This window comes from Myotis yumanensis, unplaced genomic scaffold, assembly GCF_028538775.1.
Source record: "Myotis yumanensis isolate MYYU_CA2020_CCGP unplaced genomic scaffold, mMyoYum1.0.hap1 SCAF_3, whole genome shotgun sequence".
Classification (NCBI taxonomy): Eukaryota; Metazoa; Chordata; class Mammalia; order Chiroptera; family Vespertilionidae; genus Myotis; species Myotis yumanensis.
Genome location: NW_027223754.1, coordinates 115,499,108 through 115,638,288, shown reverse-complemented (window position 1 = coordinate 115,638,288; position 139,181 = coordinate 115,499,108). Strand labels below are relative to the sequence as shown.

The window sequence follows — 139,181 nt, the reverse complement described above, 5'->3', positions numbered from 1 at the left end:
CAAGGTCTAGTGGTTGAGTGTCGACCTATAAACTAGGAGGTCATGGTTCTATTCCTGGTCAGGGCACATGCCCAGGTTGCGGGCTCCATCCCCAGTGTGAGGTGTGCAGGAGGCAGCCAATCAATGATTCTCTCTCATCATTGATGCTTCTTATCTCTCCCTCTCCCTTCCTCTCTAAAACGAATTTATAAATATATATATATATTTTTTAAAAAAAAACAGCTAACCTGGAGCTTCTGTTGGTGTATTTCTTAACCCCAACTACCACCACTCCCTGCCCCAAGAGAGGGAGGAAAGGAAAGAAGGATGGATGGGTGATGAATGAAATCTGAGGAGGGCATCACCAGCAAGGTGAGGGTGGGATGGACCTCAGTGCAAGCCACATCTTAGCACAGTGGTCGGCAAACTCATTAGTCAACAGAGACAAATATCAACAGTACAACGATTGAAATTTCTTTTGAGAGCCAATTTTTTTAAACTTAAACTATATAGGTAGGTACATTGTTATTAACTTAATTAGGGTACTCCTAAGGCTTAGGAAGAGCCACACTCAAGGGGCCAAAGAGCCGCATGTGGCTCTCGAGCTGCAGTTTGCCGACCATGGTCTTAGCATGAAGGAAAAACAAGTCCCCCAACCCCGTGTCTCCAGTTCCTTAAAAAGTGTCCCACCACACCCAGCGCCCAGGAGCCCACCTCACCCACCAACTCCCCTGCCAGTGAATCTAAGGAGGAAAGAGAGTTTGCCTCGAGGCTCCAGGTACTTAGTAGGATTGGGGCTGGGTGGCTGCTGCCTCCAGACAGGAAGGTCACACCCCTACTATTATAGACGTCTTGGCTTAGGCTTGGCGATGAATAGTTGCTCAAATGTGTATTGCACCCAAAGCCCCGTCATTAACTCGACTTTAAAAAGGATGGTTATGGCCCACTTGCTTGGTTTGCAGCCTGTGAGCTACGAGCCAAGGCATAAAATCAAATATAAATCCGTGTGTTTTCTTGAGGAGAAGCTTTAGGATAGGCAGAGGGTGAGCACTGGGCTCCACGAGGCGCTCCGAGGAGGGGGGGCAGACCTGCAGGCCTGGTCAGCTTTGCCCTGGGTTTGCCGGCTCCCCGCATATCCTCGCAGAGCTAAAGAAACTCACCAAGGCGGAGTGGGCAGCATTGGCTAGGAAAGGAGACCTCCTTGGAAACTGTGAAGTCGCAGCGCCCCCTGCCAGCGCGTGGCCGCAATAGCTAGGAAGCTTTCCAGAGCAGAGCTTGTGCCAGGGCCCCAGGGCCTGGGGGAGAACCTCCCCCTGGCAGCAAGGAGCATCTTTGCTCCCGTGGGAATCTGGAAGTCGTCTGCAAGGTGAACTCCCGGCTCTGTCTTTCCTTTCCTCCCCTCCCCCATCTACTCAAAGAGGACCCAGGAACCAGCAAAGGACATAGCGGGGTCTCCCTAGTGTTCTGCCTGACCCCCAACCATGCCCCAGCCTCTGCTTATTTGAGGCAGTCTTCAGTTGACTGGATGTAAGGTGGTGATATCACCATTATCATTATTATGAGCATGTCAGTTATATTATTTATGACCATCTCATATTATGATCATCTCAGCTACGACTCGAAGAACAGATGTCATAGCTTACATGCCCAGTAGCCCTAAAGAAAACAATAACAAAAGCATCGTATTGATGCCAAATATGACAAAGTGTCAGTCAATTACAATTTCAAAAATACTGCTAAAAATCTAGTCCAGGTTCTGGCTTGACCTGGACCCTTCCTTTGCCCCGGCCTCCACACCCATGTCATTCCTAGGCCCGGTTTTCACTTCAGTCCTCTTGCCAGCGTTAAATGCGCGTGTTCCCTATCTTTACAATTAGAAATTAAATGAAATTTTGAACTCATCACTCTAGAACACACTTTTCCAGTTTTCTTTTTTTGTATCCTAAACATCAAAACAAGAATTCTCACTAATTGCTGTCACCAAGCTTGGCATCACATGTGCCTTCCTAGAGAGCAGCGACCCTGCGGAACTTATCAACAGTCCGCTCACCATGCAGCTCTGATTCGAGCAGGTTCTGGCAGCTCACACTCCAGCAGTCTCCTCCCTGAGTCTTCCCCATCACAGCCAGAGATCTGGATGTCTGTCATCCATGACACCCCCTCTTCCTTAGCCCCACATCCCTGTCTGCATGTCCTTCGGTCCTGCCTTCAAAATATGCTCTGTATCTAGCAGCTCGCCACTCCACTGTTACCACCTGAAAACGAGTGTCCATCCATCATCAGAGGAGGCTCCTGCCCCTTCTGCCTCCTCCCTTCTATTATCCTCACAGCAGCCAGGGGGAACCTTTCAAAACCCACATCAGATCATGGCAACAATTACAACTAAACTCAGTGGCTCTCCACTGCCCTCTAGGATTGGATTCAAATGCTTAGCTCTGCCTTCAAGGCTTTGCTGTCTGCACCCTGCCTAATTCTCCAACCTCCTTCAGGGTTCCGTCCTCCTCACTCCTGCTGACCTGGGCACACCCTCTCCTGGGGTTTACAACTTTGCAAGTCAGAGTCTTTAGCAGACATTTTCCACCTGCTTTATTTAGCTTTCAGCTTTAATGCCTCTGTGTGAACTCACAGCCTCAATTCTTTCTCTTTATGTCAGGGTCCTTACATCAACAAACTACAACCAATTGTGCATTCACTGGTATACCATCAGACTCCTTCACTGGGTGGTAAGTTTGGTGAGGGTGAGGAAAGCATCTGTCTTGCTCATTGATGTATCCCCAGTGCCAGGTTCAGGGCCAGCTGGAGTAGGTACTCAGTTGAATGAGTGAATAAATGAATGGGCTTTCAGGGGTTGATGTTATGAGCTCAGAGAGGGTTAGTGATTTGCATCCTGCCACACATCTAGCAGGAGGATGTGCAGTTCCTAGGTGAACCTACCACCTGCCTGAAAGACTGCTGGGACAATGAGAAGTGGGGACGTGTGGGGCAGGCAGGTGAGAAGATTCTAGAACAGTAACTCTCAGCGAGAATCCCTCTGGTGTGGGACCCTGTAAGAATGTGTGAAGCATATTAAATGTTTACATTTCTTGAAAAAATATATTTTGTTTTCCTAATTCAGAGTGTTGTAAGTAAGGCTCTCTCCACCAGACACTCCCCTCACCCGCCTTCCCCATCTGGGGAGGATAACAAATAACACAGGACTTGTCTGAGCGCAGATTTTTAGGTTTATTGCAAGGAAGAGGGCTTAGAAGGCTACCAAGAAACTAACCCAGAGGCCTTTCTGCCACTCCCTTGAGCAAGGCGGGGGGGGGGGGGGGGGGGGGCACCAAAATTTGGGTCTCAGTGACTTAGAAGCCAGCAAGACTGCACTTCACCTGGGAGAGTCCCACTCACCAGCAGAGGGTGCCAGAGAGCCGGGTCATGTGCGGAGTCCAAAGGGGGGGGGGGGGGGGGCGGGGCAGGGTGCTGAGTCCACCAAAAGCAGGGAGCCAGCCCCTGCGGTCTAAAACAGGATCTGTTCCTTCTTCCTGCCTCTACCAGGCTGTGATTTTGCTATACTTAAGTGTGGGAAAATGCTAAATAGCCAAATGGATAGCTGTAAAAGAAATGCTAGCTGTTATTGTTATTTATTTTTTTAAATATATTTTTATTGATTTCAGAGAAGAAGGGAGAAGAGAGAGATAGAAATATCAATGATGAGAGAGAATCATTGATTGGCTGCCTTCTGCATGCCCCCTACTGGGGATCGAGCCCGCAACCCAGGCATGTGCCCTTGACTGGAATCAAACCAGGGACCCTTCAGTCCACAGGCCAATGCTCTATCCACTGAGCAAAACTGGCTAGGGCTGTGTTATTGGTTTTATTATTATTATTATTATTATTATTATTATTACTAGAAGCCCAATGCACGAAATTCGTGCATGGGTAGAGTCCCTAGGCCTGGCCGGTGATCAGGGCCATCTGTGGGGCGACCAGCAGGGTGATCGATCAGGGGACCCCCGCTGGCACCTGCCTTGGCTGGACTGGCACCACCTGCTTGCCGGCCCCGCCTCCCGCCACCACCAGTCACCTCCCTCTGCAGGGCGACTGGCGGGGTGATGCGGGGGAGGCCGCTGGCACCCGCCTTGGCTGGCCTGGGGCCTGCAGGCTGAGGGCAGCTCCTGTGTTGAGTGTCTGCCCCCTGGCGGTCAGTGCACATGATAGTGACCAGTCTTTCCAACATTTGGTCAATTTGCATATTAGGCTTTTATTATATAGGATTATTATTACTACTAACAACAGGTGTATAGGTGACAGGTGATATTAAGAAAGAAGCCCAGCGCCGAAACCGGTTTGGCTCAGTGGATAGAGCGTCGGCCTGCGGACTGAAAGGTCCCGGGTTCGATTCCGGTCAAGGGCATGTACCTGGGTTGCGGGCACATCCCCAGTGGGGAGTGTGCAGGAGGCAGCTGATCGATGTTTCTCTCTCATCGATGTTTCTAGCTCTCTATCTCTCTCCCTTCCTCTCTGTCAAAAGTTAATAAAATATATTTTAAAAAAACAAAAAAAAAAAGAAAGAAGCCCAGAGTCTGGGATAAGGGCCAGAGTGGGAAATGTTTGAATAGTTGGTTTGTTTTGTTTTTTGCTTGGCTGTGGGGTGTGATGTTTCAGTGGATAGTGGTTTTGGTTGGTTGGTTGGTGGGTGGGTGGGTTTTTAGTGTATAGGTTAATATGTCTTTCTGGGGAAAGGTGCTTTCTCCCCCCAGAGTGAGTTGATATATCTCTGTGAAATGATTTAAATATCCCTTTTCAAAGGACTGAAGGGAAGAGGATGATGGGAACAACAACTTCACATATCAAAGAAAATAGGGAAGGTATGAAAACACCCTTTATCAACTTTGCTAGTAAATCCCCACATCCCTCCGTTTGGAATGAGATTTATTAAGTCAGAGAATGTGAGAGTGGGAAGAAATATTGAAGGTAGCACCTTCTCATTGTTAGAGAGGTGGGACTGTGGAAGGGATCATCCAAGGTCACAGCACCCAAGGTCACGGGAGTGCTGGGCAGTTTCCTGTGGGGAGTGCAGTGAAAGGACGGCGGAGGGCGCTAGGCGTTCATTGCACCCTTTATCACATGATCATTGTAGGAAAAGGGGGAACACAAAATTGTTTTAATTGCCTGGAATCCTGCCACTTCGAGATGATCATTGTTTGAATTTTTGCTGTAATAATTTTCCAGACTTTCAGAGTTATATTAATACTTATATCAAAACTTACATTTTGCTAAAACTGGAGCACACTAAACATGATGCTTTGTAACCTTTGTGTGTGCACCAACATAACGGGAACACTTTTCCATGTCAATTGGTATCCACCTACAACATAATTCTTAACAAATACATAACTGTTCTGTTGAGTGGCTGTGTCTTCATTATTTTAATCAAATCCTTATCGACAGATATAAGCACTTTTCAAATCTTAAACTCATAAATGACTGTACTAAACCTTCCTGTTCATACCTCTTTTGTGTAAGTGGCATGTACCTGCCAGTCAGTGTGGCATTTTGTAGGAATGCAGTGCATTGGTGTAGGCTGGGTTTGAACTCTGGCTCCAGAACTTACTGTCTCTACACAAAGTCATGACTTTTCTAGGCCCCAACTTCCCCATCTCCAAGTGGAAGCATCATAGTATTAATCTCCCAGGGGTGTTGGGAGGATAAATGAGGCTATAAAAGGAAAGAAACTTGTTAGTGCCAAGCCATAGCAAGCCCTAAATAAATATTAACTATTACAATATAATTAGTATTGCAACCCCTGAAGAAAATTGGCTCCTCAAAATAACTTCCACGGTTTTCTCTTACTCTTTGAACCAGAGTTACCAGAGTTTCGTTAAGAAGTTTTAGGTGCTACATTTCAGTAGCTAGAAGATATTTCCTTTTTCATTAAACTGTTTACTATGTTCTGGTTATAATACTTAATGTCAGTCAAAAAAGAAGTATCTGATTCTACACCCTCATTGAAGACTCTGGAGTAACCTTGAATGGACCGAGACATTTGTAAAAATGCTCAAAGCAGAGACTCTTGTCTCCAGTGCCTTCAAACTAATCTCTGCTTTTTTTTTTTCTTATGTTCATGGGCCTCCACTATTTCACAGTCCTTATAGCTGGAACACAGACAGAAACAGAGGCCATTTTCTCCAAAACTTTGTTTTAATCTAGACAGATATCCACAAGCCACACTGGACAGATTTCAGGTTCATATTCCCATCAGAAGCTTTGGAGACCAATGCCCATTCCTATCTAAGGGTAACCCAATTTTGTGTCACCAATGTTTCTCCAAGGGGTGTTGAAAAATAGGGACTTTCTACCCTCTTTAAAAAGCTGGTTGGAGCCCTAGCCGGTTTGGCTCAGTGGATAGAGCGTTGGCCTGCGGACTGAAGGGTCCCAGGTTCGATTCCGGCTGGGGGCATGTACCTTGGTTGCGGGCACATCCCCAGTGGGGAGTGGGCATGAGGCAGCTGATTGATGTTTCTCTCTCATCGATGTTTCTGACTCTCTATCCCTCTCCCTTCCTCTCTGTAAAAAATCAATAAAGTATATTTTTAAAAAATAAAAAAAATAAAAATAAAAAATAAAAAGCTGGTTGGAAGAGTCCAGTCGTGAAGAATCCATCGCAGAGGTCAGAGGTCAGTGACCAAAGTTCAAAGTGACCAGAACTTCCCAGAGCTGTGAATACCAGTTTCTCCATGCTTCTGGCAGCCCCTCCTCTGCTCCATGGACACCATAGACAGGACATCCCAAGGACTGATGTGGTGGAGCTCTGGTTGAATCTGAACACCAAACACTGGGTGGTCCCTGGTCTATAAGGGATGCACAGAATGACCTAATGTGTCTTTTCCATAGTGTGCCACCCTTCCTTTCAGTGGTGACCAGTGACATCCTATATAATAAAAGGCTAATATGCAAATTGACTAAACGGCAGAATGACCGGTTGCTATGATACGCTCTGACCACCAGGAAGAGCACTGCTCAGCCAGAAGCCAGGCTCACAGCTGGCGAGTGCAGTGGCGGTGGCGGGAGCCTCTCCTGCCTCCACGGCAGTTGGACATTCCCTAAGGGCTCCCGGACTGCAAGAGGGCACAGGCCGGGCTGAGGGACCCCCAAGTGCACAAATTTCATGCACCGGGCCTCTAGTTGGACTAGAATGTCTCAGAGTGTTGTGGCGTCTTGTCAACTTAGCTAAGCTAGTTTTGTTTCCCAGGATTTTCTACCCTGTAAGGTTCTGAGTTAGAGTTGGACACAGGAAAAACGTGTGCAGGATTAGAGAGGTGAAAGTAAAGCCACAGAAAATATGCTCTGAAGGTTGGTGTAGGACAGGTGCCACTGCTGCTTGCACACGCTGGCACTGTGGGCTGGCAGGCCTTGCTGGTGTGGGGCAGCACTGGGGCCTAGTCGCTCCATCTCCGCCAGGCCTCCTCCTAGAAGGTCTCCATATCCTGGACCAGGTGTGTGTGCAGCTCCATGCTAGCAGGTACCAGCTCCTTTTCAAATTAATCCTGCAGACCAGTTTGTCCTGCTATCTCCAACTTCACATTCAACTTTTCTTCCCATCTGTTGGTCCTACGGTAAATATCAGGCTCAGCCCCACAGCTTCTGTTTCTACTTTGTTTGTTAAATTATTTTATTGATTAGATTTCACATATAAGTGAGATCATATAGTATTTGTCTTTCTCTGCTTTATTTCACTTAGCATGATAATCTCCAGTTTCATTCATGCTATTGCAAAAGGTAAGATTTCCTTCTTTTTTATGGCCACATAGTATTCCATTGTGTAAATGTACCAGAGCTTTTTTATCCACTCATCTACTGATGTGTACTTGGTCTGTTTCCAGATCCAGGTTATCCTATCTAATAAAAGAGAAACATGCAAATTGACCATAACCCTGACACCCTTCCCATTGGCTAATCAGTAGGATATGCAAAATAACTGCCAACCAAGATGGCGGCCGGCAGCCACGCAGCTGAAGCGAACAGGAGGCTTGCTTGCTCCAGTGATGGAGGAAGCCAACATTCCCCGCCTGCCACTGCTGGGCTCTAAGCTGCATTCTAAGCAACTATGTTGCAATTATAGAAGCTAAACAAGCTCCAGAGACCTGCTTTCAGCCAGCTTTGGCCTCAGAGCTTAAAGCTGCAGTGATGGCAACAGAGTTTCAATTAGAGAAGCCAAACAGACCCAGAACCTGCTTTCAGCCCTCAGAGCTGGAGCTGGCTCTCAGCTCCAGTGATAGCTATAGAAGGTAAATAAATCCCAGAATTAAAAAAGAAAGAAAAAAAGGAGAGGCTGGGAGCTTAAGTTGCCCTCCAGCCTGAAAACGGCTCAGGCCCTCACCCAGACTGGCCAGGCACTCCAGTGGGGACCCCCACCCTGAAGAGGGTGTGACCAGCTGCAAACAGCCATCAACCCGTCATCCAGGCTGGCCAGGCACCCAAGCAGGACCCCCACCCTGATCTGGGACACTTTCAGGGCAAACCAGCCGGCCCCCTCCCATGCACCAGGCCTCTATCCTATACTACAGGCAGGGCGGGACAGCGTGAGCTGCCATCCAGGGCCTATGTGCAGCCCTGGGCAGCGGGGCATAAGCCTCGCCCCCAGCCGGGACCCCTGTGTGCAACCTGAGCCCCCAGCTGGGACCCCCGTGCTGCCTAAGCCCCGCATTTCTAAGCCTCGCCCCCAGCCGGGACCCTATGACTATTGGAGAGCAGGAAAGTGCCACTGGGCCGTGGGTCACTGTGGTGACCCGGCCATAGGTAAGTAGAAAAGTGCGGCCTGTAGGCAGCCCCCAGCTGTGCCTGATCCGGGAGCAGGAAAGCAAGCCTGGCCTGCGGGCAGCCCCAAGCTGGGCCTGCTCCCTGGTCGCCATGGCGATCCGGGAGCAGGAGAGCCCGGCTTGCAAGCAGCACCCCCATCCTGGCCATAGCTCAAGGGAGAGTACAACATGCAGTGGAGGCCAGGAGCCTGAGAGATCAACACAGAGGGGCTCCTGCTCCAAGCCTCCATGGTGTGGCTGGGGGCAGGCCCTAGCAGACACACACACACACACACACACACACACACACACACACACACACGGGACGCCTGCTCCGAGCCTGTGCTGCCAGACTGTGGCCATCAGTAGGACATCCACTGAGGGCTCCCGGACTGTGAGAGGGGCAGGCTGGGCTGAGGGAACCCTACCCCCCAGTAGTGCACGAATTTCGTGCACCGGGCCTCTAGTCCTATATAATAAAAGCCTAATATGCTAAATGTCCGGTCAACTAGTCGGCGGTTCAACCAACCAAAGTATAATATGCTAATGATATGCTAAGGCCGCTCAACCGCTCACTGTGTCATGCACAGACCACCAGGGGGCAGACAGTTGACTGGTCAACCAATTCTATGACATGCAATGACCACCAGGGGGCAGAGCTCCAACTGGTAGGTTAGCTTGCTGCTGGGGTCCAGCCAATTGGGACTGAACGAGACAGGTCAGACATGCCCTGGAACCCTCCCATGATCCCTCCCCAGCTGGCCAACCTCCCACATCTCTCCCCGGCTCCGATCATGCACCGGTGAGGTGCCTCCGCCTGGCCTGCACCTTCTCGCAAGCTGGGACCCCTCAGGGGATGTCAGAGAGCCAGTTTCAGCCTGATCCCCCAGGCCAGGCTGAGGGACCCCACTGGTGCACGAATTCGTGCACCGAGCCTCTAGTTGTAAATAATGCTGCAATAAACATAGGGATACATATATTCTTTCCCAAAATAGTGTTTCTGATTTCTTCAGATATATTCCCAGGAATGGAATCGCTGTGTTAAAAGGCAGTTTCATTATTAATTTTTCTCCATACTGTTTTCCATAGTGGCTGCACCAGCCTGCATTTCCACCAACAGTACATGAGGGTTCCCTTTTCTCCACATCCTCACCAGCACTTGTTTGTTGGTTTATTGATGACAGCCATTCTGACAGATGTAAGATGATAGCTCATTGTAATTTTAATTTGTATCTCTCTGATTATTAGTGACATTGAGCATCATTTTATATGTCTATTGGCCATCTGAATGTCCTCTTTGAAGAAGTGTCTATTCAGATCTTTTGTGCATTTTTAAATTGGGTTGTTTGTCTTCTTGGTGTTGAGTTGTATAAGTTCTTTATATATTTTGGAAATTAACCCTTTATCAGGTATATCATTGGTGAGTATGTTCTCCCATTCAATGAATTCCCTTCTCATTTTGTTGACGCTTTTTTTTTTTTTTTTGCTGTGCAAACGCTTTTTAGTTTGATGTAGTCGCATTTGTTTATTTTTTCCTTTGTTTTCCTTAACTGAGGAGATATATTGGCAAAAAATATAGCTATGAGAGATGTCTGAGATTTTACCGCTGTTTTTTTCTTAGATTTTTATGGTTTTGTGACTTATATTTAAGTATTCTATCCATTTTGAGTTTATTCTTTTTTTTTTTTTTTTTAATATATTTTATTGATTTTCTACAGAGAGGAAGGGAGAGAGATAGAGAGTTAGAAACATCGATGAGAGAGGAACATCGATCAGCTGCCTCCTGCACATCTCCTACTGGGGATGTGCCCGCAACCCAGGTACATGCCTTTGACCGGAATCGAACCTGGGACCTTTCAGTCCGCAAGCCGACGCTCTATCCACTGAGCCAAACCGGTTTCGGCATTGAGTTTATTCTTGTGTATGGTGTAAGTTGGTGGTCTGTTTTCATTTTTTTTGCATGTATCATTTTCTCAACACCATTTATTGAAGAGACTGTCTTTACTCCATTACCAGGGAGGAAGCTTTGGACATAGAGAGGAAAGGACTGGACTTGACAAAGTCTTGCTAGAAGAGTTGAAGATGAACTTAAAATTTCTTTGTCAAATATTAATTGACCATAAAGGTGTGGCTTTAGTTCTGGGCTTCCTGCTCTGTTCCTTTGATCTATATGCCTGTACCTATGCCAGTACCAGGTTATTTTTATTGCAATGATATCAGTAGTGTGATACCTTCAACTTTGTTCTCCTTTCTCAAGATTGCTGAGGCTATTCAGGGTCATTTGCGGTTCCACATAAAATTTCAGAATATTTGTTCTAGATCTGTGAAATATGCCATAGGTATTTTAATAGAAATTGTGTTGAGTCTATAGATTACTTTGGGTAGTATGGACATTCTTTGAATATTTGATAAAATTAATCTGTGAAGCCATCTAGTCCAGAACTTTTGTTTGCTGAGTTTATTGATTACTGCTTCAATTTTATTAGTTTAATTGGTCTACTCAGGTTTTCTGATTCTGACTGATTAAGTTTTGGAAGATTAGATATGTTTCTAGGAATTTATCCATTTCACCCAAGTTATCCAATTTGTTGGCATACAATTGTTCACAGTATTTTCTTATGATCCTTTGTATTTCTGTGGTGTCAGTTGTTACTTCTCCTCTTTCATTTCTGATTTTATTTATTTGGGTCCATTCTTTTTTTCTTAATGAATCTGGTTTATGGTTTGTCAATCTGGTCTATCTTTTCAAAGAATCAGCTCTTGGTCTCATTGACATTTTTGCTTTTTTGTTTGTTTTAGTTTCTATGTCATTTATTTCTGCTCTAATCTTTATTTTTCCCTTCCTTCTACTTACTCTGGGCTTTGTTCATTGTTCTTTAACTATTTCTATTGGGTGTAGGGTTAGATTGTTTGAAATTTTTCTTGCTTCTTGAGGGAGGCTTATAATGCTATGAATTTTCCTCTCAGGATTGCTTTCACTGTGCCCCATAGATTTGTGTTGTTGTGTGTTCATTTTCATTGGTTTCCAGGTAGCTTTTGATTTCTTCCTTATCTTGTTGTTAACCCATTCATTGTTTAATAACATATTATTTAGCCTCCGTGTGTTTGAGTGTTTCTCAGTTTATTTCTTGTGATTGATTTCTAGTTTCATAGAATTATGGTCAGAAAAGATGTTTGATATTATTTAAATCTTATTAAATTTACTGTTTTGTGCCCTAACATATGGTCTATTCTAGAAAATGTTCCATGTACACTTGAAAAGAATGTATATTCTGCTACTTTGGGGTGAAATGCTCTGAAGATATCAATTAAATAAATCTGATCTAGTGTATCATATAAGGCCACTGTTTCCTTGTTGACTTTCTGTCTGGAAGATCTATCCATTGATGTCAATGAGGTGTTAAAACCCCCATGATTGTATTACTGTGGATCTCTCCCTTTATGTCCATCAAGATTTGCTTTATAGCCCAGCTGGGTGTGGCTCAGTGGTTGAGTGTCCACCAAGGAACCAAGAGGTCACTGGTTCAATTCCAGGTCAGGGCATATGCCCAGGTTATGTGGGCTCAGTCTCCAGTAGGGGACATGCAGGAGGCAGCCGATCAATGATTCTCTCTCATCATTGATGTTTCTATCTCTCTCTCTCCCCCTCTCCTTTCTTCTCTGAAATCAATAAAAATGTATATATATATTTTTTAAAATATATTTTATTGATTTTTTACAGAGAGGAAGGGAGAGAGATAGAGAGAGTTAGAAACATCGATGAGAGAGAAACATCGATCAGCTGCCTCCTGCACACCTCCCCAGTAGGAGTACTGGGGATGTGCCCGAAACCCAGGTACATGCCCTTGACCGGAATCGAACCTGGGACCTTTCAGTCAGCAGGCCGACGCTTTATCCACTGAGCCAAACCGGTTTCGGCTGGGTTTTTGTTTTTTTTTAAAGATTTGCTTTATATATTTAGGTACTCCTATGTTAGGTACATAAATGTTTACAAGGGTTATATCCTCTTGTTGGATTGCTCCCTTATGATATGTAGTGTACTTCTTTGTTTCTTATTATAGCCTTTGTTTTGAAGTCCATTTTGTCTGATATGAGTATTGCTACCCCAGTATTTTGGGGGGTTTCAATTTGCATGCAATAGGTTTTTTCATCCTTTCACTTTCAGTCTGCGTGAATCTTTTGTTCTGAGGTGGGTCTCTTATAGACAGCATGTATATGGGTCTTGTTTTCTTATCCATTCAACTACCCTATGTCTTTTGATTAGGCCATTTACATTTAAATTTGTAATTGATAGGTATTTATTTATTGCCATTTTATTCTTTTTTAAATCTTTATTGTTGAAAGTATTACATATGTCTCCTTCCCTCCCCATTAATCTCCTTCAGCCCCACCCCCCTTGCTCTAGGCTTTCACCACCTAATTGTCCACGTCCACAGTTTATGCATATATGCATACCACATCTATGGTTGATTACCTCCTACCCACCCATCCTCCCCCACCTTCCCTCTGAGATTCCACACTCTGTTCCATGCTTGCATGTCTCTAGATCCTCTCTGTACATCCATTTCTTTTGTTAATTAGATTCCACATATGAGTGAGATCGTGTGATACTTGACTTTCTCTGACTGACTTATTTCACTTAGCATGATACTCCCCAGGTCCCTCCATGCTGTCTCAAAGGGTAAGAGATTTTTCTTTTTTTTCTTTTTACTGCTGCATAGTATTCCATGGTATAAATGTACCAGAGCTTTTTTATCCACTCATCTACTAATGGGCACCTGGGCTACTTCCAGGGAATAGAAGGATCATACCTCAACATAATAAAGACCATTTATGACAAACCTACAGCAAACATCATATTCAATGGGCAAAAACTAAAACCATTTCCCCTAAGAACAGGAACAAGACAGGGATGTCGCTTTCACCACTCTTATTCAACGTAGTACTGGAAGTACCAGCCACAGCAATCAGACAAGAAGAAAAAATAAAAGGCATCCAAACTGGAAATGAAGTAGTAAAACTCTCATTATTTGCAGATGACATGATATTGTACATAGAAAACCCTAAAGACTCCACCACAAAACTACTAGATTTAATAAATGAATTAGGAAATGTAGCAGGATACAAAATTATTACTCAGAAATTGATGGCATTTTTATACACAATAATGAATAAACTTAACCAAAGAAGCAAAAGATATGTACTCAGAAAACTATGGGATGTTGAAAAAAAAAGATATAAACAAGTAGAAGAATATACCATGTTCATGAATTTGTAGAATCAACATCATTAAAAGGTCCCTACTACCCAAAGCAATCTACAGATTCAATGCAATCCCTGTTAAAATATCGACGGCATATTTCACAGATCTAGAACAAACACTCCAAAAATTTATATGAAACCACAAAAGACCCAGAATAGCCACAGAAATCTTGAGAAAGGAGAACAAAGTTGTAGGAATCACAATACCAGATACCAAGTTACACTTCAAAGCCACCATAATCAAAACAGCCTGGTACTGGCACAATTATAGTCATATAGATCAATGGAACAGAACAGAGACCCCAGAAATTGACCCAAGCCATTATGCTCAATTAATATTTGACAAAGGGGGCAAGAACATACAATGGAGTCAAGACAGTCTCTTCAATAAATGGTATTGGGGAAATTGGACAGATACATGCAAAAAAAAAAAAAATGAAACTAGACCAGCAACTTGAACCCTACATAATAATAAACTCAAGCCGAAACCGGTTTGGCTCAGTGGATAGAGCGTCGGCCTGTGGACTGAGGGGTCCCGGGTTCGATTCTGGTCAAGGGCATGTACCTGGGTTGCAGGCACATCCCCAGTGGGAGATGTGCAGGAGGCAGCTGATCGATGTTTCTCTCTCATCGATGTTTCTAGCTCTCTATCTCTCTCCCTTCCTCTCTGTAAAAAATCAATAAAATATATATATATATAAAAAAATAATAATAAACTCAAAATGGCTAAAAGACTTAAATGTAAGATGTGGAACCATAAAAATTCTAGAAGAAACCATAGGCAGCAAAATCTCTGACATCTCTCATAGCAATATGTTTGCTTATACATCTCTTAAGGGCTAAGGAAACTAAGGAGAAAATAAACAAATGGGACTACATCAGAATAAAAAGCTTCTGCACAGCAAAAGAAACCATCAACAAAATGAAAAGAGAGCCCACTGCATGGGAGAGCATATTGGCAATGATACATATGATAAAGGGCTAATATCCAAAATATGTAAGAAATTCATACTTTACAAAAGGAAGACATACAATCCAATTAAAAATGGCAAAGAACCTAAATAGACACTTCTCCAAAGTGGACATGCAGATGGCCAAGGGACACATGAAACAATACTCAAAGTCACTGACCATCAGAGAGGTGCAAATTAAAATGACAATGAGGTATCACTTCACACCTGTCAGAATGGCTACCATCAATAAATCAACAAATGACAAGTGCTGGTGAGGATGTGGAGGATAGGGAACCCTAGTTCACTGCTGGTGGGAATGCAGACTGGTGCAACCATTATGGAAAACATGGAGTTTCCTCAAAAAATTAAATATGGAACTGCCATTTTACCCAGTGATCCCACTTCTAGGAATATAGCGTGAGAGTCCCGAAACACCAATCAGAAAGAATGTCTGCACCCCTATGTTCATAGCAGCATAATTTACAATAGCTAAGTTCTGGAAGTAGCCCAGGTGCCCATTAGTAGATGAGTGGATAAAAAAGCTCTGGTACATTTATACCATGGAATACTATGCAGCAGTAAAAAAAAAAAAAAAAAGAATAATCTCTTACCCTTTGAGACAGCATGGAGGGACCTGGGGAGTATCATGCTAAGTGAAATAAGTCAGTCAGAGAAAGTCAAGTATCACACGATCTCACTTATATGTGGAATATAATTAACAAAATAAACTTTTGAACAAAATAGATCTAGAGACATGCAAGCATGGAACAGACTGCAGAATCTCAGAGGGAAGGCAGAGGAGGGTGGGAGGGTGGGAAGAGATCAACCAAAGAACTTGTACGCATATATGCATAACCCATGGACACAGAAAATAGGGTAGTGGAGGCCTTGGAGTGGTGGTGGGGGGCGGGGGCTGGCTAGAAAAGGACAAGGGGGGCGCGGGAAAGAGGGACATATGTAATACTTTCAACCATAAAGATTTTTTTAAAAAAGAAAATACTTTTAAGTAAATGATAATTTTTAAAGTCAAAATTTGTGCAATGTAAACAAATGGTGCTTAGAGAGAACATTATAGTTTTAACTGCTTATTATTAGAAAGTGGAATATTAAAAAAATAGAAACCTGAAGTTCCACCATAAGGAGCTACAAAAAAAAGAAAAAAGTAAACCCAAAGAAACTAGAGCCAAGGAAATATTGAAGGTCAGAGCAGAAACAAAATACAATGAAATACTACTCAGTAATAAAAAGAAACAAACTACTGCCACATATGACAACATGGATGAATGTCAAAATCATTGCGCCAAGTGAAAGAAACCAGGTAGAAAAGAGTACTGGTACACTATTTAGATAATTGTTTCCAATTATATAAAATTCTAGATCAGTGGCCAGGGTAGAAGGAGGGATAGACTGGGAAGAAATACGATGAAACTTTGGGAGGTGATGGAAACGTTCTGAATGTTATTGTGATAATGGTTTCCTGGGAAACAAAAGCAAATACACTGGTAAATGGGTGAGACTACATCAAACTAAAAAGCTTCTGCACTTAGCATGATGGGTGATTTTCATTGTATCCTGGACACGTGGAGTATTATGGTATGTGACTCCAGATCTTATTAAATCTCTATTTCAGCAGGCCTACACTGATATCAGAGAAGAGGATAAAAAAAGGAACCTTCCACTATTTAGTCCCAGCACCTGGAAAGCTGGCGGCTGGGCACTGAAACTCCTCCACAGCAGCAGCCTCACCCACTGCAGAAAGTACCAAAGAGCAGTGAAAGGGGACCTCTGCCTCCTTTCTGCCCTCGATGCCATCTGCACGCATGTGTGGAATGTAACCTGATTCATATTCAGCTACAGCAGAGTGTGGAGAATCAGGTTTCCAGGCTCTGTGGCCAGAAAGGCAACACTAGAAGGAGATGGAACTTGATGGCAAGTGCCAATGAAGCATCCAACGTAAGCATTTCCCAATTCTTGAATATACTAGGAACCTCAAAATTTGAAAATGGCCATGCAGCCCTGAGGAGCACTATTTGTAGTAGAATTAAGGGAGACCAATGTTGTGCTTTTAATTTCTTTTGAAATTCTATTTGTGTTTTGTTAAATTCTTAAATATTGTCATCTGCCTCCCCCAATGCTAAATCTGACTGCTATGGACACTTCTGAGATCTCAGCCTATATTGTGCAGGCATGTGAATGTTTTCCAGGGAGGTTTTTACAAACCAGCTTCTCTAAGGAGCTCAAGAACCCAAAAGGTTGAGACACTGTGGGAAGAGAGGTGGGGTCCAATCATGACCACCCTCACCCAAGTGGAGAGGAAATGGAGTCCCCGGGACAGTGTGGCAGCTGTGAAGACAGAAATCCCCCAAGTGCCTCATTCTGCTGAGGGCCCCCGGCCCCTCTGTCCCAAGTTTCCTTCTGGAATCCCTTTTAAACATTTTTACATGAAATGTATTGGGGCGACATTGGTTAAAGGGTCCTGTTTTTATTGATCCTGAAAAGCTGTGTTTGGTTGTGCATCAGAGTCACCTGTGGAATTTGTTAACATACAGAATTCCACCCCAACCTTACATTTTTTAAGAGACAAACCAGTTTGACCGGAGATTTGAATTTTTACCAACTTAAGGGGTGAATCAGATACAGCATCAAGTTTGGGAATCAAGGTGCTGAGAACTCTGCGCTTTTTTGTTCCAGACCCTGGTTTTCTTCCCTGGTGCTCCCTGCCCCGTGCTGGTTGGGCCCCCGAGAACAGGACCGTCAGGGCACACACTCAGGGACAGGTGAGCACTTAGTCACTCCGTGACCCAAGGTGCATTGCACAGTGTGTGCTTCAGGCTCTCTGTCTGGAAAAATGAGCACTATCACCTTCTACATGGTATTGGGAAAGACTGACTCATGTCAAGAACTTTGAAATCTACAGATAAAAAGGCAATGCTGGTCCCCTCACGTAACTGTTGTCACAGGGGAAGTTCTCCTGTGAAGAAATCAGGGCCACTGCTTCTGCAGACCACCTGTAAGTGAAAAGGCCAGTCCCTTCACAGCCAACAATTATCATATCGTCATCGATTATCCCAGTTACCACCCCAGGCCATGTTGCAAAAGCACGTGTCTGTGTGAGGATCACGTTGCAGAGTATTTCTTCATGAGATTGACTCCAAATGTTCCAACTTGGGATCTGCCCCAGGTGTGGAATCTGCTGGTTGAGTTTAATCCTATTGTCATATTCCCGTGGACCTTAAACACTCTTTATTACAACTAACAGTAGTCAGCACTCCACGGGGTGAAGGGCGTGAATGACGTCTTTGCAAGGCGGCCAAATGTCTCCACAGGGCCAGTGGCTTTTATCCTGCGCTGCTGAATTTCATATCTATCAATATTTATCAGCTTGAATATTGTCAGTTTTATAAGTGGAAATGGAATGACCATAAATCATGCTCTGGGTATGTAATCCTGGGGGACAAGGGGTGGCTCTGTCTGGAAGCTTGCCAGCCTGGTGTCTCCTTCATTCCATGTGCAAGGCTGCAGGCTTTGACCCGCCCAGACTGCTGTGGCTGCTAGAGCCCACGGTTTGTTCTGCTAGGTCCTGCACCTTAGCAGACAGGGCAGAGCCAACTCACCAGACTTAGAAGCTTGATTATTGCCTTATTTATAAGATATCTTCATATTTCTCTGTTCTTTCCACACCGTTCAGGGTCACAGTATAGTAGCAATTCATGTCTCAGAGCCTAAAGACACCCAGCCACCCACCCCTGCCCACCATGACAATCTATGGAATGATTTCTTTAAGACCCTATTATAAGCCTCATTTTACTAATGGGAAAAGTGAAGGTCGGAGAGGTGAAGTAATTGCTGAGTTCCCACAGCTGGTGAGCATCAGGGTCAAGATAATAAATCAAATTCAGTGTGTTTTCAAACCCTAGATCAGTGGTTCTCAACCTTGGCTGCACATTAGAATCACTTGGGAATCTTTTTAAAATCCTGATTTCTGGGCCTCATTCCAGAGCCCTAGATGCTTACAGTGATAGGAGGACAAGGCCTTCATTGGACTGAGCCAGGGGCAAAGATTCCCAGAAAACATCCCAAATGTGTGAACTTAAACCAACACCACTTTGTTTTGATCTCTTTTCCAAGGGGAGAGAACGTGGAGGGGCAAAGAGGAGCTGGTTAAGAAAATGGCCCTTCCTTTAGAGCAGTGGTTCTCAACCTTAGCTGCACATTAGAATCACCTGGGAATCTCTTTAAAATCCTGATTTCTGGGCCTCATCCTCCGGAATCGGGCCTCATCCAGAATGAGGCCCAGAAATCAGGATTTTAAAAAGATTCCCAGATGATTCAAATGTGCAGCCAAGGTTGAGAACCGCTGCCTTAGAGGTTCTCAAACTGAAGCACATATCAAATCACCTGGACAACCTGTTTGAACACAGACCACTGGACCCCGCTCATGGTCTTCTCAGGAGGCCTGGGCTGGAGCCCCAGAATGTGCATTTCCAATCAGCTCCCAGCTGATTCGCTGGCCCAGAGACCCACTTTGAGAACCACGTGGCAGCCTGTGACACTGGTCTGGGCTCTGACTGATGGTTGCTCAGAGTTGTCCCTCAGCAAAACCAGGTTTCAGCCTCTGCTCCTCTCACCCCAACACTCTAGCCTTTCCCTTGTCCAGGCCCCTGCAGACTGTTCTCACTGTCCAGGTCCTGACTTCAGATAGTTCTGTCACTTTCACCTCCGCCATTATCTCTTCCTGGGGGTCACTGATATAGAAACAGGAGGGAGGAACAATTCCTAACACAAGGGAGTGGGTTTGGAATGGTGATATTTCAGGCATCAGCCTGATCTTTCCCCAGGGGAGCTGGATTTTCCCACATCCCATGAGTGGCACTCATCACCATTTCCTCCACACTCACACGCGATGCCTTGATATTTGAGGCTACTGTACAGATCCTCCCTAGGGCACAAGAATGTGCACATACTTTTAAGAAGAAGGTGCAAGCAGCATATGTAAAAAACACACACACATGAACCAGAGAAAAGCTTCGGGTAGGTAGGGTGCTGTTGCAGCAGCTAAAAGCAATGACAAAGGAAAAGCTGGTTTGCCCACTTCAATCACCTGCTCTCCACATCAGTACAACAAGCAGAGGTGGCTTTTTACCCTTATTTTCTCTCCAATCAAGTCCTGCGTGTGTTTTCAAGTATCCTCCTTGGGAAGGACCCTGGACTTCCCTCAATCTGTGCTCCCTTTCATTTACCCAGTCCCTTCACCACACCCACCTGCACTTCAAAGTGACCTTTCCTCACTCAGCACAGCCTCCATCCAGCCTGTGCTGGCAGCTGGTCACGTAGGCAGGAATGTGCTGTGGTGAGCTCCTCCACCCCTGCTCCCTCCTGGAGGCAGTGGAGCACCCCCACCCCCACTCTTGCACCCTCCTTCAGGCCTTTGTGGAACAGAGTCCGGATTCCACTGAAGCGTTTTGAGTGAGTACATGAACAACTTTTTAGGTCTCATACAGGACAAATAGAAACGCTGCAAGTTTGCCCTCAGGACAGACCTCTCTGTGCAGTAACCCTCACTGACTGAGGTATATCATTCTAAATGACCAAACACCTCTGCTTGGGCTGCACTAAACCCTAAGGCTATTTGCAATCTGTACTTAGCTCCTCCTTACTACTCAACCCCCATCCTCCCTCCTTGATTCCCTTCCTTCCTTCATTGCTCCATTCCTTCCTTTACAGAATTCATGGAACATCACCATGTGCCCAACTTTCAGCTGGATTTTAGGAATAGACACTCCTGTTGCTCCCCCAAAACCAATGCTCCCAGAGGCCTCACTCTCTGGCCTTGGCCTAAGATCTGCACGCAGGAGAGGGAGAGAATGGCATTTTGCCCTGGGCTTGGGATGAAGCTGTATATGAGAGGCACATCCCAGGTGTAGGGACAACTGAGCAAACATGGCCTAAATGTTTTATGCAAGTACACACATAGAGGACACCACTCATAAGCTTGATGAATGCCCACATTTGTGGACATCAAGGTAAGAACATGACCAGCACCCACCGAAGTCACTGTTTCAGCCACTTCCGCTTCCCCTACACTCTACCTCTGAACGATATGAAACTTCGTATACATGGATCACAATTTATCCACTTCTGCCTCTGGCTTCTTTTGCTCCACGTGATCTTAGTGAGACCCCTTCATAGTTTTGCACATAGCTGTATTTCATTCCTTCACCCACATTGCCATGGAGTAGTCCATTGGTTCTAGTGTACCAGGACTGAGGTAGCCATTCTACTGGTTTGTTGTTTTTTTCAATTACAGTTGACATTCAATATTATATTAGTTTCAGGTGTACACGTAGTAATTAGACATTCATATAACTTACAAAGTGATCCCCTCCATAAGTCTAGTATCCACCTGGTACAATACATAGTTATTACAATATTATTAACATAATATTGTAATGATTATGCTGTACTTTACATCCCTGTGACTGTTTTATAATTGCCAATTTGTACATCCTAATCCCTTGCCCTTTTTCACCCATCCCTTGACCCCACCCCCATCTGTCAACCATCAATTTGTTCTCTGTATTTATAAGTTTGTTTTTGTTTTGCTTGTTTATTATTTTGTTTTTTAGATTCCACATGCAAGTGAAATTATGTGGTATTTGTCTTTCTCTGTCTGGCTTATTTCACTTAGCATGATATCCTCTAGGTCCATCCATTTTATTGCAAATGGCAAGATTTCATTCTTTCTTATGGCTGAGTAATATTCCATTGTATATATGTGCCACATCTTCTTTAGTCATTCACCTATCAATGGACACCAAGATTGCTTCCATATCTTGGCTATTGTAAAAAAAAATGCTGCAATGAACATGGAGTGCATATGTCTTTTTTAATTAGTATTTTGGATTTCTTCTGATAAATACCGAGAAGTGGGGTTGCTGGGTCATATGGGAGTTCTATTTTTAATTTTGAGAACCTTCCATACTGTTTTCCATAGTGGCTGCACCAATTTACAATCCCACTAGCAGTGCACAAGGGTTCCCTTTTCTCCACATCCTTGCCAACTCTTGTTGTCTGCTGATTTATTGGTGATAGCAATTCTGACAGGTGTTGCTGGGTTCTTGTATAGTTTCCACTTTGGGGCTATCACAAATGGCACATCTATGCACTATCTTGTTTATCTTTTATGAATGAGGCAAATGTATCTGTTAATATGTGCCTAAGATTGGGATTGCTGGGTTATAGAATATGCATATATTTTGCTTTAGGGTACTGCCAATGGATTTTTCAAAGTGGTTCTATAACTTATATTTCCATCTCAACAACACTGGGTATTAATTGTCTTTCTTACTGTATCAGCCAGTTGATCAGCCAGTGGTTTTCATTTGTGTTTCTCTGAAGATAATTGATGTCTAATATCTTCTTATAAGTTTAATGGCCATTTGAATATCCTCCCTTGTTCACAATTTTTTCCTAATTTCTTGATTCTGGAAGAACTTTGCTTTATTTTTTACTTACTTTATTTTTTGTGAACATGAGAGAAAATTAGTATCCATTTAATATATGTCTGGCTCATACTCATGTTCATGGTCGATTGTCAAAGAAAATAATAGCTATACGAATAATTATGAGAGATAGTGTTTTTTAATGCTTACTCTGTATTATCTCATTTCATCTTCACAAAGACCCAAAGAGATAAGATGCTATTATCCCCTTTTTATAGAAGAGTAAACAGAGGCACAGAGAGGTTCAGTAATTTACACAGGATCACACAGCTAAGTAAGTGCCTGCGTTGGGATTTAAACACAAGCAATCAGTCTCACTCTAGGGCTTGAAGGCCCTGCCACACACAACACACTTGAACACACACAAGAGAGATTAAGCTCCTCCGTCGCCTGGCTAGATGGAACTTGGAGACTGGCGACTCCTTCCGAAGGATCCCTCCACTTTGCCACCTTCTTTGTTTTCCCTGTGCCATACGTGTCCCCTCTGTTTCCTCTGCTGACTCACAGCTCCTTTACCGGGTGAGGCTCTTGGTTATACATTTTGATGTCATTCTTATTAAAGGAATGGAGGGAGGGAAATTGGTTGTCTAATAAAAGGTTTAATTACCACCAAAATAAAAACTACTCACCACTAAGGTATTTCATAATCGCCATCAAGAATCAGCATTTAGGTTAGGCGCGAGCTGAGCGAAGCTGGGAGTATGGACGCTGAGTTTTCCGTTTCCATCGTACAGACAGCTCTACTGCCAAGATGGTCAGTGTGCCTAAAACCCGAAGGACTTTCTGTAAGAGGTGTGGACAGCGTCAGCCTCACAGTGACCCAGTATAAGAAGGGCAAGGATTCCCTGTACGCCCAGGGAAAGAGGCGCTATGATAGGAAGCAGAGTGGCTACGGTGGGCAAAGCTGATTTTCCGAAAGAAAGCTAAAACCGCAAAGAAGACTGTGCTGAGGCTTGAATGTGTAGAGCCCAACTGCAGATCAGAGAGGATGCTGGCCATTAAGAGATGCAAGCATTTTGAACTGTGAGGAGATAAGAAGAGAAAGGGCCAAGTGATCCAGTTCTAAGCTTTGGGATTCTTTTATTTTTGAGGGGAAAATGTTAAAGCTGTAGAAAAATTACCTGTATGAAAATAAATGCAGTGATATTCTTATTTTTAAAAAAGAATCAGCATCTACACAGGAGGAAAACTGATTGAAAATATTGGAAAATATTCCAAAAGAAAATACAGGCCCTTAATCCTTTACCTTTGGGCTAAAACAATGGCCCAAATAATAATGATAACAATAATAATAATACTGGAGTATCTCCAATAAGCTCATAATCAGCCACCATTTGAGTAAACAGAGAGGCCTTGTGTCTTGGTCTAAAGACCAATAAACTTGAACTCCACTGAAAAAAAAGGAAAAAGTACAGCCAAGAGCTATCCAGTGTCAGCACACTCAGCTCCGATGACTCTAATCACCTGCTACCTCTGCGAGGCGGGTTACAGGGTGATATGGAAGGTGGCCCTTAGGGGCTGGCCTTCTTGTCACATCCTATGGGACACTGAAGGTGCCTGAAAAGCTAAGTGCTGCCAATTTGACCTCTCCTTCCCTGCTCCTTCTCCCCCACTTCCGGCCTCTGAACCATGAGAGTAGCCTCACCTCTGGTCACTTATGTCCTTCCTGCTCACCCCCAAGCCCCTGCCTCTCCCACTGCTGCCAGAAGACAAAGCCTAAGTGGTGACGCTGAGCCTGGCACTTCCGTGGCTCCCTGTCAGCAACATGCAACATGAGGAGCCCACTGTGGAAGGGACAGGACTTCCGTGCCAGCCAGGCTTCCTGCAGCTCACAGAACACCCCATTCTGTTGCACATTTCTGTGCCTGTGCCCCTCTAGCTCCCCTTCCACCTGTCCTCCCCATCTTTGTCTCACCAACACATAGACTTCCTTCTCGACTTTGATGGAAGCTTCTAGTGCTGCTCCTGGCTGAGCCGAACCACCCTTGGCTCCCCACCTCCCTGCTCTTGTCTATGTGGAACACACTTGACAACATGAGAGACCATCTGTCCACCCCCAATTGGTGTAGAAGCCCCGAAAGCCCACACTTTTCCTGTTACTCACCTGCAACTCCATGGCACCAGCCTAGTGTTGGGCTTATGATAGGTGCCCAGGATGCTGAACCTCCCTCTTGGAAGCTTCCCCCCTTCCCGGTTAGGGCCCCTGAGAGCCTCACCCCTACATCCAGTTATGAGGAATCAGGCCAGAAAATGAACCAAACCACTCCTTGTGGATATGGTGCACCAGGATTCAGATGCCTGGTAGCAAACAATCCCACTGGAGGCTGCTCTCCTGACCAGTCGATTAGACGGGTGATAGAGCACGGTTGCTTCTTTCCCCTGTGGGTGAGTGGATTTTCTCACAGGGACACAGCCAGCTTTCATGGTGCTTCTTCTTCTTCCTCAGACCCAGTGGGAGGGAGAAGAACTGGAATCCCAGCCAAAGAGGGGCAAGGAGTAATTATTTCTCCCTCCCGAGTTCCACACCCCTAGCCACAGAGAAGGGGCAGCTGTTGGCTAGTCAGAGAGAGGTCTTCTCTCGCCAGGTCAGTGAGAGGCAGCCCACTGACACTCCCCACTTGGGCAAAGGCTTGGCTGATATGGGCTGACCATTGATTTAAAAAGTCAGAAAAGGGCCTGGCCAGTGTGGCTCAGTGGTTGAGCCTCAACCTAAGAACCAGGAAGTCAGGGTTCGATTTCCAGTCAGGCACATGCCCAGGTTGTCGGTTCAATCCCCAGTGTGGGGTGTGCAGGAGGCAGCTGATCAATGATTCTCTCTCATCCTTGATCTCTCTCTCTCTCTCTCTCTCTCTCTTTCTCTCTCTCTTTCTCTCTCAAGTCAATTTAAAAAATATATTTTTAAAAAGTAAAGAAAGGGCTTAGCAGCTTAAACACAGTGGGGGTGACTAGACGTTCACAGACTGAGTCCTTGAAAGCACGTTGCTTAAAGCCAGCCACCCATTTACTAGTACACACATTTCAGACAAACACTGACCCCAAATCAGACGGTGGCATTTCAGTCAGGTGGTCAGCATTCTGTGAGGCCAACAGGTCTCACTGCTTCAGAAGACATTCTGGGATCCAAGAGAAATCTCTCTACAAACTGATTCTTCTCTGGAAGGGTCTGGGCCCTGTTTAGAATGGGCCATCCCTCACTCTGGGACCCCAGCTCTTTGTACCTCACCCACTGTTGGCCCCTCAGAGTCCTTTTGGAATGCTGGCAATGGCCCTGGACCAAACACCTTACGTGTCCTCACTCCAACCTAATTACCCTGAGTCAGACTCAACACAACCCAGCACACCAGAGTAAAATCCAGAGGACTGCATTCGTTAGTGAATGGAAGTGTATCCATACTATGGAACACTACACAGTCACTAAAAAGCATGAATACAGTCCTGGCCAGGTTGCTCAGTTGGTTGAAACATCGTACTGTGCACCGAAAGGTCGCAGGTTTGATTCCAGGTCAGAGCACATACCTAAGTTGTGGGTTCCATACCCAATTGGGGTACGTACAAGAGGCAACCGATAGATGTTTCTCTCTCATCTCACATTGATCTTTTTCTCTCTCTCTTCTTTCCTCTCTCTAAAATCAATAAACATATCCTCAGGTGAGAATTAAAAAATGAAAGCATGAATACAGAAAAATCTCTAAAATATATTGCTACATCAAAAGAGCAAGATTACAGAACAACGTAATTTATACAGTACTGTTTATGTGAAAAGGAGGAAGAGAATATCTGTATGTATTTGCACATTATCTCTGAAAGACTTTACAAGAAACTGATAACATTTCCTAGATGTGGATCTAGATGGACAGGAACAGGGCAGGAAGAAACTTTTTTTCAATCTTTACCCTTCCAAATTTCAACTATATGAATATATTAGCTATTCATTAAAACATTTAAAGTTAAAAATAACATCAATAGGATTTAGTAATTGACAGAATAAAGGTAGGCAGGAGAAGAAGGAGAGGTAAAGGTTGAAGATAATTCTAAGGCCTCTAGTCTGGTGACTGGATTAGCCAAAATATGGACTCTAAGAAGAAAAGGAAGGTTTGGGGAAAGGAAAACAAATTCAAACTTGGAATCCTAGTACACTGCTGGTGGGAGTGCAGACTGGTTCAGCCATTATGGAAAATAGTATGAAGTTTTGTCAAAAAAAATTAAATATGGAGCTGCCATTTGACCCAGTGACACCACTTCTAGGAATATATCCTAAGAAACCCGAAACACCAGAAAGAATGTATGCACCCCTATGTTCATAGCAGCACAATTTACAATGACTAAGATCTGGAAACAGCCCAAGTGCCCATCAGTAGATGAGTGGATAAAAGAGCTGTGGTGCATTTACACTATGGAATACTATGCAGCATTAAAAAAGAAGGATCTCTTACCCTATGAAATAGCATGGAGGGGCCTGGAGGGTATTATTCTAAGTGAAATAAACCTGTCAGAGAAAACAAGTATCACATGATCTCACTCATATGTGGAATTTAATAAACAAAATAAACTTTGAGCAAAATAGATCCAGATTCATAGAAGCATAGAACAGTCTGCAGAATCTCAGAGGGAAGGTGGGGGAGGGTAGGTGGGTGGGAAGAAATCAACCAAAGAACTTGTATGAATATATTGCCTGGACACAGGCAATAGGGTGGTGAAGGCCTGAGGCAGGGAGCAGGGGTGGGCTAGAAGGAGTCAAGGAGGTAAAAAGGGGACATATGTGACACTTTCAACAATAAAAATTTTAAGAAATAATAAAAATATTTAAAGAAGAAACAGAAAATCAGTTGAAAAAATCAGAATATTAAATCACTCTATATAAAATTAATATTATAGAATATTCTGACAGACATGCACATAAATACATTATAATTTTTAAACAGATAAATGAAGATATCATTTCAACTGAAAATGAAGAAAGTATAAAACAAAAACAACCAGAAATAAAATCAAAATCGATCTATTTTTAAAAGAAAATCATTAGAAATCTTAGAAATGAAAAATACAACCATTGAAATAAAAATGCAATAGATGGACCCAGCCGGTGTGGCTCAGAGGTTGAGTGTCGACCTATGAATCAGGAGGCCACAGTTCAACTCCAGGTCAGGGCACATTCCTGGGTTTTGGTCTTGATCCCCAGTGGAGGGCATGCAGGAGGCAGCTGATCAATGATTCTCTCTCATCATTGATGTTTCTCTCTCTCTCTCTCTCTCTCTCTCTCTCTCCCTTTTCCTCTGAAATCAATAAAAATATTTTTAATGCAATAGATGGGATAAACTCTAGACATGATATAGCAAGGATAAATCAGTGCACTGAAAAATAGTAGTGAGACTAACTCAGGATGCTGTACAGAGAGGCAATCAAAAAATTAATGAGAATTAAAGAGACTTGGGAATAAGATTGAGAGATTCTAAGAAGTGTATAACAGGAGTGCCAAAATAAAACAATGAAGGGCATGACAGAGAATAAACATTTATAAAAGTAATGCAGATAATTTTACAGAAATGGAGAAACATGTTCTCATGTACATCAGATACTAAACAGAAAAAAATAAAATAAATTCCACTCACAGATACATTATAGTGAAATTTGAGTACACTAAGGGTAAAGGGACAATCCTAAAAGCCATGATAGAAAAAAAGATACATTATCTTAGGAATTTCAACAGACTTCTTATCAGAACTGTAAATGCCAGAAGAATGAGGTAATATCTTTCAAAGCACTGAGAGAAATGACTGTGTAGGTACTATTAATATCTATGGAGGAAAAACTAAGATACTGCTGGGTTCAATAGTTCTGAGATTCCACAAGTGGGATTCATACCCAGACAGTCTTAGCTCCACAATCCAGATTCTTAGCATTAACCTGTCCTGCATTTACAGGACTATAGGGAGAATTTACATCATAAAAGGAACAATTTCCCAAACAGCATCTAGGCTAAATATTTAACAACAAGAAAATAATTATGGTATAGTCACACAACAGAACACTAAACATCAGTTAAAATGAATAAATTGTACCTACACCCATACACAGGAATACACCTCAAAATTATAAAATATCATCAACTAGGAAAACTAGGAACATGTGTCCAGACCACTGAATCCTTCAACTAAAGAAGAATTAGAAGATTAATAAGAGGAAGTAAGAATGAGGTTACATATTTTTTTCTGAAAAATTTCCTCCTGGGAAAGTTATCTGTTACATCTTGTTTTTTGTTAATGCAGTTGGTGAGTCTTACATTTATTGTTTTTTTTTAAATTTTTTAAAAATTAATTTCAGAGAGGAAGGGAGAGGGAGAGAGAGATAGAAACATCAATGATGAGAGACTCATCAACCAGCTGCCTCCTGCACACCCCCTACTGAGGATTGAGCCCACAACTGGGGCATGTGCCCCTGACTGGAATCGAACCCAGAACCCTTCAGTCCATAGGCTCTATCCACTGAGCCAAGCCAGCTAGGGCTACCTGTTACATTTTTAAAACAACTTTAAAAATTGGATGAGAGGAAAAAACTACCAGAATCTCTTGTTTGAACTGATAATTTTTAAGGCATCTGAAAGTTTGAATGAGCTAATGATCTGATCATACCTGTAGAAGTGATGTGAACAAATAAAACTCACAATTAATTCAACATCTAGATGAACCTATTTATAAATTATCTCTTCTAAGCCTTTTGGCTAGAATCACTTGAATATAATTTGTAATTGAATCCCATTGATTTTTCTGTCAACTTATGAGAAAAGTGCAAGGAAAAGTGGAAATTGAGGTCCAATTTCAGTTTATTCATAAGAAGTTATGGTAGGAAGCTAAAAATGCTTGAGAACAACCATCAATAAGTTGACCTCACATTGGGAGACAATTCTCAAAATCGCAAATATGATCATTTGTTTGAAATAAAGGATTTTGGTATGCTATTTCCCATTGGCCTGAGGATAGGCAACAGATGTCAAGTATGGTAGCTTTTCCCTCTATTGGACAAATAAGTGATTGGACAAATAAATACTACTTTTGAGTTTTAAAAGGGAATTTAATTGGTCTCTCTGTCTGTAGTCTAATCTCCCTAATGTCCACACTGAACACCAGGGCTAAAATGACACATGAACTTTGACATGTTCTCCTCGCACCACACCCCCCAAATAATGTGTGTCTTCTCAACTAGACTGAAAGTTTGGTCATGGCAAGGACTGTCTCATTCATCTTCAGAGCTCTGCTGTTTATGCTCGACTATATTGGAGCTCAAAAAGTGTTTGCTAAATAAAATTCCGACTTGGTCATAATGTAATACTGGAGAGTGCTTGTAGGTGGCGCCATGTTTTCTTTTTGAGCTGAAGAAAAGAAATACCTGGGTTATTTGAGAAAAAGAAACCTACGAGCACAGAGGCTTTTAGACCACAAAAGCAACTTTACTGATTGATACTCACATGGGTACCTGGGAAAGATAAACCTGTACCTGTTAATAAAAAGCCCCTTTCTGTGAGTTTTTAGGGCCAGAGGTTTAATTTATTCCATTGTGTAGAGTCAGTAACTCTTTCCATGGTTAATTTAAGAAAAGTAAACTTGCCCTTTATAAAAAGCTGTGTCTAAATGGCCATCTAGTAAAATTACAATAAAACTATGCACCGACCTCAAATAATATGAAAATGCCTTATACATTAATGTAAGAAAAATATAAATTTCTAAATTAAAGAACCTAAGTAGAGTGATTGAGAAATATTTCCAAATATCTGAAAGTATTAAAATTTGATGTTGGTGCCAAAAAGACCTTTAGCTACACCGATATCTAAATTATCTATATTTCCTGGAAAAATCTAATGCCTGGGTAATTAATGAATTACTCAACTCATATGTACCCAGGGATTAAGTGTTATATGAACCAGTTTTTAAATCCCTTACTGAAAGAGAGAATTCTAAATGTTTAAAACATTGTGGGTGGGTTTGGTAACCAAGCAACAATTCAATTAACAAACATTTATTGAATGCCCCCTCTGAATCAGGCACAGGGTTAGAAATTAAGCAGCCTTTATTAAAATAGAATGAGTTTTATATTTTAGCTATAACAGCACTCATGCAACATGGGAAAATTAAGAAGAAGAAGAAAAAAAGAACACCCATAATACAACCACTGCTGTTAACATTATGGAGTACTCAATCTAAATAGTTTCTCTAAAGGTTTTTAAAACTTTAATTTATAAATTTCACTATATAAAATTTATTCCACCCAGAAATTATTTCTCATATTAATAAAAACACTTCCTAAACAAAATTTAACCCCCTGTAAGAATGTGCAGCCCTGGCGAGGCAGCTCAGTTGGTTGGAGCATCATCCCATACACCAGAGGCTGGTCAGGGCACATACCTAGGTTGTGGGTTCAAACTCCGGTTGGGGCTTGTACAGGAGGCAACCGATCGATGTTTCTCTCTCCCATCAATTTCCTCTCTCTCTTCCTCCCTCTCTCTATTTAAAAAAGAAAAAAAAGAGCCAGACCTGAGTGGCTCAAGGGTTGAGCATTGACCTATGAACCAGGAGGTCAGGTTTCAATTCCCCAGTCAGGGCACATGCCTGGGTTGTTTGGCCAGATCCCTAGGGGGGTCGTGCAGGAAGCAGCCGATTAATGATTCTCTCTCATCATTGATGTTTCTTTTTTTTTTTTTAATTAAATCTTTATTGTTCAGATTACATTTGTTCCTCTTTTTTTTCCCCCTCCATAACTCCCCTCCTCCCAGTTCCCGCCCCACCCTCCGCCCTCACTCCCCACCCACTGTCCTCATCCATAGGTGCATGATTTTTGTCCAGTCTCTTCCCGCATCTTCCACTCCCCTTTCCCCCCCCCCAAGAATAGTCATTCCATTCCCTTTCTATGTCCCTGATTCATTATAATCACCAGTTCATTCTGTACATCAGATTATTTATTCACTTGATTCTTAGATTCACTTGTTGATAGATGCATGTTTGTTGTTCATAATTTGTATCTTTACCTTTTTCTTCTTCCTCTTCTTAAAGGATACCTTTCAGCTTTTCGTATAATACTGGTTTAGTGGTGATAAACTCCTTTAGCTTTTCCTTATCTGTGAAGCTCTTTATCTGACCTTCAATTCTGAATGATAGCTTTGCTGGATAAAGTAATCTTGGTTGTAGGTTCTTGGTATTCATCACTCTGAATATTTCTTGCCATTCCCTTCTGGCTTGCAAAGTTTCTGTTGAGAAATCAGCTGACAGTCGTATGGGTATTCCCTTGTAGGTAATTGAGTCTCTTTCTCTTGCTGCTTTTAAGATTCTCTCTTTGTCTTTTGCTCTTGGCATTTTAATTATGATGTGTCTTGGTGTGGTCCTCTTTGGATTCCTTTTGTTTGGGGTTCTCTGCGCTTCTTGGACCTGTAAGTCCATTTCTTTCACCAGGTGGGGGAAGTTTTCTGCCATTATTTCTTGAAATAGGTTTTCAATATCTTGCTGTCTCTCATCTTCTGGCACCCCAATAATTCTGATATTAGTGCGCTTGAAGCTGTCCCAGAGGCTCCTTACACTATCTTCGTATTTTCGGATTCTTTTTTCATTTTGCTTTTCCAGTTGGGTGTTTTTTGCTTCTTCGCATTTCAAATCTTTGACTTGATTCTTGCGCTCCTCTGGTCTGCTATTGGGTGTCTGTATAATATTCTTTATTTCAGTCCGTGTATGCTTAATTTCTAGTTGGTTCTTTATCACAGCATCGAGGGTCTCATTAGATTATGTGAGGCTCTCATCAAGTTTATTGGCAGCTTCTAGCACATTATTGCAAGCCCTCAAAATTGCGTTTTTTAGCTCTATATCCTCCAATTCTGTCATGTTTTTTTGTCTCCACATTTTTTATGCTTTCTTGGTGCACCCCCTTGTGGTCTTTGTGCTCAGTCTTGTTCTAGTTAAGCCTTGATTGTTGTAGTTAATATTAGAGGGATTTGACCACCAGGCCGACTGGCTGTGAGAATCACCTGTATCTGCAGTGGGAAAACTTCTGTCCTCTGGAGAGGTGCTAATCTAGCCTTTGCCTGAGGCTATCTGGCAAATGGCTCTTCGCAGGGCTTGGGCAGGGCGGGTCGCATGGGATCAACAGGGCTGGTGGAGGGAGCGGTTATGGCTGCTCTCAGTCCCGTTCCCAGAGGCTCTGCTTCTCAGAACCCCAGCAACCACTGCAAACCTCGGAGAGAAAGCTGCCCTCACGTTCCAACTGATGCCAGACAATCCCGCCTCTCCCGTTTGAGTCTGAGTCCCTAGAGACTCGCCTGGATCTGGAGCTCAGAGTCTGAGACTCCCTCCTGATTGAAAACGACAACCGCGCCCTCAGCCACCAGCCCGCTTTGCAAGCGCACCTCGGCACCTTTTTATTTTCCACACTGCGCCTCCTCTGAGCCTCGGAATGCTGTTCTCTTTCCTTCTAGTTGAAGAGTCTCTCCTCGGCCAGCCTTCCTGTGGTTCTGGGTGATGTCCGTTCCGTCTTTAGTTGTATTTTTGAAGTGGTTGTTTTCGGCAGCAATCTCCAGTGTTTACCTATGCCACCATCTTGGTTTCTCCCTCATCATTGATGTTTCTATCTATCTCTCCCTCTCCCTTCCTGTATGAAATCAATATAACATATATTTTTTAAATGAATGTACAGATTTTTAAGGCTTTGCTACCTGTTGTCAAATTGATCTATTGAAATATTGCATCAATTAACACATCCACCAATAAAATATAAAAATGCCTACTTTTACACATCTTTATTACTAGGTATAAAGATTTTTTTAAAAAATATTTGCAAAAATTATGTGCAAGTCTTATTATCTTGAGTTTTTCCCTATTTTCTCTATGTTACATTACATGTTAGAGTTAACATTTTTTCATATGCTTAATGATAGTCTATGTTACTCCTTTTATACATTTCCTATTTATTTTTTAATTAAGTTTTCTATTAATATGAAAATGTAATATATAAAAGAATTTGTCCCTTTTCTTTTTTTCTCTCCTTTCTTCAATATGTTTTGTTGTTGTTGTTGTTAAATATGTTTTTATTGATTTCAGAGAAAGAAAGGTAGAGGGAGAGAGAGATAGAAACATCAATGTTGAGAAAGAATCATTGATCAGCTGCCTCCTGCAAGCCCCCTGCTGGGTTTTAAGCCTTCAACCTGGACATGTGCCCTGACTAGGAATCAAACCATGACCTCCTGGTTCATGGGTTGATGGTCAACCACTGAGCAACACTGGCTGGGCTGTCCCTTTTATTATTGATATTTTAGAACTCTGTATTTTGAAGGCATTAATTCTTTTCTTATCTCAGATGTTTAGATTTTTTATTTTTTTAATATATGTTGATTTTTATATAGTCAATCTTTTTTTGTTGTTTCTATTCATGCTTAGAAAAGAATTCCCAACTTCAACATTATATTTTCTTCTATTTTAATATTACTTCTTTTAAAATCTTTAATACTTCTAGAATTTATTTGGTACAAAGAATGAGGAAGTATCTATATTTATTTTCTTAATAAATGCTTACCCACTTAACACAACACCTTTTATTAAATAGTCATCCCTCACAAAATTGATAATTGAAGTGCCACCTGCATCACATAGTAAAGTCTAACATATACTTTGATCTATATCTGAAATCTCTTTTATCCCACTCTTTTATCTTTTTCTCTATGTTAGCCTCAAAATCATACTGTTTGATCATAACTATATAGCATATTTAAATACCTGATAGGGCAAATTTCTCTTTATTACATTCTTTTTTTATCTAGAATTTTAAAAAATAGTCTGGTCCTGGCTGGTGTGGCTCAGTTGATTGGAGTGTCATCTGGTAAACCAAAAGGTCTTGGGTTCCATTCCTGCTCAGGGCACATCACTTACCTCGGTTGTGGTTTGAGCCCCAGTCCAGGCACATACAGGAGATGATTGGCCAATGTTTCTCCTCTCCCCCTCCTCTCTTTCTCTCTCTCTTGCAAATCAATAAACATTTCCTTGAGTAAGGATTAATTTTTTTTTTAAAAAAAAGAACAAAATAATTTCATACATTTATTTACCTGGATAAGTTTTAGAGACATTCAGTCATGTTCCAAAGAAAGCATCCCACTGGATTTTTGAGTATCATTATATGTACATATTAACTTGGAAAAATTAGCAGCTTTACGATATTGAGTCTTCTCATCCATAAAATTTATTCAAGCCTTCTTTTAAATCCTTTGACATATTATAGTTTTATAGTTTTTTTCATACAGGTCCTGCATATTTCTTATAAAATTTATCCCTTGATTATTTTGTAATCATATGTTGAATCATTTTATTGCATTTCTAATCATTTATTGTTGGTAATGACACTTTGGGTATAAGTTTTTTTTTCCTGTATTTTCAAATTGTGTCTTCAGGATAGACCTCAAGAAATGGCATAACTTGGTATAAGACTATTGATACATTGAAGGGCTCTTGTTCTTTTTTTAATTTTTATTAAATTTATTGGGGTGGCATTGGGTAATAAACATTTTATAGGTTTCAAGTGTATAATTCTACAATACACCATCTGTATGCTGTATTGTGTGTCCACCACCCGAAGTCATTTATCCCCCCTTAACCTTCTCTGCCTGCCCCACGCCCCTTTTCCTCTGATAATCACCATACTGTTGTCTGTGTCTGAGTTGTGGGATTTGTGCTTAATCCCTTCACCTATTTCACCCAGCCCTCCAACATCCCTCCTCTCTGACAGCTGTCAGTCTATTCTCTGTATCTATGAGTCTGTTTCTACTTAGTTTGTTAGTTTATTTTGCTCATTAGATTCCACATGTAGGTGAGATCATATGGTATTTGTCTTTGTCTGACTGGCTTATTTCACTGAGCTTAATATTGTCCAGGTTGCAAAAGGTAAGACTTTCTGCTTTTTATGGCTGAGTAGTATTCCATTGTGTAAATGTACAACTTTTTTATCCACTCTGCATTGACAGACTCTTGCCAAATTGCTTTAAATCTTTCAAACCACAATTAAATATTTAATAGTATTTGTTTCATTCCACCCTGGACTATTCAGTGTCATTTTTGTAAGTCAATAATTAATTTGAGGGAAATGGTATATCATTGCCCTTCAATTTTTATTTTTTATTTTATTTTTTTTAATATATTTTATTGATTTTTTACAGAGAGGAAGGGAGAGAGATAGAGAGTTAGAAACATCGATGGGAGAGAAACATCGATCAGCTGCCCCCTGCACACCTCCCACTGGGGATGTGCCCGCAACCCAGGTACATGCCCTTGACTGGAATCGAACCTAGGACCCTTCAGTCCGCAGGCCTACGCTCTATCCACTGAGCCAAACCGGTGTTGGCTAATTTTTATTTTTTACTACCTGTGAAGATGAAATTTTCCCATAAGTTTCAGCTATTTTTCAGTCTGCATAAAAACACCACCATGGACATAGATTATATTTGTAGACCTCAAATGCCATCAGCTGATCCAGAGATCATCCAGTCCAGTGATAAACTAGATGGAGGCATGTTTGGTGACAGAAATAACTAGGAGTACTACTACTAGGAGTACTACTAGTGGGTGGGTATCAGGGATGCTAGATGTCTCACAATTTGTGGGACAGTCCTGCATAATAATAACAAATGTCATACAGAACATTGTTGTGAGTGAAAATGTATTTATAATTATCTGTCATAACGTAATTCTGTTGTATGCACACACAATTATTTTGATATACACTGAAATTTCTAGTCATGCAACTATGATATAAATCGAGACAGAATTTTCTTTGATTTGTTTGGTTATTAACAAGAATTGTTCAACAATTCAGTTTGAAAATTATGCCACTGATAACAGCATTTATATTATTTTTTAATGTATTTTATTGATTTTTTACAGAGAGGAAGGAAGAGAGAGAATTAGAAACATGGATAGGAGAGAAACATCGATCAGCTGCCTCCTGCACACCCCCTACTGGAGATGTGCCCGCAACCAAGGTACATACCCTTGACTGGAATCAAACCTGGGACCCTTCAGTTCGCAGGCCGACGCTTTATCCACTGAGCCAAACCGGTTAGGGCAGTATTTATATTATTGACATTATGCATCAATACAGCATGTCATTCTCAGTCTGTTTTTGTTGCTGTCCTATCCACAATGATTCTAAGAACAGTGAAGGAATTTGACTAAATAATAGAATCTTCAATCAGATCCTCATCAGTTCCTAACCAGAACTCCGACCAGAACTTTGGCTGGAGATCCTGGCTATAGGTCCTGACTAGGCTGCTGATCAACTGAAGGCTGTCTTCGTGTCATTCCTTCCTTGCCGACTCCGTCCACACCTTTGGGGACCCCTGGACCCGCTGGGATTGGACCCCAGCACTAAAGAATAAGCTGCACACATTGTACAATCTTCTAGTTAGTAATTGCCACTAGAAAACACTTTATAAGTTCTTCTAAATGTGGATTTTTAATTTAAAATTAGTATGGTAATTTGCTGATAAATGTCTTTAAGACCATAAGATGTTATAATGTTTGCCTTATTAGCCTATTTATCTTATCTCTAGTTTTTTTTTATTTTTGGCAATCGTGGCATGTAATTTAATAATACAATCTTTGGATCCCTAACTCAATGTTTGTATGTTTCTCTCCAGCCATCACCTGCATCTAAAATAGTGCTACACTTGTGACACTAGCAGACACCTTTGCATTAAATCCCTGCCTCTATACAGATGATGTAGCACAGAATTTCACACTTGAAGCCTATATAATTTTATTAACCAATGTCACTGCAATAAATTTTATTTAAACAAAAAAAAATAATAGAATCTTCTATGTAGTCATGCTCAAACATTCACATGTAAAAATACATGTCAGCTTATAACAGAGTGTTTGCTTTTTATTTATCTATGCATTAAACTTAGGATAATGCCGGGAGCTGGTCCATCCTTGCTGCTTGACACAGTTGCTGCAGAGAAGAAACATCTGCACAGCATATGTTTCAAGAGACCTGGCATATATGGCATACTGTTCTTAATATGTTTGCTCCCCTTCTTGGTGCTATGTGTTTTAACCAAGGTCACCTCTCCCCGAGAAAGGTTGTTTCCCCAGGTAGGAATTTTTCCCTGAAGTTAGGGAGGGAATAAAACCCCTTAACTAAGTGCCAGGTGGGTAGTTAATCACTTTAACTAAGAAAATTACTCTTAAGCTACATAATCTTTACTGCCTGGAATGGAGATAAGAAACGCCCTAACCTTTGGAATAGAAATTGACAGGATTAAAATCAACTGGTATAAATACAGATGTAACAAGACAACAAGACCCAGAACCTAGAGACAGAAACTAGAGACAGAACCTAGAGACAGGACTTGGCTGGAAATCCTACAGAGAACCTAGACACAGAACCTAGGGACAGAACCTAGAGACAGAACCTAGAGACAGAACCTAGGGACAGAACCTAGGGACAGAACCTGGACACAGAACCTAGAGAGAGAACCTAGGGAGAGAACATGGCAAAAGATCCTGGACAGAACCTAGAGACAGGACTTGGCTGGAGATCCTAGACAGAATCTAGAGACAGGACTTGGCTAGAGACCCTGGCCAGAACCTTGCTACAGAACTTGCCTGGAGAACCTAGACAGAACATGGCAGGAGAACCTGGATAGAACCTGGCTGGAGAACCTTGCTACAGAACCTGGCGATCAAACCTGGCTGGAGAACCTGGAGAAGTTGGATGGAGAACCTAGCAAGAGAACCTGTACACAGAACTTGGCTGGAGATCTTGGACAGAACTTGGCTGGAGATCCTGGAGGGAGAACCTCGCTATGCTGATGAACTGAACCTTGTCTCCATGTCATTCCTTCTTCGCCGACTCCATCCACACCTTTGGGGACCCCTGGACCTGCTGGGGTTGGACCCCAGCAGGATAACGTATTTTAATGTGATTATTATTATTGAAATATAGTTAGGTTATATTGTCTATAAATTTAATTTGAAGATAGTAAAAAGGAAATTGCAAAACATTGTCATAAAAAGAGGGTCTTGACATGTTAAACTATTAATACCCTATGACCAAATTTATACCAGGAAATCAAAAATTGGTCAATATTAGAAAATAGTTTAATATAATTTACAATACTAATATATCTAAGAAGAAAAATCATATAATTACCTAGATAAATGCTGAAAAGCCTTTTATAAAATTTAATACTCACCCCTAAAAATTGAGAAAGTGGAAATGGATTAATACTTCTTTAACATGCTATATTAACCAGATCATGTTATTTTCTGTATTTTGATGTTTTGACAGTGGGGCTTCACTGATCCTGAAAGGACTACTTCTGTTCGAGTTAGTTAATTCCTCAACATAGTAAAAAGTCACCGGTGAGGCCATCTCTTTTATGGGGCTCTCACATTCGGGCCACTATATACCTGCTGGAATCACCCCAGAGCCAATTAAGAGACAACTAGGGACTGCCCCTCAGCTCAAGTGCCTGCTGAAATTATTCAAGCTAGCCACCCTAAGCCCGCATACCTTGCCTCACTCCTTCCTCCTGACCCCATTTCCCTCGCTCCCTTTGCCTGCGGACTGACCCTGGTGCTTCCCCACATGGCCCCCACAGTTCGGCGTGTCCCTTCCTCTTGGTATCTGTGAGTACAACGAGCTACCTTTTTAATGCAAGTCATCTCCTAATAAGAAAACCTACATTTTAGAACACATAGCAACATACATAAAATTCAGTTCTTTTTTACTAAGGTTACATTCCCATTAAAGTCAGAAACAAGGCAAGATGTCCATTATCTCTACAACTATTTTAACATTGTTCTGGAAGTGCTAGTCAGTATAATTTGACTAACGAAAACAAAGGCATACAAAAACGAAAATAAAACTAGGTCTACTAACAGGTGACAAAATAGCATACCTGGGAAATGCTAGAAAATCAATAATAAAGCCATACCACAATAAAAGAATTCCATAAGATAGCAGGATATAAATTAACATGCAAAAATTAATAGCATTGACTTCTAGTTTCTGGTTCAACATGTAAAGAGCTTGGAATTCATCACTCACAAGGGGAATAAAAGCTGAACAAACTGAAAACCAACACTCTCTTTAGACCCATCAAAGAATTGAGGTCACAGGGCAAACTGACACCCTGAAAACTGGAAAGACAGACAGGCAGACACAGAAAATTATAACTTACAGGGAGCAAAAGTGCCTGGAGCCTGGTAGGAATACCTTAAGGGAAAATGACTCATTTCTAGAGCCTGAGGAAGGGCTAGCTTGAGAGATAAAAACTCCTGAAAGGCCAGTCTTAGCGGTACCTCACTCTTTCCTGAGTTCTGCATCCAGGAGTCCCAACAGGTCCTGAGGGGACAGGGGAAATGAAACCGCTTTGAAATAAGCCTAGAGCACTCTGTTCTCCTTAGCAATGGCCTGCCCTCAACAGAAGATGTTTTACCAGAGCCGAACCCACTTGGTTTCACCAGAACCTAACAGACCTGGGGGAAGGAAATATCCAACTAAGCTCCCTCTAGTTCTCCTCCCCTAACAGGGATGGGAGGGTGGGTGGGGGTGGCTGAAAAACACTTGTGAATGTCACAACCCAAGGATCACTAAAAGCCTGAGACCTAATCGTAGGACTCTAGTGTTCGCTCCTCCCATCCCACATCACCACATCAACAGGGCTCCTGGAGATTACAGCTGAAAAAACAGCAAACCTCAGACTCTATTTAAGGAGTCTCTAGGGCGGCAGCGGTTCTCAACCTGTGGGTCGTGACCCCTTTGGCGGTCGAACGACCCTTTCACAGGGGTTGCCTAAATACATCCTGCATATCAGATATTTACATTACGATTCATAACAGTAGCAACATTACAGTGATGAAGTAGCAACGAAAATAATTTTATGGTTGGGTCACAACATGAGGAACTGTATTAAAAGGGCCAGAGGATTGAGAACCACTGCTCTAGGGCAGTGGTCAGCAAACTGCGGCTCGGCAAACCGCGTCTCGCGAACCACATGTGGCTCTTTGGCCCCTTGAGTGTGGCTCTTCCCCAAAAACCGACTTCTGCGCATGGGCCACGAAGTTTCAATCGCACTGTACGTGCGCGCCCGCACGTGGTATTTTGTGGAAGAGCCACACTGAAGGGGCCAAAGAGCCGCATGTGGCTCGCGAGCCAAGGTTTGCTAACCACGGCTCTAGGGGAACCCAAAAGCAGCAGGAGAGGCAAAAACAAGGACATTAGAAGAAATTTTAGCCTTGGAAACCACAGCTACAGCAAAGAGTAAACACCGCCTGCCTCCTCACTTTAACTAAAGGCTTATTTAACTCTATTTCTTTTACCCAATACCTCAGGTCTGTCTTTCAACCAAAAATTACAAGCCATGCTAAAAGGCAAAAAAATAGAGTCTGAAAAGATAAAGCAAGCCTCAGAACCAGACATACTAGTATATATCAGGGATTTTTAGAATTATCAGACCAGGAATTTAAACTAACCATGATTAATACAGGGTGAGACAAAAGTAGATTTACAGTTGTGAGTACACAAAACACAGAATTCATTCTTTTTTTTTTTATCTTTTTTTTTATTGATTTTTTACAGAGAGGAAGGGAGAGAGATAGAGAGCTAGAAACATCGATGAGAGAGAAACATCGATCAGCTGCCTCCTGCACATCTCCCACTGGGGATGTGCCCGCAACCCAGGTACATGCCCTGGACCGGAATCAAACCTGGGACCTTTCAGTCCGCAGGCCGACGCTCTATCCACTGAATTGGATAGAGCCAGAATTCATTCTTGTATTATTATTTATTAATTACTAGAGGCCTGGTGCACAGATTCATGCACCGGTGGGGTCCCTCGGCCTGGCCTGCAGGGATCGGGCCAAAACTGGCTCTACAACATCCCCTGAGGGGTCCCGGATTGTGAGAAGGTGGTTCTCGGGTGATGCACCCTGGAATCAGGCTCCCTCCTCTCTGGTTCCAGGTGTGTCACCACAGATGCCAAGTCACCACAGCTCAGCAGCCCCTGGTGGTCAGTGCACATCATAGTTACTAGTCAGAGCATTTGCCCCCTGGTGGTCATTGCATGTCATAGCTACTGGCCGGTCAGCCGGTCGCTTAGACTTTTATACAGAATATATACATTGTATTATTTCCTACTTTTGCCCCACCCTGCATACTAAGAGTTCTAATGGGAAAAGTAGGCAATATGAAAAAACAGATGGGTAATGTAAACAGTGAGATGGAACTTTAAGAAAGAATGGAAAGGAAATGCTAGAAATCAAATATACCATAACATAAATGATGAATGCCCTAGATAAAAAAGAATGAGGAAGATATTTATGAACCCATATTGAGTGATTTCCAGGATATATTATTAAGTTTTTTAAAAAGCAAAAGAGGCCGAAACCGGTTTGGCTCAGTGGATAGAGCGTCGGCCTGCGGACTGAAAGGTCCCGGGTTCGATTCCGGTCAGGGGCATGTACCTGGGTTTCGGGCACATCCCCAGTGGGAGGTGTGCAGGAGGCAGCTGATCGATGTTTCTCTCTCATCGATGTTTCTAACTCTCTATCTCTCTCCCTTCCTCTCTGTAAAAAATCAATAAAATATATTTTAAAAAATAAATAAATAAAAAGCAAAAGAGAACATAGATAATATGCTATCTTTCTTGTACAGAAAGAAGGGAAAATTAGAAAATATACATATATCTGTTTATCATTACAAAAAAAGAAACACAGGACCAGAAGACAATGAAGTTGGTGACCAAGAGGGAGGGGAGAATGGAATGGAAGGGATACAAGAGAGGATAACAATTTTCTGAATATAATTTTTGGTATAGGTTTGACTTTTAAGAGCATATTAGTATTCTACATATTCAAAAATAAAATTAGCCTTAGCCAGCTTGGCTCAGTGGATAGAGCGTCAGTCTGCGGACTGAAGGGTCCCAGGTTCAATTCCAGCCAAGGGCACATGCCTGGGTTTCGGGCTCGATCCCCAGTAGGGGGTGTGCAGGAGGCAGCCGATCAATGATTTTCTTTCATCACTGGTGTTTCTATCTCTCTCTCCCTCTCCCTCTCTCTTCCTCTCTGAAATCAATAAAGAAATATATTTTTAAAAAATAAAAATTAAATTAAATCAATAAAAATGCCTGTTTTGAAGGAAATAAAAAAGCTAAAGCTAAAGGCAACAAACAAAATGAACTTAATCATATGTCAAATGAATAACATAACAGTCAGGGGCAGGGTTGGGGGTGGGGGTGGGATTGAACTAACACAAGTAACCAGTATTTAAAATTGTGGTAAAATGTCCATAACATAAAACACATCAACCTTCAATATATGATAGAATTGGGAGCGGAGCAAGAAGGAAGATAAAAAATTGCAAACAAATCCTTAACTCTTTTTAGCAGTTTATTTAGTCCTATGAACAAAATAAAATAAAACCTGAAACTATTTGAGCTATATTATAGGATTAAACAAATGAGCAAAAATGTTGATATTGTTGGGAGCTAGTTCTCGTTGTAGAAGTTCATACAATATGGAATGTGGGAAGCTGAGAAATAACTCTGTGGGGATTGGAGGTACTGGTGTAAACTCTTTTTCTAAAATGTGTATATGAATGGTTATGGGCACAAGTGTATACGTATACTAGTATATTGTGCATGTACATATATATATTCAGATATTCATGAGTATGTCTCCCAGGATTGTCTGCTGAAAAAGATAAGAAGCAAAGATACCCCAGTAGTAATGAGCACCCTGGAGCCCAAAACTTGATCTCTAACACCATTCCCCACTAGAAGGAAATAGAACATCTTGGGAAAATGGCTAATTCCAGGGCTTCCCAGGATAGATTTAAAATGAGCCTGGAATATCATGTTATACAAGAAAGTAAGAGAATACCTTTTTTAAAATTATAAATATATGTCATGGAAAGCAGATTAAAAGGCCTCCCACTGGCCAAATATGGCATAATTTTTGAGCACCAAATAATTAGTATAGCAATTAATTATAAGCCATTCAAAAATAGGAATGCATGAACCTATTACAATAATAAATACATAAATGAATAAGAAAAAGGAATCACTCTTATTATAGCAGAGTTCTTAAATAAAAAACATGTATTTCTCACAGTTTTAGAGGCTGGAAGTCCAAGATCAAGGTGCCAGCAGCTTCAATTTCTGGTGAGGGCTCTCTTCCTGGCTTGCAGATGGTCACCTTCTTGCTGTGTTCTCACATTGGCAGAAAGAGGCTCTGGTCTTTTCCTCTTCTTATAAGGACAGTAATTCCATCATAGGGGCTCCACCATCTAAATCTAATTACCTCCCATTGCACCTTTGAACCATTAGTGAGTATTCTAATGGTTAACTCCAGTTCCACTTTCTAGTTCACCTATATATCTATCCTCTGTTCCATGTCATTTCTTCAAATCATTGGGAAGTTAAGATTTTTTCTGCCTTTACCTGCAGTTCTTTCACTTTAGCACTTGAAAAATTTGTGCCAATTCCTTCTGGCCTCCATAGTTTCAGATGAGAACTCTGTCATTCAAACTGGTATTTTCCTATAGGTGACATCTTTTCTCTCTGACTGCTTTCAGGATATTTATCTTCAGTTTTCATAAGTGTGAATATGATATGTCTTAGCATGGACTTCTTTAGATTTGTCCTATTTGGGATTTATTCAGCTTCTTGAATCTGTAGGTTTATGGCTTTCACCAAATTTGGAACATTTCCAGCCTTTATTTCTTTAAATACTTTTTGAATCCATTTTTTTTACTCCTTTCCTTCTGGGATTCCGGTGATACAAATGTTGGATCTTTTATTATTCTCCCACAAGTCCCTGAGGTTCTTTCCTTTTGTTTTCAGTCTCTTCTCTTTTTTCAGATTGTGTAAATTCTACTTTCCTGTCCTCAAGTTCACGGATTCCATCCTCTGTCATTAACACTCTACTATTGCACTATACCAGTAAGATTATTATTTTAATTATTTTGTTTTTCAGCTTTTAATTTCCATTTGGTTCTTTTTTTATTGCTTCTTTGCTGAGATTTTTTTAAATTTTTGTTTTCATTTGTTTAAAGATAATCTGTAATTCCTTTTGAATATTGTTATGATGGCTGCTTTAAAAAACCTGCCAGATAATTCCAGCATCTGTTTCATCATGGTATTGGTGCCAATTGATTGTCTTTTCTTGTTCAAGTTGTGATTTTCCTGGTTCTTGGTATGATAGGTGATTTTTATTATAGGCTTGACATTAGTTATGTTAGAAGTCTCTGGATCCTATTTAAATCTTTTATTTTAGCAGGCAGTCACCCTGTTTAGATTTAGCACACAGATTCTGCCTAATTTTGTGGGCTCTGGTTCCAATGATAAATTAACTTTTAGAGCCCTTGAGCTGTTATTTTGGTCTGCTTGATTTATCTTGTGCAAACTGGAGCTTCTACTTGTCACTGCATATGCTGCCTAATAGGGCAGAGGAGCTTTTGTAGGCCAGGCCTCCTGACGCCTCTAGGTGGGGGAGGGGAGTCTCAGTTACGTGAGAGCAATAAGTCTTCCTAAGCTGTTAATTTGTTGTGGTGGGATCCCCCCAGCCAGTGCCATCCTGCCTCCTGGTATGTCTCAGTGGGTGTGTGGGATCTCTGGACTGACAGGGAAGGAGAACAGGTGCCCTGGCCACTCATTGTCAATGGGTTTTCTGATTCACCCCACTTGCTGATGCTACTGAGTTCAGCTGGTATTGTTGGTGAGTCCCTTGTTTGATCCAGGAGAGGAATGAGTCTCCCTTGGCTGCCTTCTATTGCTAGATTGTCAGTCAGGAAACACCAGGCTTGTCATGAGTTTCTGTTGGTTGGGTGGTTGTGTCTCCTGTCCTGGGTTCCCCAACAAGCGCACCTTCTTTGCACCTTTCAGAGCCATCATTTGGTATCTTTATGTTATTTCCAGAATTTAGAGTTGTGCTTAAAATGGAGGGAAACAGAGAGAAATAAGTCTACACCATCTCCTCTAGACTGCTAGTCTGATCTCCTTTTTTTTTTTTTTAATATATTTTATTGATTTTTTACAGAGAAGAAGGGAGAGGGATAGAGAGTTGGAAACATCGATGAGAGAGAAACATCGATCAGCTGCCTCCTGCACACCCCCTACTGGGGATGTCCCTGCAACCAAGGTACATGCCCTTGACCAGAATCGAACCTGTGACCTTTCAGTCCGCAGGCCGATGCTCTATCCACTGAGCCAAACCGGTTAGGGCCGATCTCCTCTTAGTGCTTCTAATTGACTAAATCCCACTGCCAGTGAGCCAGTGAAAGAGCATGTCAATGCAATGCAGACAGGCTGCCGGCCTAGAGCACCGGGCAGAATGGAGGAGGGTGAAAAGTGACCTGGATAGGCAAATAAAAAACATTTGACAACCATTTTTTTTTTTTTGAAGAAAAAATCAAAACATTCTTAAATCTACAAAGACTAAGTATTTACCCCTCCCATACCATCATTAAAAGAATTTCATCTGAGGAAGAAAAGTAACCTCACAGGGAAGGATGGAGACTCAAGAAAGTGAGCCGAGAAATGAATAAAATATGTTGGCATATTCAATTAAACATTTTTACCTACCAAGAGACCCAAATCTTGGATTTAGAGATGATACTAAATCCTTAGATAAAAATAACACAAGTGGTTTAGTAAGCAGTTAACGTGTAATACTGTCCCTGTCTTGTTGAGAGGAAGACAGCAGTCTTAGCTAACTTTAGACTTTCCAATTTTCTGTTGGAAAATTTACAATCATAATGGATATTTAAATTTTTTAAGGGAATTACTAAAAGAATAGCTATTTAAACTATAGTTTTCCATCATGTATGTGAGGGAAATGGAAAATATAGCAATTTTTATCATTTTTTTAAAAGGCAGGAAAGAGGAGAGGAAAAAGAAACAAGATCAGAAAAATATGATAAAGGGAAAACACAAAATAGATTGCTTGCACTATTTGAAAACACACAGAGCACACAGAGTCATGAACAAATCATTCAATTTAGCAAAAGGCATATTACATATAGCCTGCTTTGTGCTCAAGGGCTTTAAAAGAGTAAGGCAGCTCTGCTTTCTCATGAAAATTGATAATTAACCAGCTCTGTGAAGGATGTATTGATGTGAGTTGGGGAGGGAGGGTAAAAATCAATCCCTGGAAAAACTGTTTCCTGCTTCTCTTTCCTGTCCCCAGCCAGCCTCCCCACCCAGCTAAAACCTGGACCTTCCAACTCCAACCCATTCCTTCACTTGCTTTGCCTTCCTTTCAGGCCTCTGAGTCTCGCACCTGTTCTACTTCAGATAAAAACAAACATGTGGGGAAAGTAACAATCAGTAAGCAAATCTATATTTTTACAATTATTTTCCAAAACAATGAAACAACCAATAGCAGTTGTTGTGTCTAATTCATCTTTAAATCCCCAGTACTCTGCACAAAAGCAACTGATATACAGAAGTTATGAATACAAGAAAGAAGTTAGGAAGGAGAATGGGAGGGTATAAGGGAGAGAGACAGGGAGAATAAATAGACATTTACTTGGCACTTGCTATATGCTAAACATTGAGGAAATATAATTGCAAACACATGGTTTTTACATTTATGGGATCCATATCTGATGGTGTTAAAGGGCCTCAGCTCCATTCACAAGCAGCTAATAGATTTCAAAAGTACTGAGTCATTGTAAGCATGTGCTCCTTCCTCCTGCTGGTCCTCACTACCTCTTCCCAGCCCCATCTCCACAGAGAGAGGGCTGTGGGCTGATGATTGCCTCATCCTGTGTCTTAGTCCATCCAGGCTACTCTAGCAGAATACCACAGACTAGGTGGTTCATGAACAACAGACATCTATTTTTCACAGCTCTGGAGGCTAGAAAGTCAAAGGTCTGGCATGGGCAGCTTCCGTGTCCAGTGAGAGCTGGCTTCCTGGTTCATAGACAGCTGTCTTCTTGCTATGTCCTCACATGGTGGAAGAGCCAAGGAAGCTCTCTGAGATCTCTTTCATAAAGGTATTAATCCCATCATGAGGCCTCCACTCCATGACCTAAGCACCCCCCAAAAGTCCTACCTCCAAATATCCTCACATTGGTGGTTAGGTTTTCAACATGCAAATGTTGGGAGAACACAAACATTCAGTCTGCAGCACCCTGCACTGGTCCTCCCTCTTTCCACTAAGCCAGTGGTCGGCAAACTGCAGCTCGCGAGCCACATGCGGCTCTTTGGCTCGTTGAGTGTGGCTCTTCCACAAAATACCACAAAATACCACGTGCGGGCGCGCATGTACAGTGCGATTAAAACTTCGTGGCCCATGCGCAGAAGTCGGTATTTTGGGGAAGAGCCACACTCAAGGGGCCAAAGAGCCACATGTGGCTCGAGAGCTGCAGTTTGCCAACCACGGTACTAAGCCAAAGCAAATTAGGTTCACCTGGAGGTTAAAGTCATGTGACTGAACAATCTGTGTTGGCAGAATTCTTTAATTGCTCTTTCCTCCTCATTCCTGTAGGGTGTGAGAAAGTTAATATGTGGAAGTTGTATTATTTCTGCTAAATCTAAGGAACCATATCTGATTCATGTGTTGGTCCTTCTAGAACCTAACCCAATGATCAGTGTTCAAGCAGAGTTGCACATACAGTGGGGCCTTGACTTACAAGTGTCCTGACTAATGAGTTTTTTGAGATACCAGCTGTCTCTCGGCCGATTTTTTGCATTGAGTTGATAGAGTAATTTGAGTTAACGAGCTCCTTAAGGAGCTCGGTCTCGGAACAAATTAAACTCGTAAGTCAAGGCCCCACTGTATTTTCATGAAAGCAGTAGGAGGGTAGAGTCCTAAACCAAGGAATGCTTGTTAAGATCTGAGATCAAATAATATCAATGGACCTAAAAGTCTTAGCAATTTAAAAAACTACAAAATAAGCTTTAGGAAAAAGAATTTAAAAATCTATGTAATATTAAATACCTGACATGCTTGTTCAGGATGCCAAATGGTAATTTCTTGAGATAGCTCTATAACCTTAGAAAACTCATTAAAATTGCCTGGATGTCGCACTAACAGGTCTAAAAACTAAAATTCTTTGAATGTCTCTTCCAAGTATGAGAAATGGCTCACAGGTATATCGAAGGGCACACCTGCATCACAGGAAGTGGAGCTACTGTGCTATAAAAATGAGTGTTGGACTATTATGCAACTACCATAAGAAGTTATTCACCTACCTTGATGTAGACTAGAATCTTTCAGCTGATAAGGATTCAAAAAGATCTCATTCATGGTTGAAAACTCACCTATCTACCTCTGCATTGGGAGGTTTTTTTCCTCATCTTTGGGGCTAATGGTGAAGTACAGAAAACTGATAAGATAAGTCATCTGATTTTTTTTAATTTACTCAAAAGTGAACAAAAAATGGGAAGATACTATGGAAATTATATCAATATGCCTCCATAAACAATTTTTATTTTAGTTCTCACAATGAACACATAAAGTAATATTATTATTATTGCTATTTTATCAGCATCATCATCATCATCATCATCATCATTTCATGGGTAAGAAACATGGATTTGTCTCTATTCATTTCCTAAGGCTACCATTATAAATCACTACAGACTGGGTGGCTTAAAACAACAGCAATGTATTCTCTCACTGTTCAGGAGTTCAGCAAGGGATCAGCAGGGCTGGTTTCCTCTAGAGGCTCTGAAGGAGAAACCATGCTATGCTCCTCCTGGCTTCTGGTGGTTGTCTAAATACATCTCTTACACTCAGCTAACTTTACTGAAAGTTGGAAACACAACTTAAGCCCGTATGTGCTCTTTTTTGCAAATCTACCTTAGTAACACATCCATGGGCAGCAGCTTTAACTAATTCTTCATGAAGGTCACCAGATTCTTGAGTGCCAATACTTTCTTCAGGGGTTGGGAGGGCCTTCCAGCAAATGTCTTGCTAATGGCTGACCTTGCATGTGCCACATTGGAAACACCTGCTAGATTCTATGTCCCAGACATTCCACCCACATCCACCTTTAAATCACTCTCTTTAGATCAGAGCCACCAAGTATCAGGGTCAAGTCTGAAATACAGATCTCATGGCTCTAACTGCAATGCACCATTTCAGCTTTTTGGTTTTCTCACGTTTTCCAAGTTCAGTTCCTGTGGCATAATGTGCACTGATCATCTGTAGCACCATCCTGGACTCCAGGAAACAGTCAAGTACAAAATCTGTCTGTTTACCATCTAGGCCTTCAGGACTCATTCTAAAGGTCAGGGAACAATAAGGGCTCCCACCATTCAACAAAGGCCTGAGCAAAGGATGAGGAGGACAACTGCTCATGACAATAAGTTGTTTTTCTCAGATGAGAGGACAATGGAAACAAAGGGAAAAACTTTTTTGTGGCTATCAGCATCCCAGAAGTGAATACAACCTGAGAAATCTAACAAGAAAGTAGAAAAATATAGTGGATCTTCTTATGTATTTATCTTATGATAATCATATTAGCATGGATCACAGGTATGCCTCGGTTTTAATTTTTAATCTAATACTATTTTCTGCTTTATCCCAATATCCTTTTTATGCTACTTTCCATGTTGCTGGCCTTCGAATGATAAACAGAAGTTTACCAGGAACAAGCATGGAAGCAGGCTGACCTAGGCAGTAGCTGTGGTGCTGTGAGGGCAGGATGCCAGCAGATGCTGGGCCATTTGACTTAATATGGGGTGCTTTGTGAAAAGGGCATCTTAAAGACAGGGTTGGTGCCAAATTGAAGGACTCATTGGGCTTTGCTAAAGAGTTTGACTTTATAGACAGTGGAAAAAAATCTATTTTTAGATTGGAAAAATTATAAAATTCATATTGTAGGGAAAATAACTCTAGTGGTAAAGTACACATCTAGTGAAGAAATAGGCAGCCGAGAGCCTTGGTGGACACCTGTCACAACAGCCCAAATGAGACTCAATCTTCACTAAGGTAGTGGCCAAGGATACTAAGGAAAGGCCAGTTCAATAGCTATTTAAGAGGCAGAGTGAAAAAAAGGTGGGGGGACATATTAATACTTTCAACAATAAAGATTTTTTAAAAACCAGCAGAGTGGACAAAAATTGGGAACCTAGTGGATATTGGAATAAAGAAGAAATCAAGGACATTCGATGAATCGTGGTATTTGCACTGAGATTGGATAGTGCTCTGGGCTACACAGAACTCTTAAATGACTTTCCTGATTCATGATTGACAACCTGGAACCTGATGTCTTGTTTCACTTTTCTATACTGAAGCACAAGTACCGTTTTTCTACCAAATCACAGTCCCATGAACTTTTCTTTACTCACTTTACTGATACCCTTTTCTCTTTTTTGCCCCCTACTTGGAGATACCCTCAAGAATTTATCACCCTGGTCAGTTGGCTCAGTGTGTTAGTGCATCGGCCTGTGCACTGAAGGGTTATGGGTTTGATTCCCAGTCAGGGCACATACCTAGGTTGCCGGTTCAATCCCTAGTCAGAGTGCATATGAGATGCAGCCAAACAATGTTTCTCTCTGTTCTCTCTCATCTTTCCTCTCCTCCTCCTCCTTCTTCTTCTTCTCTCTCTCTCTCTCTCTCTCTCTCTCTCTCTCTCTCTCTCTCTTTCTCTCTCTCTCTCTTCCCCTCTCCCCAGATGCAGTGAAATATGCCCTTTTTCCATTCAATCTTTCAATAAACCAACCAACACTGAGGCCTCTAGCTATCCACATGCCCAGCCTTGCTCTTTCACTCAGACCTTCATCTCCAAATGCCTGTAAGCCCTTCAATTTAGGTGCCCCACCGTCATCCCAAACTCAGCATATTCAAATAGGACTATACATTACCTTTCCACAAAAACTGGCCCTTCTATTAATGCCCTCTTATCATTTTTTTCAGTCTCCCAAACTATCAGCCTTGAAACCATTTTAGAAATAAAAAAGCATAGATTTTGGAATCAGATATCCTGGATGAATATATGACTCAACCAATTACTAATCATATGATTTTGGGCAAGCTAATCAATCTTTCTAAACCTCTGCTTCTTCAATAGAAATATGGGAGTAATAATACTAAACTCAGAGGAATGTTATAAAAAGTAAATGAGACCCTATGGACAAAGGGCCCAGCCCAGGACCTAGCACAAAGTAAGCTCTCAACAAATATGGGTTCCCAACTCCTACTCCTTTTCCTTTCTTTCTTATCCAACAGGTCACCAAGTCCTATAGTCTCTTCCTATTAAATTCGGGATTTTTCCCTTCTTTCTCCATTTCCAGTATGATTCTAAATTACATGTTCTCATTTCTCAACCACTCTTTAACAGTCTCAGAACTGTTCTAACTACTTTCGTCTAGTATATTCTTGTTCATACTCCATGTTGTCAGATCTGTATTCCTAAAACATTGATCACTTTCATCCTGTCAGATATACCTGGCATACACAAGCTGGGTACTCAAATAAATACGGCTAAGACATGTGTACGTGGGTGTGCTTCCTCACACACTTGTTTTCTTATCATTTAAGTGAAACGGATCTTTTCTGTTGCCTTCCACTCCCTTCATATCTTCCTACAGAGGTGAGCTCAGGAATCAGCAGTGAGCACTCAGTCAACGCCACAATCAGCCCGGTAATTAACAAGGCTGTTCCTAGAACATTGCTCAATTTACAGCAATTTCTTTTTTGGAAGACACAAAGTTAATGAATTCATAGAATTCCAGAAAACAATGGAAAGGAAAAAGGCAAAATGTCTTTAAAGGAAAGTCTCAAGCCAGGTGGAATCCATGATGGAAGATGATATTTCATTGACAATAACTATAATGACAAAACATTGAGAAATTAACATAATATAAAACATGCATGAAAGTTATAAAACCCTGTGAGGTAACTGCTAGGGGGGAGGGTGCAAAAAACACATCCTCCTCCCTTTTTAAATTTCTTAAAAAAATAAAACTGTGAGAAAAATCCTAAAGGAGCTGAAGGCATGTGCCTTAGCGAGGGAATTAATAAAGCAAGAAGGAAAGCACCCCTAGATTTGGGGGTGTGCCCTTGTCATGGTGTTCCCACCATAGCCTACATTTGTGTCTATCACAGAGATGATCTAATTGCATTTAAATTTCCTCTCTAGTTGCCTGGCTCCCTACTAGACTAGAGGGGTTTTTAAAGCAGAGATTACCTCTTTACTATGGCATCCCCTATACCTAGCGTAGTATGTGGCACAGAGCAGGCATTCCATAGATATTTATGGAATATGAAGTAATATGGAGTATGCAATATGAAGGAAGAAAGGAAGGAAGGTAGGTAGCAAAGAACAAGGGAAAGACGAGGGGGAAGGACGACCTAGGCACTCCATATATGTGTTCTTTTGGGAGAGCTTCCCACATATTAACTTATGGGTCACAGCGCTATGTGGTATGAACATATCCCCATTTTACAGAAGAAGGAACTAAGGTACAGAGAGGTTAAAAAAAACTTACAAGGTCACCCAACTCAGAAGTAGTGATGCTGAGATTCAAACCAGGACAGTCCAGCTCCAGAGTCTATGCTTTTAATTATTCACTGAGCTGCCATTTGGTACCTGAGAAATTTGAAGCACTGGTCAGCTGAAAGTCCAAAGTCAAACTACAAGTAAATGATGAGGCCATACCATACCGTATCTGATTTCAGGAAATAACTGAAAATTTGGCCTGAAGGAAAAACCAGACTGTCTCAATATGAGTAATGTGTTCATAAGCTTCCATTAAAAGGAAGGAGAACCACACTTTTCAGGGCACATAGAGTTTTGTGTGTGTGTGTTTATGTGCATGCTTTCTTCCCAATGCTAGAATCTAAGACCTCCAGGATAAAGATCATGTCTTATTTTTTTATGTCCCCAAAGCCTGTCATAGTACCTGGCACAGAGTAGATAATTAGACAAGAATTTACTGAAGGGAGGAAGGGAAACAACAATCTTAAGTCCAACTACCATTATGGCAATGAACCAATGCCACAGTTCAATGTACCTGTAAGTCTGTGAATTTCTAATAAATCTTAGAATTATAATTTCACCTCTTCCAAACTCACCTCATTATGCTTATTATCCTTCCAGAGAAAGGGCCTACAGTCATAAATTTGAGCAATGATTACCCAATATATAAATCCTCTGTACCTAGCACGAGTATCCAATCAAATAAACAAACAATGGTCATTGTGAATATTTACAAGGAAGCAACTTCTGTAAAGTTCCAGATAGTGCAAAGTACCATCAGCCCAAACTCCAGACGTGAAGATGAAAAGCACTAGTTTGGCATGGATTGGATGCAGGGAAACTGTGCTGTGTGAAGGATGGCAATGGGTGAGTGGAGGACCCAGGGGACTGTGAATTTCCTGAAATCATATGTCGAATTTTGTGTGCTGACACACATATGTGTGTTTCTGGGGAGATGATTCATAGCATTCATGATAACTTCAAAGAGCCATTTGACTAAAACCACAGTCAGAGCTATGGCTTTAGAATCACTGCTCACCTATTGTAGTACAATGTTTTCCTCCCAGGCATCAAATGAGGGAAAATTTTAATGACTTCTTGGTATAAACTGAAGCCCTATGCTCTGGGGCTGTTTAGGGATGGAGAAGGTAAAAGAAAGAAAATGAAATTTGTGAAACATCCAGTAACTTGACAGTCATGGGGGATGTGTGCAAAATTTGGTGCTGAGGTGCTAGTTGCTTGTATTGCCCTAATTAGTGGTTTTTATAGAAGTTGAACAGAACAAAATTGTAACTTTTCAAGTACCTTTTTGATTGGCATGCTCTTAAAAAAATGGTACTAGGGCTTGCAGGGAAGAGGTTTATAAGGAAATGCAGCAGCAGAAAAAGGAGGAAATTTTGAAGGTTTCCCAGTAAGTACTTTTCCTTAATGAATTTCTTTAGTTATTATATTTAAGTTTGGCTACTGGTCATATAAATACAAAAAGGTAAATAGTGTCACTCTACTCTCTTGAGAAAACTCCAAATTCTGTGTAGTTACAAGCCAAGAGACAGATAACACCAGGGTAGGGGTTAGAGACTTTTGTTTGCCTTTTTGTTATCACTTGTCACAATTTGCTGGGAAGGTAAGAAAACACTGCTGTTTATCTGGATTCGTAACAATCTCTAGCTCCAACTTTTAGAAACTTCAAGGCTTGACTGTGACTATGTTGGCAGAGTCTAATAAATTGCTTTGTAAATGAAGTAGACAACACTGATTGATTATGTTTTACAATACAGCATTAGTAAAAAGAGAAAAGATTTTCTTTCCCTAAATTGAATTTTAGGTGCCTCTTTCCCAAGAAATACCAATGGAAATCAGGTTAGTTTATATACAGGCTGGCCATAAAGTCTGGGATGCATAGATAGTATTATTTTATTTTATATACATAGAATACAAACTATTATCTGTATTTATTTATGTCCAGACTTTAAGGAAGGTATTATGTAAGGTGTTAGAGTAAATGTGAAATGATTGAATATGTACTGGAAGCCCAGCATATGAATGATGAACTTGGGTGTAAATTGGAGCAGTAAAGATAGACTAACTTGATTTTTTAAGTTTCTCAGTTTCTATTTCCCTTCAGTTACCTAAATGAATCAGGTCAGGCAGGACAATCTCTGTGGTGTGTGTATTATCTAGTTAGTTGTTGTTATGAACACCTGCACTGTGAGAGAGATAGTTCTCTTCAAACCAAGATATATTTCATGACTCTTGAACTAAGTCATCAATATTTACAGGCAAAGAAATAAACATGGGATAACCTAATCTAACCTAATCAAACCCTGCTGTTTTTTAGATAGAGCATTTCTTGACTTTGAAGACTGGGGTGTGCATTATGAAAGCTCTCAGCAGAGCACTGTGTGGGGCAAGGACTGGTGTAGACAAGTACTGACATAGGAACAAAAACCAAGTTGACCAGATGATGCATACATTTAAATGAGAATTTCCTATTTCAGGTTTTCAACATTCAAATAATTGTGCAACCATTGATGTTCTCTTAAATAAAAAGAAGAAATAATATGTATTAGATTTAAAGATGCAAATTCTTTTCCGTGCTTTAAAATATTGTGTCTAAGTGATTAGAATTTGGCATGATTCCTACCTTAGGCACTTTCTCTAGGAACCTAATCCAGTTAGAAACATTTAGTGAAAAACAGTTTACTACCCAGAAAGTTTTCCTGTTTCCAAGATAAGAGAGCCTGTTCTGCCATCCCGGCAGACGAGGATTGTTTAAGTTACTAGATAACAAAGTTGTTATTGATTCTATTATTTTTACTCTTCCTGATTCCCTGCAGTCCAAAGGGAGTTTGTCAGAACAAGAATGATTTTATAAAAAGGAGCAGCTATTATTGTGGCAACTGGCCTCGTGACAGATGGGATCCTAGTGTTTTCTCACTGCCCTTTACTCAGGAGCTGGGAGAACAGAAAGCAAATAACCAAGAAACCAACACACTCATAATAATCTGGATTTCTCAGCGCTGAGCCAGAGCACTTGGAAATCAAACACTGGCCTCCTCCTGAATGCCCCTTTTAGCCTGTTATTGTTAACCAGCCTAACATTCCCTTATCACATGCTCATGTGGGCAGAATTAAATGGAATTAGCTGCGAATTATATAAAATTCATTTACCTTTAAAGGAAGCTATTTGGTCATGTTCAGTGTAGGGAGAGTGTGGCATTAAGACACAAGCTAATGTACCGCCAGGAGATGCATCAATTTGCTTTGGTTTTATTGCCTCCCTTTATTTGCCCTAATGTGTTAGCTACTGTGGCTGGGAACACTGGGCTCAACTTCTCTGAACCCACACTGGAGCCACATTAACAGCCCAAGGAGAGTCTTACTGTTTCTAAGTAGCTCAGTGAGAGTAAGCACAAAAATAACATAAGATCCAGCTGAACTTTCTAAGTCCTTAGTCACATAAAGAAGGGATGTGTAAGCCCTGGGTGGGTGGCTTAGTTGGTTGGAGTATAGTCCCATACAACAAAAGGTTGCTGGTTTGATTTCCAGTCAGGGCACACACCTAGGTTGCAGGTTCCATCCCCAGGTAGGTACAACTGGGAGGCAACCAATTGATGTTTCTCTCACATCAATGGTTCTCTCTCTCCCTTCCTCTCTCTCTCAAAATCAACAAAAAAATGTATCTTCAGGTGAGGATTTAAAAAAAAAAGAATGGATGCATAAGAGAGGAAAGAACATCTATAACAATGTTTGGAATTTATAACCTACTATAAAAATGTTCAGGATTTATATGTTTTCCCATATAGAGATTGAAATAACATGCTTTTTAGACTCCACCAAAAAACTATTAGAACTAATAAATTAATTCTGTAAAATCAATAAACAGAATCAATATACAGAAATCTGTTGAATTTCTTGTCACCAATAACAACCAATTGGAAGTAGAAATTAATAAAACAATCCCACTTATAATTGAATCAAAAAGCATAAAATGCCTACAAATATATGTAGCCAAGAGGGGAAAAACCTGTACTCTGAAACCTGTAAGACAATGATGACAAAAACTGAAGAGGTTACAAATAAATGGAAGGACAATGCCATGTTCATGAATTGGAAGGATTAATATTGTTAAACTGTCCTTACTACCTAAAGCAATCTACAGATTCAATGTGACCCCTACTAAAATATCAATGGTATTCTTCTCAGAACTAGAACAACTAATCACAAAACTTATATGGAACCACAAAAGACCCCCCAAAAAGCCAAAGAAATCTGAAAAAGAACAAAGTAGAAGGTTTCATGCCCCCTGATTTCAAACTATACTACAAAGCTATAATAAACAAAATAGTACCATACATAAAAACTGGAATACAACACAGTCCAGAAATAAATCCTTGCTTATATGGTCAATTAATCTACGTCAAAGGAGGCAAGAATATACAATGGGGCAAAAACAGTCTCTTCAATAAGTGGTGTTGGGAAAACTGGACAGACACATGCAAAAAATGAAACTGGACCACATTCTTACACCATATACAAAAATAAATTCAAAATGGATTAAAGACTTAAATAAGACCTGAAGACATAAAACTCCTAGAAGAAAACATAGGCAGTAAACTTTTTTTCATCGGTCTTAGCAATTTTTAGATATGTCTCCTTAGGCAAGAAAAGCAAAAGTAAGATAAACAAGTAGGGCTACATCAAACTAAAAAGTTTTGCACAGTGAAGGAAACCATCAACAAAATGAAAAGACAACCTACTGAAAAAAAAAAAGACAACCTACTGAATGGTAGAAGATATTCTCAAATGATATTTTTGATAAGAGGTTAATATCCAAAATATATAAGAAAATCATACAACTTAACACCCCCCAAAAATCCAATTACATACTGGGTAGAAGACCTGAATAGATATTTCTCCAAAGAGGATATACAGGCGGCAAACAGACATATGAAAAAGTGCTCATCATCACTAATCATCAGGGAAATCTATATTAAAACCATAGTAAGGCCCTGGCCGATGTGTGTCTCTGTTGCTTGGAGCATCATCCCATGCATTCAATGGTCGAAGGTTCGATTCCCTGTCAGAGCACATATTTAGGTTTCAGGTTCAATCCCTGGTGGCAACCGATTGATGTTTCTCTCTCTCCCATCCTCCCTCTCTAAAAACAAAACAAACAAACAGTAAGATACAACCTTACACCTGTCAGAATAACTATCACCATAAATAAATAAATAAATAAATAAATAAATAAATAAAGAGAGAGAGAGAGAGAGAGAAAGAAAGGAAGGAAGGAAGGAAGGAAGGAAGGAAGGAAGGAAGGAAGGAAGGAAGGAAGGAAGGAAGGAAGGAAGGAAGGAAGGAAGAAAGAAAGGAAGGAAGAAAGGAAGAAAGAAAGAAAGGAAGAAAGGAAGGAAGGAAGGAAGGAAGGAAGGAAGGAAGGAAGGAAGGAAGGAAGAGAGAGAGAGAGAGAGAGAGAGAGAGAGAGAGAGAGAGAGAGAGAGAGAGAAAGAAAGAAAGAAAGAAAGAAAGAAAGAAAGAAAGAAAGAAAGAAAGAAAGAAAGAAAGAGTAAAATCAACAGCTCTGGCTGGTGTGGCTCAGTTCGTTGGGCATCCTCCAGTGCATCAAATTCCCGGCCAGGCTGCATGTTCAATCCCCAGTCAGGGGTATGTGGGAGGCAGCTAATCAATGCTTCTTTCTCATATCAATGTTTTTCTCTTTCTCTCTCCTTCTCCCTTCCTTTCTCTCTAAAAATCAATTTTTTTTTAATCAACAAGTAACAAATGCTGGCAAGATGTGAGATTGAAAATTGGTGGGATTGTAAATTGATGCAGCCACTATGGAAAACAGTATGGAAAGGTCTCAAAAAATTAAAAATAGAACTACCATATGACCCAAGGATTCTATCTCTGGGTATCTATCAGAAGAAACCTAAAACATTAATTTAAAAAAGACATATGCACCCCATGTTCATTGAAGCATTATCTACAATAACCAAAATATAAAAGAAGATGTGGTACATATATACAATGAAATATTACTCAGCAATAAAAAAAGAATAAAATCTTACCATTTACAACAACATGGATGGACCTAGAGGGTATCATGCTAAGTAAATTAAGTCAGACAGAGAAAGACAAATACCATATATTTTCATTACATGTGAAATCTAAAAAAACAAACAAACAAAGCAGAAATAGACCCATAAATATAGAGAACAAGCTGTTGGTTGCCAAAAAGGAGGGATGGGGGATGGATAGAGAGGAAAAAAAATGATGTTTTCTGCACTGACTTAAGCATTTTTCCATACATTTCCTCATTTAAATCTCACAAACTTTTTTTAATATACTTTTTATTATTGATAGTATTACCGATATCTAACATTTCCCCCCTCTTTACCACCCTCCTCCCAACCCCTACCCACCCACCCCCATGTCTTCACTACCCTATTGCCTGTATCTATGGGCTATGCCTATAAGTATATGAGTTATTTGGTTTATTCACAACAACCTTATGACATAGAATCATATTTTTATTTGAATACCCATGCTTCATGTTTATTCTTTAAGACTATCAATGAGTCTTCACATATCAAATAAATTATAATTTCATTGTTTATTTTTTATTGTTATTGTTGTTGTTCTCAATTTGTAATGTGCATAAGAATGACCTAGGGTTTGCTTAAATGCATATTTAAATGCATAATTCCCAGGTCCCACCACACCCCACATAGAGTCATTCAGTAGGTATGGAATTAGGCTCAGAAATTTGCATTTTATAAGAATACCAGTGATTTTTTTATTGTGGTAAAATTGGTATACAGGATTGTACATTTCAGGTATACAACATTATAATTCAATATTTGTCTATACTATGTAGTGTTCACCACAAGCATCCCAATGATCTTGATACACATGGTCCAACAATCACACTTCCAGAAACTCTACTCCAGGTTATTTCATTGATAGTAGAAGTCTGTACCTTTGTGACATTTGCCTATAAAGGTAAATGTGTTTTAATGTGTAATTGGAGAAAATACACAAAATAAATGTATTCAAATTCCGTTTCTGTCAGCACAACAATATACTGCTAAGAGATCTCTGCCATAGGAAGAATTACAAATAGGAAAATTCACTGAAGTTGACACCACAGTCAAACAATGAGCCTTTACTTAAGTCACTGCAAAAAAGGGAATGGATCCATGCTAGGAAGTCCAGAGTGAGGGCCTTCAGTGGTGCCCTTCTGAGTTTGGATCTAACTCTCCCACTTTAATTCCCACAGATTTCTAATTTTAACACTTTTCTATGGGTCTTGGATATAGGGACACACAGAGGAATCACTTTGAAGAAGGTGTTTCTGCATCTTCACAAGGAAAACCAGGGTTGCACATGACCACCTTCCCAACCTGGAGAAAGCAGGAATGGAGCAGGATTCCATCCTGCTCCAACCCAGACACTAGACAGCCGTGGGCAAACTACGGCCCTCGGGCCGAATCCGGCCCGTTTGAAATGAATAAAACTAAAAAAAAAAAAAAAGACCGTACCCTTTTATGTAATGATGTTTACTTTGAATTTATATTAGTTCACACAAACACTCCATCCATGCTTTTGTTCCGGCCCTCAGGTCCAGTTTAAGAACCCATTGTGGCCCTTGAGTCAAAAAGTTTGCCCACCCTTGCACTAGAATCATTCCCTTCTCTTCTGAACTATTTGAGGGTTTCTTTGGGTTTATGACAATAGCTTCCTCTTCAACCACGGGAGTGGAAGAACCATAGAAAATGCAGTGGGAGTGGCCTCTGGCTATAAGACACAGCTCAGATGCTGGATTCCACACCTACTAGGATAGCTAATCCCGTGGGGATGTGATTAGTTCACCCTTCAAGCCTTTTTCTCCGGCTTTCCGAGCTGTAGAAAAGGAGAAGCCCCTGCACCTGTTTCTCTGTGGTGTGTGGAGGGCTGGCTTCAGAGAATGCCGTCCAGCTCTCCCAGCCCCTGCCTCTTTAAACACTTTGGGGGCATATTTCCCTAAAACACATGGATATCGCAACCCCATGCCCTTGTATGCAAGGATGACCAACAATTAAATGCTTGTAGATGCATTGAAAACAATGCCGTGGGAGAAAGGAAGAGATGGCCATTTATTGAGTGCCTACGGAGTGCCAGGAACATGAGACATTTTATCTCACTGAATTCTCAAAAAAAACAACATTTTTAAAATGTCTTGACTACCCACTACAGTGATAGTATAATCTCACATTCAAGAAAATGAATCCTAAGACCTCAGCTGGGATCTAGGCTCTGCCATTTGTTAGCTGTGTGATTCTGGGCAAATTACATTTCTGTGCCTATTTCCTCCACAGCAAAGTGGAAATAAGTATCTACCTCACAGCATTTCAATGAGGATTAACATATGTAAAATGCTTGGAACAAAGCCTGGCTCCATGTGTGCGTTGCTATTACTGTATGCAGTGGATCTACCTTATAGGCAGTATATTGTGTCCACTTTACAAATAAGGACAGGGAAGCTTATTGAACTGATATAACTTGTCAGGGGACTCACAGCTTGTGCAGGACAAAGAGAGATTTGGAAGAGGGCTATATACAGTTCCCAAGAGCTTCCCATCACCCACCAAAGCCAAAACATATTTTTACTACTGGGTTTCTGTCCCTCAAAGAGATTGCAGACAGTCACACAGGAAGGGCTGTGTAAGTGTCTCATCGGAAACAGTACGGAAGCCCTGGCTGGTGTGGCTCAGTTGGTTGGGTGTCATTCCCTGCCGGTTGGATTTCCTGTCAGGACAAATGCACAGGTTGCAGACTGGATCCCAAGATAGGGGTGTGCAAGAGGCAGCAGATCGCTCTCACATGGATGTTTCTCTCTCCCTCTCCCTTCCTCTCTCTAAAAATCAATTTTTAAAAATAAAATAAATATATTATTGAAAATATTCATCCTTCAACTAATAAACCCTGTGGAAGACAGGATGGCTTAGGAAGGCAGCTGGGTCAAGTCTTCTTTGGGCTTAGGCAGGAACCTGAAGGTAAGAAATGGTTCCCTGGAAAACAAAGGATTAGTCACAGGAAATGGTGATGGGAGGAGGGTGGAAGGCAAAGAAGGGAATTTTGATGGAAGCTAGGAGTTTACCCAGGACTAAGACCAGGAGGGAAACGATAAAGGCTGGGATTTCTGGAGGCTGCGTATCTGGATGGTGGAGCTCAGATAGGAGCCTGAGTAAGGAAGGGATGAGTCCAGAAGGGCAAGGATGGGCCATAGTGACTCCAGACAAGGGACAAGCAGGGGGCTTTTTAGACCCTTTGGAGTCTTTACTTCCTTTCACACTTTCCTTTCAGCTGCAAAGTAAACTGGGAGCCTCAGAGGATGGAACAAAAAGAAGACGAAGGGGCTGGTAGTCTAGGAGTCACGCTCCTGAGAGAAGTGAGTAAACAGCGCACAGCCCTGGGGCGTGGGAGCCTCCCTTGTGCTGTGTGCTCTGGATAGAGAAAGCCAATGAGGTAGAGAGCAAGACAAGTGCCCACGTAAATTAGATTTTTAGGCTGCATTTATCTACATAACAGGGGGTGAGGGGGGATAGAGGAGGGTGGCTGAATTTTCTGGAAACTGATTTCCACTTAGTTTTGCTGGATTGTTTTGCCCTAGAAGTCAACGGAGAGCCTTACTAGGTCCTTTTTCCTGAACGAGATAGGTTTGTCCCAGACTCTGAGGAAACCCCACAGCAGGAGGAGGAAAGGGTCATTGGCCCTGGGGAATAAAAGCGGCCTAAGTGCCCACTGAAGGAAAGGCTAGCTGCCAAAATTCAAGGGAAATTGTGGGAATATTCGCATTGCACACATCACATCTTTCGCTTTAGTGTTTCAACTCAGGATAGAATCGAATTTGTATTTTAACAGCAAATTAATTATAAAAACAAATATGCTCTAATAAATTAAATTCCTTATGAACATATCCTTGGAGTTAAGGTTCATCTGGTGGTTTTTTGTTTGTTTTTTTCCTTTAACATGCGATAGGATGGCTTAAAAAATCTTAACACCAAGGCAAATTCAGCCCTTGGCATGCTTGTGGGGGCGCAGAAGACTCGAACAAGGTGACCAGTGTCCTCCAGGCGGAACCGCACGCGGTAAGGACTTGAAGAGGGAAGAGGGTAGAGGAGGACCTCCAATATCAGCGAGGGCTATCAGGACGTTCTACTAATAAACGACTTTTTCGCTGTCCACACTATAATTGGTTTACAGCCTTTCTTGTTTATTTATCCATAAGAGCTGCTGTTAAATGGCTCGGGAAGGCCGCGCTCGGCTAATGGCTCCGTGACGCTCTGGGCCAGTGGGAGGTGAAAGGGGCGCAGGCGTCATCGGGGATGCGGAGCGGAAACGCATTCACCTGTAATGGACTTGGCGATTTTATGATACCAGGAGCTACACGCGCAGGAGACATTAACACGGACCTTGCTTAGCGGAGGGCCCTAGGGCTGAGGTTTTTCTGTATAAATGTAGGTTATATTAGTAATTAGCCAACCCAACATAGTCAGCTTTGTCCCACCTGAGACTAACACTAATGGCTGTTTGACCTTGGCTGCCTGGCTCACTTCTCTCGGCAGCAAGCAGCAAGACAGGCCGTGTGCGGGGAGAACGTGCCCCTTCAGCACCCGGCTGCCGGCGCGTGGCCCTCCTGCGCGGTGAGTGGGTTTGCTTTCTGCTGAGCGCCTCTTCTCTTTCCGCAGGACCGAGCAAAAACAGTAAATGGGAGCAAATGAAGCAAAGAAATGGAGACCAATTTACAGAAACGTGCAATTAGCGAGAAGTGCAGAGTAAACACTCTGGGTCGAGGGTGGCAGCGGAGGCCGACAGCAAGAGAGGGGGCTGCCGACCGCCGGAGGGGGGAGGGGCGTGTTGCCGAGGGAGGGGGTGGGACGAGGAGACCGGAGAAGGGGAGGGGAAAGTGGCCGATCTTTGTCCCGAGCGGAGCTGGCCGCCGCCGGCTCATAACCGCGTCGCCAAGTCGACCCACCGTGACTTGGCAGATTATCTCCGAGGGTCAACACGCCGCGGCCAGGCAACCCCCTCCGGCCCTGCGCTCCTGATCGAAGTAGCCACTCGCGGCTCGGTGATTGGTGATAGCGGCGGGTTCTCCTCGTTCTCTGACTCCAGGAACAATGAACTCTTTGACTCGGGGGGCCTGCGGAGATTAGGTGCGCAGGTCCCACAGCTTTTCAATCCCTGCCCCCCGCCCCCAGCAGGTGGTCCTTTTCCCTAAAGAAATCCCTGAACTCCCCACCGCCCATCCCGGGCGTCCTGGTAGCTACGCGAATTCCCAGACTCGCGCGGACCACTCGATACAGAGCACACGCCAGTTCTGAGATGACACCAGCATCTAAAAGGTCTCTGCAGAGAAGTCAAATCCCACCTTGGTTTTTGCTTAGTGCACTCTGTCCGTGTGCATTTGAAACAAATATGTCTACCCTGGCCGGCGTGCTGGCTCGGTTGATTGGAGCGTCCGCCTGTAACCAAAGGGGTCGCGGTTCCATCCCCGTCGGGGCACCGCACGAGCCAGAAGATCTCTCTCTCTCTCCCCCCCCCCTCCTTCCTCTCTCGACAATCAGTTTTTAAAAAACTGTAAAACAAATATTTTTCACAGGAAAAATGTATTAAAATATACTTGTTAAAGGACTGGGTGAGTTAGCACGTGAGGAAGGTCACATGGCAGTAATTTTTCTCTTGCTGGGTCTTTGTGCTTCACGCTCCCTCTTGCCTAAGCTTTTCTGCAAAGGTGTCTAGTTTTTCTAAAACCCCACGTTGTGGTTCCAGGAATGTGTTCATTTCGGCAGGACCCAGTCTGAGGCCGCCCAGGACCCACCCTCAGGGCAAAATGATCAGAGGCGGCGGTCAGCAGGGGGTGGGTGCCACGAGAGCGGGAGAGAGATAGTCCGCACCTTCGGGCCGGGCGGAAAAAGGCGTCTCTATTTAAGTCAGGACCTCAGAGTGCCCAGAAGCTACCCAACCCATGGAAGCGGAAAGCTGTCGTTGTCATAAAAACGCTTTTATTTCTTTTGTAAACACTGCCCATATCTCCTGGTGCTGTGTCCAGCTGACGGACTCCGCGGCCCGGCCCGGATCATCCGGATCCGTGGAGAGCCGTCAAGGGTCTGGAAACTCCGGGCCAACCCCCTGCTCCCGCCTCCCAGCCACAAGAGGGGACGCTACTTCTTGCCCCTGCCACGTTAAGAAACCATTCTGAGTTGACGAAATGAGCCCCAATTTATCAAAATCAAAATTAACAATGCCTAATTATTTTTTAAATTAAAAAGCCACCGTGAATGCTTCAGAAGTTAATTTATTCTTCAGAAGTTCCACAGCACAGCCACAGGTAAAAACATACAACGAATGCTGGATCTGTGTGTGCTAGCTCCTGGAACCCTTGGTGGCTGCGTGCAAAACGCGGAGACAAAATAGAACGAGCTGCGTCCGTCCGACCTTTAGAGCTGGGATCTGTAAGCTTTTTGACCATATCCCCGAACAAGTTTAAGTGTACAACCTCATCATGTAGAAATATATTTACTAATATATTATGTGCATTATCGAACATACAAGGAAAATAGATCGTTTAAAATCTGATGGAACTGCTTCTATAACTGAAGAGACTTCTAAGATTTTCATGCGCGCCCCACTTTGGAGAGAGCTGCCAATTGCGCTGCAGGTGTGTGCAGTACACGCAGCTGAGAGAGAAAATCGAAACAACGGCGGGGCTCGCGGGGACCTGGGCCTCGCTTCTTAAGGCAGTCAGGCCGGCCAATAATGGCCCCAGGCCGAGCCACGTGGGCCACAGCGGAGCCTATGGCGGGGCAGCCGGCCAGCGAGTCCCCGCCAGCAGCGGGTTCTCTCTGAGAGCAGAGCGAAGCTGTCAAAAAGAGTAGGGGTGGCGCCGGGAGTGGGAGAGCTGCGCAGCTCCGAGTCCCGGCTCCAGGTCCCCACTCTGGGTCCCCAAGCCCGGGTGGCAGCCATGAACGGCGAAGAGCAATACTACGCGGCCACGCACCTTTACAAGGACACATGCGCGTTCCAGCGGGGCCCGGCGCCCGAGTTCAGCGCCAGCCCCCCGGCGTGCCTGTACATGGGCCGCCAGCCCCCGCCGCCACCGCCTCCGTTCCCCGGCGCCCTGGGCGCGCTGGAGCAGGGCAGCCCGCCAGACATCTCCCCGTACGAGGTGCCCCCCCTCGCGGAGGACCCCACGGTGGCACACCTCCACCACCATCTCCCTGCTCAGCTCGCGCTCCCCCACCCGCCCTCCGGGCCTTTCCCGGATACAGCCGTGCCTGGCGCCCTGGAGGAGCCCAGCCGCGTCCAGCTGCCTTTCCCATGGATGAAGTCTACCAAGGCTCACGCGTGGAAAGGCCAGTGGGCAGGTAAGCCTGGACCCGGCCCCTCTGTCCTCACCCTCTCTCGCCCGGCTGCCCCTACCTCCGATCACTCCGCAGGACCTCTCCCAGCTCCTGTTCCGGCCCCTACGGATAAGCCGGGGTCGGAGTAAAGTACACAGGGAGCAATGAGGCCATACCGCACGGACGCGCTTTTCTAGTCCTATTTGGAGCGTCTTTGCTTCTAAGCTCTCCTACTGGGAGCTTAAATTACCCCCCGCCCCCTGTACACTGAACTCCGGGAGCCCAGTGCGCCCAGCGCCGCTCCCAGACAGCCTACGCCTGGCCGAACGCAAAGCTGAGGATCCGCCCGCCCCGGACTCCCGGGAGTTCGCGTGCAGGAAGCCGAGCCGGGTGGGGGTACCTGAGCCGCAGGAGCGCGCCTTCGGGTCTCGGGCCGCTCGCGCCCTGAGCCTGCGGGCCTCACCGCAGCGCGGCGGCAGCCTCGGGCGCCCGGGAGAGGCAGGGAAGCAGCGATGTCCAGAGGCCGGCCTTGCGGGGAGGCTGCAGGCAGGGGTCGAGGCCAGGCGGGGGCTCACCGCAAGGCCGAGGACGCCGCTCCCCTAGGAGCCAGGCAGCTGGGCCAGGCGCCTGCGATGCTAAGTTCACTTTTGACCAAACAGAAGCGTGTGAAGGGGTCTCCCGCGCTGCTTCCCGGAGGTCCGTTTGAGGAAGGAGATGCTCTTTCCGCACAGCCAGGCAGGCACAGGGAGCCCTGGGAGCAGGGCCCGGGCCGCGGCGGTAGCAGAAAGTCTCCCTGGAGCCGGAGGCTAAGAGCCGAGCAGCCCGGGCTCCTTCCCCGCCCCGACCTGCCGAGATTTCCGGCGCGGCCTGTGCCGCCCCCGCCACACAATGTTATCGTGTCGCAGCCACTTCTGGTCACACCTGCACTGCAAATAGTTGACTTTTCTTTCCTCCCAACTCACGAGAGTAGGGGGAGAGACTCAGCTGGCGCCCCTCCCCCATCCCGGAGTCTGGCCGGCCCTACCTGACCCTGACCCTGGCCAGCCAAGCAGGGCTTTGGGGGGTCCGGGCTCGCCCGGGGTCCTCGGGGCTCGCCTCTCCTAGTTCACTTTTTCTCGAAAGCTGAGTGTGAGGCCGGGGCGGGTCCTGAGGCAGGACAGGGCCCCCACTCAGCCGAAACCTTCCCACCTCCGGCGAAACCGCCGCTTCTGCACACACTTCCCCTGCGGCCGGGCCAGGGGCCGGAGTCTCTGGGAGGCAGGAGGGCCGCGTCCTTCTATGGGGGGGACGTGGGGGGTCTCAGTCCGTAGTCTCCTGCGGGAGCTGTGCTCCCTCCAGGGCTCCCTTCCCGAAGGGCGCTGGGAACACAGTTTCTGGCCTTCCCCGCGCTCCCGGCGGCTTCCTCCGGAAAGGGAGAGGGAGGCCCTGAGGTGGGCCACATCCCTTCCCTCCTCCCGCAGGAGTGTCCCCCTCGCTCTGATGCAGCTTGGGCTCCAGGGGCCCAAGAAGCCAGAAAGTAAAACCCGAAGGAAAATCGGCAGCCTTGTCGGGGCAGCGAGGGACCGGGAAGGTGGCATCCCCAGGCTGGAGCTTCGGGGCTGGCGGGGCCTCTGCCTTCGCCCTCTGGCCCTTGGCAGGCTCAGCCTGCTGGGAAGGGGCCCGGACCCCGCTTTCCTGGAAGCTGCCTGGGGAGGGGGTCCTTCCAGGGGGTCCTTTCAAAGGAGCCAAACTTCCAGGGTCTGTGAACCCGCCTGCCCACTCCGCGTGGGGTTCCACGCCCCTGGGAGGGCAGGATGACCGAAGGGCTTTTATTCGTAACACAGATATGAATACTAACAACAGGAACTTCCGAAGAACTTGACCTAAAAAGTGAACTGTCTCAGCCTCACTGGCCAGCTTTCCTGTTGCCATTTCCCACTAACAACACAACAGCCTCCACCTCCACCTCCATCTCCTGCCAGCTCTCCTAGCGTCTGCCTCCTGGGGTAGCGCCCAGCACAGCCTTCACAGCGCCTCTGGCAGAAGGGGCCCTGGAGGGTGTGGGTGGAATGTGAGACCCCGGAGGGCCTTTTTAATGCTTTAAATGTTCCTCCACGCTCCCTCCTAGGCCAAGGAAGGCTTGGGAGTGCAAGACCCAGAGATGCCCTGAGGCGAGCAAGCGTCCTTCGCTGACTCAGGCCGAGCCTCCGCCCTGGCTGCTGGGAGCCAACTAGCCCGGGGGAAACCCGGCAGGTTCCATGGTGTCATTAACCCTCCTCCACAGACACGCACACCAGCCTTTCAGCTCCCTAAGGCCTAGCCAACAGTCACGGGAGAAACGTTTCATACTCTGCCCAAGGACAGAGTTAGGCCTCTTCCCAGCGTTTCGGTGGAACTTGCCCCAACAGAGTCCACAGCCTCGCGTGCAGGCAGGATCTCGAATAGAAAGGAAAAGCCCAGGACCTCGAGGAGCGAGGAGCGCGGCGGCAAACACCAGTTGTGAGCTAACCCACAGGGTCAGGCCGGACTGCTGCTTCTCACCGGCTTAGAACTGGGAGCCCTTGACGCCACCCCATCCCCTCCAGTCCCAAACAGGATTCAGTGCAGGCCTCTGCGCCCCCCTCAACCAGGATTTGGGGTCCAGACCTAGGCGGAGGCTGACAGCGACCTTCTTAGAGGCCCAAAATAGTTTCCCTTCTTTTCAAGGACAAGGGCCCAGCCGAAGTTAAAATGAGGACAATTACAGAAAATTTCCTGGCCCTCTCCACAGAGAACTGTGGTCAGATATAACAATATATGGATATATGGATATTGTTATATAAACTCAAGGTTTTTCAGATTTTTATTAGTCAAAGGTTTTTCAAACTGAGGGTTGCACCTGTTAGTGGGTAATGAAATCAATGTACTGGGTTGAGATCTTTCTTTGAAAAAATGAAATAGTAATCAATAGGAAAAATTAGATAGCATCGTATGTGGTAAAAGTTGGTTTTATGTCCTGAAAGTGTTTGTGTCAGTTATATATCTGTATGAACTAGGTAGTGGTCTGAAATGTGTTTTTCTTGTGGGTCATTGGCAGAAAGTTTTTTTTTTTTGGTTCTGTATTACAGTCATTTTATTGCCTTTGTAGGATCAAATTGGTTTAGAAATCTATTATGCACATTTCAATCAGCATCAATACATACACAAGTTAAGGGAACCCGTTCAAGAACCACTTGTTGAGAGAGCCCACCGCAGTGTCAGTAAGAGCCTTGGACCCCCCCCCCGCCCCCCCAGAAGGCAGCCAGGGTAGGGAAGCACACTCTCATGTCCTGTGTCCCGCAGGCAGCGCCTACTCCGCAGAACCCGAGGAGAACAAGCGGACGCGCACGGCCTACACTCGCGCGCAGCTGCTGGAGCTGGAGAAGGAGTTCCTGTTCAACAAGTACATCTCCCGGCCGCGCAGGGTAGAGCTGGCCGTCATGCTGAACTTGACCGAGAGACACATCAAGATCTGGTTCCAAAATCGCCGCATGAAGTGGAAAAAAGAGGAGGACAAGAAGCGCGGCTGCGGGACAGCCGCCGGGAGTGGCGGGGACACGGAGCCGGAGCAGGACTGCGCGGTGACCTCGGGCGAGGAGCTGCTGGCGCTGCCACCACCGCCGCCCCCCGGGGGAGCGGTGCCGCCGGCGGTTCCTGCAGCGGCCCGAGAAGGCCGGTTGCCCCCAGGCCTTAGTGCGTCGCCGCAGCCCTCCAGTGTCGCACCCCTGCGGCCGCAGGAACATCGGTGAGGAGTGGGGTCTCTTCCTTGTCAGTGGCATTGACCACTCACAGAGGAGGGAGCGGGCCTAGGGCCCGGGCGAGGACCACTGGCCGGGCGGTTTGCTGGGGCCGGAACTGCGGCCCACCCTGACGGGAGGGGAGAAGCGCTCCATGGGGCCGTGCCTGTGGGGGCCGATGGGGCAGCGCTGGCTGACCTTCCGGAAGAAGGGACAGGTTTCTGTAAATCTGAGGCCTCTTCTGGTGATACTGTTGAATCGGCCTCGGCGGCTGCCACTATTGCGCAGGTCCCAGCACTCCATAACCAAGCACCTCTTTAGAGAAACCAACTCTTCAAAAGGAAAAACTGTACTAATTGGAACCCTCTCCAACACATGGCAGGCAGCTAAATGGAAGCTATTATCTGCCCAGAAACAGAGCCATTTTGATTCAGGTTTCTGCCTTAACATGTTAGAAATAATTGAAAGGAGGTGTCAAAGACCCAGTGAAATAGATGGCCCCGAATAATCCAAGCCCCTTCTCCTTCTCTTCCTCCTCTTTTCTTTGGTAATCTGCTTAGCACAGCCACATGCCCAGCGCACATCCTTTCTTCAACCTGCAGCTCTTCCCTCTGAAGAAGGCATCTTGCAAGGGAAACTGGGTAGCAGCAGGGCTAGGGTATGGGGGCAGAGCAAGAGGCCCTGTATACCCCCTTGGTCCAACGCTTCAGAGAGAGCAGAGAGTGAGAGGCCTGGAGCGAGGAGTTTAGGGGAGAAAGATAGACCCACAGGTGAGCTTTCTATTTCGATGTGCGTTTAATTACTGGTCTCAGGGCAGGGAGGCTGTGTGGAAGGCAAGCATGGTGGCCTGACCCTCCTTGGAATCTAGTCACAAAGCCAGTGTGATTTCCACATCTTTAGAAATGATAAAAACGCATGTGGTTGAGGAGTTTGGGAAACTGGTTATTTTTATTTAATGTTGTAAAACTACCTAACAGTTTTTTAACAAATACGTCTATGGTTTCCAAGTCAGTTTTGGTTTGAGAGTCTGAGCCTTGCATGCAGGTGATGTTTGTGGAAAATGCTTAATAAATACGGATAACGTGGGAAAAGAAGAAAACTGATTCCATTGCTTTATATCCAACCTTCATTATGGTGTACTGATTCCATTTCATTTTAAGAATTAAAGCAGCATGTATCTTTTTGGTACTAACTAGGGAAGAACCCATACTTAAGAAACACCACAGTTGGGTTTGGGGTTGGGGACGTGTGTTAGCATGTGGATTCTCCGTTTTGTTTTGTTTTATTTTTAACTTAAGAGTCACTGCTCAAGATGGATTTTGTCAGTAAGATAGCCCGGAGGCCTGAGCGGGGAGTGTGGTTGGGTAGCTGCAGAACTGGTCAGAGCTTTGGCTGGGTCTCCTCTTTCTTCCCGAGGAGCTGGTCTGGGAGAGGCCTTTTCCTTTAGCTCACCTCAGAGTCCTGCTTGGGAGAGTCCCCACCCCTGGAGCCTGAGGGCCAGATGTGGTCCTGAGGACAACTGGCCTGGGCCTTCCTGCTCCACCTGCAGTTCTCACCTGTCTGAGCCCTCCCACCCTGGGGGACCCTAGGCTGGCTCCCAGGAGTGGCTCCCAGTATTCTCTTTCGCAAAAAGACACGGGACTTGTTTGTGTTAGTGGTTGGGTTTTGCTTTTATTTTTGTTTTGTTGTTATTGTTTCTGAGAGAAATCGAATCATTCACCCCTTGGTGGAAAAGAAAAGCGGTGGATCAGAAAGGGGAACTTTCTCATCAGTGATAGGCCTCACGGGGAGCCGGCCTTCAAACCGCAGCCTCCCCACCTCTCAGCCGACCCCCTGGACTCCGGAGTCCAGGAAGTGTGCCTTCGCACTTTGTGATACTGGCCCATGACCCCATGCAATTATGCAACTTCCCTGTGTCAGTCTCCTCATCTGTGAAGTGGAGGTGAATTGTTAAACCCGAGAGCTCATGTGAAGCGCTTGATTCAGTATCTGGAAAGTAGCTCTCCCTCCACAACGTCACTCTAGTTTTATGAACCTCATTGTTTTCGGGAGGGGGGAGGGATGCTGCTGCAGAGATTGTCCTGGTCTAATGCCACCGGAGGGGCCTTTCCTTTGACAAATCCCCACGCTATCGCTGTTGATGTGACCGTAGTTATAACCCCTGCTCTCAACTGCGCACTTCGTCCGAAATAACCTCCTTTGATTTCCCGCATGACCTTCCCCAGGTAAGAGATGTCTTCGTCCTACACTAGGGAGGCGGATGCTGAGCAGCCCGGAGGGCCAGCTGGGGCTCAGCAGTCCCCCGCGGAGGAGCCGAGCTTGGTCCTCCAGGTGGGGGAGGTGGGCCAAGGAGGTTTCTGGGCTCAAGGCCCGTCGTCCTCCGGGGGCTCCGTCCCACCGAGGCGTAGCGCGCTGCTGGCCAGGCGCCGCCTCTCCTCCCGGATTCCAGGGTTCCTCGACCCAGGGAGGAGTGGTGGCGGCCGGGGTGGGGAGGGCGCAGGGCCTGGCCGCCGGGATTCCCTGAAAGCGCCCTGGGCTGCTCTCCGCCGGGCTGCCCGCGCCTCCCTCGGAGAAGGCTGCCGGCCGGCCTCTCAGCCTCCGCTCGGCACTGAGCTCTCCCGTTGCCTCTTCCACAAAATGGGCTCAGAACGAGGATGAAATTAGACGGTGTGTTTGAAGTGTTTATTAAGCGGCCCGACGCAGTAGGCAGGGTAGGGTGCTGGGGAGGTGGTATTGCGAGGACAGGCCGGCCTTCCAGGGGGACCCTGGGGAGGCAGCCCAGAGCGAAGCCCCGCTGGCCAGGCGGCCTGGAGGAGAGGACGATGCTCAGGCTGTGAGTCCAGCTCTGCGCAGCCGCTCTCGGCTCTCGGCCAACGGGCGAGGGCCGCACCGGGCGGTCCCCCGAGGGAGCAGGCGTGAACCGCCAGCCACAGGGGCTTCCCGGCTCCCAGAGCCGCAGAGGTGACGGCCTCCCCTCCTCACGCTGAGCGCCTCCTCTCCAGCGGGAAACACACACGGGGCCTCCCAGGGCGCGAGGGAGAGCAGGTCCCCGCGGGGCGCGCGCAGGCAGCTCCGGGCGCAAAGTCTCGCCGCCTGTCCTGTGCCGGGGACCCCGGGACCCCGGGACTGTACCGAGCGAGGGATCCAGGGGCGCTCCCGCCGGACCTCCATTCCCGAAGATTCTCGGAGCTGAAGCCACAAGCCCCATCATTCTGCCCGAATCGCTGGCAGGAGGTGAGGTCCGTTCCGGGAGGCCGCGGGGCGCTGCGAACGCCGTGACGCCGGCTGAGCCCCGAGACCGGCCCCGCGCTCCCCGCGCTCGCGGAAGCTGCGGCAGGGCCCGCTGTGTGCAAGCGGCTGGGCCCGGGGTTCGGGGGATTGTGTGGGGTTCCCCGCCACACTCCCTCTCCCACAGAAGCTGCGGAGAGAGTGGGAGCGGGGATCGGAGACCCCGGAGCGCCGGGCCTGCGCGGGCGGGACCCTGAGCTGCGGGACTGACTCCTTGTGATCATGTGGCACCGAACAGCGCCCGCAATGGCGCGGGCAAAACAGCAGCAACACGCCTTTTCTTTTGCGATATGTCTCTCCTTGTAGGTTGACTAAAGAATTTCTCACCTTAAACCTAAATGCACCCCTGGCCGGTATGGTTCAGTTGGTTGGGGCGTCATCCCATACACGGAAAAGTCCCGGAATCTCGGGTTCGATTCCCGGTCAGGGTACATACCCAGGTTGCAGGTTCATCCCCAGTTGAGGTGCGTGCAGAATGTTTCTCTCTCATATTGATGTTTCTCTCTCTCTCTCTCTTCCTCTCTCTTTCAAGTCAATAAAAACATTTAGCTTTAAAAAGCTAAAACCATACTTTGCAATAACATCCGGGAGTTGCTGATTGTTTCAGGTTCAGCCTATCGTTTGTTAGCAGGTTCCATGCGGGCAGTTCACTGGCACTTTTCAGACCAGCGTCTGAATGGATTCAGCAGCATTTATCGGGCTTCGACTCTGCCGTGCTTGCGGGGAGCGCTCACAATTTTTAAAAAGCCGGGTCATGGAGATTGGATTGGCTATCAGCGAATTTACCAGCGTAAATAGGAGTCAGTTGGGTTCCCCAAATTTCTCCTTTTGAACAACAAAGACAGTTGGTTTTGATTTCCCAGAATACTCTGGCCCCTTCATCTAGTGCTGTCACCCTCTCCACATCCTCTCCTTCAGCCAATTCCGTTCAGTGCATTCAGGACGGCCATCTCTCAAGTGTCTAATGACATTGCTGCCATGCAAACCATCTACTCAGGTAGCTGCCTCAGGTCTTTGTGTTGACATGTTTAACGCAGGAAACTCTGTCTTTAGAAAACATAGGTTAGAACTTCGGTAGAAGCTGTCATGAAGGATTTCATTTTTTTTTCTTTCTAAGAAACAAGTTCAAAACTGAGGTCTTTCATAGAAACCCTCCTGAGGAAGGGTCAAAAGAGGAAAAATTCTGGGTTGACACTGAACCAAATTTTACTCAAACCCAACGCTGACAAGCTAGATGTGGGAGCAAAACATCTAGTGGGAAACTGAGGCAGAGCAGCAGGAAGCATCAAAGAAAGTGGTGCAGACTCCATTCAGGAAACTGCTCCCTGGGCAGCTGGAGCGGAGCTGCAGCCGGAGCCCGGGAAGGGACCTGCAGACAACTCTGGGGAGGAAGGGAGGTCACGCTCTGTAAACAGTGGCTCCCAACAGCTGTTCTACGAGAGAAAGTGACTGGCTGATGTGTATGTCTTGGGCTACCTAGTGATAACTCCCCAATGCCAGGTTCTCGTGTTAAAGTGTGCTACGTTTATAATCAAGAGCTAGAATGGGCATAATAAAATGCTATTACTGTTTGTTTCACTAAAATTATTTTTCTCTATAAACAAAATGTCATGGCCTTTGAAAACATAGATAGATCTAGCCTATTATAATTTTATAAAACATTTTATAATTCAACTTCAAGTTGAATTGCTTCAAATCATTCCACACAGAGCATATGAACACCTTAAACAGAGGGTGTCCCCCAAAATGTATTCACACTTTGGATGATTATAAAGTCAGGTTTATTAGCATACAGTTCATTTTTAAAATTTAAAAGCATCTACAGAAATGAATGCATGTTTTTTTTTTGTCAACACCTGTTTTCAAACGAATGACCATTCTGGTCCAGGGACTGCTGATAACCCAAAGCAATGGAATTGCAAGCATCAAGAATTATTTCATTTGGTATTTCTGCACCCTCAATTCGTCAACTGTTGCCAGTTTTGTTCCATAAACTTTATCTTTAATGTATCTCCATAAAAAATGTTTAGTGAATAAATATTCTTTGTTCAAAGCTTAGTCTGGCTGAAAAGAAAGAAGCATTAATGGAGCTATCAGTTGTTAAAATGTGTATACCTGTTTTGGGGACACCCTGTATATGTCATATCATCAGCATGCATGCAAGATTCCTGTCTGCATTACAGAACACACTGAGCTCTCACTTCTAGTGACCATCACACAACAAAGATTGTAACAATAATTCTGCTGTCTATCGCTTAAATAAGTTGTACAATTTTTCTGAATTCTAAATTAGTCTGAATTCTAATGGAAGGGGAATTTGAAAAATCATTTCTCTTATTTATACATGCTCTAAAAAATTCAGAAGCTTCACACCTCTAGATATGTCTAGAAATACTGTCAATTTGAAATTGATATATTACATGGAACCATTTCTACTTGAGCAGCTCTAGACCCCAATAAAATGTACAAAATAACACTCAACTTTTTTTAATATTGAAAAGTCTATGAAATTGAATTTATTGCAATAAACAAGTTCATGGTTTATTTTTGTTCACGTTGAAAGCCTAATTTTCTAGACCAGAAGTTTCTACAGCAGATTACTTCTTTTCTGGACAGAGACACAAACAGATTTTGGTAAAACACAAACCAACATTCATGCTGCCGTTTGTCTTCAGATCCAGTGGAGGAGAAGGAGAAGGGTCTCTGGCCAAATAAGGACATGAACATGGAGATCAGACAGAGTGCTACACAATCCGTGGTCTGCTTTGTCTATCAGAAAGCTCAAGACTAAAATTCCTATTCAGTTAGAGCTGAACTATGTCTCTCATCCTGACATAGCATATTGAGGGAGGCTGAGATTTTTAGTCAGAAAAATTGACTTCCAGTTCTGTGTTCACCATTAATCACCCTTCTGAACTATGTGGCAAATGACTTGGTATCTTTAAATCCCTTTTCTCATTAGTAAACCCACTTCACAGGATTGTTATCAGGGTTAAATAAAATAATGTATGTGGAAAGTACTTTCAGATAGAAAAATAGATCCCAAATGTTCTATGTAATTACAAAACACTGGGCCTCCCCTTTCTATAAATCTGTGTTTTTCAAACAGTAGGTTGCAACCTATTAGTAACTAATGAAGTCAGTTCAGTGGATTGTTATCTTTCTTTTTAAAATATATTTTTATTTATTTCAGAGAGGGAGAGATATATATAAACATCAATGATGAGAGAGAATCATTGATCAGCTGCCTTCTGCTCACCCCACACTGGGGATCCAGCATGTGCCCAGACCGGGAATCGAACCTGTAACCTCCTGGTACATAGGTCAATGCTCAACCACTGAGCCACACCCATCAGGCATTATCAGACTTTAAAAATTAAATAAAATTGAAAATATCAGAGTGCATTACGCATAGTGAGGATAAGGGTTGCTTCAGGAAAGTTTTTTAGGTTATATGTGTCCATGTCTAAGAAGTCATAATATTTTTACTTTGGTCGCCTACAAAGTTTTGAAAACACTGTTCTGAATGTGCATGATCTTTATCTATTTTAAACCTTTTTTGGTTTAAATGTCTTATTCAGTATGTGCCTTTACTGGAAACCAACTCAATCCTATTTGGAGGGAGAAAGTTGAGCTAGAAATGAAAGAGAAATTGGGGGAGGGAGGAGAAGGGAGCTCGTGTCAAATACTTTTACATCCGGATATGATTGTTGAGCTCTTACTTCTCAGCCTCAAACCCACCCTTCAGAGCTCTCCTTTACGATGTGGGAGCTGAGCTGAGACTGAAAACTAGTACATTTCTCATTTGACAACTTGCTACTGGTTGGGATTTGTAGGAGGCACTAGAGGGAGGCTTGGAAGCTGAAGGCTGGGGGAAGGACTTGTTTCTTTCTTTCAGCTTCCTGTTCCCTCCAGGGAGAGCCTGGCAGTGCTTCTGGTAGTGGCAGTTTACTCCATTAGCAGCACAAAGTTCACATTCGTTTTATATCACAAAGTTTGGGAACATACTATTTCTTATGTTGTGTTTATTTTAAAGTCATATATATATATACATATATATATATATATTCACATAATGTGTCATTTTATAATAAATGTATGGAGGAAAATGCAGCTAAGGTAAATGTCCTCATATGTATCCAAACCCTTTGGTCACATCACAAATCACAGCCTAGTGGATCTGTTCATTCTCTCTTTCAGGACTCCCTCAGTCTGTGTCCTCCTCTGCTTCCTCTTGGCCCCGGCTTTTCCAAACACTCTCTTGCTTCCTCACCAGGTCCCTGCAACAGCCTAACTGGTCTCATCTCTAGCACCATCTTCCCCAGGCCACCCCCACACTTCACTTAGGCCAGAGAGAGCTATTTCTGTATGTGGATATGATCAGTGCCTCTCCAGTACCTAAAACTGGTCAGTAGCCTCCATAGTCTGAAGGGTCAAGTCAAATTCCCCAGCCTGGACTCTCAGGCCTCTGCCTTCTTGAGCCCAGACATGCAGGTCCTGAAGCCCAGTGTACGGCCACTAAACAATGTTCTTTTGCCTCTAGCTGGACGAGCCCACCAACTTATACTTCCTATGTTATCCTTCCTTCGTTCTTTTCTTCCATTATTCTTTACATTAACATTTATGGAGTAATAGCTATGCTGGGCTTCGGATCTTCTAATCAAGTCTGCTACCTCATCAGTCATTGGATGTTCTCCAGGAAACATCCCAACGTCCGCATGTCCCTCCGTGGTAGCTAGTTTCCAAGACAGCCCCCAATGGAGCATGCCTCTTAGTATCCACATCTGTGTAGTCCCTATCCATGTGAAATCTGGGTTGGGGCTGTGACTCATTTCAACCAGGAAACTGAAGCAAAACTGATGCTGTGCTGGTTCTGGGCCAAACACTTAGGAAGACCCATGTGTGTGCTTGGGGGAGCCCCAGACTACATGTCAAAACCCCAACCACCGTGCTGGAAAGACTACACGGAGTGCCACATGAAGAGGCTGCATGGAGAGGAGAGGCTCTAAGAAAACATGGGGAGGGAGAAAGGCCCACCAACCCAGGGTCCCAGATGAGCCTCCGGAAAACTCCAGCCACAGTCACCATCTTACTGCAGGACATGAGACCAACAGAACTGCCCAGTCAATCCACAAAAGTGAAAAAAAAATGAGCCCCTAAGTTTGGGGGTGGTTTGCTCTGAGGCACAAATAACTGAAATGCCCCTTCACCACACCATGCTCTCACTCTTTCCCCCCATAGCACCTTTCCCATCCATACCTTTACTACATTCCTCATCAAATTTTGTCTGTCTCCCCTAACAGTAAGTTGCATAAGGGCAACAATTGCATTCTATTTATTTTTTACCTAAAAAGATTCAGTATAGAAAATAGAAACCACTTGAGGCATTTCAAGTAAATGGTGATTTGATATTTACAAAATCACTGAAAAGCATGCCGCCGGCTAGACTTTTGGGCTCAAGGTCGTGTCACCATGGTTGTAATACAGAGGTCTGGAAACTGCTGGGCTACCACTGCTATCCCACATCCAAGAAGATGATGGTAAAAATATTTCCCAAAAGCAAAATCCAAGGGTAGAGCTGAACTGTAACATTCTCACTTTGTCTGTGAATTTCATATCTTCTACACTGTCATGAAAGTCGATAGGCAAATACAAAATTCATTTTAGATGTTAACCTTTTTACCTGTTTCGCAAATGCAACCAATTTCTGCAGAAGTAAGGAAGTTGCTTTTTCAAAACCAGTGCAGTAGCTGATTCTGGAAAGTATGCATAGAGTATGTTTAAAGAAAATAAATTGGCCACAAAGTCTATATTCTTGAAAATAGTCACAATGAAGGCCATATTGACAGGTAAACTCTATGGCTTCACTTTGAACTTTGTTTAACCTTGGAGATTAAATAAAATCACTTCATGCATACTATTTATTTATCCAAGCTATCACTTACAGTGCCACATAGCTGTCTTTTGAGATGAGAAGTGGGAGCAGAAACCAGAAATAGGAACTCAAGACTTCTGGTTTCTTTACTTAGTTCAGCCACTCACTATAAAGATGGATTAAGATCGTTTTCACCTTTGTTTTTTTCACCATTTATAAAATGCAGGAATGATAGGGTAACCACACAATGCTGACAAAATATTGGGTGAGCTCTCATCCATCCCATTATCCTCATACACTGTATACTGAATCTCTGAGCCCCACAGGGCTCATGAGCAGTTACAAAGCACATCGCTCACATGATTAGTTTAGCTTTTCATAAAAAGCATGAGCAGGGCCCAACTGGTGTGGTTTAGTGGTTGAGCATCGACCTATGAACCAGGAGGTCACAGATTGATTCCCAGTCAGTGTGGGAGGCAGCCTATCAATGATTCTCTCTCATCATTGTTGTTCCTATCCCCCCCTCCCATCCTCTCTATGAAATCAATAAAAACATATATTTTTTAAAAATTACTGAAGGGTCCCAGGTTCAATTCTGGTCAAGGGCACATGCCCGGATTGCCAGTTTGATCCCCAGTGTGGAGCGTGCAGCCCTTCAATACCTTTACTAGATTCCTAATCCAGAAGGCAAAATGATTCTCTCTCATCATTGATGTTTTTATTTTTCTCTCCCTTTCCCTTCCTCTCTAAAGTCAATAAAAAAATATATTTTAAAAAAACACACATGACTAGGATTTTAAAAAAGAAGTTGATTATAGTAGGTGAATTTTAGGGGGATTTTTTGTGTGGAATTGTGTTATTTGCTTCCATTGCTGTTGTTGAGATCTTGTGATTTTTTTTTATGAGTTGATTTATAGTCTTTTTTAAAAGGCTAGACAAAACTATAACCAAATATTAATGATAGATAACTCTGGGGAGTGGAATCAGGCATCTTTCCTTTATGTTTTACTTTATGTTCTTATGAATTGTTTATATTTTTACAGTGGGAGTATAGCATTTTCAAAATTAACAATAAAAGTTCTAAAATGTTATCAAAGATTAACTCTGAATAGAGGGTTTCGGATGATTTTTACATTTTTTTTCTTATTTGAGCTTCTTGAGAAAAAAATGTGCATGCTTTAAAAGAACATTGGCTACATTGTTGTCACTTTTCCTACAGAAAGTGCAGCAAGTGTACTAAGTTACAACTCAGCGTGCTCTTAGAAGTTGGTAAAACCTTCTGCACCTCATTAATCATTGGTAGATCTGAGGAACCTCCGCAAACCAGAAATAATGGTGCGGGGTCACACTGCACCGTACCTGGGGAGGCGTCTGACTTAGGATCCATCAGGCCGGACAGTTCAAGGTCAGACTGGGAAGGGGATGAGAAGTCTTCCTGGGACACTGCCCATTCTTTTGTGGCTGTCAGAACGTGGCCAGAGAATGCCAGGGACCGAACGTGTTGCCTTTGTTTTGGGAACTTTATATGATGTGATCCCTTATTGTGTTTTTCTGTTTGTTTTTATCCCATAAACTTGAATGGACTGCTTACTATTTACCAGGCCCTGTGCTGATAGAAAGAGGCAAAGTATAGGTTTCCTACCCTCAGGAAGTTCATCATCAAAAGCAAGACTCAGACAAGTAACAGGGTACATTGCAATATAGGAACCTAAGTGATATATCTTGGTTTATACAAAGTGCTCAAAAAATATAGAGGAAGGAAAAACCAAGTCTGGGGGATTCAGGAAAATTGTAGCAGAGTTTGAAGTAAACAGTCCAAGGAGAGGGGCCAGGAGAGGGAGTTGGTGCCAAAGAACCGCTAGGCAAAGACCTGGAGGCCAGAAAGAGCGTGGAGAAAGGACACATGCAGTTCCTGCGTTTACCACATTGCTGCCATCAAGTGACCACACAGTGGTTTAAAACAACACACATTTATTCTCTTGTAGTTCTGGTGGTCAGAAGTTTGAAATCAGGGGGTCGGCAGGGCGGTGTTACTTCTGGAGACTTCGGGGTGAGTCTGCGTCCTGCCTTCCCAGCTTCTGGAGGCCACCTGCATCCCTTCGCCCCACCCTTTCTCCCATCACTCCAGCCTCTTGCTTTCATAGTCTGAGGTCAAATCCTCCTCTTCCTCCCCCTTGTAAGGACACTTGTGATGACATTGGGCCCACCCAGATAATCCAGGATAATGTTCCCATCTGAAGATCTGTAATCTAATCATATCTGCAAAGTCCCTTTGGCCCCAAAAGGCAACATTTACAGGTTCCAGGGATTAGAACCTGGAGATGGTTAGAGCCATTCCTTAGCCCGCCACTGTCACCCTGAGACTTTTACACCCTAATTCATCCACCTGGACAGCTCTTCTCCCTTGGGTCAGTTTAAGTGGCTCCTTTGCAGTTACGATGTAAACCTGGGCAGTTTACTGAATGTCTCCCACTTCAGTCTCCTTATCTGGGATATGGGGTTAATAACAGACCCAGCCTGTTAGGTTTTTGTGAAGAGAAAATGAGTTAATGTATGGAAAGCAGCACTTGGAGTATAAAAAGCTCCAACGTAAAAGGCCTGTTGCTGTCATTGCTCTTGTTACCCAGGTCTCTATGCCAGTATCACCTCTGCAAAAATACCTTTCCTAGCCACCCTATCTGAAGTAGTCCCTCTAGTAATTCTCTACATACCACCGTTTCTTTCTTTCTTTTTTGTTTTTCATAATCATGGTCACAGTCTCAACATTATTTTCTATGTGGTGTGTACTTCACTTACTGTTTTTCCTCCACTTCCTTCACTACAATGTAAGCACCATTTACCACTGGTTCTTCAGCGCCCAGCATGAGGCTTGGCACGTGGTAGGCTTGCACTAAGCACCTGTTGAATGAACAAATCAAACGCCCTAGTCCTGCATCAACCAATAGAGTAGCCACTAGCCACACATGGCTGCTGAGCACCTAAAATGTGGCGATTCCAAACTGAGATGTCCTGAAAGTGCAGAATACACATCAAATTTTGAAGACTCAGCATGAAACAAATAACATTAAATATCTCATTAATAATTTTCATATTGTTTACACATTTAAATAATAATTTAGATATGTTGGGTGAAATGAAATATATTAGCATCAATTACTAAAAAATTTAAATTACATATGTGATTCAGTTTATAGCACTGCCCTCGAAAGCCCTTACAGCATGTGCTCTAAAGGTTAGGCTGCGGTTTGAATCGTCGTCCACCTTTTACTAGTTGTGTGACCTCAGGCAAATTACTTCTTTCAAAAAAAGTTATCTATCATTAGCTAAGTTCCAAAGAAAAAAATTATTTTTTGTCAGAGTTGTGCAGAGCTTTATAAGTGTTTTCAAGTAGGACAAAAAAGAATAATATGAATAAAATTTTAGAAGATACTTAATAGTGATTGATGGTGGGGCTTTCATGTCTAGTAATGTCTGTTTCTGATGGTTTGTAGTTTTCTCAATGACTGTGACATTTGGAAGAAAAATATCAATATATTTTAAAAATAAATCAATAGAAGTTTATCAAAATTCCCTAAATTTGTTTCTTATAAATGCCAGTTTTCAAACCTGAAACTAAAGACTCTGCCCAGAGGGTTTGTAAGGCATGGACATCACAGCTCATATCAGCTCTGCCAAAGGGCCACCATTCATGAAAGCCTACTGCATCCCACTCCTCCCCTCTTCCCTGGCCTCCAGTTCTGGGACGAGCTAAGCCAAACAAATGTCCAGGGAACTATCTAAAGAATTGTTACACTTCTTTTCCAAATATTTCTTTTTTTTTATTCTGACTTTTCCCTAGTTGTTTTATCAATGTTATAATACACAACATAGTGTCTTGTGCTTAGCGGGTGCTCAGTAAATAGGAAATGACTCATTAAAAGAATGAACACATAAATGAATTTAATATAACTAACGTCTCCTTCTTCCATCTTATTGTTTATGCTTCTCACTGTTTTCATTATTAATTTATAATTTTTTCAACATATTTGCTTCCTTCTTTCTTTTCTCTCCCTGATGCCATTATCCATGGATTTCTTTATGCTTTTTATTTTATCTACCACTTTTTCTTTCTGATCCTCTTTAATATAGCTCCTGACTAAACTTAGGAGTCCTGCAATTCTGGCTGCTACAAAAATGTTTTCAAAACAACTTTGTATTTGTATAGCACACTATCATTTATCTCAGAAAGAGGAACTATATACATATTGATAATATAACTAACAAACCAGAATGTAGACTACTCCATGGGACAAACAAACCTGTTTTCTTCAACAAATAAATTGTAAGATTAAAAGTAAACAAAGAGATTGAAGGACAATATCTACTATAGATTAATAAAACCATTAGAAACATATCACCCAATCTTAATTTATAAACTTCTTTGTATTTTAGTATAAACAAACAAAACTATAAAATAAAAACATTTAAAAGACTTATGAGACAATTGTAACTTTGAACACAAACTAGATATTTAATGATATTAAGGAATAATTGCTATTTTTATTGCAGTATGATTGACATACATTATATATTAGTTACAGGTGTACAACTTAATGATTCAGTATTTATATATAATGCAAAAATTATCACCACGATAAGTCCAGTTAAAATTCATCACATACGTAGTTATAAAAATTTGTTTCTTGTAGGTAATGAGAACTTCAAGATCTACTATCCTGGCTACTCAAAAATGCAATATAGTATTATAAATTATAGTCACCATGCTGTATATTATAATCCCAAATCTTACTCATTTTATAACTGGAAATTTGTACCTTTTTATCCCCTTCTCCCGTTTTGCCCACATCCACCCCCAGCTCAGGCAAACATCCATCCATGTTGTCACAAATGCCAAGATTTGCTTCTTGTTATGGCTGAATAATATTCCATTATATATATTCCATATATATCACATCTTCTTTATCCATTCATCCATTGATGAACATTTAGATTGCTTCCATATCTTGGCTATCCTATATAATAAAAGCATAGTATGCAAATTGTCTCCTCGACCGGAGTTCTTCCACGAGTTTGACCAGGGGGCAGGGCCAGGGCCAGTCAGGGGAAGGGATGGAGTACCCTGCCAGCAGCCTGCAGCCTGCAGCCGCTAGGGACCCTACCAGTGCACGAATTTCATGCACTGGGCCCCTAGTTGTAAATAATGCTACAATGAGCATGAGGGTGCATATATCTTTTCAAATTAGTGTTTTTGTTTTCTTTGGATACATACCCAGAAATGGGATTGCTGAGTAATGTGGTAATTCTATTTTTATTTTGTAGGGCCTCCATACTGTTTTCCATAATGGCTGTACTAAGCTACATTCCCACCAACAATGCACAAGGGTTCCCTAACTTCACCAACACTTTTGTGTGCAAACAGCAATGTTTAGTTGTACAATCAACATTTTTTATTTCTTCTCTTTTTTAAAATAACATTTTATTTTTCAAAATGCACAGTTGGTGAGACCTGTTGTTCATACATCGTCATCAACAGCTGAGGCATCCCCTCCTTCGGTATTTCTGGTGTAAATTATTTGAGCTCTATGCTTGGAAACTTGCCCTGGCCAAGGAGCCACAAATCTTCCGTCTCTTAGAGACAACAGCTGAGGTTATAAGCTTGTAGCTGGGAACTTCCTTACAGAGCTTGTCATATGTTGCTTTGTCAAACAAGACCAGGTTATTGAGCTTGTCTCAAACTTTGTCTTTGGACCACTTCTTCTTTTTGGCCTTGCCCCCAGATTTGTTCACTGGATCTTTGTCTTTCTTGGCCAAGTTTCCAGTATCTTTCTGCTTATTGTCGTCCTTGGGTGGCACAGGGAAACTCGGAGAGCGGCTGCTACCATTACTACCTAGGTAAGATCTTAGGCAAAAGGGCTATTTCTTGTCTTTTTTATAATAGCCATTCTGACAGGTGTGAGGTGATGTCTCATAGTGGTTTTAATTTGCATTTGGCCCTAACTGGTTTGACTCAGTGGATAAAGTGTCAGGTTCTATTCCAGTCAAGGGTACATGCTCGGGTTGCAGGCTCCATCCCCAGTGGCGGGCGTGCCGGAGGCAGCTGACCAATGTTTCTCTCCCATCATTGATGTTTCTGTCTCTCCCACTCCTTCCTCTCTGAAATCAATAAAAAGTATATATATATTTAATTTGCATTTGCCTGATGATTTGTGATACTGAGTACCTTTTCATATGTCTGTTGGCCATCTATATGTCCTCTTTGGAGAAGTGTCTATTCAGGTCTTTTGCCCATTTTTAAATTAGATTGTTTGATTTTTTACTATTGAGTTGTGGGAGTTCTTTATATATTTTGGATATTAACTTTTTATCAGATATATGATTTCCAAATATTTTTTTTCCTATTCAGTCTTTTCATTTTGTTTATGGTTTCCTTGGCTGCACAGAGGTTCTGTTTTTAAGGTATGATAATGGTAAAAGTGCCCATATCTTTTAATGATACACTCTAAAATATTTAGAAATAAATGGATATGATATTTGGCATTTTATTAGAATATTGGAGAGATGTAAATGAAGTAAGATTGGCAGTGAGTTTGTCAGTATTATGTCCGGGTGATGAGTACAAGGACTTTGTTAGTCCATTTGTCTTTTGAATGTCCTTAAAATTTGTCATAATAAAAAGTAAAACATAAAATAATTGTTTATTGCAAATAAATGTAATTATAGAAAATTTGAGAAATGTAGAAGAGTAAGAAAAAGGAAAAAAAAATGCCCCTAATGCCCTAGCTGGTTTGGCTCAGTGGATAGACAGTTGGCCTATGGACTAAAGCCGTGGTAGGCTAACTGTGGCTCGCAAGCAACATGTGGCTCTTTGGCCCCTTGAGTGTGGCTCTTCCTAAGCCTTAGGAGCACCCTAATTAAGTTAATAACAATGTACCTACCTATATAGTTTAAGTTTAAAAAATTTGGCTCTCAAAAGAAATTTCAATCGTTGTACTGTTGATATTTGGCTCTGTTGACTAATGAGTTTGCCGACCACTGGGGGTCCTGGGCTTGATTTGTCAAGGGTACCTACCTCGGTTGCAGGTTCAATCAGGATGCGCATGCGGGAGACAACCAATCAATGTGTCTTTTTCACATCGATGTTTCTCTCTCTGTCTCTCCTCCTCCCTTTCACTCTCTCTTAAAAAAAAAAAAATCAATAGAAAAATAGCCTCGTGTGAGGATTAACAAAAAAATAAATTAAATAAATGCCCCTAATAACACCGCAGTGATTATTTCTTAATCATTTGTATTTTGGTATGTTTTCTTTCAGTCTGTGTTCTATGCACACACATATATAAATACATGTGTGTACCAATGGCTATTTTAAAGCATGACCACACATTTTTGACAGTCCTCCCATAAAAAAATGGAGTCTATGTCTTCCCTCCTTGAATCTGGATGAGTGTATAGCTGCTTGGCCCAATTTAATATGGTGGAAGTGACTCAATGTGATTAAAGGCCGTGCTCTTGGGACCTTGAGCCACCCTGTAAGAAGTCTGACTACCCTGTGGCCTTTACGCTGTGAGGAAGCTACATGTAGAGACCAAGTGTAGAGAATCCCATTGAGAGCTCCAGATGAGCCTAGTCTTTGAGTCATCTCAGAAAAGGTGCCAGATTCATGAATAAAGATGCCTCCACGTGATTCCAGCCCCCAGCCATTCAGGAATTCTTAGCTGAGGCTTCAGACATAGTGGACAAACGAAAGTTACTGCCTGGCCAGTGTGGCTCAGTGGCTGAGTGTAGATCTATGAACCAGGAGGTCATGGTTCGATTCTGGTCAGGGCACATGCCCAGGCTGCAGGCTCAATCCCAGTGGGGGTCATGCGGGAGGCAGCCAATCAGTGATTCTCTCTCATCATTGATATTTCCATCCCCCCCCCTTCCTCTCTGAAATCAATAATAAAAATATATTTTTAAAAAAGAAAGTTACTATTCCCTGTTTGAATTGCTGGCCCACAGAATCCATTAACACATTAAAACAGTTACTTGAGCTTTGAGGTAGTTTGCCACCCAGTAATAAATGGTAGGAACAGAATTTGGTACTTGGAAAGAGGCTGCTGCCTTAAAAATGGCCAAAACATGTGGTATTTGTTTGGGGACTGGATGACAAGCCAGACAGGCATTGGGAAAGCTGATGGTAAAAAAAGTGAGGGAAATGTTATCAGAAGCTGAGGAAAGAAGATATTTGTTATGTATTGGCAGAGCTTTTGGCAACACTGTCATCTGAGGTCATGTGGAAAATAGGAAATGTACTTAATAAATTTAGTAATCTGGACAGGGTATTAAAGGTGCCACCAACTTATTCTACCTGACTATATAAAATGTGAAAGGATAAAGATTAACTAAAGAATGCACCCTTCAGTTTTTAAGTATAATTAAGAGGAAATGTAATCATGGTCGGTGTGGCTTAGTTGGTTGAGCATCATCCCGTGCACCTAAAGATTGCTGGTTTGATTCCCTGTCAGGGCACATGCCCATGTTGCAAGCCCGGTCCCCGGGGTTGGGGTGTGTACCAGGAGCAACCGATTAAGTAAAGGATTTTCAAAATAAGAGAAGACCTCTGAGCAAAGATCAAATCCAGGGCACTATCAAGAAAATATGTTTTCAGAATAAAAATGAGCCCAAAGGTATGACTTTAAGCCCTTTGTTAGGACCTAAGAAAAGTATAGAAAGAATCTTTCAACCAGATAAAGTCTTTTTAAGGGAAGAAAATTGTTTCTTCTACCCTCCCTAACTAACAAAAGATAGATTAACAGGAGAAAAAAATTTTGTTAATATTTTACCTGCATGGGGATTCACAAAAAATAAGTGAAACTCAAAGTGACTAGACTCAGGGTCTTACCCACCATTTTAACAAAGGAAAGAGGGTTTAGGCTTCAAGAGATAATAAATTGTGGGGAAGTGACTAGAAAACATATGATGGAGATTAAGATTATTTTAGTAAGGTTTGTTTATGCAGACGCATCTTAGTGTTGACTCTCCATCTTTGGTGATATAAGAGTTGCTTGCTTCTTCCTGCTACAGGAGAGGGGAGGTGCCTTTGCAAAAGGAAATGTGTGCCCTTTTAGGCAGGAAAACGGAGGGTAAAGCACTACCCCTGGATCTGCTGACTTTCAGTTCAAAATAATTTCTATGCCTAAGTGGCATATTTTAAGATGGCATATTTTGCACCTTTCAGCCTTCTAAGGATTTTAGGGCAATACAATCTCTATTAAACAATAGGGCTTCTAAAAATCTTAAAGGTGTTGTTGCACAGAAGCTACATGGGGGCTTGAGTAGAAGGCTTATATCTGATTTGTGGGTAGTTTTAGCTAATGGAATGGATTTCTACAAATTGAAACATAAAAAGGAATTGTAACAGCTTGAATTAAAAGGAACAGAAGCAGCACAAAATGAAATGAGGCCTTTGGCTCCCCAAATGTCTGGGCAGAAATCGACTTTAAATATTGCAAACATTGGCTATCTTTTATGGGAAATGGAATGTGACTCAGAGAATTGGAACAAAGACCTACAGGGTAGAGGGAAAAGTCCCAGATAGTGTCTCCCTGGGAGCAGAGCAAAGTCTTAATCAATAAATGGGTCATATATGCTGAGATGGATTTCAGAATTAATGTAAACCAATGACTGCTGTGTTTCTGTTTTCTCCACTTTAGGATAGGAGTATCTATAGCAGTTATCCTACACTTGTCCCAGCACTGTATGTTGGGTTTATTTGAGGAAGGAATGGCCGAAAATTTTTCTCTAATTCATGAGTTTTCAGATTAAGTGGAACCAAACCCAAGGAACTTAACTCAAGGAGCCTAACATGCACCTGGACTTGATCTACATTGTGAGATCCTGGACCCTGAGCCTACACCTCAGCTCAATGCCTTAAAGAGATGAAGCTTCAGGAGGAGAGAACTTGGATGTGGAGGAATGTAAATCATTTGTGGGCATGAAATTAACTGCAAAAGCTTGAATTCTTTATGTGTTAAGGATAACAATTTTCTGTCATTTTAGGAGCAAATACTTTTTTGTTCTTTTTTCAAGGCTACCGTACTGTGAAGAAGCCCAAGCCACGTGAAAAGAAATGGTGATTAACAATCCGAAATGAGCCCAACTTTTGACTCATTTTACTTAGGCACCAAAGAAATGAGTAAAGAAACCTCTAGAATAGATGATTTCTATACCAGACACTCAAGCGGGCCCAGGTTGGGGATTAGCCCTCTTCCTAATTGAGGATCCAGACATTGTAGAATGGAGACAAGTCATTCTTGCTGTACCTTGTCCAGATTCCTGACCCGCAGAATCCATAAACATAATGAAATGCTTGCTGTATGACACTAAGTTTGGGGTCATTTTTTAATACAGTAACAAAAACACAGCTATATTAGTTTCCCATGGCCACTGTAAGAAATTATCACAAATTCCATTACTTAAAATAATGAAAATTTATTCTCTCACAGTTTGGAGGCCAGAGTCCAAAATTAGGATCACTTGACTAAAATCAAAGTATGGGCAGAGCTACACTCTAGAGACTATAGAGAAATATCTGTTACTTGCTTCTTCCAGCTTTTGGTGTCTGCTGACATTTCTTGGCCAACATCAAATCAGTCACTGCCCCTTCATATCGTGAGTGTGTGAGAAATCTACCTCTGCCTCTCTCTTATAAGGACACTTGTGATGGCATTTAGGGCTATGAATAATCCAGAATAATCCAGAATAATCCAGAATAACCTCTCCATCTCAAAATTCTTAATTTAATCATATCTGCAAAGACTTTTAGGGATGGGTTTTTTTGGTGTTGCTGTTGGTTTGCCTTCTGTTGTTTTTTGCCATAGAAGGTAACATTCACAGGTTTCAAGGATTAAGACATAATGAGCCCTTAGAGGGCCATTTTTCAGCCTATCACAACTATATAGTTACAGAAGATCATACTGTATAGATTCTTTTGTATCCTACCTTTTTAGATGTATGAACCAAAAGGAATAAGTATTCCCTCAGATCGTCAAACACTCTGAAAGCAGCAGCTTTAAAGATTATATAATACTAGTGTCCCAGTGCATGGATTTGTGCACATTGAAAGGAAACTAATTAGAAGAAATATTTTAATATCACTATTCGCCCTTTCTCTATAATAGAAGTGTCAACCAAATTCACAATCAACAATGACAGATCGAAAACACATGTGTGAAATTGGCGCCAGCGAGAGCTTTATATGTATCATGCATGCATGAGTCAAATTAGCCTTTTATATATATATATATATATACTAGAGGCCCGGTGCATGAATTCATGCATGGATGGGGTCCCTCAGCCTGGCCGGCAATCAGGGCCAATTGGGGTCATCTTGCCCAGTCCCTATCCGGACAATCAGAGCCAGCCCGCAGGGGGGTGGGGTGGGGTGGGGGGAGGGGATGGGGGGAAGGACCTCAAGAGGTTGGCCGGCTGACTGTGGGAGGTTGGCTAGCCATGGGAGGTTGGCTGTGGGAGTGCACTGACCACCAGGAGTCAGATCCTGCATTGAGTGTCTGACCCCTTGTGGTCAGTGTGCGTCATAGCGACTGGTCGACCGGTCATTGGGTTGTTGGGTCATTCGGTTGCTTAGGCTTTTATGTACATAGATTCTAATGAATGGGTATACCATAATTTAGTTTTCCAAAATCTTAATGTTAGACACTTATTTCCAACTCTCTACTAGTTGGATTAGTTCTAGATGTGGAATTACTGAACTCAATTAGATTTTAAGACTATAAAATATATTGCCAAATTGCCATAAAAATATATGAATTGACAGTTTTACCATCAATCTGGGAAGTGCTTGTTTCGTCATACCCTCTCTAGTATTGAGTATTGGATTTTTTAAAGTTTTGTATTATTTCATGATATTTCTTATCATTTTGTATTGAATTATTTATATGTTGAGGATAACATCCTCTGTCATTTTAGAAGCAAATATTTTTTTTTGCTTTAAATTTTGAACATGATGTTTTTGATAGCTATCTATTGTTTTCTTTATAATTTGTTACTATGCCTTTATACTTAGAAGGTCTGCATATTCAGAGATCAGACTCAATAGTAGTGGAAATAGCATGGTATTTGATGTCAGAAAGTCCTGGATTAGAATCTATCTCCTAGAGATAGATGTTGGTTGTTACAAAGATTAAATGAAAATCTAAAAATAATAGATTCAAGCAAATCACAGAAAATGCAAATGCCCAATAAACATGAAAATGCACTCAACCTGCTGAATAGTTATGGAATATAAAGTTAAATTAGTTACCATTTTCTGTCCATCAGATTAAAAGCTAACCTACACTGCAAAGAGGCTTTGAAGAAAGGGGAACTCACTTGTAGGCACCTGTGGTGGTATTGTGAATTATTAAACTGTTTTGGAAAGTAATAACTATATTTATTAAAGTAAAAAATAAGCATTTTCTTTCTTTGACATAGCATTTCCAATTTAAGTAATCTATATTTTAAAAGTACAAAGTCTTAGCCAGTTTTGCTCAGTGGATAGAGCATCAGCCTGCAGACTGCAGGGTCCTGGGTTCGATTCCAATCAAGGACACGCACCTCAGTTGCAGTATCCTCCCCCGGGCATGTGAAGCAGGCAACCAATCAATGTGTCTCTCTCACATCAATGTTCCTCTCTGTCTTTCCCTCTTTCTTCCACTCTCTCTAAAATCAATGGAAAAATATCCTCAGGTGCATATTTTTAAAAAATTATAAAAAAATAAAAGTACAAAGATATGGAAGGGGCCCCATCCTGGCTGGGCACCAGCCTCGCATGGCAGTCTCCAGAGTTGGTTGAGAAAATAAGGAGCTGCAGCCCTAGCTGGTTTGGCTCAGTGGATAGAGCATCGGCCTGCAGAGTCCCAGGTTTGATTTCTGTCAAGGGCATATGCCTGAGTTGCAGGCTCGATCCCCAGCAGGGGGCATGCTGGAGGCAGCCAATCAATGATTCTTTCTCATTACTGATGTTTCTATCTCTCCCTCTCCCTTCCTTTCTGAAATCAATAAACAATATATTTTAAAAAGAAGAGCCCTAGCTGGTTTGGCTCAATGATAGAGTGTCGGCCTGCAGCCTGAAGGGTCCCAGGTTCGATTCCAGTCAAGGGCACATGCCCAGGTTGTAAGCTCAGTCCCCAGTAGGGGGAGTGCAGGAGGCAGACAATCAATGATTCTCTCTCATCATTGATGTTTCTATCTCGCTCTCCCTCTCCCTCTCTGAAATCAATAAAATTTTAAAAAAGAAAGAAAGAAAGAAAATGAGCTGCAAACCCACCAGAGGGAACCACATAATCAATGTAACCACCAGCTGAACCCACAGCTGCCTCCTGCCTCCTTTAGTCCCACCCAAGAATTTCTGGGCCTTCCTTCCTTCTGACTAGAGTGAGAGTGTCTCCTTACTAGGTTGATAAAGTAAAGGACCATGTTGAGGAAGCCCATGGGTTAGGGACTGTTGGGGGCTTTTAGGATCCCAGGGCAGCCTTCAGCCAACAGGCAGCACACAGCAGGACCTTTGGCTATGAAGCCACAAGGAAGTCACCTTCACCAACCACCTGAGTGGGCCTGGAAGTGAATGACTCCCTGTTGGGCCCTCAGATGAGACGAGGGCCTGGCCCACGCCTGGACTGCAGCCTGTGAGACCCCATGCAGAGGACCCAGCCAGGCTGTGCTCAGACTCCTGACCCATAAAACTGTGAGATAACAAAGGTGTGCTGTTTTGAGCTGCTAAGTTGTGGTAATTTTTATGTCACAATAGAAAATGAATTATTTCAGCAGGTCACAACCCACTAGATGGGTTTCATGACCCATTCATAGGTTGCAACCTACAAGCTGAAAAACACAGACTTACTCAAATTAAAGTTACAAATACTTTTGGAATCTGCAGGAATGTGACTTTGTGACAACAACAAATCTCTCAAGTATATTTATTACAGGAAATTGAGTGTATTTGCCTAAAGAAGAGAACAAAACAAAAGTTGCAAAACTATTCAAAACAAAAGTATTCAAAACAATTATTCCATTTTTTCCTGGAATAACAGAACCAAATTTGCAGATTTAGAAAATATTATTATATGGGGGGAATGCTAGAAAAAAATTATCACGGAGCCATTCTTGGTAAAGTACTTAAACTTCAAAAATAAAGGAACAATAATTTGGGCATCTACTTTAAAAAGATCAACTGTCTTAAAAGGAGTAAAATAGTAATACTTGACTTAGACTTCTAAGCCACCATGGTAGAGCCTGCCAGATATTCAAGAAAATCTTATGTTCTCTTCTTTCTGGACACACAGCATTTCTACATTCCCTAATACACCATGTAGATAGGTGGGGCATTGTCTCAGTCTGGACAACAATAAGTTAGTGGGAGTGATGTGTGCCCTTTGGGGCCTAGCTTTTTAAAGAAGCAGCTTTGCTCCCTGCTTGTGCTCCACTCTGCCAAATGGATGCCAGCAAAAACTAGATTCTAAGGACTGGCGGATTATGAAAGAAGCTTAAGTCACTGAATTACCACATGGAAGAGTGCTTCACTGTCAGCCAGAAACATCTACTTCATAGTATTTTGCGAGAAGAAATAAATTTTTATTGTATGTGAACCACCATCTATTTGGGGGCCATTTTTATAGTTGTGAACATTAGTGCAACTAGTACATCAGTATCCAACACTAGAAGAAAGTGAAGCTGTACTTATGAAAAACTCAGGGAAAAAGCATGACCCAAGAATTTTACAGAAAATACAGGCTATATAGGAAGATGATATTTTTTAAAGAAGCAGTATATAAGCAAGTTTTATATTAAATAAGTTGACAGAGCTGAGACCAAAGATGTTTGGCATGTCATTAAGTGCTAATGGTACAAACTTACTTATTTAAAAAAAATCTCAGATGGCTATTAGGAAAATAAGATATCCACATGTAAAACAATGAATTTGGACCCTTACCCTACATTACATACAAAAATTAACTCAAAATGAATAAAAGATTTAAACCTAAGAGCTAAAATGTTAAATTCTTAAAAGAAAACATAGAAGGAAAGCTTCATAAAATTAGATTTGGGAATGATTTCTTGGATATGACACCAAAAACACAAGCAACAAAAGAAAAAAATTGGTAAATTTGCTACATTCAAATTAAAAACTTCTGTGTATCAAAGAACACAAGTCAAAAAAGGGAAAGGGCAACTTATGAAGTGGGAGAAAATATTTGCAAATCAAATGGTGATAAGGGGTTAATATATAAAGAACTCCTACAATTCAATGACAACAAAAAGGCAATCTGATTAATTACAGGCAAAGGACTTGACTAGGCATTATTCCAAAGAAGATATGCAAACAGCCAATAAGCACATGAAAAGATGCTCATAACACCACTAATAATTAGGGAAATAAAAATTCAAACCACAATGAGTACTTGCCTCAAACCCATTAGGATGGCTACTGTCAAAAAATAATTGAGTACTAAGTTGGCAAGGATGTAGAGAAATTGGAACTCTTGTGCACTGTTTATAGGAATGTATAATGGTATAACTGCTATGAAAAATAGTCTGATGGTTCTGTAAAATATTAAGCACAGAATTACCATATGATCCAACAAATCTATTTCTGGAGACTATGTATATATTAGAGGCCCGGTGCATGAAATTTGTGCATGGGGGGAGGGGTCCCTCAACCCGGCCTGTACCCTCTCCAATCTGGGACCCCTAGGGGGATGTCTGACTGCCTCTCGCAATCTGGGACAGCTGGCTCCTAACCACTCGCCTGCCTACCTGCCTGATCACCCCTAACCCCTCTGCCTGACTGCCTGATCGCACCTAACCACCTCTGCCTGCCTGATCACCCCTAGCAGCTCCCCTGCTGGCCTGATCGCCCCTAACTGCCTCTGCCTTGCCCTGCACCCGGGACCCAGGATTCCCTCCTCCAGCCAGACATAGGCACCTGGGACCCAGGGTTCCCTCCCTTTGGCTGGCTGCAGGCACTCAGGACCTGGGCCAGCTTCACCCAGGCTGGCCACAGCCTCAGGGAACCACAGAGCAGGCGGCTTATCCCTCTCTTGGGCCACAGCTGCAGGTGCTGGCACTCAGCACCAAGGGGCAGGTGGCTTGTCCCTCTCCCAGGCTACAGCCGCTGGCACCCGGGACCACGGGGTGGGCAGCTTGTCTCTCTCCTGGGCTGCAGCTTGGCTGGTTCCCATTCCTCTCTTGTGAGCTCATTTGTGCCTGGCTGGTCCCCATTCCTCTCTTGCAAGCTCATTTGTCCCTGGCTGGTCCCCCTTCCTCTCTCCCCAGTGTTGAGTGTCTGAGCCATTATGGCGTAACTGCATGAGGGTGTGATGACCATTTGCATATTAGATCTTTATTATATAGGATATCCAAAAGAATTAAAAACAGGGTCCTGAAGAGATATTTGTACACCCATGTTCATAGTAATATTATTCACAATAGCCAAAAGTTGTAAATGTCCTTCAGTGGATGAAGAGATAAACAAAATCTGTCATATGCATACAATGCGATGTTTATTCAGCCTTAAAGGGGGAGGAATTCTGCCATATGCCTCAACATGGATAAAATTTGAGGACATTATGCTAAAAGAAATAAGCCAGACACAAAAGATAAATACTATATGATTACACCTACATGAGGTACCTAATGTAGCCACACTAGGCCTATACATCCCAGGACTCTACAACCACAACACCCAGGGACCAGCTGCAAACCCAGGAACACCGGATCTCAAGCAGCGTGAATACACAGACTCAGATGAGCTCTGCACCTTCTCACAGAAAGGACAGATTTTGCCTAGGGAAAGGAGACAGAGAGCTACATAGCCAGACACCTGGAGAAGAGAGATCATGGAGAGACAAAGAAACAGCCTGCATATGAAATAAAAACAGCCATCACCAGAAAAGGAAGTAAACGAAATGGAGGCAAGTAATATGTCAGAGAAAGAATTCAGAGAAATGGTCATAAGGTCGCTGAAAAGAATGGAAGATAAATTCAACAATATGTGTAAGAACCAAGAGGAAATGAAGAAGAACCAAGAAGAAATGAAAAATGACATCGCTGCTATAAAGAACTCAATAGAAAGCATCAACAGTAGACTAGAAGAAGCAGAGGACCACATCAGTGAGCTAGAAGACAAGGTAGGAAAAAATACCCAAGCAGAGCAGCATCTAGAAAAAAACTTAATAAACAGGAGGAGAGCCTAAGGGAACTATGGGACAACATGAAATGAAACAATATCCACATAATAGGGGTGGCAGAAGAAGAGGAAACTGAGCAAGGAATAGAAAACCTGTTTGAAGAAATAATGACAGAAAACTTCTGATATAGGGAAGAAAAAACACACACAAATCCAAGAAGCTCACAGAGTCAAGATGAACCCCAAAAGTGATGCCAAGGCACATTATAATTAAACTGACAAACATCAACGACAAAGTAAGAATCTTAAAAGTAGCCAGAGAGAGATAGAAAGTAACCTACAAAGGATCCCCCATCAGACTAGTGACTAATTTCTCAACAGAAACATGTCAGGCCAGGAGGAAATGGAATGAAATATACAAAGTTATGCAAAGGAAGGGTCTGAATCCAAGAATACTGTACCCAGCAAGGCTATCAATCAAAATTGAGGGTGAAATCAGGAGATTCACAGACAAAAAAGGACTAAGTGAGTTTATTACCACCAAACCAGCAATGCAAGAAATGCTAAAGGGTCTGCTGTAAAAAGAAGAAATAGGAAGCGAAGAAGGAACACAGGCGTGAAGAATAAAAATGGTGACAAACAAGTACCTATCACTAATAACTTTAAATGTAAATGGATTAAATGCCCCAATCAAAAGACATAGGGTAGCTGAGTGGATAAGAAAACATGACCAATATATCTGCTGTCTACAGGAAACCCACCTCAGAAAAAAGGACTTACACAGACTGATGGTGAACAGATGGAAAAAGGTTTTTCAGGATAATGGAAATGAAAAAAAGAGCTGGGATAGCAATACTTATATCTGACAAATTATATCTCAAAATGAAAGACATAAAAAGAGATAAGGAAGGCTACTACATAATACTAAAGGGAGCAATCCAACAAGAAGAAATAACTCTGGTAAACATATATGCATCCAATAGAGGAGCACCCAAATACATAAAAAAAAACTTTTGGAGGATATCAAGGGAGAGATTGACAGCAATATAGTCATAGTAGGGGACTTTAGTACCCCACTATCACCATTGGACAAATCCTCTAAACAAAAAATCAGCAAAGAAACATCAATCCAGCTGCAGCGATCCTGAGAAAGAACAAAGTAGGTGGATCTCAATACCAGATATCAAGCTGTATTACAAAGCCACTGTTCTCAAAACTGCCTGGTACTGGCACAAGAACAGACATATAGATCAATGGAATAGAATAGAGAGTCCAGAAATCGGCCCGAACCAATATGCTCAATTAATATTTGACAAAGGAGGCAAGGACATACAATGGAGTCAAGATAGTCTCTTCAATAAATGGTGTTGGGAAAATTGGACAGATATATGCAAGAAAATGAAACTAGACCACCAACTTACACCATGCACAAAAATAAACTCAAAATGGATAAAGGACTTAAATGTACAATGAGAAACCATAAAAATTCTAGAAGAATCCAAAGGCAACAAAATCTCAGACATATGCCGAAGCAATTTCTTCACTGACACAGCTCCTAGGGCACTTGAAACTAAAGAGAAAATAAACAAATGGGACTACATCAAAATAAAAAGCTTCTGCACAGCAAAAGAAACCATCAACAAAACAAGAAAGCCCACTGCATGGGAAAACATATTTGCCAATGTCATATCTGATAAGGGCCTAATCTCCAAAATTTATAGGGAACTCATACAACTTAACAAAAAGAAGATAAACAATCCAATCAAAAAATGGGCAAAGGATCTAAATAGACACCTTTCAAAGGAGGACATTCAGAAAGCCAAGAGACATATGAAAACATGCTCAAAGTCACTAATCTTCCGAGAAATGCAAATCAAAACAACAATGAGGTACCATCTTACACCTGTCAGAATGGCTACCATCAACAAATCAACAAACGACAAGTGCTGGAGAGGATGTGGAGAAAAGGAACACTTGTGCACTGCTGGTGGGAATGCAGACTGGTGCAGCCACTATGGAAGACAGTATGGAGTTTCATCAAAAAACTAAAAATGGAACTCCCATTTGACCCTGTGATCCCACTTCTAGGAATATATCCCAAGAAACCAGAAACACCAATCAGAAAGGATATATGCACCCATATGTTCATAGCAGCACAACTCACCATAGCTAAGATCTGGAAACAGCCTAAGTGCCCATAGTAGATGAATGGATTAGAAAACTGGTACATCTACACGATGGAATACTATGCTGCTGTAAAAAAGAAGGAACTCTTACCATTTGCAACGGCATGGATGGAACTGGAGAGCATTATGCTAAGTGAAATAAGCCAGTCAATGAAGGAAAAATACCACATGATCTCACTCATTCATGGATAATAGAGACCATTATAAACTTTTGAACAATAATAGATACAGAGGCAGAGCTGCCTCACACAGATTGTCAAACTGCAGCGGGAAGGCCGGAGAGGGTTGGGGTGCAGGAGGGAGGGGGGTAAGAGATCAACTGAAGGACTTGTATGCATGCATATAAGCATAACCAATGGACACAGACACTGGGGGGTAGGGGAAGCCAGGGGATTGTCTAGGGCGGGGGGGAAAAAAGGACACATATGCAATACCCTTTGTAATACTTTAAGCAATAAAAAAATACAAAGATACAGCTGAAACCGGTTTGGCTCAGTGGATAGAGCGTCGGCCTGCGGACTGAAAGGTCCCAGGTTCGATTCCGGTCAAGGGCATGTACCTGGGTTGCGGGCACATCCCCAGTGGGAGATGTGCAGGAGGCAGCTGATCGGTGTTTCTCTCTCATCGATGTTTCTAATTCTCTATCTCTCTCCCTTCCTCTCTGTAAAAAATCAATAAAATGTATTTTTTAAAAAAATACAAAGATACAAAAAGATATATGTAAAAAGGTATTTACACCTGTACCGTTTATAATAGCAAACCTCTGGCAACTTGATTACCCATCATTAGGAAAGGAGTTAAAGAAATACATCTCTCCCCACTAGAATTTAAGCTTCACAAGGACAGGGATTCATATCTGTGATCTTAATACAGTTTTCTCAGCACCTGAACATAATAAACATTCAAAGAAATTGTTGAATAAATGACTGAATAAAATTCTGATATATCCAAATTTATAAAATATGGTGGCCATTAAAAAGAATTGGTTGGATTTATATGTAATGGGCTGGGGAAATGCCCATCATATATTATTAAGTGATAAAAGCAAGTGACAACGTAAAGTATGACTTTATTTATTTGGTGCTTTTATTTAAAGGAAAGATAAAGGAAGAACAAGGTGATATGTAATATATGTTTGTGTAAGCAGAAAAAAAATCTTGCAATGATGTGGACCGGGACATTAACATTGGTAACCCAGGGGGCTGGTTAATAGAATGAAAGAGAAATTATTAATCGTTTTCACTTCTCTGCATGGTTTAAATTTGTTTGAAGGGCCTGGCTTGCTGGCTCAGTGACTGAGCAGCCAATTATGAACCAGGAGGTCCTGGGTTCGATTCCCAGTCACATGCCAGGACTGTGGGCTCTATTCCCACTGTGGGGTGTGCGGGAGGCAGCAGCCAATGGATGATTCTCTCTCATCATTGATGTTTCTTTTTCTCTCTTCCTCTTCCTTCCTCTCTGAAGTCAATAAATATATATGTATATTAAAAAATTCTTGCCCTAACCGGTTTGGCTCAGTGGATAGAGCATCGGCCTGCAGACTCAAGGGTCCCAGGTTCGATTCTGGTCAAGGGCATGTACCTTGGTTGCGGGCACATACCCAGTAGAAAGTGTGCAGAAGGCAGCTGATCGATGTTTCTCTCATCAATGTTTCTAACTCTCTAACCCTCTCCGTTCCTCTCTGTAAAAAAATGAATAAAATATATTTAAAAAAATTCGTTGGAAGGAATTGTAATTTCTTTTTTTATTATTGACTAGAAGCCCAATGCACAAAATTCATGCAAGGGGCTCAGCCCTCGCAGCCCTGGCTGCCCCAGCCGGCCCTTGCAGGCCCTCACAACCCCTCACAGCCTCATTCGGCCCTCCTGGCCCTGGCTTTGCCTGGAAGGTCTTTCGGAAGGATGTCTGGACAGTTGTTGTGCTGTTCAGTCTAATTAGCATATTAGCTCTTTATTATATAGGATTTCAGAGAGATAGAAACATCAATGATGAGAATCATTAATTGGCTGCCTCCTTCACGGCCCCCCATTGGGGGGGATGGAGCCCACAACGCGGGCATGTGCCCTTGGCTGGAATCAAACCCGGGACCCTTTAGTCCTCAGGTCCACGCTCTCTGTCCACTGAGCCAAACCGGCTAGGGCAGGAATTGTAATTTCTTAATACGAAATAACTTGCATGAATGAAAACTTAAGCCCAACCAGACTCCACTCCTGGAAAGACAGCAGGTTAGAAAAATGTGTCCTTGACACTGTTAAGTATTCTTTATGCAGTATTGGTTTGTTGCCTTATTTTATTGTGTTTGTTGAACAATTGACAGTTACAGGTAAATTTTTCTCCCCAACCCTCCCACCTCTCTCTCCTTAGTTTGTTCTGCCTGTTCCCTTCCAGTAGGTCCCCCTCGGGTCACCCCGCCGCCCCGCACGCTTATCTCAACTCGGCCTTTAAACGCCGGAGCTGGTGGGCGGAGGATGCTTGCCAGTGGCGGCTACCGTGTGCGCTCTCTACCGTGCCACTCCCCGCGCTCAGCGACCTGAGGAGATTTGCAAAGAATGGGGCCCAAGGGTCCTTCTTTCAGGAATGCACCCCAAGGTGCAGTCCCGCCTCTAGAGGAAGGGGCCGGGCTTAGAGGAGGGCCGGGAGCGCAGATGAAGTGTGGGAGAAGTACCTGCACAGCGCCGCCACCGCTATTAATATTAACTTTTATTGACACTTGGCCTTTCTGTCCTGGGGCTGCACGAAGCAGGAAGTCCAGGGCAGCGGTGCGGGGAAGGGAACTGGCAGGCCTGGAGGACCTGGGGTAAATTATTTAGCTGTGAGCCGAGATAAAGAAGGTTCCATCCCCCTTCCCCACACACCCCGAAGCGGGCGCGGGTTGAGGACCAGCCCTCGAACCGCCACTGACCATCTACCGTAAAGAATCTGGAGGCTGGTGGGGGCAGAGCACGTTGACTTGTCGTTGGCGGGATGAACGCGAGAGCGACGGAATCCGCGGGCCCGACCCGGGTTCTAGGGGAGATGGCCCCCGCCCCATCCCCGACCCCCAGAACCGACCGCGGGCCCCTTTCGGCGGCTGCGAGGGGCAGACGTGCGAAACGCGGCGGGGAAGGCGGACAGGTGCAGGTTCGTTTGCACCCGCAGTTTCAGGCGATGCCTCCTGCCACCGACCCCCCCTCGTACGCTGGCCGGGGCCGCAGAAGCAGCCGCGGGGCGGGCTGGGCCACGGGGTGTCCTTGGGATGCTGGCCCCGGCCGGCCTCCCCTGCTCAGCCCTCGGACTCCCCGACCTGCCTCTCGGGTTCTTGTCTGGGTCGCGAAACCGGGCTCTCCCGGGCGGGGCGGCGGCTCAGCCCTTTCCCCGGGGCAGCAGCGCCGCCTGCCGGACACCTCGGGGCTGGCACCCACGCTCCCTCCTCCCGCAAATCCGGTCCCTCCCTCCCGGCTGCAGCTCAGCGCGCTCGGCTCCGATGGGCGGACACCTCGACCGGCGCTACCCGCTGGGGCCGCCGGCGCCCGCGCCCGGGCTCCCCTCACCTTCCCCGCTCTTAGCGGGACGCGCCTTTTAAAACCCTAGGGGAGGACGCTAGGCCAGCTTCACTCAGTGGCGGAGAGCCTGTTCTCGGTCGCCAGGTGTCAGAAGACTGAACGCTGGAGGGGTTGGGCTGTGGGCGCTGGTGGCCTTGGGGAGAGTCAGGGAGCCATGTGACTCCTCCTTCCAGGCCCCAGGGGAAGGAAGGAGGCCGCGGCCACCTGAGCTCTACCTTCTCTAATGGCTGGGCTGAGCGCAGATGTCTTGATGCCAGGGCCCATGCTTCTTCCAGGCCTGTGTTAAACAACTGGCCTCTTTGGGCATGAACAAAGTTTTCTTCCATTTTTTCTGTCTAAAACATTCAGAGTTTCAAATCCAGACAGCATTTTCTTTGAGGTAGAAATGGGAATAAATGAAAAGTTTCCGCTGAGGAAACAGCTTGCTGCTTGTCACTTTGTCTGGCTTTAGATTTGCAAAAGTAGCTTACTCAGTCTACCAAGCCCATCTAAAAATGTACTCACTGAACAGCTGCAAACCGCAGGGTCAGTTGGTCATTTAGTTCATTTGGTCATTTGGCCTTTTAGCTCTTGGTTCTGGCCAAGTATTCACCTCAAGAGGAGCAACACTAACACTGGATATATATCTCAAGACTCAAAGGAATGAGAAATAAATGTTGATTGTTGGTTTTCTGCGGCCTTAAGATCGTAACCAAGAATGGTATCTGAACAGTATCTAATGTGTATAACAATATGTCACTAACATATCTAAAAGTACAAAGATGGTTATATGAAGTTCAGAGGTATGATGAAAATTATAGTAGGAACAAATAAAAATAATTAGAGGAATTTGGATTTCTGAAGTTTACATTATTTTCAATAAAAAGGTTTGAGAGGAAAAATTATATTTTTATTTTGTATGTGTGTGGATTCCAGACAAACAGTCTTCCTTTTTGTTCTGCCTGCTCTCTTGTATATCACTATTTATTGGACAATAGCCTCTGGTTCTTGCTTAATTATATCTTCTGTTTGTTTTTAGCAATGCACATACACATTACCATAATTCTGCCTAGGAGATTGGAGGAGGGGCTGCAAATAGAATCTAGTTATGTTAAGGGGCTTTTCTGTTTGGTTTTGGTTTGGGTTGTTTTTAATACATTAGAGGTAAAGAACAACACACTGTGTCTTTCATGAATAAAAGACAGCCTGCCCAGGTCATTTTTAACAACGTCTAATCTGTGGCTTCGGTACTTAATCTCTGCTGCTGATTCTACTAATCAACAACAATTTTTTAAGTGCCACGCAACAGCCCATTGTATATTTGTACTTTAACTCTTACATTGTTTTTCATTGTTTGCTGAGGTTAGAGAGGAATTTATCAACCACCTCTTATATAAAACCTATTATTGTCATACTGTAGATACCACGTGTTATGATAGCATACTGTCAATCCTGGAAGTCCCCAGATAACACATGAACAATTAGAAAATAATTCCTTTCCTAGAAATTAAAACACAAGTATTAAATTGCATGAATATTTGGGGTCTTATCAATAAAATATTGTACATATAAACCCAATATATGACCTGAATACTATTAAGTAAATTTGAGTGTGTGAAGGGGCAGTTTACTTATCATTTGATCTCAGGGAACTCTTTTTCATGGATCAAAACTGGTTGTGTTCTGGTTTATAGATTAAATCTCTAGCACAGAATCGCCAGGATCCTGCAGAAAGAAAAGCAAATTGGTCATTTAACTTTGGGGATCTGGCAATTTAGTTGATATTATCTACATTCATTGAGATTAATGACAAATTCCAATTTGGAAAGGCTATTGTTAAAACCGATGTGACATTTGGGTACTAGAAAGATTGGAACCAAAGGTCACTTATGCAATTGCCCCCAACTTTTCTAAACTGATTCTTCAAGGTAAATGTTAGTATAATCTCTGTGACTGACAGATTCTACTTTCCTTGTTTGGAATTTGAGGGGCTTTTTCCTTAGATTTAATTTCATAACCTTCAAAGAAGTCGTGATGTAAGTATATATTCTCTCTGATTTGTAGCTAAGTAAATATAGTGATTGTTTTGGTCCACTCTCACTCAGCTCATCCCAGTTACCAATAAAACCTGCTCATTTCCCTTAACCATAACCATCATCATGAAGAACAAGAGTAGACAAGAAAGGAAAATATGGCTAAATGTAAGAGTTATGGTGGTTAGAAGTTTGTATGGTCTAAATGTAATTTAAGAAAATAATTTACAGCCCTAGTGGACTGAAGGGTCCCAGGTTCGATTACAGCCCTAGCCAGTTTGGTTCAGTGGATAGAGTGTCGGCCTGAGGACTGAAGGGTCCCAGGTTAGATTCCTGCCAAGGGCACATGCCTGGGTTGCAGGCTCGATCCCCAGTAGGAGGCATGCAGGAGGCAGCTGGTCAATGATTCTCTCTCATCATTGATGTTTCTATCCCTCTCCCTTCCTCCCTAAAATCAATAAAAATATTTTTTAAAGAAAATAATTTACCTTAAAATAACAAACTAAATTAAAGAGTACAGAATTGATTTTGAGGTGCTGGGATGGAACTTGTTCAAAATAAAGAAACTTAAAGAGGTTCCCACTACATCTTCAACCAATCTGTCTCCTAAGTACAACTATAAGGGAGGACACATCTCCTGGGAGATGACAGGACAAGTAAGCTGCGCAGATCAGTAAGTCATCTTCACATCCGGAATATTAGTGCTTTGCCACTTGAGATTTTATGCAGACTCTGAGGCTGTGGAGATAAGAGACAACAGACTTGAGGCTACTGTGAAGTAAGCAAATTGAATGCATTAAAAACAATTCTGGAAAGGAGTTATACTATCATGATTTGAGACATTATCCATGTTCACAGTTTCTTTGTAAGAGAAAGAAAATGAGCACTTTGCAGAGAAAATGATTTGTGATGGAAAAAAAAAAAAAAAGCAGGTCCTGTAATTATCAGGATCTAATCCTAAGTGTATGCTTACATTATCTCATATTACATTATCTCGTATGACAAATGCAGAAGTGGTGGCTCAGAGCTTGTGGTCTCCCCAAGGTCATTAAACTGGTAAACAGCAGCTTGTCTCTAAAGCCAGGTGAAAATAGGACCCCTAAAAACCACGTAATCTCTTCTTAAGATTCTGTAACAGAGATTTCCTTCATGTCAGCCTGCTCTTATTTTTTACTGAGTGTTGTGAATAACAGCAAGAATGTTGTTGTTTATATATTCAGATTTCTATTTGAGGCTGGTTTCTTGACTATTAGTAGGCATCTTACTATATATTATCAGAAAGAAGTGAAATTCATTGAAACGTTTTCTGCTTTCATCAGCAGTTCATCTTGTTAACTTTATTGGATGAATATGGTAAACTCATGAATTGTTCACAGAAGAAAAAAAAAGGAGTCCTGCTGTCTTCTCTCCACATATACCTTTTTTTAAAAAAACATAAGTTCCATAATGCTGGTACTTCCTCTTCCCCTTGTTTATCCTAAGTTCTCAGTCTTTCCATATATTAGTATCATACCCAAAGTACTGTAACTTTTTTTCTCTTTTCTTTTTTGTTATTCCTCACCCGAGGATATTTTCTCTATTGATTTTTAGAGAGAGTGCAAGGGAGGGGGGAAAGACCAAGAGAGAAAGAGACACATTGGTTATCTCCCGCATGCGCCTGGGATGGAGAATCGAACCCGGATCCTTCAGCCCGTGGGCCGACGCTCTATCCGCTGTGCCAAACCGGCTAGGGCTACTGTAATTTTTTAAGGAAACGTCTTGTGCAAAAAGACCCTTTTAGAATGGTGGAAGTCTCCCCTCCGCCAAATTTGTTTTTTCTTAAGCATCGAACAGATCCAAGAATCCTCTGAGCCTGCCTTCGCTGAACTTCGTTTTCAGCAGGCGCGTTACCCTAGTGGGGAAATCTCGCCCGGCCCCAGTTTGGAAGTGGCTGGGGTGGGAGAGGTGCTGGAGCTGGCACCTCCTGCTGGGTCAGAACTGGGTCCCCGGGTCGGATCCGAGGCGCTCTTCACAGGGCGCGCGCGCCCCCTGGCGGCCCGATCCAGGAGCAGGTGCTAGGCGACCGCGGGATCCTGGGGACCCCCTGCTGGCCACGCTCCAGGGGCGCCCGCATCCGGAAGTCATCCTGTCAAATATAAGCCCATGCGTCCCAGCACCGACCTTGCCAAGCCACCCCAAGCTGCTCTGCCCACTCGCGCCACGTCCCGCGCTCCGGGCTTGCTCCCGAGGAGCTGTCCTGGCGTCGGAGCGGGCGGCCCGCTTTGCCAGCGCGGGCGCGCATTTCTTGCCTTTTCCGGGGCCGGGAGACTGCGGGGCGGCTGGCGGCTGGCGGCCCGCGCGGGTCCTGGCGTTCGCAGCAGCTGAGCGCCCTCCTCTCCCGGAAGCGCCCAGCGCGGGCGGACTAGCGCCGGCGTCAGAGCCCGAGACCGGGCCGGGCAGGCGAAGAGCTGTAATCGCTAGCCGCGGGACAATGCCGACTTTTGAACCTCTAACCACTAAACAAACAGCCCTTGGGCTCTCGCTCCACTCCAAACAGGGTTTATTGACAGGCGTTTCACAGCAACGCATAGCAACCCCTGCGGCGGCGAGGAGGGAGGGGAGGCGGGGAAAGCGGGAGGGGGGTGCGCGAGGGGGACACAGTCCGCGCCGGCGCTGGGCTCCCCTCTCGGCGCCTCGACACGCTGGGGCCCGGGATCCCCTGCTCAGCGGACCCCAACTCGACTTCTCCCGTGGGCGAGGCGGCCAGGCACTGTACCCCCAACTCCAGGCTCAGCCACCAGAGCCCCTTCCCAACCCCAGAGCGAATGCGCCACCCGGAAAGAACAGAGAACTGGGGAGATGCTGCAGAGGGATTTATGCCTCGCAGCTCCGCTGGTCCTCCCCAGCCCTCGGGGCACCTCCTCCTTCCAGGAGGCTCTGAGTAGGGCTCGAGGGACTCATGAGAAGACCCAAACGAAGGGCGAAGCCATGCGCAGAGATCCCAGCTCGGCGGTTTCTGGGACCAAGAACCTCAAGAACAGCAGTCAGGTCCCCAGCGAATCAGCCGAATAACAAGCAACCGTCACTAAAAGGATCTTCTTATTCTGGTTCTTGAATTCTTGTTTATGGGACAGGTGGGGGGAGGGGCGGGAGAGGGGGAAGCTGCGCGGGACAGGGCAAGGGGTGGTGGCAGAAAGGGCTCCCATCAATGCCCGAGGATTCACAAACTGTATTCATGGAAATATTTCTTGGAAAAACAGAAAATAAACTTTTTTTTTTTTTTTGCTTAATGCTCAGGTTTAACTGGCTGGATTGTGGAGCTTTCCTAGGAAGAAGGGAATCACTGGTGAAGGGAATGTTTGCAATTGCCTTGGTGTGGATTTGATGAGAGCCATGAGGGGCTCTCTGAGGCCTAGCCCCCAAAACTCACCGCAGCTAGGAAGCAGCAGCCCATTCAGCAGCGGCCCATTCAGATGTGCATTTTGCCCAGAGGCACCCCCAGGAGAACCATGAGTTTCACAATCTAGGCTGGGCTCAAGCTTGGGGGCAGGGAAGGTCTCAGAACCTGCTCTCTCTGGCTTCTAACGCTCTGGGGTAAAATGAGGTTGTCCAGATAACCTTCTCCACACTCTCCCTGATTTTGCTAATTCTCCTTGGCAAGTAGAGAAGATGTTCCTTTCTTTTTAAAAAAAATAATAATAATTCTTGACAAAATCTGAAGACAATAAATACAGAATCTGAAATCTGAAAAGCTCATTTATCTTTTTTTCTTTATAGAAAAAATTCAACTGTGTTCAAATACCCCCACTTCCCTTCACCATGTCACTTCTCTCCCCATGGATCCAGAGGCTTTTTAAAGACTGGCTTGGATGTTACACAGACCAACAACTCAAACAGCAGCAACAACAACTCCCTTTCTTCATCAGCCCCAAGATTGTGAAAATGACAGGAAGTCCAGGTCGGCTCTGGCATTTATAGCACCGACATACATTCAGCCCAGAGAAGCTCTGGTGACAGGCTTTCTAAACAAGGCCCAGCTCCGGGGCCCCGTCAGGCCTGGAGTCCCAAACCACCCCTCACACCATTCACCACACAAACACCAGCCAAGCCTTTCCTGGTCTGGAGAGGGAAGAGAAGAAAGACAAAGACCTGGGGGTTCTGCAGTCTGTGGTCGGTTTAGGTCTCTATCTTAGCTGCCTCTGACTCCTGCAGTGTAAACTTTGCCTGCCCTTGAAGCTGGAGGGGCCAGCTGGTCCTTGGATGACAGTGAGTAGGCAGTAGCCATCTTGGCTCCACGCAGTGGCGTTCCCCTGAGTCCCTTTCTCCCCTCAGTTCCAACCAGAGGTGCCTCCTGCAGATTTTGGAGGTAAAGAACTGGAGAGGAGGGGCTGAAAGCCTGGTCTGTTTAGCCAGTCGAGACAATGCTTCTGCCAGTACCGCGTGAAGTCCCGGTGGTCATCATTTCTGTCTCCTCACTGGCAGAAAGAGTCAGGCCGAAAAAAGTCAAATTCTGGGACAGTGTCTTCCTTGAGGCCTTCGACCCCACTTGTATTTGCTCCTGGCCCCATTTTTCCTCTGAGAGCTGGATAAGTTGGTGTACATTGTGGTGGGAGGGGAGGGGTCTCTCCTGAGGATTCGAGCAGAGTCCATGCTCCTCGTGGCTCAGCCTGGAATTGCTCTGCTGCTGCAGGCCACTGTAGGTCACTGGGTGACAGTGGGGTTCAACACCCCCCCAGTTGGCCCCAGAACCCCAGTGACAGATCCTGGCACGGAGCCTTGCAGGGAAGGCACAGGACTCAGGGGCTCCGGGACACTTCTCAGAGGACCTGGCTGCGGCTGGGGAGGCTGGGCTGTAGGTGGTGGAGGCTGCTGTTGCTGCTGCAATTTCTTCTTGTTGATTTTCCTTTCCTTCGCTCTGCGGTTCTGAAACCAAATTTTAACCTGGAAATGGACAGGTGGGGAAACAGAAGATGGTAAAGAAGAGAATGTGAGCGGGGGGGGGGGGGGGGGGGGGGGGGGGGGGGGGGGGGGAGGAAGCCGGTATCAGCACTAGCATCAATAAAGTGCCCTCTCTCAGGAAGGACCCCAAACCCTATCTCAGCCTTTCTTGGGATTTCTCCATAACTGCCCAGGGAGCCCCTCTCAAGCCCAACTCAGCATCCTGAGAGAAGTGCCTCACCCACACACACCTTTTCCCCCAGGTTTCTTTCCAAAGGAACCTTTATCTGCAACTTTACTGGAAAAGCTCAGAGCCTCAGACCCAAGAAACACAGAAACCACAGGCCCTTTCTGTAACAAGCAACAGGAAGCCAGGGCTAGATGGACTTCAGATGACAACCTTTAGCCTCTCAAAGCTAAATTAAAAAGTAATAGTCTTCACCTTGGGGTGGAGAATGAGATTTAATGTGAGCTTCCTGGCTGTGAATGTGGCCTGTTTTTTTCTAGATTATATAGAGAGTTTGTGAGCCAAGTCTCACCCCTCTAGTTTTAATGGGCAGGGACTGGGGGTCTATTCATTTTTTCCAGGCACAGTGCTGGGCCCAAACAGAATAGGTCTTTAAGTCTTTATTCATTGACCCAAATAGAATTCTGGATTAAACTAATACTGGTTTTTTTTCTCCCAGACACCACCCCCCTCCCCCAAACAAATAGAAATATTCAACATCATCCAAAAAGACCACAGGTGGAAGGAGCCTTTTTAATATTTTTTTTAGCATTCAGAAGGAAAATGCTTTCCATCCTGCTACTTTACGCTGCCCACAGAACTGGTGGATGCAGCAGCCTAGCTTCTAAATCCCCCACAGGAACAACCCCCTCCCTCAGGCAGTGACCAGGTCAGGAGGGAGAAGGGCAGTTCGCACCTGCCTCTCGGACAGCCCCAGGGTGGCGGCCAGCTCGGCTTTCCTCCGGATGGTGATGTAACGACTGTAGTGAAACTCCTTCTCCAGCTCCAGCCGCTGATGGTCCGTGTACACCACCCGGTATTTGTCTTTCGTCCTGGTTTTCACTGGAGGAAAAAGAAGCCAGAGCTGAAAACTACAAGGCCCATCAGTCATGGGTAATGACAAACCTCTCTAACCCAAGGCCCATTTCTCTTCCTCACCACCCAGGGGGGCCAGGGGTTGTCCTGCCAGTCCGACAAGACCCTCCCCAACAGAGTGGGGAGGGGGGGCCTGCAGGGCAGCTAAACTAACCTTGGGGTTAAGTGGTTTTTAAAAATTAAAAAAAACCTAAAACCTCTACACACAGAAGAAAGCAGAAGCCAACCACCATTTTGGTGAACAAAATGTGGTACTGGAGCTGGCTAGGCCCAAAGGGAAGGAGAACAGGGCGGAGTACCCAGAGTCCCGGGAATATTCACATTTTCAGCCCAACCAGAGATGAAAGCCCACCTAAAAACAGCTGGAATTGTGAGTATGCATTGGTTTCCTCAAGCCCCCCCTCCCCCCCCCCCCCCCCCCCCCCCACCCGCACTGGGCCCCTTTGCAGGAATTCTGAGCTGGGGTCTGGCAAGCAGAAAACCCCTCCCACTGGGGACTATATATATATACACCTGGGGAAACCCGGTTGGGCATTTTCCACTCTGTGTTTCAATCCCCCATTTCTATCTGCCGCAAACCCTGCAGAGTTATCCCGACCAGGGATCTGTACTCACTGGGTAAGTCAACATATTAAACCTGGGATTGATTGTTTTACGGAAGAGCCTTGACAAATGGTGCCTCGGCAATTGGAGCAGACCAGAGCCTGGTGTCTCCGCCGCGCCTGCCTGTCCTGTCCTGGGTCAACCCTCGCAGGGCCATGGCCAGGCCGGGGCCTTCTGGACGCAGAACTGGCTCAGCTGCCCAGTGCCCAGTCCCACCGAAAGATCTAAAAGGTCTGGGAGCTGCTCCGAGGTGTTTAATGCCCCGCAGGCCGACTTTGTTCAGGTAAAACCCTTTGCAAACCATAACAAAAGCTCCCTGGGAAGATACAGGCTGGATCAGAGGGAGCTCCCCTAAGCCGCTGAAAGCGGAACACAGTCGCAAACAATGCCGGACAAGGCGATCTTATCAAAGAAAAGCCCTTTCAATGCCTTAATAACAACCGCATTCTGTTTGAATTACCACTACTGAGCAAATGGCGGCCCCAGCTTTCATCCCCCTCCCCGCCAGGCGCATTAACATAAACACCGCCCGGCAGGCGCATTTGAATGGGCGCAGCGGCCCCGACCCCGCGCCACCGAAAAGAGTGAAGAGAACTAACACGTCTCCAGGGGCTGCCAAGAGGTGGGCGCATTCCCACGCGTTACCGCCTCACAGGTAGTCGCCCCTTTTCACAGACGAGGAAACTGAGAAACAGACTAGGTTAGGCAGAGAGTAGAGGCGCGGCTGGCACTGAAGTCAGGTTGGAGCTACGAAACACACCTCCAGGGCTGGGGAGCGGGGCGCAAAGGAGTCCTCCGAGCCCAGCTCCCCAGTAGAGACACTCGCCTTGAGGTGCTCGGGTGCTGAATACCGCGGCCGGGTCGGTAAACGCGGTGACCAGGCCCCTTGGCGCTCTGCGGCCCGCGCCCAAGGGTCTTGGAGGCGCCCCGCACCCCCTGGGAACTAAGGAGGGCACTGGAAGAGGGGAGAGATGAGAGGGACTTGCCAGAATTCATTATTGACTGCGAAAGTCACCACCCTCTTTCCGGGCCCTAAAAGAGACAATGGCAAGGCTGGGAAGGTGTATATCAAAGCGGGCCGGGCTGAGTACCTCCCCCTCGCCCCTTGACAGATGACGCTCAGCAGAGGAGCCGGGCTCCGGCCCGCGGGCCGCGGCCTCCCCACATTAACATCACAAGGGCGCCCGGCGCCCGCGGCGGCCTTACCACCTTGGCGCGGGACTTCACAGCGGTCTCTCATCTGCTGACCCCTCGGCCTGGGCTCCTGTGTCTCCCCTCCCTCTCCCTCCGCTCTACGCTCTCTCGGGACCCGCCAGAGATACCACCCCCCCCCCCCCCAGGCTGTCGGGTCCCCGCCTGTTGCGCCCTGGCAGGCTCTGTAAAGAAAGCCTTTGGGTGCGCACTCTTTCCGACCAGGGCGCCCCCTCTAGGAGAAGGAACCAAGCCTCCGGGCCGGTCCTGTGGCTTCTCCCTGGGCGGCCACATTTCCCACCGAACGATCCTGGCATGTGCCCAGTGACACAGAAACCGATGCCCAGAGACAGCCCCCGACGGCTGCTCTGATGTATACGGCTGTAATTGGCTATAAACTTCTGCGAAGTGACCATAACCTGCTTGCGGCCTGGCTGAGGCAGAAAGGAGGGAAGAGAAAAAGGCGGAAGTGCAGAGGGCTGGGAAGATCTCATGGAATAAAAAGGAGATGCCAACAGGACTCTCCCCAACACACTTCCCGACACTGTAAGTGGCAGCCCTGGAATCAATGAGGCCCACAGTCCGGCAAACCTAGAACCTTTGCAGGAACAGCTCCTGAGCAAGTATCTGGCGAGCGCGCGCGCGCGCACACACACACACACACACACACACACACACACACACACACCTAGACTCTCGATTCGGAACAAACGATTCCTGTCTGTAGCAGAGACTAAATCCGCACCACGGTTTCTCCTCCCTTCTGCGGTTTCTTGCCTTCCTCCTTCAGATTGAAATAACCCTTTTGCAGATCAAAAGTTCAAAGCCCAGGGCGCGCCCCCTTAGTTCATAAGTCAACACCTCCTTTCCAGACACAGAACCTCTCCGACTTGCTGCAGCTCCGATCCCTTGAGTTAGCCCGAACGGCTAGCCCTGGACCCACAGGGCGCCCGCCTGGCCGCCCAAGCCACCTCTCTCCTGAGTAGTCGGATGCGGAAGGAGGGCGTGGAGAGAGGGTCCGGAGCCCTGCCGGCAGAGTTGGGGACTCCTTCTTCCAGGTGACTGGAAGCTGCGCACCGAGTGCGAGCGGAGGCAGCAAGTGGGGAGGACGCGACCCACTTGGTACAGCCGTGCTTCTCCCCGAAACTGAGCCGGGGTGTGCAACCAAAATACTCACTCCCGACCCCCTCCCTCCAGCCTAGGGGCTGGGGCTAGGGAAGCCCCGAGGGCCCGGGCTTCCTGATGTTGTCACCCGGACCCTCCTTCCTGGAGCGGAACCCCAACAGCCCCAGACACCCGGGTGCGCACGGGACACGCGGCCCGCCCAGCAGCCGGTGCCGGTCCGCACCTCCCAGGGCGCCTTCGCGCCGGGTGCGCCGCGCTTACCTTGGCTTCCGAGGGACGGCTGCGCCGGCTTCCGCATCCACTCGCACAGGTTCCGCCTCTGGCCACCGGGGGACAACTGCTCAGTGGCAGCGGTGGCGGCGGGCCCGGGAGGGCCAGGGTTGAGAGTCTGCAGCAATCCCGAAGCACAGGAAGGCGCAGCGGGCGGGTGGTGCGGATGGTGGTGCGGATGGTGGTGCGGGTGGTAGTCGGTGGGGCTGCTGTAGCCCATGGCGGCGGCCGGCGAGCCCCCGTTGAGGCCGTGCGCCACAGCGTTGGCTGCCACCGCGGCGCCCCCCGGCGCGTACCCGTTCCAGTCCTCCCGGAGTGGGGCCCCGTAGGCTGCGGACCAGGACGGCCCCGGGGATTGCGCATTGTCCAAGTTCGCGGCCGCCGCGGCCGCCGCGGCCACATGATAGCCGCCGTAGTCCGGGTACTGGGGGGCACTGACGAAGTTCTGCGGGGCCAGATTGAGGCCGCCAGAGTGGCGCACGGAGCTGGGGTACATGCTCACGTCCTTGTCCAGGAGGTAGCTCACGTACATGGTGGCGAGGGCCCGACAGCCAACCTCACCATGCTGCCTGGGGACGGACGCTGGGGGCTGCCGCAGGGAGCGAAAGGGCGAGGGCAAGGGGACGCCAGGAGCCGCGGGTGGCTGCGCCCCAGCCCGCGGTGCTTCGCTGGCTCCTCGCGGCGCTTCTGCCTCTAAGGCGGTCCCTCCCACTGGCCTGTCTCCACCCTCCCTCCCTCCCTTTCTTCCTTCTTTCCTCCCACCTCCTTTCCACCGGGGCTGCAGAGGCGGGGAAGACTCGCCACTGGCTGGCGTGCGGAGCCTGGGGCCAAAGGCCTTACGTGATTAACGAGTGTTTACAGGACTCTATTAGTAATGACACAGACACCAATGGCTGGAGGCTTCGACGCGCAGCGCGCACCCTGCGCACAACCCCCAAAATATGATTTGCATTTTAAAAGATAAGGGGTGGGGGGCAGCTCTCGAGAAGGCGGCGACTCGATCACAGCTAAATATTCAAACCTTTATTGTTAAGGGCTTCCTCCTTCCAACCCGGTGCACTTTAACCTCCAATCACAGGTTCAAAGAATGAAATCAAGAAACTTGCAAAAGAGAGGGGGGAATCTGAACTTGGAGACTAAGGGGCTGTGTTTATCATTTGCAGAAAAGAGGGGTTCAAGATGCTCTTTCTATTCTAAGAGAAAAGGGAAGCCATTGCTTTGATGACAGCCTTTCTAACCTAACCATGAGGTGAAGAGCGGAGGAAGTAGAGATTCGGAGGTTCCTTCCGGCTTTGAGCCATGGCCAGAACGCCTGTGAGCCCCCAACAACTCTCATCGCTGATCATTTATTTTTTCCCCAAGGAAACCGCTCCTCACCCTAGCTGTGGGCTGCATCTCCCGTCCATCTAACATTTGGGATTTAAGTTAAAGCAATTAATTTTAAGAAATTACACTTAAGACTCAAAAGTCTTAACTACAAACCAAGTTAGTAATCAAGCTAGTGGAGGGCAGTAATGGAGCAGGAGGGGATTGCTAGAGTGAGGTACTGGTTACACCATGTGTTCATGAAAACTCCACGAGCTACACTTATATGTTTATTATACTTAAACATCTGGTTAAAAATCAAGGAAAGGGGAGCCTAGACTGTCTGGTAATGTGTACCTAGATCCTAAAAGCACTTTACAAGGTGGATAAAACGTTCTTGGAAGAAAATTGTTTTTCATCTCCAGGGGATGGTAAGGCAACCCTGGCCCATTACTAATGACTGCCTCTGAAAAGCTCTGGGTGGGGAAGAGTTGAGAAAGGATCTTCCTTGGTTTTTGAAGCAATGTGTCCAAGGAGCCAGGGGCTGTGGGGACCTGTGCTGCAGGCCTGGCTGGGGATCTGCACCTGGAGGGGTGCAGGCCAAGGTGATCTGGCTCCTGCACGCGCACTTCTCTCGGTTTAGCAACTATAGGGAGTGGGCCTGAGGTGGCTGTCTGCCTTCTCTCTGAATCCAGACGGCAGTGCCAGGCTGGGATTCACAGGGCCAGCTGGGCTGGGCTGGGCAGGCTGACTGGGTGGCTCTGGAATGGGCAGGGTGCTGGCCTCTCTCCTACAGATCTGTACTTAATACTCCTTGTCAAGTGCTTTCTGGTATTTGTCACTTCATCTAATCATCTCTGGAGCCCTTTCCAGTGTCTTTTCTGTTGTTGTGGTGGTGGTGGTTGTTGTTGTTAGCTCTAATGTCTTTTATCTCCCCTGATCCTCACTGCTCCCTAGATCCGGAACAAAGCTGGTGTTGTCATGCTCTTCATTTTACAGACGACACCCACCAAAATGCATGGTGCAGAGACGCCAGGCCCAAAGAGGTCCAGGGCCTCGGGATCTCCGGCTTGCTAGTCCCTCCGGTCCTTTGTGTTGCCTAAGGAAGCAAGCTGAGCACTCAAGAGGTGGGAGACCCTTGTAGGTCATCTATCTGGAACCCCTGAGCCTGGCCCAGACAGCTGAGAGTCATCGGACCTCTCCAGAAAATACGTTGCAAGCCCCATTACAAAACTCAAATCATTGAGTGGGGTGTGCGTGTGAAAGGGTGTCTGCAGTCCTGATGGGGCAGGAATGTGAGAGGTTAAGTGATGGGCACTGCGGACTTTTGATCTAGTAAACATCTTCCTCCTCTTCCTGGAGACACAGTCCCTCCTTCCGTCCCCACACCCGCTCCCAGGCCTCAAGCTCTGAAAGTCAGCGGAGGCCCAGGCTTGAGCCTGTGTCTTCGGAATGTGAGCATTCTTTGTAACAATCACTTTATTGGGGACAGCCATCCCCTCCGCCCTGTGGTGGCCACTTCCTGCATTTTTATGGCCCGGCTGCAAGCCACTGGCTAATTGTCCTGGTTTTCCAGCTGTGTCTCTGTGCTCTGCACCAGAGAAAGGGCTCTGGCCTGCCCACCCAGATGCTTTGGGGGTGGCCTGAGTTGCTCTGGCCCCAGGGGTCATGCCAGGCCCAGAACTGGCCGGACTACAGGGAAGCCTGAGACTCACTTGGGGTTCAAGGGCTGGAGAAAGGAAATGCTTGAGAAAACTAATTAATTTCCTTCCTGGAAAAAAAGGGTCCATAGCAGTAGCATGGCCCCGCCCATGAGCTTGGGGTCTGGGCTGTTGGGTGAGCGGCAAGCCAATAAGGATGTCCTTGGACAAGCTCCTCAGAGTGGATGTGCCCTCTCATATTAAGGCTGTCCTCCCATCGGGTGCTGCAGTGGCAAGGCGATGGGAGCAACCAGAGAGGGGTGGAGGTGGCTGATGGGAAGAGGGCCTGGATCTCTTTATCCTGATGGCTTAGCCTCTAGCAGGTCATTGTTAGGTGGCTATTCCAAGGCCTGCTGTGGATGGGTGGCTCCCCCAGCCTCTGGGTGCAGGTGTGTGGCCCTGGGAGAATGGGGGTGCGACCTGCATTAGGGCCCCAAGCAGCGCTTTCTCAGTTCTAGACCCAAGGTGCCTGGCAGTTACCTCAGAGCCTTTTGGCCTGAACTGAGAAGCACCTGGCAAGGTCATCCCCAACCTTGCTGCTCAAGGCTCCTTTCCAGCCAGTACCTCTGGTCTCCCCCAGCTGCCTCGCCAGAGAAGCCTTCAGCAAATCATTCTGGAAGAGGCTAACTTATTTGGGAAGCTGGGAGCTGGACTTGGACTGGGGCTGGAGCTGTGGTGGCCCCATGGAGCCAGAGCTACATCAGGCTTTTAAAGACAAAAGAGGGTGAGAGGAGGGACCCAGGTAAATAAAGTGTCAGGAAGACTGCATAGGCAGCCACAACTCAGTTATCAAAGGGGCTTCTCTTTGTTACTGACGGTGTAGAGGCCATTCCACATTCCTCAGAGAAGGTTGGGGCTTCCAGGATTCCACCCGGTGGCAAGGGCAGGGGTGCAGAGGGGGATGGGAAGCAGGAGGTGCCGGAAGGGGCGGATTGCTTCTCTAAGCAGATGAGACACTCCTTGAATCCACAGATCATTGACAGGGTTCCCTCCCTGCTCAAAGGTCCCCGGTGTTTGCTCCACCTTGGGGGACCCTGCTTTCCCCCATATTTGTGGCTCCTGGAAACTGGGGAGGCTGTGACCCTTGTAACCCAGACAGGGCAGGCCCTCTCTACCCACCTTCCCATGCAAGTCTACTTTCTAAATCCCTCTTAAGATCAAGAAAATCATCCAAATAATGCACCCTTCCTGACTCCCTCTCCACCCCTGCATAGGAAACCCTCACCCTGCCCTGCCCTGGCCTGAGTTTCCAGGATAATTAAGGACGAGTAAGAAAGAAGAAAATGTCCGATGAAGTCTTCAGCTTGGCGATCCATGGTGCTGTTGGAAAAATGGCTCAATCTCTACTTCACTGGAGTTTAGGGAGTTCCTCAGCCATTGCATTCAATCAGCAACACCCCCCAACACACACACACACACACACACACACAGGAAGACTCAATAATGGCTGATTTGACCCCAACGTCTCCACCCTGGCCTGCTACAGCCCACTCAGCTAACCTCACTGGGAAAAAATGGATCACAGTGTCCTCTCTGCGGGGTCTCCCCAGCGCCCACCGCCTGCTTGGCCCCATCAGGCCACATGGAGCCCAACGTGCTCATCCTGAAAAGCAGGAGGGACCACAGCTGTCCAAAGCTGCCCCGGAGCAGATTTGTCCCTGCCCAGCAGAGTCAAACTGAGTGTCTGGTCCTCTCTGCCTGAGCAAAAGCTCCTGAACGTGTGGGAGGCGGCATGCCAGTGCGCCAGACAGAGCGGGAAACAGTGCCTAGTGCTCTCCAAATGCTCTGAACCAAGGCAAGCAATACCTTTCCCCTGCTCTTCTAGTCAAGTTACATTCTCAAAGCCAGGAGACCTGGGAAAATAAAGAGCCTCAGAAGAGGGGGCAGAATCTGGGAGCAGAAATCTGGTTTTGCTCTTTGGGTGAAAGTTATGTGAGTAAATGGTGGGGTGGCCCATTTCTTTCCTTTATGCTGACATCAGTCTGTGGACACTGTGTGCATATAATATAATGCACGCTAATTCTGTGTGATGGATGGGCACAAGAGAACCATTTAAAGCCCCAAGAGGGAGGAACTTGGGTCTCGCCCCAGAGGAAAACCCTTGATGCTGGGAGCCCCGGCTCTCAGGCCAGCAGCAGCTAGATGTTCCCACAGAGCCTTCAGTTACCATGTGTTCACTCCCCAGCGCCTCATGCTTAAGGTGACCTTTGTTTATCATATGAAAATATGTTCCTAGGAAGCCCTACACAGTAGGCTTTATGGGACCTGAAGAGGGGGAGCAGGGAAAGGTCCCGCTCTCCTGGAGCCGCGGCCCCGTTGGAAAACGACTCTCCCTACAGAGGAGGCGGGGGCTTACTGTCTGCGCAGCCCTTCATTCTACAAAGAGAAATCAGAGGCGCAGAAAGGTTAGGTGACTTCGCCAGGACCGCACACCTAGGATTCCAGTCGCTAAAAGCGAATGAGCTGCTCTCCTGCGGCCGTTTTTTCAGCCCGTGTGCTGCAAGAACTTTTGAAACATGCACTACCTGCCTCAAGGAGGACGCGCGACCTCTCAGTCAGGTGCTGCACGTTTCCCTTAGGTTATCAAATTAAAAATGACAACAGCCAACACAACAATAATCTCCTGGTGTGGATGAATCTAAATTATACTTATTTTTTGTCAGATCAGCAAACAAGACAGCATATTTTCGGTGTGCCATAGAATTTTCATAATTTGTGTGCGCCGTGGGGTGACTTCTAATTCTGTGCCTGTGTTAATTATTTATTCCTCACGCTGCTGGTGCCACCCCGGAAACAGTGCCTCCCATGACTCCGGGAACCCCAACTCCCCGACTGCGCCAGGACACTCCATTTCTGCTCTGGGGACATTTCAGACTTCCCCCGTCCTATTTACTTCTCCCTTCAACAGGCACCTGCTCCCTGCGGTTTATTCGTTTATTGGTTGGTGGATTTTCCACAAATTCTATCCCAGATTTTTCTCCAATTGCCAAAGAAGATCTCCATCTGCTTTTGTCGCACTTCTGAGAAGAGCTCTTCATTTTGTAACAAAAGCTGATACCTGTGGCTGTTCTCAGACATGTGTCAGATGTAAAACGAGTTAATGGTTATGAAAAGAAATTGTGTTGTCTTTCCCTCCTTCCCTTCTTCCCGCATCCGTGTGGGTGGACAGCATTTAGACACAAAAAGCCTCCCCCCCCCCCCCCTCTGGTAATGAAAGGAGCCCGCATTCAGGTTCCCGGTTCCGTGGTTCATGTGAAAGCCAAGCTCGGTTGGGCCCGGGAATTCCTAGCGGGGGGACTGTCGGGTCCCTTCACGCGGGCTGGGCTCGCACACGGTAAGGGGACCCTCCTCCTCAGAAGGGCGTGTACGTGGAGGGGTGGAAGGGTTCCAGAAACTGAAAACAGCTCCTGGCCTCAGCGGTGCCGGCATGCTTTTGTAACGAATTGGTAAGTGAAGTATTCTTATTCACCCTGGCATCTACCAACCTCTTCTGCGCCCCCAACACTCAACTAAGCGTGCTCTGGCCACCCACGCCGCCCCGCTAGCGCGCAGGCGGGGGTCCCAGTCCTGGGCCCTGCCGTCGGTAAATCTCCCGCATCCTGCGCACCAGAGCGCGCAAACAAGGAACTGTCCCCGCCAGGCGGAGGCCCGCAGAAGCCCAGGGTTTGAGCCAAATCGTGGCTGGAGAAAGCTGCCCTGCCAGACTCGGCAGCCACAGGCGACCTGCCCGCTCGAGGACCGGCCTCGGCCTCTACTCCGACCGGAGAAAAAAGCAGGAGCCACCGGCGGCTTGGCCAGGGCCCTCCCAGCCGGGCGCCCAGACCCGTGTCCGCCCTTCTGGCTGTAAAGGCTCTGGCATCCTTTGAAAGAGGCACCACTCAGCCAGCTCTCCCTCCCCTAAACCACCAGCTCCTTTGAAGGGGCGGGTCCAGCGTCTTTCCCCACGTGTATCCCCCTCCTGCAGAAATAAACAATTCCCCCCACAAGCTTTGAACCGTTGAAATGTATCTGTGAAATTGGAGACACATGGTCGAGCCTGAGAGGCCCAGATCATATCCACACTCATTCTGAAAACACCACTGGCCATCTCAGCTCTGGGGAGGTCTTCCTATCTTAGGGTGGGCACATTTACAGGAGGAGCCTAGACTCTGCATTTGGCGCCGAGTTACCTAAGTGCTGGCCTCAGCCAGCCTTGGACAGGGTGCCTTGAATCTAGTGCAAAATTCTGAGTGTCAGGCCCAGTCTGTGGCACTTGTTTCCTGAGATGCAGATTTCTTGTGCATCTCAGGAAAGCCCCCAAGTTACCCTGGCTGGAGCGAGCCCTAGGCCCAAGGGCTCCTCCATTGCCTCTGGGCCCTAGAGCACAGAAACCAAATCACTGAGTGCCTTTGTGGTGTGCACCTGGCCTTCCACCGCCCAGAAAAGGCACCCGGCACAGATCCAGTCCACAAACACCTTCACCCTTACCACTAACAGGGAATTTTAATTCTTTGATTAAAATTCCGGTGATGCCAGAGTAGCTTCTTTCTGTTGAATTCAGCCCCAACCAAGGGTGCAACCACACCACTTTTTACGGAAAAGGTTTTCTTGCTGCTGGTGCTGCTGCTAACCCAGACCAGTTGGTCACTAATGGGGGCTCTTGGCTTTAAAAAGGCCAACTCTGCCCTCATCAAGAGGATACACATGGCTAGTTTCTCCTCTGCCAACAGAAACCTAAGTAGTATTTGTTGGGGTCCGTTAGACCTTCGGATGTGTGTGTGTGTGGGAGGCAGGGAGGGAGGAAGAAGGGCGGGAGAGAGCCTGCAGGAGTGGACATTCTGGCCGCCAGTGCAGGGAGCTGCCCAGTCAGCTGGGGCTCTGGATCCCCAGGGTTGACACGACAACCTACTCCCCTACCCTGCCAAAAACATGTCTGTGGGCACCAATTTTCTCCCATTTATCAGCACTATGGTGTCTCATCTTCATCTGGGGAGGAGTGGCAATATCCAGCTCTGTTCCATAAGTGTCATTAAATTATTGATTTTTTTCTTGTTAATTTTAAAAAATGACTGTGTCTCCTAGGCAGTCTGAAGTTCTGAGGAGCCCGCCTTCGAGAGAGATGGCAAACCGCCCACCCCTGACCTACAGGCCTGCCCAGCTTGGAGCAGCCTCACTCCCAGCCCTCTCTTCCGAGCGACTTCAGCCGCCACTCCTCTTGCCCCACCGGGCGCCTTCCCAGCGCTGCCCATCGCGGGCTCTCCTGCCCACCGTCCCCAATCGCCACGTCCCTGGCGCCGAAGACCGAGATCAGCGCTTGCTGTCCCTGCCAGGGCTCCTGTAGGTGCCCTAGAGAGAGAATGCCGCTTCCACCCACAGGCGAATGTCTGTGCAGCAAGTGCAGTGAGAGAAGAACAAACAGACAAACCGCTATAGAATAAAAGATTCCTTTTCCGTCAGTTTTGCTTGGCAACTCCGCTTAGCAGGAGAGGGTGGGTCGCCAAAGCTGGATAGCGCTTTGGAAACCACAAAAGCTGGTGGTGTCAACGGGCTGCAAAGGTAGATGAATGGGACAAGGCACGATACTACACAGACATTTTGGCAAAGCGTGCTAGTGTGCTGGTGGGGGTGAACAAAAGGGCTCATTATTCGTGTGATCGCCTCCATTCTCCTCTCCTTTGTGCGCGCGTGTAGACTCGGGTCCCGCGTCAGCCGCCCGCGGGGGGCGCACCCTGCAGAGTCGCGGTCCCCGCGCGTCCCGCGCCGGGCGCTACAGCCGCGAGGGGTCGGCGCCGACGAGGTCTGCGAGCCGCAGGCGGCCGATCTTCTTCACCTCGCCCAGGGCGGTGCGCAGCTCCAGCGCGGGCGGGCGGTGCAGCCGGCGCGCCAGCTCGCGGAGCACCGCCTCCCGGTCGCTGAGGCGCGCGGCGAGCACGAAGGGGAAGCCGAAGCGCGCTCGGTACTGGGCGTTGAGCTCAGCCAGCCGGAGCCGCTCCTCCGCGCCCAGGCTCGTCAGGCCCGCGCCGCTCTGCTCTCGCTGCGACTCGGCCGTGAGCGTGCCCCGCTGCAGCTCGCGGCCCGCCAGGTCCGGGTGGCAGCGCAGGACGCCCTCCTGGCCTGCGGAGAAGCACAGCCCCGCGGCGGGGCGCGTTACCGAAGGGCCGACCGCGCGAACGGGACTACCGCCGGCCCCGCCCCGCCCCGCAGAGGCTTCGGGAGGGAGTCGAGGTTCCCAGGAGGGGATGAGGGGCAAAAAGGAGTGTCCCGCAGGAGCGGGGCGCCCAGCGCACTAGCCCCACAAACAGGTCCCGAATCTGGCGCCCCCCCGGCCCCGCTTCCTTTAGCCTCGGCCAGGGCTCCGGAGCGGGGCGGGAAGCGACAAATTTGTCCTTTGAGACCTTGGGGCAAGAAGAGTGGAGGAGGTGAGGCCGCTGAGACTCGGAATTTACGACTTGCTCGGGAGGGAGCAGGGGCGCGATAAGAAGCCCGAGCATTTCGTATCTTTTCAAAGTCCTTTGCTCTCAGGGGGGCTTTGATGTGGAAGAGGGCGGGGCGAAGGGCCTGAGGACTTCCTGCTAAGGCCGAGGAAGGGGGTTCGTTCTCTTCCGAAGGAGGACGGTGAGAGTCCCCAGGGGTAACACCCACAGGGCGTGGCAAATAAATGCCCAGGATTTTGTGGCCCTTCTGGAATCAGGCATCCAGCGAGCCCTGCAGATGATTAACTGGGAAAAAGAAATTTCCAGCCGGAATTCCACAGCCCTTTGAATGAAAGCAGCTTTCCTCCTTTTAGGAAAACAGCACCCACTCACCATCCGCCCTGTCTGAGGTTCATTCTCCTTTTTCAACAGTAGATCCCAAATACACTGCAGAGTACAAGGTTTTCTTGAGAGACCGCTTCTCATAATCACCTAGGCCGCAAATGAGATCTCTCTCCCCCCACCGCTCCCCACCCCCGTGTGATTCCTAGGCGTTTAAGTCCTAATACGGGGGTTTTCCTGAGCCCTGGCCAGTCTGTCCACTTAGCTCTCCTGAGAGAATTGGAACCCTCAAGGCTGGGCGCGTTTCCAATACGATGAGAGGAAGCGGTGATCTGTACCATGAAGGTAATGCCATCAAATTTGCTGAGTAGTTGTCAGGATTAGAGACAACTCATCCGACTAAAACACAGTGCCCAATGCCAGCAAACATCCAACTGCCAGTATTCTCCGTCACAGGAAACTAACTGACTGAGGTGCAGCTGGAAGCATTGGCTCTGGTGCTAGGAACGGGCAGGGGGTTCTTTTGGAAGGGGGGTCATAGAAACCCTCCCTCATCCTGGCCGAGTAGCTCAGCTGGTTAGAGCACTATCCCCAGACTCTGAGGCCGGTCAGCGCACATACAAGAATCAACCAATGAATGCAAACCTAAACGGAAAAATCTCTCTCTCTCTCTCTCTCTCTCTCTCTCTTTCTCTCTCTCTCTCTCTCTCTCAAGCCAATCAATAAATAAACATTTTAAAACCCTTCTTCATTGTGATGTAAACATCCCTTTACTCAAATTTTATAATTTCTGCCCAATTGAAGAATGATTGTGATTACGCCATCCAACGCCAGATTACGCCAGTCCTGAGTGGTGGGGAGAACTGTGGGGGAACATCTGCATTTAAGAGAGGATTCAATGGAGGCCCAGAAAGGGTTAGGTGACCTCCCCAAGGTCACTTAGCCAGTAGCTGATGACACCTGAACTCCAAATCATGGGACATTTTGGAGGCACTAGCTGCCTCTACAAGGTTAAGGGGAGTTTAAAACGAAACCCATGTCACCAATAATCCCACCTCTGTACCACCGCTCTCAAGGGCCTCTGTCCCTCAGGTCCTGCAAACAGGAGGTGGTTCTTTCCCGCTTCCTGCATCCCACCCATGCAGGTGGTGTGAAAATGTACATGTTAAATTCCCTACCTGCTGGCCTCCTACCCCTGAGTCAGGGCTGGCTGTGCCACGCAGCTGCTGGATCCGCTGTGCATTCACCCAGCCCCAGGACCCTCAGAGGACTAGGCTGGGGTGGGGGGAACTGTTCCCACCTGGCAGGACCCGCCCTGTATTCCCTCCTTGCATATTCAGATTTTCAAAGCAGCCTCCAGTAGAGGGGACTGGTCTCTAGTCCTCTCACCTGACCCCAGGTCTCTCAGCTTCCCTTCCCCCTATTTCTTACTCTCCCAGGCCCAGCCCAGCTCAAGCTTGGGGGCAGTAGGGGGCCCTGGTGTGGGGGCAGGGCCTGTCCCCTTACTCCTCCCCCAAGGGACTCCCCTCACTGTCCCGCACACACCCACATGCCTCTTTCCTTCTGCCCTTGCTCCTCTCTTCTCACTCCCCTGGGTTTGTCTTCTCTCTCAAAAATATCGCCTGGGGTTAATGTTTGCCTAGAATTAAGCATGTGTTTTCTTTCCACTGTTTGCAGGGGGAGAGAAAGGAGGCTGAGAAAAGGGGCAGAGCAAAGGGAAGAAGAAAAGAGACTAAAAATTAAACTGGAACTTAACATACACGAACACCTTAGCTGCAAGAAATAGAAACTGATGTCCAGTCTTGTTTCTATCGCCCCAAACCACTGAGCCCTTTACAGCTGCCCAAGATGGCTCTGATCCAGACCCCTGGCTTGTACCAAAGCTTCGGTACCCTTTCCAATGTTGCACCCTGTGAGAACGCCCAGCCCTGGCGTTAAACCCCAGCGGGTCTGGTACTTCCCACCTCCCGCCTCGGTCCTGTAGGTCCTCCCACCTGGAATGCCAAAGTGGTTCTCAGGGCCATTTCAATGCTGCCTGCTCTTTAGTCTTTTCCAAAATCTTAGACCTACTGCCTATGCCACTGGCATGTCACATGTAGAGATGTCGGTGTGGATATGTACTGTTGCTGCTGCCACAAGTCATGAAATCTTAAGAATTCCTATTGGAACACAGGGCTGGCACTCTTTGTCCCAATAGGGGGAGACAGGGCAGGCAACAGTGGCCACTGAAGAGCAGGCAATTGGCTTAAAACTCCTTTCCAATCTACCTGTGTTCCTACATCTGTGCCAGCTAGTGTGTGCTCCCTCTTGGTACAATGGATCATCTGTCCTTTCTGTTGAAGATCAACCTCTCCAGTGGTGTTCTTGAAGCCAGCCCCTCTGTCCATCTCAAAGACTGCCATTTCAAACATCAATTTCTATTCCTTCAACTCGCTGCCTTATCATCAATACATAGACATGCCTTAGAATCACGTGTCCTGTAAACAAAATTAAATCCCTTTATTGAGTCCCTGATGTCCTCCAGATTCTCCCTGTGTCTCTGCTCCTTTTTACAACAACTCAAAGGAGCTTTCTATGTAGTATCTCCACTTCTTCACCTCTCATTCCAGGTTCACTTTACCACCCACCCACCAGGCTGCATTCATTAAGGGCACAGATGATGGACATCTTGCCCAAGCCCATGACCAGTGCTGTCCTCTTTTCCTGAAACCTCTTTGGGAGTATTTCCCAGGGTTGGCCCTCTCTCCTTCTTGAAAGATAACCATCACTAGCCTACTTTCACCAGTGGTTCTTGCTCTGCTAGATTACTAACACTGAAGTACCCAGGACTCACATCTTCTCCCTTCTATATTTACAATGATTCACTAAGCGTTCTCATCTAGTCCCATGGCTTGAAATGCCATCAAGTCTTTGATGACACCCAGATCTAGTACCTTTGTTATGGTTCACCTCAACACACTGTATTTTTATCCAGGTATTATCAGGCATCTCAGACTTAACAAACTCCCATTCTCCATCCTGTCCTCTCTATTCTTATGTCTTCTTCATTGTAGAAAACAGTGCCACCACCCACCGTGTTGCTCAGACTAAAAACTTAGGAGTTATCCTTAATTTCTCTTAGTTTTTGACCTGCCTTTCCCCAACAAATCCAAAACACCTATTGGCTCTAATTCTAAAATCTATTTTGAGAATCCAGCCATACATCTCCATCCCCCCTCCTTTAGTCCTCATCCAAAGAACCATCACCTCTCACTTTTATTACTATAACAGTCCCTCCACCTGACCTCTCTTTCCTCATATTCCTCCACTTCTCACTATTCTTCAATCACCTTGGTCTTTCTGTACCCACCAAGTGTCAAAAGTCTCAGGTTCTTTTTCTTAAAGTGATCTCCTAGATATTTGATGACTTCCTTCTCATCTTTTGGTTTTAAACTCAAATATAATTTCTTAAGAAAGAGCTCTTTTATTATGTATTTTCTACAATGGTACATATTTTCTAATAAGTTTTAGAATCTGATATGATCTTATTTATTTACTAGAGGCCTGGTGCATGGATGCATGCACATTGAAAGGAACTTAATTAGAAGAAATGTTTTAGAGGCTGGGGAGGGACCATAGGAGGGCTCCAGGGCATGTCCGGCCCATCTCACCCAGTCCCAGGCTGGACCCCAGCAGCTAGCTAACCTACTGGTAGGAGTGTCTTCCCCCTGATGGTCAGTGTGTATCATAGCAACTGGTTGAACGTTCAGACACTTAGCATATTAGGCTTTTATCATATAGGATGTTAATTCTGTCTCTCTCTTCACTAGAATGTAAACTCATTGAGGCAGGGACTTGTCTTGGTCACTGTTCCTATTCCCAGTTTTTTACTTTTTATTCATTGATTTTAGTGTGTGTGTGTGTGTGTGTGTGTGTGTGTGTGTATCCTCACCCGAGGATATTTTCCCATTGATTTTTTAGGGAGAGTAGAAGAGAGAAGGAAAGATAGAGAGAAACATCGATGTGAAAGAAACACATCGATTGGTTGCCTCCTGCATGAGCCCTGTCCAGGCCCTGTGCCAGAGAGGACCCTGCAACCAAGGTATGTGCCCTTGACTGGAATAGAACCTGGGACCCTTTGGTCCACAAGCCGACACTCTATCCATTGAGCCAAACTGGCTAGGCCTTATTCATTGATTTTAGAGAGTGATAGAGGAAGGAAGGGAGAGGGAGGAGAGAGAAACATTGATCGTTGTTCCTCTTATTTGTGCATTCATTAGTTGATTCTTATATGTGCCCTGACCGGGAATCGAACCCACAACCTTGGCATATCAGGATGACACTCTAACCAACTGAACTAACCAGTCAGGGCCACTCTATAAGTACTTATTGACCAATACTTCACTCTTGGGAAAGTTTTTAAAATATATTTTTTGACAGTCTCATCTCTTTAATAGTTTCATCTACCTTATAGCCTACATTCAAGGGATTTGTTAGTATGTAGTTCTACTAATTCAAAAACTATGTTTTGAAGTGAGTATTAAATAATGAATTATGCCAAATTTCAATTCTGAAATTCCACAGAGAAGCACGATTAACTCTATTATAACTGTTTTATTGCTCTTTGATTCTTAATACAAATCAATAGTGAACTGGTTCATTATTGGCCATGTGTGTGAGAGTGTGTGTGTGTTACAACCTTCTTCCCTTTACTATTGCTCTTCCCCTCTCCTGGAAATCCAGAGGTTGGCTTGAAAGGATACTTACCCAATTATTGCTGGAGCCAAATATTAATCCTGGACTGCCACCTACTGGCTAATGATCTTTATGGATTGTCAACCTTGGTTTGTTTACTCAAGAAACAGGATTTTCAGTTTCCTGCTAATGGTGGCATTTTCTTAGATCATTAAAAACAAATGTCTGACCAGGAAGATCACCACAGCCTGCACATCTCCTTAAAGTCCCTTTTAGTGCTGGCCGATGTGGCCCAGCTGGTTGGAGCATAGTCCTGCCCACCAAAAGGGGGTGGATTCAATTCCCTGTCAGGGCACACATACCCAGGTTGCAGGCTCCATGCCCAGTTGCTGGGCATGTAGGAGAGAAATGCTTGATGTCTCTCTCCCTCTCCCCCTTCCTCTCTCTAAAATCAATAAAAAGCATATCCTTGGGTGAGGGAAAAAAATATTAAACAACCTTTTAGTTTTAGGATATAAAGACGTACACCCAATTCGTTCCTTACTATTCAAGGAATAAAACTTGACTATGCAGTAAATCCCATTTTATTTGATTATTTAAATAAAACGGGATCTGTGACATCAAGCATTGATGTTAATTAAACATGTTAGTAAACAAATGAATAAAACTCCTAGAAACTGTTTCTAGACTTTGTTTCTGATTCTCTGGAAAATCCTTCTAAGGCTGCTGGGTTGGTTGACTGTCAGGGTTTGGACACCAGTTCTGCCACTTTCTAGCTATGTATCCTTGATGAAGTTACTTAGTCTCTCCTCATTTCAGCTTTCTCCTCTTTAAAATGGGGACAATAACATAATACTTGTTTTATATGATTAGTATGAGGGTCAAATGAGTTAACAAATGCTAAGTGTTTGGAAAAGTGCCTGAAGCACACTGATAGTAAGTGCTGAATACCTTTTAACTATTGTTATTATTATTATTACTTTGCTAATACCGCCTCTCTGATGTCATTAAGGTGATTAGATATGCGGCAGCCACCCAGACTGCACTGAGGCTCTGCTGCCAGCTGCCTGTCCCAGAGAAGCGTGGACACCAGGCTAGGGCTGAGAAGCAGGCTCCACCAGCAGAGAGATACCTTAACTAGACATAACTAACCTTAACTAGAGCTTCTGGTCAAGCTGGTTGGGGTGACTGCTGGTGGGAAAGAAGACAGAAATGGGGGAATTTTTATTGCATTGTCTAAGCTCCTGGTACAGAGCAAACTCCAAACAAATGTTGAATCACTGTTGAAGCCAGTGAATAATAGATTGCAATTATTTATGCCATCATAGCTTTCTCTCTCAATACATTTATTCCCCAGCCCTACCACCTCTGTGGGTATTGAGACAGGTCATGGGATTTTCCTCCCTTTTTTTCTTTTTCTTTTCCTGATAGAAAAAAATAAAGTCATTCCTAAGGCATTCGCACCCTTTAAAAATCATTTCCCTTCTGGCTTAGAAGACTTGCATTTGGCCTCGCCCATTTTCCTGCCAGACATTTTGAACACGGGCTCCCAAGGCCCCTTGTTTTTTCCAGCTTGCTCTGCAGGCTCTGGGCCGGCTGCTCCTGGGGGCCATCAGTCACAAGGCTCCAGTGCCCATCAGCTCCCCTAAGGCCTGAGCCCAGTGATGGAGGGGAGAGCTCAGCTTTGGGGAGGCCCTGAGAAAGGGTCTCAACATGGCCCCCACATTTCTGCCAGTTTGATTTGTAACACTGTCCTCCACTCTTCCTGGACGTGCTTAAACTGAATTAAAATGAGTTTCTTACTTGGGAGCTGTTCAGCTGACAATGGGAAATTACCCAGATGTCCAAGCCCTGGACAGACAGGCAAGACTCTGTCTTGGCCTCATGGTGGAAGAGAGGAGAGCATGAGTTCTGCCTCCCTGCCCAGATCTCTGTGGAAGGGCCCCTGTGAAGGCAGCCCTTGTCCCCCTCCCCTCCCTTCAGCTCCTGGGCATGCAGTTTTATCTGGTAAAGCGAATGATTAGAGGTCTTGGGGCCAAAACTATCTCCACCTATTCTCAAACTTGACCTGGGTAGGAACCCGGCTCGCTGGCGTGGAGCCCTGCGTGGAATGCGAGTGCTTAGGGGGCCACTTTGGAAGGCAGAACTGGCGCTGGGGGTGACCTGAACGCCCAGGTGAGGCACCCGATGCCTATGCTCACCAGTCCCAGGCCTCTCTGAAGGGCATCAAGACGGCCCCCTGGGCTTCTAACTCTCTGTGAGGCTATCACTCGGGGTTTGCCTAAACCTCAGCAGTTAACCCTACATCCTGAAGTGCCTCCTTTTCTCTCCCTACCCAGCAGAAATCAACAAATTCTTTCCCTTTCTCCCGAGGAATTCATTCAGATTTTTGTCTTTCCTCCTTTACTTCCCTCCGGGAGAAGCTGATCTGAATGAGTTTACTTTCCTCAGCAATCCAGTCCAAACTGGCCCTTTCTGATAAAAATGTCAGCCATTTGCTCTTTCCCCTGGGCTCCTGAGATATTCTGATATCGACCTGTCTTCTCCCTGCATACAGGACATTCCCAGAGCGAACACATTCAGCTGAGAGAGGGTAGGCCTACAGCCTGACCTTCGGCCTCCGAGCCTCTGTGAAGCCCATCCTCTTCCTCATGACCTCAGAGCTTTAATATTTAACAGCCACTTTACCTGAGCCAACATACATTCTTTCATTTGACTTTTGGCCTAATACTTTGCAAATGTTTGACTCCCATTTTCTAATTTTAAGGAAACTTAGTGACCCTTACAATAAAATTAGCTAAATAAATATATCAATTATAACCAACTAAACAGGCCTAACCATGTTTTGCTAGGAATAGTTGGAACCCCTTGTGGAGAATCCCCCAGTCTGTGAAGCCTTACCTGACTGTGGCAGCGCATCAATAAAGGCAGAGAAGTGCTTTTCCAAATCTTCCAAGTCAGAGAACGGGCGCTGGGACCAAACAGCAGCTGCAATCAGAGGACATCTCTCAATGACATTCCCAAACACATCCACAAATTCTCCGAAGTCCATGGAATTGACCTTCTCCATGTCCATCGCTGCAGGCAGCGGGACGTTGGCTCCCCGCTGGCGGAGTGGGTGATCGTGACTCCGCTCACCAGGTTGCAGTTGCTGAACACACAAGCTTGTTTTTCATGCGACACCAGGTTGGCATGTTTTCAATGCCTCGGGAGAAGCCGACCCAGAGGACTTGTGTAATGAGCAAACACAGGCTAAGGGTTCTAATCCAGGGAGTGAAGATCTGTGTGGCAAACATTTTCAAACTGTTCCCACCGTCAAAGGCAGGAGGGGCCGTATTTCACTCTCAGCATTCACTCTCATACAGTTTCGGTGTCATTAACATTTTAATGTCAACATTATCCCAAGGAAGTTTTCCCTGAGAACCTCGAAGACAGGTCACACGTCAACCCCCTTGGAATTTGATTTCCCACCTATTGTTGCTGCTGTGGAGGACAGATAGTATATTTTATTGTTTCTCTGTATCTCAAATGCTTAACACAATAGGTATGTAGTAAATGCTCATTAAACAGGGGACCTAGAGCCGTGCCTGCAGTGGGCTGCCAATGAATCCTGTGGGGTGACTCAGTTGACCAAATAACCACATAGATTAGTTTTCACCCTCATATCTTTCACAGATACTGAAAACAAAAATACTTTGGAAGATGAAGTCAAAGAAAAGGAGAAGTCAGATTTTAAAAATAAAGATATTGCAATTTCCCGTTAGAATTAAAACGCAGCCTAGCCAGTTTTGCTCAGTGGTTGGAGCATCGGCCCGCAGACTGAAGGGTCGCAGGTTCCATTCCGGTCAAGGGCATGTACCTTGGTTGCAGGCTCAATCCTGCTACACATTTGCTGCCATCTGAATCAAATTCAAAGAGAGAGCAACCGTGTTAACAATAAATCACGTTTGTTCCTGTGGCCTGTAAGGTGCAGGTGACAGCAGTGCCCTGCCTCTACTGTAGTCTGTGACAATCTGTCAGCAGCTACAGATTTTGTCCTAACTCTGTAGATGTGTCCCAGGCCAGGACTCACCCTGACTACCTGGGCCAAAGCCATGACTGAAGAATGGACAGAGACCTCATCCCTTGAAAAGAAACTGATGAAATTTGTTTTGCGAAGGGGAAAATTTGGTGCCAGAAGTACCACATTTACCGATCTTGCCTTCAGTGTGAAGGAAGCTATAGAATATTAACACTACCTGTCACAACCCTATCCTGTGTGGAACACACGGCATCCCGCAGAGCGCCTGCTGCTGCCAGCCTGTGGCTGGGGTGGAGAGCATGGACCCAGGAGAGTTCTGATCTGCTCTGCCCCCACCATCTGACATTTGTCAAGTCATTGCACTTTTCTGTATCTTAGTTTCTTTGTCTGTAAAATAAAGACCATAATAGTATTTACCTAACAGAATTTTTGCAAAGTTAAGTAAATAAACATACCAAGGTGCTTAAAACACTCCTTTGCATAGCACTACCTAGGTGTTGGCTAATGCAACATGTCCTATTACAATCTCTTTGTTGGACCAACCTCAGAATTTTCTTTCTTTTTCCTTTTGCCTCCAGAGTCACATAGTCTTTTCCTTGCCCCGAGGTTTTGGCACAGACCCAGTTAACAGCCCAGTATCCATATTGTCCCCTTCTGCTGCCGCCACCGCCCTGGGCCTCTGTTCATTCCAGAGCTGACCTGTGCAGCATCTGCAATGCCAGGGCACACTGCGGGGAAAGGGAAGGTGAGACTGTCTAGGGCCCACACTACTGCCTGTCCAGGCCCCCAGCCTTACTCTAGGCTCTGAGTGACTGGGAAAGAAGATGGAGCAGAAGCTGAGGAAGAAGGGGGACCTGGCTCCATTGCTTTTGCCCCCACCCTTTTTGCCTGGCCCCTCTCCATTCCTTCTCTTATCTCTGCATGCGGAGGGTCTCCCCACCCTCCCAGCAACTCCTGCCTGGGGCGTGGAGCCCTGGGCGGGTAGGTCAGCTCCTCCTCGAGCAGCAGGAGATAGGCATCTGCATTTGTAAGTAGAATATGCTTGGGCTCCAGGAAATGCTGATACACCTGGTAGGAAGGGCTGTCTACTGATGTCACTGCATTTCTGGTGCAGACTGGAAAGCTAACCACCTTTTATTTAAAATAAATGTATTGAATGAATTGGGGTGACATTGGTCAATAAAATTATGTTATAATTCTATAATCCATCATCTGTATATTGTATTGTGTGTTCACCACCCCAAGTCAAGTCTCCTTCCATCACCATCCCCCCCCCTTTACCCTTTTCTACCTCCCCCACCAACCTTTTCCTCTAGTAATCACCATCCTGTGTTTATGAGGGGTTTTTAAAAAAATATTTTTATTGATTTCAGAGAGGAAGGGAGAGGGAGAGAGAGAAACATCAATGATGAGAGGTAATCATTGATTGGCTGCCTCCTGCACACCTCCCACTGGGGGATCAAGCCCAAAACCAAGGGACATGTGCCCTTGACCAGAATCAAACCTGTGACCCTTCAGTCCTCAGGCCGACACTCTATCCACTGAGCCAAACCAGCCAGGGCTATGAGGGGTTTTTGTTTGTTGTTTGTTTTTTGCTTAATCCCTTCACCTTTTTCACACAGTCCCCCAACTTGCCCTCTCCCAACCTCCTTTTATTTTGTTCTATCATATAATAATGGAATTCCAAATAATCTACAACATATGAACCTTTAAGACACTAAGATTAAGGAATTAAATAGTCATGGATATAGAAACAACACTGACAAAAAACAAATTATTCATATGGAACTAATATGGCAGCTCATGCCACAGAGCTCTCTAAGGCTTAACTTACCCTGTTTGACTCTTACCAATCAAAGCAATCAAAGTAATGTAAGGTGGTCAGAGGTAAGGCAATTTTTATCCAAGCAAAAAGCTAAGTTATTGAATTATACACTAGAAATAGCTGACTTGTATGCTATATGAATTATATGTCAAAAGCTAGTTTTTTAAAGTTAACTTATATATAATTAGCCTCATAATTTGTGTTTAGCCATACAAGATATGATTCTTATGTTCTGATTGTTGAAAATATTATAGTTGACTTTATTATAATTTTTCTTTTAAGAGACTTTTAGCAGTACATGGAGAATATTTCTTTTTTAATATTTTATTTATTGATTCTTTTTGAAAGAGAGAGAGAATCACCAGTTTTCTGTGCCACCCATTCATTCATTCATTTGTTGGTTCCTTCATGTGCCTTGACCAGGGATCAAAACAGAAACCTTGGTGCAAAGAGACAATGCTCTAACCAACTGAGCTCTCTGCCCAGGGCTAGAGAAAAATTCTTAAATAGACAGTTAAATTTTTACTCCATTTCTTAGTTGAAACATTTCATGTCTCTGCTCCCTTCAACTATAGCTATTAACTTTTTGTGCATGGAGTTTTATGCAGGAGTGTTGTCTCAGTATGATGCCAGAAAGGCAACTTGCTTTCTTACATATACATCCATGATCTGAGGCAAATAGGAATCTGGAAACTCTATAATCTTGCTGTTACTAGACCATTTTCATTGGCTGAGGACTGAGCCAAAGCAAGACGAAGGGCTTCCGGAAGGAGCTCAGAGGCTGTGTGGCTGTGTGGCTGTGAGGAGACAGGCAGGGTGGGCCCCAACCCAGGCCTGCACTTAGTACCTCCATGAGTCTAACCTTCTTAAGCCTTGGTTTCACTGTCTGTTAAATGACTACAGAACAAGGTCTTACTTCACAATTTGTTAAATGAAACAACACATATCAAGTCATTAGCACAGCTCTAGGATACATGAATCAATAAATGCCAATATAACCTTGAAGACATTATGTTAGGTGAAATAAGCCAGTTACAAAAAGACAAATGCTGTATGTTCCACTTATATGAGATACCTAAAGTAGTCTACTGCATAAAAGCAGAAAGTAAAATGGTGGGTGTCAGGGCCCGAGGAAGAATGAATGGGGAATTGGTGTTTAATGCGGGCAGAGTTTCAGTTTGGAAAGATGGAGAAGTTCTGAGGATGCATGGTGGTGCTGGCTGCACAACAACATGAATGTACTTAAGTGTACAGAGCTGTGCACTTAAAAATGGTTAAAATGAGAAGTTTTATTTTATGTATATTTTACCACAACAAATTATCATAGCCTTTTCTGCCTCGTTAAGATAATTTGGAATTTAATACATGTTTGATCCCCTAGGAGCTAAAAAGATGTAGTTTTTTAGGTGAAATCTCCCCTCACCTTTTTTGTTGTTGTTGTTGCTGATGGTGACTGTGGCATAGGAAGAAACATATTTTCAACAAAAACGATAGTGGGAATGACAGAGAAGGTCAGATGAATCTGTTACTAAGAAAGTCCTTCATGAAAGAAGGAGACAGAAGGAAGATCAGGAAGAAACACAAGTGGCAGTGGTGGGGGAAGGAGGGACAGAAAGGAAGGTGGATAATTGAAGGGTTGAAACTGTGATAAGAGGTCACCCAGGACATCTTCCTGCTGCAGGCCAAACAGCCCTGGGTGTTTTTCTTACTCCAAAAATATCTCCAGGAAATAGACTTCTTATTTCAACATAGAAAGCCAGTCCAGGTTCAGACAACACAGCATAGAAGGTGGTCCAAGAAGTTCAAAAGTCAATTCCATGTGTAGATGAATGCACTCCAGAACAGAGTGGTAAAAACCAGATCCTATAAAAGAATCTGACATTAGGCTGCTCAGTAAATGTCAGGAATGTGGTAAATAATACACATAAAATGCACAGTTGTTACCATAGTCAATAAACAATCGAATGCGGAATAAATGGATTGAAGTTATGTCTATAGAGGGTTGTTTTCCTTTCTAATCAACTGACTGAACTTTTCTTTAATTCTGCTTAAAGTGTGCCTTTTCAGGTGTAGGGTGTAGTTATGAAGTCAGGCCTGATGGCTGGGGTTCGTTAAAAAACAGTAGTCCTAGGGCGCCACCTACTGGTGAGACAACTGCAAAGGCCTGGCCGAAGGGGCTGTCCAAGCAGTAGCAGCAACAGGTCTCTAACATCAGTGATTGTAAGTTGTGTTCTGAAACTGTGTAGCGTTTTCAGGGACATAGCGAGTCCTAAACTAAAACCCACTCTGTTGTAAGAGCTGGGTTTAATAAAATATAATTTCATTGTAAGTGTCATTCTTCTTCAGAGAATGCTGCCTTTTAAATATCATATTTGGTATAACAAATGTCATATAATGAATACCTGTGAACCCATTACCCCACCCAATCCAGAACACTCACATGTCATCAGTGTGACAGTGACTAAATAGTGGTGATTTTGTGTTCACATAGTACAACAGTGAGATGAAGGAACCCCAGGTTCATGTAACACCATGAGTGAATCTTAGAAGCATAATGTTGATTTTTTTTAAAAATATATTTTACCAATTCTTTACAGAGAGGAACGGAGAGAGACAGAGAGCCAGAAACATCGATGAGAGAGAAACATCGATCAGCTGCCTCCCGCACACCTCCCACTGGGGATGTGCCCACAACCCAGGTACATGCCCCTGACCGGAATCGAACCCAGGACCCTTCAGTCCGCAGGCCGACGCTCCAACCACTGAGCCAAACCGGTCTTGGCATAATGTTGATTTTTTTAAAAAATAAAACCAGATCTGGAAGTCTACATAGAATATGGTGCCATTTTTATAAAGTTCATGAACAAGAGAATATTCATTTTCAAGAAAATCAAATTCTTTGGCGCCTTTAACACTGCAACAACAAGGGGTGTGCTGGGTAGACCATCCCATGTATAAATGTGTTCATTTGGCTCCCTCCACAGTGCACCAGGTTCAGAATGTGTGTGTGTCCTGACTAAAATCACCCTGGCAGAAGGAAAAGGAGAATATCCGGATAAATGCTAACTCACTGTTATTTTCCTCCCTCTAATCACCAGCAGTTTTGGACAAGCTTACGGAATGCCTGTGATTCCACTCTCTCAAGTCCTATCAAGATGATAGAAGAATACACCAGTGAAGATAAATCAGTATGGTGCTCGAAGCTAGAAAGACCAACCAAAACAGAGAGGACTTTCTAGAGAAGGTAAAGCAGATGAAACCCTCAGTTCAGCCACGGAGACCGAGTCAGTGCGGGTGTTTGCACCAAGGTGCTCAGGTTGTATGCAACAGGGGCAGACTGCCTCTGCCAGGACAGCTGGAGATCCAGGCTTGGGCAAGAAGAGGGATCAGCGCAGCTTCAGAGATCTAGGAGTGGGAAGTACAGAGACTAGTACTGTTCGAATGATAAGCTCCAACTCCTGTTTTCATTCTTGCCTGAATCCAATCAAGGTACAAAGTTCCACAACAAGAGAGGATGATTATCCCCCTAGCTTGAGTCAAGGGCCGCCTTGGCTAGAAGGGAAAGCCCCCTGACTAAAGTCCCTACAATAGGGAGCACATTCCTACCGTGTGCTTAGTACATAAACTACGTAGTTGGGAAAATATTGAGCCCTTGTGAGAAACAAAAAGCATGTTCGATAGTGTGGCTAGTGTAATTCCATTTATATAAAAATCAAAGAACTCTGGCCGAACCGGTTTGGCTCAGTGGATAGAGCGTCGGCCTGTGGACTGAAGGGTCCCAGGTTCGATTCCGGTCAAGGGCATGTACCTTGGTTGCAGGCACATCCCCAGTGGGGGGCGTGCAGGAGGCAGCTGATCGATATATCTGATGTTTCTGACTCTCTATCCCTCTCCCTTCTTCTCTGTAAAAAATCAATAAAAGATATATTTAAAAAAAAGAGTGAATTAAAAAAAAAAAAGAACTCTGTATGTGTGCTTGTGTGTAAGTACCTGTGAGTAATGTAAATATCTTTAAACAACAAGGTGGAAAAAATATACCTGAAACTTTTTTAACAGTGGTTCCCCTGAAGAAACATTTTGGGATTGGGGTGCACAAAGAGGAAATTTCACTTATTACTATAAGTAAAAACATAAAGTTACTTGAATTTTTAACATGAAGCATATTTCATGCTTTGAGTCGGTAAGAACTAATTGAGTACATATACTATTGTGTCCTGACTGTACATTTGAATAGAAGAGTGGCGCACAACTTGGCACAAATCATATCTACTTTCTAACTTGTTTAAAATCCAAGTAAAAAGAAAGGATCTTACTTAAGAAAACAAATCATCACGTAAGATAGGTAGACTCTATGTTCAGAGCCAACCAGATGAGACAGACATGAAGCCCATCCAAGATTTCAGTGGGGAAAGCAATCACTAACGGCGAACAGAGCTGAGGAAAATCCGAGCAGAAGACAGTGCTAGGCTGGTCACGAAGCAACAGCTTAAATAGGGAGAGGAAACGGGAGTTGGCGTCCCAGGTAGATGGAGGGCGAGGGAAAGAAAGAAAAAAAAAAAGATGAGAATGCCTAAGACGTCCACTGATCAGGGGCGGGAGTTCCTGGCTACACAGAGCTTATGTTACCTAGTTAGTACAAGAAATGCAGTGAACCAGCTGCAAGGACCTGCATGTTGGGAATTTGGCTTCCGCAGATGGCCACGGGAGCCACTGCAAGCTCTCCAGCCCAGAAGTGATAGATGCAGATCAGTGCTTTGGGAAAATGAATCTGTCAATGGCTCAGGGAAAACACTGGGTGGTGGAGAGAATAGGAGCAGTTAGGTGAAGAAGGAATTAGTGTAATCCAGCCCTGGCCAGGTAGCTCAGTTGGTTAGAGCATGGTCCAGATACACCAAGGTTGTGGGTGCGATCCCCAGTCAGGGCACATACAAGAATCAACCAATGAATGCATAAATAAGTGGAACAACAAGTTGATGTTTCCCTTTCTCCCTGCCCCCAAACCCCTTCCTCTCTCTCTCAGAAATCAATCAACTAGAAACAAGAAAGAAATTAGTGTAATCTAAGTGAGTTTATGGGGTCTGGTCTACAGCAAAGGATTAAAGCCAGCAAGGAAAGCACAAATGACAATATGAGATAATATCTATGGGCCAAGCATCTTCCTAAATGATTTATATGTTTATGTAATATATGTATATATTTGTAACATACATATAAGATTTATGTAATTCACTTAATTCTTACAACAGCCCTGTAAGATAGATGCCATTATTATCCATTTTCCAGAAGAGGAAACTGGGGCCTGAAGAAGTTATTTGCCTAACATCGCACGGCTAAAAAGTGGTGGGGAGCTCTTATTTGGAGCCACTATACTTAAAGGGAGGCCAAGAAGAAGAAAGAAAAGGTTACACTGGGCATATGAGAAGGAGGACAAGTCCAAGTCTATAAGCCTGTAGGATGGAGGGTGCTAAGCTCCAAAGGACGAAGGGGACTGCATCAAGAGTGCTACAGAGAAGACAGCAGACGGCCAACATCAGCTCTTCTTCTCCCTGTCAGGGGGTAGGAGTCAGGGGTCCCTTAAAGAATCTGAAGAAAG

General features: G+C 44.8%; 3 protein-coding genes and 1 pseudogene across 4 annotated transcripts; 1 reads left to right on the top strand and 3 right to left on the bottom strand.

The window, feature by feature from the left end:
• Positions 1-65,865: 65,865 nt before the first annotated feature.
• PDX1 (pancreatic and duodenal homeobox 1) lies at positions 65,866-71,379 on the top strand. Its single transcript, XM_070407543.1, has 2 exons — positions 65,866-66,344; positions 69,621-71,379. Exons 1-2 carry the CDS (start codon positions 65,942-65,944, stop codon positions 70,064-70,066), a joined length of 849 nt encoding a protein of 282 aa, XP_070263644.1. The 5' UTR covers positions 65,866-65,941; the 3' UTR covers positions 70,067-71,379.
• Positions 71,380-84,545: 13,166 nt separating this feature from the next.
• LOC139006304 (small ribosomal subunit protein eS25-like) lies at positions 84,546-86,316 on the bottom strand (annotated as a pseudogene).
• Positions 86,317-107,838: 21,522 nt separating this feature from the next.
• On the bottom strand, positions 107,839-113,993 carry CDX2 (caudal type homeobox 2). 2 transcript variants are annotated; one of them, XM_070409412.1, is made up of 3 exons: positions 113,321-113,993; positions 109,962-110,107; positions 107,839-109,041 (listed from the first exon to the last, which is right to left on the bottom strand). In XM_070409412.1, the coding sequence occupies exons 1-3, from the start codon at positions 113,859-113,861 to the stop codon at positions 108,802-108,804; spliced, it is 927 nt and encodes a 308-aa protein (XP_070265513.1). In that variant the 5' UTR covers positions 113,862-113,993; the 3' UTR covers positions 107,839-108,801. The 2 variants fall into 2 exon arrangements, with proteins under 2 accessions (XP_070265513.1, XP_070265514.1); XM_070409413.1 differs by having other exon boundaries at positions 108,833-109,041; positions 109,966-110,107.
• A 7,748-nt stretch (positions 113,994-121,741) lies between these two features.
• On the bottom strand, positions 121,742-130,875 carry URAD (ureidoimidazoline (2-oxo-4-hydroxy-4-carboxy-5-) decarboxylase). Its single transcript, XM_070407542.1, has 2 exons — positions 130,644-130,875; positions 121,742-122,427 (listed from the first exon to the last, which is right to left on the bottom strand). Exons 1-2 carry the CDS (start codon positions 130,816-130,818, stop codon positions 122,081-122,083), a joined length of 522 nt encoding a protein of 173 aa, XP_070263643.1. The 5' UTR covers positions 130,819-130,875; the 3' UTR covers positions 121,742-122,080.
• Between the last annotated feature and the right edge of the window lie 8,306 nt (positions 130,876-139,181).

What these genes read in the sequence shown, in the direction of transcription:
- PDX1 (XM_070407543.1), top strand. Translation starts at nt 65,942, where the DNA reads ATGAACGGCGAAGAGCAATACTACGCGGCCACGCACCTTTACAAGGAC. An exon ending in GTGGAAAGGCCAGTGGGCAG is followed by an intron (nt 66,345 to 69,620) that starts GTAAGCCTGGAC and finishes TGTGTCCCGCAG; the next exon opens with GCAGCGCCTACTCCGCAGAA.
- CDX2 (XM_070409412.1), bottom strand. Translation starts at nt 113,861, where the DNA reads ATGTACGTGAGCTACCTCCTGGACAAGGACGTGAGCATGTACCCCAGC. An exon ending in GCCGTCCCTCGGAAGCCAAG is followed by an intron (nt 110,108 to 113,320) that starts GTAAGCGCGGCG and finishes TTTTTCCTCCAG; the next exon opens with TGAAAACCAGGACGAAAGAC. An exon ending in TGGGGCTGTCCGAGAGGCAG is followed by an intron (nt 109,042 to 109,961) that starts GTGCGAACTGCC and finishes GTCCATTTCCAG; the next exon opens with GTTAAAATTTGGTTTCAGAA.
- URAD (XM_070407542.1), bottom strand. Translation starts at nt 130,818, where the DNA reads ATGGACATGGAGAAGGTCAATTCCATGGACTTCGGAGAATTTGTGGAT. An exon ending in TGATGCGCTGCCACAGTCAG is followed by an intron (nt 122,428 to 130,643) that starts GTAAGGCTTCAC and finishes GCTTCTCCGCAG; the next exon opens with GCCAGGAGGGCGTCCTGCGC.